Here is a 144,179-nt window from a genome sequence, read left to right on the forward strand (position 1 = left end):
TCTTCTGGTTGCTACCGATGTTGCTTCTTGATCGGTTAACAGGCAGTGCATGTTTCCCAAGGTAAGACCGGTTCTGTCAGCTGATGCTGCCCGCTGTGGAGAATGTGCATTGCTGCTTAAGGCAGCCAAGTGAAACAATTTGTGGATCATGCTTAATGAAGGAAAGCAAGCAGATATATTAAGAGACAAAGTTGAAATTTGAACTTGCACATGTTCCTCTGTCCCGTTTTCTTTTAGACTAAGACTATGGGTCAATATTAGCTTTGATAATCAAATATGGGTCTATGTGTACATACAACATATATATGAATATTCCATATACATATGTATGTTTCATGTATATTAACAATCTTTAATAAAGGAGGATATTTGCACTGTGTGTTATATTTGTGTTATAAGAAAACCATATTATTCAACCAACATTCAAATGGATGGGTAATAAATCAGTAAGCTGTGTGTTCAATGGGTTTGAAATATTATAACATCATACAAAATGTTAGTGCAACAAGCAGTGTGCAAGCATTTCTCAGTCTTGCCTCAGTGATAACACTGACATCTAAGTGATAAGGTCTTGAATTCAAATCTCATTGCAGAATCTGAGTACATAATGTCAGCAGGAAGTTTAATGCAACAACCAAGGTTTTTTTTAGTATTTCTGTAATGTGCTTAAGGAAATGCTGCAATGTAAATGGTTCTGTGTTTCAGATGAGTTATTATGTCAAAGTCCATTCTGCCCAGATCTCATGTCACTAATCAGCAAAAGAGTGGTTCCCCCAGTGCCTTGTCTTATATCTTCCTGCAATCTTCAGCCATCTTTCTTATTGTGTCTGGGAGCTTGCTGTGCTCAAATAGATTGCCATTGACAAATACAATTATTTATTTGTAAAGCACTTTTGGAAGTCGTGAAGTCAAGTGACATGCTTTGTAAGTATGAGTTTTGTCTAGTTTCTTTTCTGTGAATCTAAAATAATGCTGTTTGAAATTATCGTGCACTGAGTGTTCCTGAAGTAGCACATGGAAGGTATAACATGGAAGGTGGTAAATTGAAGGCAAATTGCTACCACATTTCACACGAGAACATGCGGTTTACCAGCAGATAGTCTTCAGAAAATATAGGAAACAAATAATGTGGCATTCATTATAAATTGATAATTATAAGAATGCAATCTCACTACCAGGATTTACCAAGTTTTCAGTACACAATATTAAACAGAGAAAAAATTTTTGTAATGAGTTTGGCACAAGCCAAATTAATAATGCCAGATGTAGGACTCCATTATTAGTGAATGAATAGAAAATAATTTATTGAACATAAATGTCAAAATTTACAGCACAGTAATGACAATAAAGCATGAACAAATAGGTGATTTTTGACAAAATGCAAATAGAAAGACATAATTGTGTATCTGATGGAGAGTTTATGACAAGATTATAGTACCTAAACACCGGACTATATATCAAGAGTTAGGTAACTGTATAAAGTGCCGAACACTTACCCATTTCAATAGCTTAACAACACTGAACAGAGTGTCCACATTTATAATTGCATTTCACAGTAGATAAGACATATGAAATAGGTATGGTGACAAAGCTAAGCTATAAATAAAGAGATGCAGCCAAATTTCTAGAACCATGCGCTAAGATGGCATTTATATCTCTACACAAAAAACTGTTTAACATTTTGAAGTCCGTACCATAAAATTTTTACTTCGTTACATTTCTTGCCCAAAAATATGAAAAAGAAAGAGACGAAAGATTCAACCAAATAATATCACACCAATTCAATACGCTGGATGCCACATCATTTCTTTAATTTCCCTTGTAGAAGAGGATCATTATTCTCCAGAACAAGCTATTACAACATGAAAGCATTATACAACAGTGGCAGCCTCACAATATCATCTGTATCTTAGTTGCGACATAAGACTCTACAGATTTTATACATAGAAAATTTGTATTACCACAGTGTGGAAATTTTAATCTTTGGTTTCATTCACAATAAACATTTGCTGTTTATTGGTACTGTGTTAGGTAAATAATAACAATACTAAAATACCCTTATATTCAAAAATCCACTGGACTCCTAGACAGTTACAACAGATATAAATAAAGTCCTATAACACCAAATAGGGCAGCGTGTAAATTTTATGAAACTTGTATGTCCTCAGATTAAACGCTATGTAGAGTTTGTGGAAATGGGCCAGTCCATTTACATTCATAGAAGTAGCAGGTAATAACATACTGAAGTGTAACAGTTGAAGAACAGACAGCATCATAGATAAATTTACATCTAAAGCTGTCACTATTGATTAAAGCTTCAGATTTCTGTAAAATGTTTCAAATGTTTAAATGCATGAATTTCTTAGTATATTTTGATTTGTAATTGGTTGACAATTGTGCATTACATATTCTGCTTTAAGTGGACAAACTCTAGAGTGTTCTACTCACAAATCATATTTTAGTTTCTTATAAATTTGACTGAGTGAATTCTAAATACAGGAACCTAGTTAGTGAAGATTTGGGGCAGCAGTAACAAACTTCACAATAAATAATTTTGAGATAATTATTTATGTTCAATTGTACTTAACATGTTTGTAATGATTAAACGTGTTATATTGGTATGTGCAATGTATTTTGCTGCTATTTATTATGAATGCCTTCGCATTCAGTTCAGATAATTGCAAAATTGTATAGTTTAACAGAAAGAATATAAATGGCATTGCAATTTTTGGCTTACTAAAAAATGGGATTTTCAATTAAGTTTCAAAGAGTGGATATTTTCAGGCACACACTAGCAGAGAAGGTTGCTGGAATGATATTGTATATTATTCAGTAACTAGGCCCCTATATTAAGGTTTTGCACTATTTGACAACATTGCACATCAGTACCTCAGGAATGGGTATAGTTAAATACCTGTTGGATATTGTCCAATCTATTTTCATTCTCTCCTTTTAAATTCTAAGAACACAGCTTCCATCATGACACTTCCAATTTTACTTCTTGACTTTATTCAATTTTATAGAGGGATCCAATGACAGTATATACGAGAAATCCTACTGCATGTAAAACATAAGCTTACTGATCTCACTGAAACAATATATTTATATATGATTACAGAAAAAAAACTGAATGTGAATTGCATTAGGACGGGCAACAAGGAATGTTCCAAAGTTATTTTATTTTAAATAAAATGCTTGCAAGTAATCATTTCCTTCTTAAGCAAATCATATTGTTATATTTTTGACTTAACTGTTAAATCACTAAAAGTAAGAATCTCTTCAGGGGAAAAGAGTTTAAAGAGTGTTGTAGTATCAATGCTTCCAGACCAAAATTGCTTGAACTGTGGTAATAACTAAACGTAGGGGTAAGACAAATGGTGACCCTCTCTCAACTGGACCTTGGCGATGTGAGGCCCTGAGACTTTTAATATCTGAGTCTCACCTGCTTGGTGCCAGTCAGCTGCCTATGGGGAATGGGTGGACCTTGGCGATGTGAGGCCCTGAGACTTTTAATATCTGAGTCTCACCTGCTTGGTGCCAGTCAGCTGCCTATGGGGAATGGGTGGAAGCAACTGCTGTTGGGAGCAGACATTTGACTGGCAGAGCCCAAAAGAACAAGAGTAGACAACAAGATAAATCTCAAGGAAAGAGGCTTCAGGAGCATCTGATGTGAGGGAATGGTGGTGTGAGGCTAATACTGTGAGGGTGGGAAAGAGGGTGGAAGGAAACAGAGCATGGGAGACTAAACATTCTACTTTTTTAGGTGTTTCTGGTATCAATTTACTTCCATCTATATTTACCATGAAGACTTTCCCATTCAGGCCACAGTTCAAATTGCAGCTGGAAGCTCATTAACATCAGCAGCTCCAGGTCTGCATATTTGAGCAAACTTGTTGCTTGGTCAGAAGATCAAGTTAAAATTGATGAGGGCTAGATTGCTAGAGGATTTTAGTGAGTTATATGTACAGTCCACCTTCAGATGGGTAGGAAATGTTAAAATTGTCTCTTATATTTCTGGATATCATAAGAATTCATTGCTATGGATGGAATGATCAAAAGGCTAACTTAAGTCAAAAATCAAGCTTTAATATGCAAATAATTTAGGCAAAATGAGAAAAGCAGTGAGGCAAAACACTCAGTTCAAGATACTGTGATAGCACTGTATCACTACTATTGGTGAAATCATCAAATTACGACTTAGTTTTATTCCACCACTGAACATTTAATTCACAGAGGATTATTTGTCATTTGACCATAAAGCGATTTGAAGTTTCACTCAATAAGAAAACCAGGTAGCAGGATTAAGTATTCAGATGCTTTATTGTCAACCAATACAAAGTCTTAAAGAGACTGCTTATGTGAGACAACTGGACTCTTACTCTCAGCCAGTCATAACCCTTAAAAACAATAATTTTAATCTGACCTGTGCATAGAAACAAGACTAGCGTTTATTGGTTTACTTAAAACAGGTTTAGAACTGTCAAGTTCAAAATGGTCATTCTGTCTAATATATCTACGAAGCTGGGCTATCACAATTTTGCACCTTGAATAATTTCCAAAATCAATGTCTATTCTAACTACAGGTCCTACGATCTCTGTCAATTGAAATGAGATTTGGTTTTTCAGTTTAGAATGTGCTGACCTGAACATTGTTAATCACTAATAATAATGAAAATGGTTGCTTAATGATGGATTATTTCATGTGGGACACAACTTGACATCAATATTTCTCCATGATCCCCCTGCTCCCACTACCAATGCAAAGCTATCTGAAACATTTGGAAATTAATTCCACTTTCCTGTAGTGACTGACATTTAATATCTAATGCAATACATTAGTGATCTGTAACCATTTTTTTATAACTGGAATGCAGAGAAAAGTTTTAGCTCCCAGTTGCTCAGACATTTCAAGTTACAAATATCACAATGGGTTCAGCTGTTTGTCTTTACATTCTCATAGATGTATACTAGACCACCATGTGGGAGTTTCATGTTACCAACACACAAGCACATGTTCGCTAAACCAGGATCTTTTCGAAATTACAATGCTGCATCTATGATACTCAAGACGAAATAACAATAGATAGGTGTATTGAATCCCTATACACATGAAGTTGTCTTAGGAGGCAGATAATTGTTTCACATTGTGTTATGGACATAACATTATAGATCTTGGGCATAGTTAATTCACTATCTTCACTATAGAGTAATCTGTTCATTAGCATGAGATTTTCATTTACCTTTATCCAACAATCATTCCACACACAATTTATTAACTAGAAGCAGAATTACTGAACTCAAATAAAAAAATTCAATACCAGAAGGCAAACTAATATACATAGATGCTACTAGCAGTGAGTTTTTCCAGTTGTTTTATGTATGGAGCTAGTGTGGAATTAGAACTTGAGACAGTCGCATTGACCAAACACTTGGATCAATGTGACTATTTTCCACTTACATTAATATGATCTGCGCAAACTCCAATTGACACTATCAAACTCCAGCTGGCTCATTTTAGTAAATAGGACAGGGAAATAAATAATATTCATTTCAACTAAGTGCCTCCCATTTCCAGTGTTTATCTTGCCATTGTTCCTATTCTTGATTGACGGTGGCACTTAATTTATTTCCTTTCATTTCTATTTCATAGAGGCAGTAAGCTTTAAAGAGTTTTAATACTTGAAACAAAATCAGAACACTTGAGTCTTAGGAAATATTGCAATTCCATTTTCCCTTTTCCTGTAGCTGTCTTAACCTGCTGAACAATGAAGACATTTGCTGAATATTACACTTTAGAAAGTCTGTCTCCTGGACATGATAACATAAAAAGATGTAAAATCTTTGTGTATTAGCTTGACAAAATCAGAATGCCAGCTCCAGTTATGAACTAAAATTGTGATTGTTTTTTAACATACAAGCTTGACATGGAGAAATTGGTAGTCTGAAAACACTTTTACAATGTCTATGTTGATTGTCTCTTTAGTAACACAAAAGACACTTGGTTCAATGTATATCTCCATGAGATAAAAAGCAACTACTTTGAAAAATTTGACTAAAAGGGATTTTTATTTAATGTTTTGTCTAGACTGTATTGTCAAGATCACTATTTGTTCAAGCTTTTTTTTCTTTTTTTTAAGTTTTAACACGGAATCATGGACATTTTTTTCTCACTTGCTATTCTCCTATCTGCACTATACAGCTGGCCCTGCGCAGTTATAAGAATAACCAGGTTTGGGTTATCTCTTTACATTTGACCATAGGCACAGCCAACACCACCTGCAGTTAATGCACAAACTCAGCACCTCAGCTTTTCAAATCAGGTCAGAGTGTCATCACAACACAATATATACAAAATTCTTCCACAATATGCAACAAATAACAGTTTCCATGCATAACTCCTATTCAAAATGAAATTTGGTATTAAAATCAATCATTTTCCAATACTAACCATACATTAGCTCTATAAAGAGTACATATTCATGCATAAATCATAATTTTAGTTTATCTGTTTTTTTTAGTTATAGCTGAACACATAACACTTATAAATACTGTATTAAGACATGACTCGGAAAGAAACACATCTGAACATAAAATTACCTCAAAGGACTGTAAAAGTATGAAAAGTGTAAACTCCGGGGTCCTTTATCAACCAGCATCAGCTTTCTAATTCATTGCCATAACATTCATATGTCTTCCATGAACGCATCAAAGTATACATGCCACCTTCTGCAAAATTATAATTTAACAGTATAAAGCTTCAAGTCACAATTTCCAAAACTAGCTAGTATTTATCACATAAACTATACATTAATAGTTGAGGTATTTCTGAGAAATTGTCATAAGCTTGCACGGTCTGTGTCACAGGCCCACCCGCAACAATGGGAACTTTGGTATATTCTTAAAACAGTTCGTTATTTGTAAAGCCAATCACATACTACCAGAATGTTAGTGCACACGTTCTGTGTCAGAGTTGAAATGAAGATGAGTGATAATGAGTTTGGGTTAATGAGAAAGTTCACCTTGCATGAATGGTCAATTCTTCCTTGAATCGTATGTTGACTAAAAATGATTGTACTTGCTTTTCAGTCTGTTTATTTATTTGAGGATTGTCATTGAACTATTAGCATTACAGTATAGAAAGTAATCTGTCATGTTATTAAATAAATATAAAATATAGATAGAACATTCAATAGAACATGAAGATTTTTCACAATGAGGAAACATTAATAACTCAGAATTGATTTAGGCCATGAGTGCATTATTAAGTCCGCCTTAGGTTAGGACACATTACAGGCTGAGACATTGTATGACGTAGTTATATTCAATGCAATATAATATGCTGGAGATTTCTTTCTACTTTTCCAGACTTTGATAGTTCAGATTATTTTGGACAGGGTGATTCTCTCTGCGGTTAGGATGGTGTATCCCTTTGCATTGAAGTGTTTGACAGGAATCTATAATGTGATGAGCAGCTCTTCAGCAATGGCTCATCAGAACATAATCCTTGCTGAGACTAAATTCATTTGTTTATTGTTTTATTTTCATACATGCAATATAGAAAGTATGTTTAGTCCCAAAATGACCTAGGCATTGTTATGGTTGGACAGAGTAAGATACAAAATATAGCTACATATCATTTGAATTTCACACATTGAAATATATAACCTAAGTAACAGCATTCAGTTTTGCAGGAATATACAGAAGAGAATAGCAACAAGGAATGGTTCAATGGGTAGAGAAAGATAGTGCTTTGTTCTCCAGTTTGTTTTCATCCAGGAGATAGATTCACTTTACTGACCTCCTCTACAAATGCCCAATGCTTATGGATTTCAGTGGGATTTCTCAGAAAAAAAGTATTTATGTAACTCTTAGCTTAATTTGAATTTTTGATTATTTACATAATTTACATGATCCTAATCCCTAAGAAATGTTTGGTTCCATATGCTCCCTTTTGCTTATAGACTCCATGAATCATAGTCACAATCAAGGATGTAAGATATACGGGGAGGGTATCTCTGTGTTTCCCAATTCTTTTAAGACCTAGGTATGTTCCTCTCTCTTTCTCCACATTCCAAATCCCAGAATTGCCCTTGATGTCATCTCCTATATATACAGGGTTAAGCTTCTGCTATGAATGTATAATTTAAAGCATAATGTTTAATAATGTAGATGAGTAAAATTCATAAATTAAATAAATACATAAATACACATATAAAACAAAACGTTCACACTTTGCCTTTTGCAATTATGCAAGAATCAATTACATTTTGAATAGATTGCCATTTAAGAATCTTCCCAGACTCAGAAGTTTCTGTTTTGTTTTTTATAAAAAGCAAAACATGTGCACTAATATCATCATCAGGGACTATAACTATTATTTAGGCAATCAATGCATTTGTCTGGGGCAGATTTTGGCAACATGACATCCCCGCCTGTTAGATTAAATTCAAGGGCACTTCTGCCCACTCTACTCAGTTGTCTCAGTAAGATTCGTTGTGCCCCGGTTACTCCACAACGTAGGTAGGATGGTGAAAGGCTGAGCAGAAAACTCTGCTTCTAAAACTGAGGTTTACACAAGTTTCAAAGCACAGAGGTCTACAAATAGTCATCGCTTTGGTTCAAGCAAGGCACTCGTCTTGTGGTCACTCTCTACTAGTAGTCTCCTGCATCACTTTAAAAGGTTTAAGGAATTTTGTTATCAGAATGTGTTTGCGATTTGGAGGACTGAGAGGTTGAGTGCGGGAGGAGTTACAAAACGCAGATCGTGCAAGGAAATCTTTGGTATCAGACGTGATTTTAAAATCACAATTGAAATTCAGTGAGGTAGCCTTTTTGGTTCTCACTATAAATGTCTCTACAAAGTTCACAACGGGAAGCCTTTTTGCTTCCCACTTAATACTACTAGATTTGGTTAAAGAATCAAGCTTTACCACATCACAACAAGACAGAAACAACATTAGAGGAGTTTTAGCGAAATACCGATCAGACATTCCATCTGTGCCTCTTCAATAGTACCTTAATATTCATTTTTAACAATGTACTATTCATCATAATGTTATTACTCTTACATACCAAAAGCTTGGTTATTTTTGGTTCTTTTCTTTTGTGAATCTGGTAAGTTGTTTTTTTTCTCAGTACACTAGTGTCTAATTTCGTCTTCATCAACAAGGTGCCTAACTCCCACAGCAAAGCGAATCAGTTCATTGAAAAAGAACCTTTATCATTAGATGGTACTCTACCCGCATTTTTTTTTTAAAAATTCAGTATCCAGTGATGTTATGCCTCATGAAGTAGCATGAGACATTTAAAAAAGATTTTGTTTTTCGTGGAAAATTCTCTGTTTTTGGTATTGTATATGGCACAAGTCATCTTGTAGGTATTGCAACAACAAGTCATGTCGTACCATCACATGTGATTATCATTAAGGCAGCTGTTGCTATTGGCACAAGTTTTCCTCTCTATCACTTCGTTTCTGCAACTAGCCATTGAGTGACAAATCATTTTCGATCTTTATCTTTTTTGGGGGGCGGGGTTGAGGGGGGAGGGGGAAGGGAGTTGGGAAAGAGTTGTTTTGGGATTCCAATCCTTGTTGGAAAAGTTTGTGTCTTTTATCTTCTTTGGTAACAGAGACATTTCGGAAATAAATTCCATCCAGACTTAAATATCAACAAACACTTTTTTTTAATATATTTAGTCTATGACTAGGTCATTTCCTCATACAGGCTATTCTACAATGACCTTTATAGTGCGAGAGTTTGTCATGAAAATTACCCGAATATGTACTTTTTATGTGCTTCCAGACCCGCATCAACAGCCAGCGACACAGTGCAACTTATCTCCCGACCAGCTCCTTTATAACCCTGCCGTGGAGCAAGGTGTACACGTGTCTCCGATTTGATTTTCTTTGGAATTTATTTATTTCTAAAAATCGTGTTTTTATTTGGTTTAAAGCCTTTTTTTTATGTTTTGGTTTTTGTCTTAATTCCAGAGTGTAGTAGCAGGCACGCTTGCTTGCCCACAATCCCCCTCTGTCACGCTTTGGTAAAAGTGCTTGCAGCTGACGCTGGTGGCCCAGTGGTGGTAGATGGCTCATCCACCCATCTGTCCATGCTTCGTCTGCGGGCGTTCATGAAGAAGTTGCTGACTGTGTTGAGCTCCAGCCCCAGCTGCTGCGAAATGGTGACCTGCATTTCTTTGGATGGCCGTTTGTTTTCCTTGAATATGGCAATCAGTGTGCGGCGCTGAAGATCAGTGAAGACAAGGCGCTGCTTTTTGGGAGTGGTGGCTCGGTCTCGGCTTTGTTCTTGCTCTTTACGCTTGCAAGCTAAAGGAGAGGAGAAAGAAAAAAAAAAGAGAAAAGCAAAAAGAAATTAAAATAAAGTAACGATAATATAGCCGTGTGTTGAGGCTATGGAAATTAGTCCTGTGGGATAGAGCAATTCCTTATTTAAAGCTGTGGCTCCCTTCCTGAAAATCATAGCTAGAAGTGCAACAGTTTTAAGTGAAGCATGGTCTCCATTCGTAATCAATGTTAAACCAAGACTTAGGCTCCCGTAGACCATTTTGTTTGCAAGGAGAAACAGTATGAGTTCAATACTTGTGCAGTATTATCTATTTCTAGTTGCAAAATAAAATTATCACTAAATACGGTAAAGGGAATAGGTCTGGGTGGGTGGCGGGTCAGTGTGGACTTGTTGGGCTGAAGGGCCTAATTCTACACTGTAAGTAATCTAATCTAATCTAAAGAAGGCTGCAGTTAGGTATTTCTAGATCCTTTTCAGCAGAAAATAAATTTAAAATCTCATTAAGCTGAAATGGTGTACTGCTTTCCTCAATACCTACATTAATAAAAAGAACCTTTAAAATAAATTAAAATATACAAGAAATAAAAATGTGATTATGATGTATTTTAAACCAACAAATTTAGAAATGTTATTGCACACTGCTGGAGTGGGTGTGACTTTAGGTTTCCTTGCTCAGAGGTTGGAACACTACCACTGTGCCACAAGAGTCCAGTTCTAAATATAATTGTGATAAATGTTAGAACTAAACTTCCTTGTTAAAGTTTTAATTGACCAGCCCCCATCTAGTGATAGAGGTTGGTCAGTGCAGGCAGAAGTATCTGTACCAACCAATTTTTGACACTAGGTGGAATCCAGAAATTCAGTGCAAGTTTAGAATGGCAGCCAGGACAGAAATGGACCCTTAGCACTTTAAAAGAAATGCCAGGGAATGGGGATGGGTTCTGGGTGGATTTGAAACGGAAGTGACGACAAGGTGGATACAGGAGGAAGGTTAGAAGGACTGAATGGAGGGTGGAAGCATGGAGAAATGGTCTTGAAAGCAGGCAGGCCTCAGAACAGGAAGTCCGGCAAACAATCTTAAACGCACAACATTAAATAAAAATATTGTCAGTATTATAGTAACAACGTGAAAACAAAACAATGTGAAATGAATCAAGTTTAAGCAGTGACTTAGTCCAACTGGAGCTGACTAATTGAGAGAATTTTCTACACAGCAAGATCACTTCTTACCAATTGTTATTAATGGAAAGCCCTTTGCAATAAAAACAAAGGTGAAAGTCCCGATTATTTATGTAACTGTGGATAGCAATCTGTGGTGACTACACACATGCAATTAAACACATTCATCCAGAAGTTACTTTCCAAAAGGCTGAGTTTCTACAAAAGTTATCTGAATAAAGCATCTCACTGTCTAAATATTTTTAAAGCAAAAATGTGTTTTATTTTCAAAAATACTTGATGTACACACATACTAAAGCAGTTCTGTATAGTTTTTAAATAAAAAAGAACAAACATTGGAATCTGATATTCCCTGCAGTTGCAAAATATCAAAGGCATTTCTTACTCATGCGGGACACTATTTACGTAAATTGGGCTAAAGAGAGGGTGTGATAACTGAGTGCACCCTCGTATGTTGGCAGAAATACTTTAGACAGTGGTCTTTCCCCACTGCACCTTGATGACAGCTGCCGCAAGTTTTCGTGTATCCCTCAACATTCGGTCAAGAACAACTCTTTGCAGTGTAAGATCAACAAGTTCCAGGCAAACCAAAGAGCGTCTTAATGGTCTTCCAGACACAGTTGATGTTTGTCTCAGAGTGCATCCCAGAGGACCGACTGTAGAACATGGACTCCTGGGTCATGGAGCTGCTCAGAATGAACCTCAACATAAGCCTCTCTGTCCAGATCTTCTTTGCACAGGCACATTCCAGAAGGAGATGTGTGACCGTCTCCCTCACTTCTCTGCCACCCACAACAACTTTGAGGGCAGCTTGTAGTGGTGGAGACAGTCCATTCAAATATATTGAGCTAAAAGAAGTTGCTTTGCATGCCTCCTAAAAAGGTTGAGGCTATCTAGTCTCACACTCCTTTAATAATGCACTTAGTTTTAACTGCTGCAAAAGAACCTCTCCAGCACTGAAAATGAACTTATGTAAGTGTGACATCTTAGTCCTTTGGATTTCAGTTGTTGAAGGTTTACAAAACGTTTTTTTCACTTTGCTTTCTTTTCTGTGTCTTGCTCTTTCTTCATTTTGCTTTGTGTATCTGATTTGATGTTGACTTCAATATTCCAACTTACACTTGCTGGTTCAGACTTTGAACTGCATTATAAGTATTCTTCAATTTTAATAGCTAAGAGGTTGATTCCCCTTTATACTGGTCCCCCAAAGAAGCTGCTGTGTATTTTGCATGTTTTGGCTGACAGGAACTTACCTTACAAAGGACCACAGAATTTCCATGGGCATGTGCAAATCTACCAAATATTGCACCATTGGTTCACTCAGCAATATCTGATGGATTACATTAAAGCAATATCTGATGAATTATATTAATGGATTGATAAGGGTTATGGTACAGGTTGGACAAACATATTTTTTTTTTAGACCATCACAATAGTTCCAGAGCTTGGATCACGATCAATTCCTCAACAATGTGTATCAAGTGTCATGAAGAAAAGCACTACGACATTATAGATCTTTGCAAAAGAAACTAAATTTGTCTCTAACCGGACACAAAGACATGCTGAGGTTCATAAGACTTGAGATATCAGGAACTTGCAAACAGAAATGAAGTGTGAAAATTCAACCTTTGCAGAAGATAACAGACAAGACGAAGAATGTCAAAGGAATTCATCACAATTGACTCATTGGGTTTGCTGAACATTTGAATATAACCACCATCTTGTACTTTGAATTCTATGTGAAAACGTGGCTAAGAACAGCCAAATGTACAGAACTCCAAGAAGGTCTGAAGAACAAAAGCCTTTGACTGAGAGAGGGCAAAGTGAAAGAGTACATGTTCTGTTGAAGGAAATTCAGATGATGTATAAGGGTCAAACCTAAGAACTAATGAAGAACAGGAACTGCTGCCTCCCAAAATTGTCTACCTACATCAGAAAAAAACAACTTCTCAACTGCAGGTGCCATTGCTGGATCTAACTTTGTGTTAATCCCTTCACACTATCAAGTCAGGTGGTGGTCCTGGCTTTCCACCATCTTGCTCATATTTGAACTGTTCATGGGGTTATGTTCTTAGTCATATATTGAATGACTGTGCAGTGAAACTAGCTGGAAGTTTTACTGTACATTGTGATTTGCATTTTGCCCAGCTGGAGAAAGTCTGTGTATAGGTGCTTACCTATGTATAAGAGAGTTGGAAATGCACCATGGGTGGCAACACAAAATCAGCTGTATAGCATTGTTCTTCAAGTATACAGAGTACCTGATATCAGAATTCCACTGCTATTGATGGATTTAAATGTCCATCTCTACAGACGACAAGGCCACCTTTTATGCACCATTATCTAAGATGAATTGCTAACCCTGGGACTCACATCCTTGATAATTATTTCATAATGTTTGTAGAGGAGGGAGGCAGCAATAACTTTCTCTTGCTCTTAAAAACAAACAATACTCAGTTTATAAAGTGTTCACGAAATCCATGTGAAACCTACACTCCGGGAGATGGATTTCTGTAAAGGATCTCATTCTGCCCAGCTTTGTTGGTGATAACTATTCTCAAGCTGTATACTTGTTTTTCTGTCAATAATTTTTAAAGTAACTTTATATGTGTAGACGTAAAAATATAACTGCAAACTAAAGCAAAATAAAGTCTAGAAGTGCAAAAAAACTGAGGAGAATTGGAAATTGAATAACAAATATGTTAAAACAACATGTAATTGATTTGTAGATATTACAGTATACATTACTTGTAAGTGTATCTGCAGCAATTTCAACTTTATTTTTGTCAAAGGACTAGGTTCCATGGAGAGATTGAGAAAAAGGACTGTTTCTTCAAACTGAATAGTACCCATTCTTAATTTGCACATCCAATACAGTCAATTAGACCAAAGTTACAAAGAATGGATTTGGACAAACACTTCATATAGTAATACATTTCTATTTTGTTAATAAATATTTACAATTAAAAATATCCAATTAATAAGTTATAAATCCTGCTGTCGCATACGGGTGCAGTCTGGGAATGCTTTAGTATTAGTAATTATATCTCCTGACGCTGTTTCACAATCTGACTTCATTAACAACCATGTTACCAGCAGAGAACCAGTAAATTTATATGTGAGAAAGCTGCAAGTAAAAGACCTCCTCAGACCACATCCATTTATAACAGCTCCAATTCTGCATCACCACAACTGTCTGGATTCCATTAGAATTTCAGTTTTGGTATTCATATTTTAAAGGTCATCAGAATAAAGATGTTAGTTAAAAGTGCACTAGAACTAATGTTAGCTGTAAGGGAAATGATGGGTGAGGAATAAGGAGATTAATAGCTCTCACACAATGTATTAAAATAAAGCTATGAACAAGGATAGCAAAGAGCGCAGATAAAAGATAAAGGATGGAATTTTGTGTGGGTACCAGGGAGCCTAGCATCTGTAATTAATTCCCATGGCACCCATGCCAACCTGATCACTAATAGAATAAAATTCCTAATTGGTGGAAGGAATCCTATTTCCTGGGACTCCTGGCTTCACCAGGGACATTTAGTCGCTGCACTTCCTACTGTGGGTTGGATATCTTCCCCCTCCCCACACTGAGAGAGTGTTGAACCAACGGCTAATAGCTTTGCAGTACTGGCACTGGTGGTGTTGCATTGAGTACTATAGAGAGGATTGAGAGATTGATCCTCCTAAATCAAGTAAATGAAGTGGTGTGGGGTTTTGAGGAACCCCTCATCCAACGAAGTGGCATCCCTTGATGAAGGGAGGAGGGAAGGTGGTGGAATGTCCAGTTAGCAGCATCCTCTAACCTTGTATCCACCAAAAGAGTCAGCAAATAGCAAATTTGCTTGACTGTGTAATTCAGAAATGACTGCATCAGCCACCTGATGTGTGTGTGTGTGTGTGTGAGTGTGTGTGGTGGGGGGGAGGGGGGCAAGATATCCCATCGGTACACTAGAAATGCTCTTTTGAGCAACCTTGAGCCACCCAAGTTGATAGGGTTGTTAAGAAGGTGTATGGTGTGTTGGCTTTCATTAGCAGGGGGTTTGAGTTTAAGTGCCCTGAGGTTAGGCTGCAGCTCTCCAGAGCCCTGGTTGACCGCAGATGGAATACTGTCTTTCAGTTCTGGTTGCCTCATTATAGGGTGGATGTGGAAGCTTTAGAGACAGTGCAGAGGAGATTTTTTAACCAGGATGCTGCCTGGACTGGAGGGCATGTCTTATGAAGAAAGGTTGAGGGAGTTAGGGCTTTTCTCGCTGGAGCAGAGGAGGGTGAGTGGCGATTTGATACAGGTGTACAAGATGTTGAGAGGCATAGATAGAGTGGATAGTCAGAGACTTTTTCCCAGAGTGAAAATGGCTATCACAAGAGGACATAATTTAAAGGTAATTGGAAGAAAGTTTAGGGGAAATGTTCTTTACACAGAGAGTGGTGGGTACGTGGAATGCACTGCCAGTGGTGGTAGTAGAGTCAGGTACATTAGGGACATTTAAGCAATTTTTGGATAGACACATGGATAATAGTACAATGAGGAGTATGCAGGCTAGTCTGATCTTAGAGTAGGATAAAAGACCGGCACAACATCGAGAGCTGAAGGGCCTGTACTTTGCTGTACTGTTCTATGTTCTATGTTTCCTCTTCCCTCCCTTGTAAATACTGGGCCATTCGTTGTTCAAATGATCTTCAGGACACAAACTAGGAACTGAGGTATACTTTATTCAAAAGATGAATTCAAATGAGTTCATGAACACAATTATCATAGAATTATAGAATATCACCTGACTGAAATTTTGGACAATTGATCTCAACTTCTGTATCACTACAACTGATTATGATATTCTCAGTTCGGTTAGAAGTTCCCAACATATCACAGTCATTAACACTGAGACACAACTAATTGTACTGAGACAATGTAACTGGAATTATGGTGAGTGATGCTGTTGTTTGACCATTGAACACAGTCAGATCAAATTCCTATTGTAGCAGAACTATTAGTGTCCTTTTATTAAGCAGACCAATATAGTTTGGCATGACAATGATTGCGTCATGGTAACCTCTAGCTGAGTTCCCTAAAATGTAGCTGGAGGCCTGTTTAATAACCACACTCATTAACAAGTCCATTATCATCTACAAACACTGCTTAGTACACATTGTGTTATGTATTGCCTGTCTCAAATTCTCTCCTGGACCGTACTCTTAAGACCATAAGAAATAGGAACAGGAATAGGCCACTCAGACTTCCAAGGTAAAAACAATGACTGCAGATGACTGATGAAGGGCTTTTGCCCGAAACGTCGATTTTGCTGAAGCTCCTCGGATGCTGCCTGAACTGCTGTGCTCTTCCAGCACCAATGATCCACTCAGACTTCCAAGCCTACTCTGCCTTTTAATAGGCTCATGGCTGATCTAAAACCCCTCACATACACATTCCTGCCCTTTTCCCATAACCTTTGTTCCCCTACTGATCAAGAATGTATCTATCTCAGCCTTAAATATACACAAGAACTTCCCCCACAGCTCTCTATGGCAAGGAATTCTAAAGGCTCACACCTTCTGAGAAGAAATTCCTTCTAATCTCAGATTTATACTGGTGCTTCTTAATTCTGTGATTATGACCTCTGGTCCAAGACTCTTTCATGAGGGAAAATATCATCTCAGTATTTATTGTGGCAAGGCCCTTAAGAATCCTATATGTTTCAATGAGATCACCTCTCATTTTTCTAAATTCCAATGAGTTCCAATCTGTTTAAACTTTGCTGATAGCACAATCCCTCCATACTCAGGTATCATCTCTGTGAACATTCTGTGAACTGCCTTCAATGAAATAAGCCTTTTTCTTAAATAAAGGAACCAAAACTACTCACAGTACACCAGCATCTTGTACAGTCATAGTAAGACGTCCCTCCTCTTATACTTCAATCACATGGATAATAGTACAATGAAGAGTATGCAGGCTAGTCTGATCTTAGAGTAGGATAAAAGACCGGCACAACATACTCTTATACTTGAAATAAGAGTCCACAGTGCATTAGCCTTCCTGACTGCCTGCTTCATCTGTGTGCTAGCTTCCTGCAGTTTTTCTCAATTTAAATAATACCGTTCTTTTATTCTCCCTTCAAAAGTGAACAGCTTTACATTTTTCTACATGATATACCAACATTTTGCCCAATAAATTAATTTATCAATGTCTCTTTGTAAACTATCTGTAACCCTCTTGCAACCTGCCTTTCCACCTGTTTTTGTGTCATCTGCAAATTTGGCTAAAGTCCATTGGCTTCCTTCCTCTAAGTTACTGATATATGTTATAAACAGTTGCAGATCCAGCACTGATTCCTGCAGAACCTCACCAGTCACAGGTCGCCAACCTGAAAATGAACCCCTTATCTCCACTCACTGTATCCTGACCATTAGCCAATTCTCTATTCACACCAATATACTATCTCCAATATTATGTGGTTTTATGATTTAATCTTTAATGTGGTACCTTGCTGAATAAATTCTGCAAGCCCAAGTGCTATTTGCTAGTTTCCCCTCTATCCAGTCTGGTTGAGACTTTCTCCAAAATTCTAATAAATTAGTCAGATGCAACTTCTCTTTCATGAAGCCATACTGACTCAGTTTGATTACATTATGGATTTTGAAAATGTTCTGCTATTATTTCCTGAATAATTAATTCCAATACTTTTCCAATAATAGATGTTGGGCTAATTAGCTTACAGTTATGCACTTTTTGCCTCCTGACATTTGTTGTCCCATTGGCAGTTTTCTAATCCTCTGGTACTGCTCCAGAATCTAAGAAATTTTGGAAAATTGCAATCAATGTACCGGCTGTGTCTGTAGCTGCTTCTTTTATATTGCTAGGATGCAAGTCATCCTAGGGACTTAGATGCCTTTAGCCCAATAGTTTGTCAAATTCTACTCCTTTAGTGATGGTGATAGTACTAAATTCCTTTCTCTGTGTTCTTTAGTATTAATAATATGTTTGAAGTATCTTCCACTGTAAAAACTGATACAAAATATCTGTTTAACTCCCCTGCCATTACTTTGTTCCCTAAAGCTGTTCATATTAATTTTCTAAGGGACCTATGGTTACTTTGAACTCCCTTATCCTTTTTCTCTATTTAAAGAAGCTCTTATTGTCAGGTTTTACATTCCTTGGTAGTTTGCCCTCATTTACTCTATTACCTTTTAATATTTCTCTATCTCTCTATTATCCTTTTAGTCCTCCATTGTTGGATTCTGATTTTATCCAAGAGTTTGGGGCTATCATTGAATATTCTCATATGCTTTCTGTTTCAACTTAATACTCTCCTTAACTTCCTTTGTCAGCCATGATTTGTTTATCTCTCTCTTAGATTCTTTCCTCCTTACGGGGATATATTTTTGTTACGAATCATTAATTACTTCCTTAAATGTTTGCCGCTACTTGCTTACTCTCATTCCTGCTAATCTATTCACCCAGTTCATTCTAGCTAACTCTATCATTGACATTCCCTTTAGTTTAATTAAGCACACTTAGTTCTGGTCCAAGTATCTCACACTCAAACTAAACCTTAAATTTTAATTGTTATGATCATTACTGCACAAGGGTTTTTTTTTTAACTCTGAGGTCATTTACTAGACCTGTCTCATTTCCCATTACCAGATCCAAAATAGCCTGCTCCTTGAGGTTTGAACAATGAGATCTTGCTCTCAGAAACCAATCCTTAATTCACTTTATGAATTTGTTGTCGTAGCTACCCATTCCAATTTGATTATTCCAATCAACATAAAGATGAAAATCACCCATAGTTATTGCTTATTTTTTTACATGCTGTTACTATTTATAGCCTTTTCTATGGTGTGGCTGCTATTTGGTATGTGTACACTTACTCCTACCAATGTTTTCTTTCCCTTGCTGTTTAGTACCTACGCACAAATGGACTCTACATCATCTGAACCTAGATTGTCACTCACAACTGTTCTCATTTCATCTTTTATTAACAGGGCTACTCCACCCCCTTTTCCATCCCTCTTCTCTTTGTGAAAAGTCTAATATCCCTGAATGTTACATTCCCAGTTTTGATCTCCTTATAACCATGTTTCCATAATTGCTATGAGATCATATTCATTTACCCCATTTTGCAACATTATTGCAAATGCTATGTTCATTAAGATACAATATTGTTTCCTTGGTGCAATTTGATATTCATATATTCTGACCCTTCCTTTTCCAGTAACAACTTTCTGGTAACAATCAACCCCATCACTAACCTGCAATCCTACCTTCTCCTTTACCTTTGATGTTTTTAACTCTCCTTGCGACTGATACCTCCCACCACTGTCCACTCTCCACTATTTAGTTTGAAGCTCTATCAAAGCCCTCGTTATATGATTCACTAGGACTCGGAGTCCAGAATGATTCAGGTGATACCTCTCCTGTCAGAACAGCTCCCTCCTTCCCCATTACTGGTGCCAATGTCTCATGGATTAAAACCCACTTCTCCTACATCATATATTTACCTCTTTAATCTTGTTGGCACCGCGCCCATTAACAGCCTTCTGAAATCTCGATCTTAGCCATACAGAACAATGTCTATTTCCCTGAATATGCTATCTCTGATTGCAACTGCATTTCTTTTTTCTCTCCTCTCTTGTGAGTTTGTTCATTCTTCCTACAGCCCCCTCTCTCATCAGCATAGGGATCAAGAATCTCAAACCTGTTAGACAAGCTCAAGGAATAAGACTCCTTCGGCACCACCTCCAAGGTTCCTCTACTCTTTATGTGTATGGTTCTAAGAAACTTGATGTTTTTGTTTATTTTTGACTGGCTCTGTTACCAGAGAATGACCTTTTCATAATTTACTACTTAGAGTAACAGCAAGTATGGTTTTTGGAAGTGCATAATGACTGATTTAAAATGGATCTGGGTTTGATATTTGAGTAATAAAAATTTTAAAAAGTAGCAATATTATCCAGTGCATCTTAAATGCTGCATTTATGAAACAAAATTGATTGTTTTTATAATCATTTAACAATAAATGCATTTCAATGTACATCAGCTCCTACAATACTGGTCAATGTTGTTCCAATTTCTTGCCTATCCTGTAGTTTTAAGTATGACTCTCCAACTCTTTATGTTTCTGTGTGAATAGACTCTACTGAAAAGTAATAATGTGAAACTCTGAAGAAGGCAGAGATAGCAAATACAAGTAATCTTAAATAAGAACAATTTAAAGTTCAAATCTGTCTTTTTTTACACATTAGGTCAGAAACTATTCATTTATTTATAACAAGAAAACACTAAGCCTGGCTTTTGAGAATATACTGAGCACTTTGCTGATAAAGCTGAACACAAATCTTCCCGGCTCACTCTAATTACTGCTCTGAGAAAAATCAATTTGAATGAGACAGAGAGCTATTTACCACGAGTGTCTAAGCTGTTCCCAGGCCATCTCATTCACAGCATGCATTACCCAGAGCAAATCAGTAACAGAATGTCCAGTACACTCAAAACATTCCATTTTCATCAGGGAAGTCAGATGTCCACGTTTATAAATAGCTAGAGATACAACTCAATTGAAAAGGTGTGCTATTAAATGAGAACTAAAGTGTAAATTTAAAATAAAATTCTTTTGATGCAGTGTTTCTCAGTAAGGTTCCCTTTTTTCTGATAATTATCTCATAGCTGTACGTCCCCACCCAACATCCATGGCCCTCATGTCAGGCCACCCCCCTACCCATTACCTCAGTCCCTTACATTCATCATTTCTATTCATCTGCTACCCACAGCAACAAACCTTACAGTGACAAAAGGATGTGTAAAAAAAGAACTTGGAAAATTCATTCATTAGTTTGTAGTCTTACAAAAACTCCTTTTCACTACAAGCCAATAATGTATCAAATATGCAGACACTTTAAAGTATTAATAGCAAACATTATAAGTACCTAAAGCCTAGTAACCTTGTGAAAGTAAACATTGTGCAATTGACAGTGGAAATTAGAGAGCCAGAGTTATCAATTGAACAGGGACATAGGAGTTTTACTACAGTAATGGAGATCTAAGCTTTCAGCCAAGCACTGCAAAAGGAGTTGTCAGACAGATTTTGATTGTGCTAGATTATGTAAATATACAGCTATTTTGCTTTAATGACAACCTTGCCTGTTAAGTAATGTTTGGTTTTATGTTGTTTTAGTTTATTACTGTTAAACTCTTCAAATAGGAAATCCTTCAGTTATTTCTGTTAGACATTTGGGACCTTCATAGGCTGAATCTAATGCTTTATTGACTAAATCTGAGTTACATGTAGTTTATCAAAGGGTGCGGCACCACGAGACATCACAGGTTCTCTCACCATATCTGCTACTATAGTGCTTATATGTAGCCAACTCTATTGCATCACCCACGCCTAATTTCCAACCTATCTTATCATGTGCATTGCCACAACAACATGCCATTCAGTGGATATCCGAGATTCTACCGATACCCCTTGCACACATGCCAGTTTTGAAAGCCCATTGTGAACCCAGGAAAGAACTGTCAGTCAGGAACTATTCTGAACATTTCATGACATTTGTCACAGACATGCCAGACAGTGGAAAATGGTACCCCATTTTGTGGGCAGGGTCCCGGGAGTCCTGCCACATGGCGTGGTGTACAGGCGAAGCATCCTCTTTCCTCAGGACCATCAGTAGAGGCCACAACACCAGACCATGCTAATCTAGTCTGGGTTAGAGCAATTTCAGCCATTTGGAGGAATGTCCACTCTGTACGAAGATGATAAATGTCCTTCTCTAGTTGCCAAGGTAAGGTTGATCATTTTCTCCCTGAAACCTCACACTCATCCTACCTTACCTTCAACAAAGGCTTACTCTCACTACACGTGCAACATCTTTGCCAAACACCCTCATCCACCCCAAATCCTGACACTGTATGCCCGCTGAACTGCCCACTCACTCGTTTAGGACACTTCCCACCTGGACAAAAAATAATAAGTGTTTCACCCACTTTCATTTCCTGAAATAACTGCCCCTTTCTTATTCTGCAAGGAAAGCAGCCCATAGGAGAGCAGCAAGTCAGGCCGGGTGATGAGCTACTCATCATTTTGCTCTTCCCCCCCCCTTACGAGGGAAGGATCATGACATTAACCACCTTGGGCTGGACTGGTCTCAGAGGCTGCCCTTGACTTGCTGTGCCTGCCTCTCTGACTGAACACTATCCCCCCTGACTGCACTGAGACCTGTTGGCACCAAGGAAAAGCTCATTGGTTAAAGACAAATCAAGATAGTGATAAGATAAGACTGCTCTCTCCGGCTGAGACGGCAAAGTGCAAAAAGGCAGCATGGGAAATGCAAGACATGGATGTATTGAACATCCAAGTGTGCTCAGACTGAGTGAGTGCTATCACAACAAGCAAAGTGCTCGGGGATGCACTCCAGTCCAGTCCATGAGCTGGCTGCATGTCCCTGAACACACACTTTCCTTGCTGCACAATTACAATGAGTGTTGCCAGTGCAGCTCATGACACAACATTGAAGTGTAGAAGCAAGCAGTAAGTGATGGGGATATGCCATGAGGATCCTTAGAGGCTAGCACATGCTAGATGTCAATGTCTTTGAACATTGGGTATGTATGGCCAGTGCCCATTAAATGTGTGTCCTAAGATGTTGTTCCCAGAGTGAGTTTGATCTACAAGGTCAAGAGTGTGGTGCTGGAAAAGCACAGTAGGTCAAACAGCATCCGAGGAGCAGGAAAATCAATATTTCAGGCAAAAGCTCTTCATCAGCAATGAGGCTGGGAGCCACAGGGGTGGAGATTATCTCTCCACCCCTGAGAGTCCCAGACTCATTCCTGATGCTTGAAATGTCGATTTTCTTGCTCCTCAGATGCTGCCTGACCCACTGTGCTTTTCCAGCACCACATTCTCGACTCTAATCTCCAGCATCTGCAGTCCGCACTTTCGCCTGCTTAATCTACAAGGTGCTCACTCTGGTTTCCTTGTCAAGTTTTCCTAATGTTGAGCTTGTTTGGCAAGTTTATTATGATGGGAAACTGAGAATTTATGAGGTGAGTTGTGGTGTTAACAAGTAGTTTAACAAGCAATAGTCCACTGGCACCACACCACTACCTAGCGAGAATCTTACCATACTGTTTTTGAAAAATGTAAAAGATGGAGCAATGTAATCTCAAGGTTAAGATGGGTCTCACTGCACACGTCACCCAATTGCACCACATCTTGCCATAGCCCACCTCACTTAGACCCCAATTAACTTCAGTGTCATCTGCTTTTAGAAGTTATCAGTCTCCATGGGGATTGTAACAACTATATTGAACATCTTTGTTCCGTTATTCAAACTTATGTACAATACAATTTTAATGTGATAATATAAAATGTTAATTCTGTCTTCTTTCCACAGATGCTGCCAGACCTGCTGAGTTTCTCCAGCGATTTCTATTTTTGTCTGTTTCGGACCTCCTGTTTCTGCAGCTCTTTGTTTGGTTCAGCTTCTTGCAATTTATAGGAAATGGGTTGGAGGTTGTGCCATGGGAGCAGAGTTTGTGGTGAGGACTGAGCACAATGTCTTCAGACTTATGAATATTTACTTAGAGAAAATTTCTGGTCATCCAGCACTGGATGTTGGACAAACAATCTGGCAATTTAGGGTTGAGTTTCATTGTTGAATCCAGTTATAAATCTATAAATGTTTGAGATCCTGTGCAACAGGATTTCTCAATGATGCAACTTCAAATCTCTGCGGTACTCCATAAAAGAAATTCCTATCTGTATGCACTCTACATATCCCAAGTCCATTTTCATTCCATTTGAATTTTAATTAGGGTTATTGACAATACTCTGTTGCTTTGCATTCCCTTTTTAGAGAGCCGTTATTGTCAGCTGGAAGGACCTGATGTCAGCCAGTTTAGAAAACGTCTATAACAAAATTGTAATTTCACTCATTGTCTGTTACACTTATACATTATACCATTGGCTGGATTTAATGTGGTATTGCTCAGCATGTTGTCATTGAGGGAGTGGTGGTGGGGAAGCATGTAAAATGAGTCGGGTGGCTAATGTATAATCTTCCCTCTACACTCACGCTCACCCACACAACGCTGGGTGGGTGGGTGCCAACTTGGCTGCTGGCCTGCCATGTAGAAATATGTAGTTACAGGTAAATTTAGAATGTCGACAAGTCTGTTGACCTGGAAAATGTGTTACCCGTGGGTAACTACGGCAGGCATGGATAGTGTGGCAGCTGTGGACAGCCAATTTTAAAGGCCCACATGTGTAAAGGTGGGATGGAAGGAGGGGAACATCATTTGGAGGCCTCAGCCTCCATGCAGAGGGGGCATCAATCTCCCTAATTCAGCACTGCTTGCCCTCCAGTGCCCAGACGCCCATCAGCTCTCCCCTCTCTCAGGATCTGTCCTTACCGTAAAACACCTTCACTGGGCAGCCATGCTCCCCTTTACACTTTTCTTCTTGGATGCACCTGCTACTCGCTCTGGTGCTGTTGGATGTAATGAAGCTGCCAGTCAATCAGATTGGTTGTGACTTCCTTCCAGATGAAGGGGCGAAAGTTTAATTATTAGCCAACTTAGATGACTCACTGTTTATTAGGGCTGTAGGATGGGTTTGCACAGAGTGAGTTGGCTTCGAGCTGTCTGTCTTCCATGGGGTGGGTGAATGATTTCCCTCAGCATTTCCCCCCCTCCCAAAAAATGCAACTTCATACATGAGATGGATGCAGAGCCAACATTTCTTTCAGAAGTAAAAGTCAGTCATTTAAAATGTGTTGCTAAAAATGACTTTATGAGAGGATGATTTCACTCTTGCTAAACAGATTGTATAATGTGTTGCTGATTCATACAGTATTTACATATTACTCTTTCAGTGTTGTTATTGTTAATTCATAATAGGATTCCCCAGCATTTTAGAATGAATTTACATTAAACATTTAACATCAGCGCATGACAGTTTGTGCTTTATGGTGATGCTAAACCTGCGTCAGATAAATCAGATTGAGAAGCTGAACTGATTCTGAAACAAAGTCACTGAAACTTCACACTTCATACTCCAGGGATTCCACCAATTCCTGCTTAGGTGATAGCAAACCCTAGAGAAAACTGTAAAATTTCAACAACACCCAATCACAAAGTAGTCCTGATTTCCATTAAAACACCGCTCTTTAAAAAAATGTTTACTGCAATTCTTTGGCGAGGAGATGACCAGCAGTCTGTTCAGTATACCTTTCGAAACAGCTTTCTTTACAATGATCCTGGAAATAATTGCCCCATGTCTCCTTTCCGAACGCATCTATCCCATATACTTGTAAAATAATATGTCATGATTTTCAGTTACACTATCCCAGTGGTAATATGTTTCAGAATTCTAAAACTAAAAAATATTTGACTGAATCTCCCATTTTATTTTAAGTTGTCCTTAAATATGCTATACCTAAGGAAATATCTTTCCTGGATCTACATTTTTGTTAACTTTTAAAATCTCAAAGACTTTTATCTAGCTAACAATATCTTCCTCCACTCCCAAATGTCCTCAAATAAGGAGTCAAGGGCCATGAGAGTTTAACATAACTCATGTGTTTATCAAAATCCTCTAATTATCCAGCATATATATGTACTTAACTCAAAATGTTGCTTGGTTTTTGTTTGCAATTCTATATTTATGTGGTATTTTGTGCAGAATAGGGAGGTGGGATGTAAGGAGAAAGTGGTTAACAAGAATATTTACTGCAGTCTTTGAGATCTCTGTAACTTGAGACATAGTCTGTGATAACTGGGTCCAATGCTCAAATCAGGAAGCACCTTAGTCAGGATAGCAGTGGAGTGAAGGAGTTCAGACGGTCGCCGATTTACCACGGTCCGATTTACAAACGCTTGTGCTTATGAATGAGATCCCATGCAGGAGTGTATTAATACTAATTTTAAAGATGCAATGTAACAGTTTCCTTGTACTTATGGAAGGCTGTTTTATAATGCTCCGTATTGTTTTCTGACTTTGAACGTACTCAAGAACCTAACACATTCGCAACCTGGGGACTGCCTGTATATGAACATCATTGATGGTTGAGAATGAGAAAAATAACTATTCCATACAAGGATCTAACATGTCAGGAAGCATTTTGTGAGCAAAGAGGATGAAGTGTGAATAATACAGCTTAGGACATATGGTTGCATTCAAAATACCTTTTTCAAAGGTGCCAAATAAACCCATGAAAAACATGTTTTTTACAATATATTTGCTGCCCTACTGCCAAAGTTAACCTTCCAAGATTTTCCATTGTAACATTATTTGGATGCTTTATTACACAAAGATGCAATTAGAATTCTTACCCAGCAATGCTCGTAAGACAATGAGACGTGCATTCACTTGGCACTTTGTCCCATTTCAAGATACCCAACCTGTTTGAGGAGCTGTGACAGAGTTATGGGGCAAATGCACCAACCTTTTGCATGCAGCAAATTTGCATTAATAGCAAATTACATTAAGGAGCAGTTATCTTTTTTTTAAAATGGTACATTGAAGGATGAATGCAGGCAAACATATAAAAGAAAGTTCACTGCTCCTTAAAAAGCACGTTAAGATCTTTCACTTTGATCTGAACTAACAGAAGCAGTATGCTCTTGGTGCTGAACTGAAATGTTTGTCTTCTTTAGCACTTCAATCCCTGCAACATGATTTCAACTGACAACCATTTGTCTCTGAGACAAATGACTCAAGTGCATAAATGTGTACACCAGAAATTAAGATGAGACTACCATGCATCTGTGTATAAGACTTCACTCTCCGGTATGTTGTCATCATTATATTAGTACATTCATTCAACAATGTTTCATTTTAGTGAAATGTTATGGATCTCCTGCAGCTCTGGAGTGATGTCAAGCCATTCAAGTATGGAGTCCAGATGATTATCCTAAACCATTCTATTTCCTTGTTTTAGTTCAGGATATGACCTCATGTCTTTTAAACGTTACCGTCTTTCCATCATTGGCAGTTATCTTTTATGACCATGTAATTACACCATGGGGTACAGACATTAAAATGCTCAACATATTTGTCTGAAGTTCCCCAGTAGTTATTTAACACAGGAGTTAGCCCAAGGGTTAAAGATTTATATGCAGGTATTCCAGGGTGTGATTTCAGGGCTTGTGGAATTATCTCTTTTTACTAGTTTACCATTCAGTTCTCTTTATTTTGCTTAAGAGCCATATTTCTATAGGAACGTAGGTAGGCACTAAACTCACTTAATATTTTCCTTGATTAGGAACTAAACTGATATCGAATTGCTGTAATTACAGCTCGATTCCAACACTCCTGTTACTGTGAAGTAGCTGCTACTTTGCAGTGACACAAAAGTGATAGTATAACTGTGCTTTGACTCTCAATTTGTTATCACATCCCTCAGTCATGGTGTCTTAACCCTGTTCACCTTTGACCAAACATCAAAAATAAGTCAAACAGACCATTGAGCTGCTTGTATAAAGAGCCAAAGCAGTTTATGGACTTCATAAATTTAAGCTGATTATTTTCATGTTCTCACAGGCTGATGTTTCCACTTGCACTCTCAAGAAATAAATGTACTTGTCAAGAGGCAAGAGTACTATGTACATGATACCACTCTTTAATAGAGCACTGTTGTTATTCTAAGAGAGGATTCGAAGCAGCCAGGATAGATGAGCTGCTGCTAACCACAGATCAATGTCATTCTTATTAACCTTAGTCTAGTAGCAGACTCAAGATATATTTACATTTGAAGCAGCTGAAACAACATGAAAAGATTCTTGATTCCATAAATTCCACGGCAACATAAAACTGACAACAAAATATAAATTGTTTCAGTGAGCCTTGATCAGAAATAAGTTGAAGGCAAAGTTTCCTAGATGGATTAACATGGTTTGTTGGTCTAATGAGTGTCCACGTAAATGTTGCATTTTTATGTTTGCATTATGAATTCATTACAAGTTTGAGCTTCAGCATGCAAAAAAGAATCAACAGAGCAGAAATTCTTTTTCAATATGCCATTGAATCCTATTAAATGCAGTCCATGAAGAAATATAGCCTGATCAGATTGATTTTACACAGTGAGGTTTTTGAAGTGGAACTTTGTTAGTTGGGAATCAAATTTGGAGGACAGATTCTCAATGCATCAACACTAGATCAATATCACAACTTACCCTTCCTGTGGGCGAGACATTGGAAGCTTTGCCTCACTCAATAATTGGTTTTATTTGTTTTAAAGGAGGGGAGTTTACAAAATCTATGTATCATTCCAAATAAATCTATATGGAAACAGCAGAAAACTACGAACAATAACACATGGCTCCTCAGGTTCGAAAAGGAGTAGCTATAGAAATGTTATATGTACTGGTTATGATTTTCCAAAAGTTTGTAGATTCTAGAATGGTCCCGGAGATTGAAAGGTTTTGAATATAACAGTGCTATTCGAGAATGGAGGGAATGTGAAAACAGAGAATGGTTCAGTGGTTAGCACAGGTGCCTTACAGCTCCAGGGACCTGGGTTTGATTCCAGACTTGGGGGATTGTGTGGAGTCTGCACATTCTTCCTGTGTCTGCATGGGTTTCCTCCCACAGTCCAAAGATGTGCCGGTTAGGTGGATTGGACATGCCACATTGCCCATTTAGGGGATGTGTAGGCTAGATAGATTAGCCCTGGGAAATGCAGGGTTACAGGAATGGGGTAGAGCACGGTTCTAGATGGGAGGCTCAGAGTGGACTCAATGAACCAAATCACCTGCTTCCACACTACTGGGATTCTATGATTCTACAGGTTAGTTTGCCTAATGCCTAACAGCAGTTGCCAGGAAAATGCTGGAACCTGTTATTAAGGATGTCTCAACAATACACTCAGGAATTCATAACCTGACTGGATAGAGTTGATATAGCTTAATGGAAGAGAAATCACATTTTGCAAATTTATTACTTTTGTTTAAGGAAGCAACTAATAGGATAGATACAGGGGAACTATTAGCTTTGGGATACTTGAATTTCCAAAGGTATCTGATAAAGGTGCCTAATAACAGGTCAATATACATGATAATGACTCAGAATGTTAAAGATAATATATTACCTTGGATGGAGATTTTCTGGACAGACATAACTGGACAATTTTCCATGTCTTCCTTAATTCATTCACTGTAATAGTGTTGAGCATAGCAATATGGTCCTCAAATCAGCTTATTATACCACAATATAAATTATTAAGCACCACTAATGTCACATTGATTACAGAGTTAGAATGCAGATTGAGACACTGTAATATAAGGACATACGTGAGGGGAGTAAATCTGAACTGAAGAAGAAATATATAGTGAATATCTGAGAATTAGTGCTGAACATTTTATTGCATCAACAATGCAGTAGTTCAGTTCGTATTCAGTCAGGGTGGGAATTAAACCCGCACTATTGTCATAACTTTGCAATGCAAATCAACTGTGTTGAATTCACCATGACGGTCCTGCATTCTCAAACTTGCCTCTCATTTGCGGCATGGTGACTTTCCCATTAAACTGACCACTCGTCATCTCGCTTTACTGAGAGAGCAGCCTAATGTTCTCTAGGACTATGATGACTGTCACATCAAATCCATATGCAACGTTTTCCTTCTGGATATGAAATATTAAATTTTATATATAAATCTGACCCACTACTTCAAATCAGTAGAAGAAGGGAGCATTATGTGAAAATATTGAAGGGTCAATTTCAAACAGATGTCTTTATTGTTTGCTTGGTGATCTTGGCAACCAAAAAGACAACAATCTTAAATTCATTTTAAATCCTATTAGATGCCATGATTAGATGAAGGAGTATGTAGCCATTTTTTCCTGGACAGATTAACTAAGAAGAGCTCAAATGCATTCTTCAGTTATATTTATCTTCTGATCTTCAGTAATTACAATGCAATTTGCAATTCTGTCTGTCGACAGTCTCCTGTTGTTGTTCCTCCCTTGTAATTGCATTATAAGGATGTGAACAACTTGTCAATTTGAGAGACTGCTAAGTTGTTAGTCTGCATATTGTTGTCCCCCTCTATCCATGGGCAAATTATAGTTTATTGAAACATCTTGTAAAGTGCACTCCTGCTGATTGTCTCACAATGTTGCAGTTTCTGATCTGTGAGCACGATACTGGGTCTTTTCTCCACAGAGTTCACAAATCAGTGAGGAAGAAGCAATGCTCAATATCCTCAATCAACTCTGAGATGGAACCAGAAACCAGGAGTTAAGCATATGAAATAAATTTCAGGGAAAGCAAAACTAACTGAATGTTGCTGCACATTTGGACATTATCAAAAAAGCTGGTCTGATTGGCCAATAGCTGCCAAGAAACAGGTATATAGTTCACTTAAATTAATGAATGCCCCAATTTCCCATTTAAACATGAATGTTGCATGGAATATGGGAGGAGATGACTTAAAAGAGCAAATTATCCGAAGGAGGTTGACTAGCTGTCATTTATGTGATTCAAGTGTGCTCAATATTTATAATTAGTATCTAGTTTCAACTTCACAACATTAAATGTGTCACTGGTGAACCATGCAGCAAAATGCCTTTCTTGTGAAACTCCCAGTGGAGTTGCACAACTCCTGGACAGTTGCATTGGACCACACACCTGCTCCTCCTCTGAAATAGCTGTACCTGTTCATGCTTAAATAATGGTGAGTGCTGTTAGCCTCATCATTATTTTGACCCAATGTTTGACAGCCTGCAGTCCACGAAAGCTTGAGATCACCAGACTGCCAATATTAACCTGCAGCCCACCAAGACATTTATTTCCACTTCAAGGAAATCACGGAGTGAGTGGATGAGATAGGTGTCACACTTCTGAAAATCTGACACAAAGCACGGGCATATCATGTTTAGAGCTTTTGTATTTAAAAAAAAAGGATTTGTGAATGAGTTTGTTCAAGACTTGTGCTTCAAAAGAAAGTTGAGTCACACTGATTTAAAAAAACTGCAGCTGGAGAGATTGAAGGTGTGGGTTAGACCTGGGACATGCAAGGTTATAGACTATTTCAAACCTACAGATGCAGATGAGATATCTCATTCTCGGTTCATCAAGCCTTTTCAGTTTATTATAACAGATAATATTTTCTTTAAACTCATACCCAAGAGGTGAAGAGTAGAAGTTGGTTTTATTGACATATCCAATCTTTTGGATGTAAAGATAAAGTCACCATAGTCTACTAGACCATAGGGCTGCTCTGTGATTAGAAAAATGGATAACTAAAAGTGGTTTAACCTGAGGGTCATTACACATTAGGAAAAGAGAGAGGTTGAGAAGGAGAATTCTTCATGGTAACCTCTCATGGTAGGGGAATTGAAACCATGCTGATAACATCAGTCTGCATCACAAACCAGCTAAGGTAACAACACCCCTCTTTTGTACCTGATTGCATATTCAGGTGACCAGAGAAAACAAATACACAGGACCAGAAGTAGGCCTTTTAGCCTATCAGGTCTCCCACATTGTTCAATGAGATCATGGCTGATTTGATAATCCTCAACTCTGCCTTTTCCACTTAATCATTGATTCCATTACTGATAAAAAATCTGTCTATCTGATATATTTCATGACACAGCCTCCACAGACCTCTGTGATTACGAATTCCACAGATTCACAATCCGTTGAAAGAAGAAATGTTTCCTCATGTGACTCTTAAATGTGCCACCCATTATTCTAAGATTATGCCCTTTTGACCAAAGGGAAACTCCGACGGCACATGGAGTCATATAGAACAGAAGAGGCCCTTTGGCCCATCCAGTCTGCGCTAACCTATCTACATTAGTCCCACTTTCCAGCACTTGGCCCATAACTTTGGATATTACTGACATTTCTGGTCCTCGTCCACATATTTTTTAAAGGTTGTGAGGTTTTCTGCCTCTATTGTCTTCCCAGGCAGTGCATTCCAGTTTCTCACCACCCTTTGGGTATAAAACCTTTCCTCAAATATCCTCTATACCTTCTGTGCTTTACTTTAAAATCATACATGGAAATGTGTTGCTGGAAAAGCGCAGCAGGTCAGGCAGCATCTAGGGAACAGGAGAATCGACGTTTCGGGCATTAGCCCTTCTTCAGGAATGAGGAAAGTTGGTCCAGCAGGCTAAGATAAAAGATAGGGAGGAGGGACTTGGGGGAGGGGCGTCGGAAATGTGATAGGTGGAAAGAGGTCAAGGTGAGGGTGATAGGTCAGACTGGGGTGGGGGCGGAGAGGTCGGGAAGAAGATTGCAGGTTAGGAAGGCGGTGCTGAATTTGATGGATTTGACTGAGACAGGCTGGGGGGAGGGGAAATGAGGAAACTGGTGAAATCCGAGTTCATCCCTTGTGGTTGGAGGGTTCCTAGCCGGAAGATGAGGCGTTCTTCCTCCAATCGTCGTTTCGCTATGGTCTGACGATGGAGGAGTCCAAAGACCTGCATATCCTTGGTGGAGTGGGAGGGGGAATTGAAATGTTGAGCTAATTCACCTGGACAGTCTCAGATTCCTCCCTCCCCTTCCTCGACCTTTCTATTTCTATCTCAGGCGACCGAATCAACACGGACATCTACTACAAACCAACCGACTCCCACAGCTACCTGGACTACACCTCCTCCCATCCTGCCCCCTGTAAAAACGCCATCCCATTCTCCCAATTCCTTCGACTCCGCCGCATCTGCTCCCAGGAGGACCAGTTCCAAAAACGCACATCCCAGATGGCCTCCTTCTTCAAGGACCGCAATTTCCCCCCCGACGTGGTCGACGATGCCCTCCACCGCATCTCTTCCACTTCCCGATCCTCCGCCCTTGAACCCCGCCCCTCCAACCGCCACCAGGACAGAACCCCACTGGTCCTCACCTACCACCCCACTAACCTCCATGTACAGCGCATCATCCGCCGCCATTTCCGCCACCTCCAAACGGACCCCACCACCAAGGATATATTTCCCTCCCCTCCCCTATCAGCATTCCGTAAAGACCACTCCCTCCGTGACTCCCTCGTCAGATCCACACCCCCCACCAACCCAACCTCCACTCCCGGCACCTTCCCCTGCAACCGCAGGAGGTGCAAGACTTGCGCCCACACCTCCCCCCTCACCTCACTCCAAGGCCCCAAAGGACACTTCCATATCCGCCACAGATTCACCTGTACCTCCACACATATTATCTATTGCAGCCTTTGCACCCGATGTGGCCTCCTCTATATTGGGGAGACAGGCCGCCTACTTGCGGAGCGTTTCAGAGAACACCTCTGGGACACCCGAACCAACCAACCCAACCACCCTGTAGCTCAACATTTCAATTCCCCCTCCCACTCCACCAAGGATATGCAGGTCTTTGGACTCCTCCATCGTCAGACCACAGCGAAACGATGATTGGAGGAAGAACGCCTCATCTTCCGGCTAGGAACCCTCCAACCACAAGGGATGAACTCGGATTTCACCAGTTTCCTCATTTCCCCTCCCCCCAGCCTGTCTCAGTCAAATCCATCAAATTCAGCACCGCCTTCCTAACCTGCAATCTTCTTCCCGACCTCTCCGCCCCCACCCCAGTCTGACCTATCACCCTCACCTTGACCTCTTTCCACCTATCACATTTCCGACGCCCCTCCCCCAAGTCCCTCCTCCCTATCTTTTATCTTAGCCTGCTGGACCAACTTTCCTCATTCCTGAAGAAGGGCTAATGCCCGAAACGTCGATTCTCCTGTTCCCTAGATGCTGCCTGACCTGCTGCGCTTTTCCAGCAACACATTTCCATCTCTGATCTCCAGCATCTGCAGACCTCACTTTCTCCTTTAAAATCATACAACCTCATTATTGATTCTTCAAGTAAGAGGAACAGCTGTTTCCTATCCATCCTCGACATGCCCCTCATAATCATATACACCTCAGTCAGGTGTGGACAACAATATGGAGAACTCCTAATGGCATAAAATTCATCGCCTAACCACCAGCAGTAAAACACCATTGATTAGTCCTTTAACTCATTGCTGATCCTGGCACCATACTGTGAGCAAATTGTCACATTTGTCTGAAAAACAATGGTGGTGGCATTGCAAAAGTATGATTTGTTTGCTTTAAAGCATTTGCCAATGCTCTGAAGATATGAAAAATGCAATAAAGGTACAAGTTTATTCTTACTCTTCAATTTACATGAATCTGATCAATTTTTTTTTAAATTCATGAGAAACCAGCATTACATCAGAAGTGGACTGCACTCTCATGTTGTTGCTGTGAGCCAGTAGCAAATGTAATATCATTATCCACCTTCAAACAATTTGTCAGATATTTGATGCATCTGTTGGTAACTATAGGGTTTTGTTTCCCTCGCACCTTATGCTAGACAGAAACTAGTTAGTTTATTAGAAACTACAGAATTGTGTCATGTGGCTGATGTTACGTAATACCATCTGAGTTACAGAAACCATCTCTTTATCTGTAGCCTACTCCATATTCAATCCAAGTAATTTCCCTAGCACGGTATAAATGATGGATGGCAGATCAATAGATCTGGTAGTAGGCTCTTACCATATTCTGACTTACGAGGCTGAGAGTGCATAATCCTAATGTTGTTGTCCATATTACCAAATTCAAGATCAGGCAGCACTAATGGTTAGTGTGCATGGACTCTAGAACAGCCTTCAGCGCAAAGAACTGATTCTGTAGTCACTTCCACTGATAACAGCATCAGGTAAATTTAGCAGCCCCACTGTTTAATATACTTCCAATAACAACTTTCAATGAGCATAAAAATATACATCATTTGTACAATGCACAAAGCAAATAATCTTCTCCATGCACTTCTAACTGTACATGAAGTGTGCTTATTTTTAAAATCTTTTTCTCTTTCTCTTACCACTGGGGTATGCTGACAGGAGATTCCAAATCATTATATCTGTGGCATATTTAAAAAATGAACATCAAAAATTGTTCTCCATATCATTTCGATCAAAATCACTGGATTATAGTTGAAGAAGCTGTCTCAACTTCTTTATAAAACGCTATGAATAATAGATGCCTTTAAGGCTACTATCAAGGTATTTTCTTTCGGAAAGTTGTCGAAATACTCACATTCTGAAGTCAATTAGTTACCAAAAGACAGATGTTCATCTCCTAATAGAGATGGGGATGGGGTCAAAAAAGATAAGAGAAGTAGGATTTTTTACTGCAAGTTTAACTTTGTAATGCCTTCTCTTTGTCACACTATTTTTGTGTGGCCTTTCCACGGGTCAGAAAGGCATTGAGTGTGAACCGTGCTCTCACCTATTCCAAGGTCAAGGTCTCCGCCGTGTGTAAAAATGGTAAATTTGGCTCTTCTCTCCCATGCTATTTTTTCCATATTTTAGAATTCCAAAAAAAAGGGTAGGTTTGACAGCTTGTAGCCAGTTGAGGAATCTGGAACATGCTTGCAGATAATTGTTAAATGTTTCCATATGTTTCAAAGTCACTATCAGATGTTGAATTGTAATGTAAATGTGTTTTAATGCACTGATTGATCACAGGACTCTGTCCCACAAAAAAATAGGTTGATTACCACATTGACTACCATTGTAGAAGAGCTGGCATTTAATTTAGTCCTTTACCCAATGGAGAATGACATAATGTATTCAAAACGATAGCAAATTGTACTGGGAAATTCATCTGTCATGTTTTTGGTTGAGATTTAAATGTCCACCAATCTTTATATGAAATAAATAGTCCTGCTGGTGAAGTTTAAAAATAAAAGCATCTTTCACACTTCAGTAATTGACAGACTGTCTGCTGTGCGATGCAAATGAACTATTTCTGCAAAATCATAGAATCCTTACAGTGTGAAAGCAGACCATTTGGCCCAATAAGTCCATACTGCCCCTCTGAAGAACATCCCACCATGACCCACTCCCCTACATTGTAACCCTGAATTTCCCAGGGCTAATCCACCTAGCCAGCACAACACTGGACTGTGGAAGGAAAGGAGCACCCAGACGAAACTCACACAGACAGGGGGAGAACATGCAAGCTCTACACAGACATCGCCTGTGAATCGAACCTGGGTCCCTGGTGCTGTGAGGCAGCAGCACTAATCACTGAACCACAGTGTCATCCCATGACATCTTTTATGAACCTTAGCATAAAAAGCCATTTGATGTTGTGGTTTTGTTCGCCGAGCTGGAAGTTTTTGTTGCAAACGTTTCGTCCCCTGGCTAGGCGACATCATCAGTGCTTGGGAGCCTCCTGCGAAGCGCTTCTTTGATGTTTCCTCCGGTGTTTATAGTGGTCAACCGGAAGCGGCAGGGACAGACCACTATAAAGACCGGAGGAAACATCAAAGAAGCGCTTCGCAGGAGGCTCCCAAGCACTGATGATGTTGCCTAGCCAGGGGACGAAACGTTTGCAACAAAAACTTCCAGCTCGGCGAACAGAACCACAACAATGAGCACCCGAGCTACAAATCTTCGCACAAACTTTGAGCCATTTGATGTTTTAGTTTCAGTGGACTGCATTGTTGATATTTCCCATTTTAGTACTGGGGGTTATTATGAATGCGTGGTTACACTTAAAAAGAACGAGAACACCTTATCTTAGTGGGGAAGATGTGTTCACATTTTGAATGAACGATTTCATTGACATGTGTATTTTACATTGAGAAAAGCAGGAAAATACAGTTAAAGGATTTTCTATTCTCGCCAAAATCCAGTGCCATTTTGAATGGTTTTAAGAATAAGAGAAAGAAGGATGTAGCTTAGTGAGAGTCCATTAGTCCTGAGCCAGCTCATCATCACTGATACCTTTGCCGCCATCCCTCCTCCATCACCTCACTGCTGTCTACACCGGACCAACCAAAGCTGAAGCCGCCATTCTTCAGGCACCATCTTTTGCTGCTGGGCCGATTCTTCTCACCTCGCTGCTACTTGCACCAGACCTACCAACGTCAGAGTCGTATTTCTTACTGATGGCACCACCTCATTAATGTCACTGTGATGCCCTTGTAGCACCACTTTTGCCACCACCAGTATTGGATCCAACCAATGACAAAGTCGCTGATTCTCAGGCAGCATCTTCCATCATTGGGCCGATCTCGCCAATGTTGCCTCTGCCAATATGGCAGCTGCCAATTCTGATGCCATTTCTTGTGTTTGCCTCGGAAAAGTGTGTAGGGGCCCACTCCAGTCCACACTGGGCTCCCTCGGCACCACCACTCGAGTCTGTGCTAGGGTCACTCCAGTCCACGTTGAGCTCCCTCAGCACCACCATTCGGGTCTGTGCTGGGCCCACTCCAGTCCACACTGGGCTCCCTTGGCACCGTCACTCAAGTTTGGCCCACCAAAACCTGTGCTGGAGTTCCTCACTGCCAACTATTGGTGTTTCAGCTATGATCAGTATGCAAACAACAGGGCAGCGTCATGTATGAACTGCACAAAGACAAATGACCTGCCAATGGTCCAAGCTTAGAACAAGAGGTAAGCAAAAAGAAAGAGGAAAAAAGAAAAGAAAGACATGGAAGGTAGAATGTAGGGAAATAGATGGTGACATCTTGAAAAATGTCCAGATTACAGAGGAGGAAGTGCTGGATGTCTTGAAATGCATAAAAGTGGATAAATCCCCAGGACTCGATCAGGTGTATCCAAGAACTCTGTGGGAAGTTGAGAAGTGATTGCTGGGCCTCTTGCAGAGATATTTGCATCATCGATAGTGTCAGGTGAGGTGCTGGAAGACTGGAGGTTGACTAACGTGGTGCCACTGTTTAAGAAGGGTGGTAAGAACAAGCCAGGGAACTATAGACCAGTGAGACTGACCACGGTGGTGGGCACATTGTTGGAGGGAATCCTGAGGGACAGGATGTACATGTATCTGGAAAAGCAAGGACTGATTAGGGATAGTCAACATGGCTTTGTGTGTGGGAAATCATGTCTCACAAACTTGACTGAGTTTTTTGAAGAAGTAACAAAGAGGATTGATGAGGGCAGAGCGGCAGATGTGATCTATATGGACTTCAGTAAAGCATTCAACAAGGCTCCCCATGGGAGACTGATTGGCAAGGTTAGATCTAATGGAATACAGGGAGAACTAGTGTGACCAGTCGAGTGCCACAAAGATTGGTGCTGGGTCCACTACTTTTCATTATTTATATAAATGATTTGGAAGTGAGTATAAGAGGTGTAGTTAGTAAGTTTGCTGATGACATCCAAATTGCAGATGTAGGAGACAGCGAAGAGGGCTACCTCAGATTACAATGGGTTCTTGATCAGATGGGCCAATGGGCTGAGATGTGGCAGATGGAGTTTAATTTAGATAACTGTGAGGTGCTACATTTTGGGAAAGCAAATCTTAGCAGGACTTATACACTTAATGGTAAGGTCCTAGGGAGTGTTGCTGAACAAAGAGTCCTTGGAGTACAGGTTGGATAGGATAGTGAAGAAGGCGTTTGGTATGCTATCCTTTATTGGTCAGAGTATTGAGTACAGGAGTTGGGAGGTCATGTTGCGGCTGTACAGGACATTGGTTAGGCCACTGTTGGAATATTTCATGCATTTCTGGTCTCCTTCCTATCGGAAAGATGTTGTGGAACTTGAAAGGGTTCAGAAAAGATTTACAAGGATGTTGCCAGGGTTGGAGGATTTGAGCTATAGGGAGAGGTTGAACAGGCTGGGGCTGTTTTCCCTGGAGCGTTGGAGGCTGAGGGGTGACCTTATAGAGGTTTATAAAATTATGAGGGGCATGGATAGGATAAATAGACAAAGCCTTTTACCTGGGATTGGGGAGTCCAGAACTAGAGGGCATAGGTTTAGGGTGAGAGGGGAAAGATATAAAAGAGACCTAAGGGACAACGTTTTCACGCAGAGGATGGTACGGGTATGGAATGATCTGCCAGATGAAGTGGTGGAGGCTGGTACAATTGCAACATTTAAGAGGCATCTGGATGGGTATATGAATAGGAAGTGTTTGGGGGGATATGGGCCAGGTGCCGGCAGGTGGGACTAGATTGGGTTGTGATATCTGGTCGGCATGGACGAGTTGGACCGAAGGGTCTGTTTCCATGCTGTACATCTCTATGACTCTATGAAAGCGTTTGGAGCAGATGAGCCTCGGCTCAGGGGCCCTACTCCACTGCCATTTTGATGACGATATCTATTAAATTATTAGAATTATTTTTAGATGTCTGATTCAAAGTCTCCTGATGGCTACCATAGTGGATATTGAGCAAGTGCTCTGCAGAATACAAAGAGGGCCTTGTGGATATAAGACGAATGAAGGGCATGCTGATATGAGGGACACAGAGGGATCATTGGGATCTGAGGGGACATGATGTTAGGAAGCCTAAGAATGATATTGGAGAGCTGGGCCTTAGAGAACTCAAACCTTGCATATTCACATCACCAGGAGACCACAATATGATGTGCTCAGTTTTTCAATTTGGTGTAACACAAAAATCCAGCTCTAACTGAAGTGGTCACGTTGCAGTTTGGCATCTGTTCTTCAATCTCCAATGCCTCAGCTTGGGAGGTGATGGTGAAGCAGGGGGAGAAGAAATGGAGAGGATAAAGCCATGACATCAAATTCAGAAATACCAAGCAGGAAATGCTTGTTTTTCCTTCTTTTAAGATTTGTCAAGTCTGCTCTGATAGTTGAATTATGAAATCAGATATATAATAAGCATGTGCTCAATGGCATAAAAATAGGTCACTGTAAATGTATGAATATTTCCTCAGCAAAGTAGAAGACATTAAATAGTTGTAGTCTTCCATCTTATCTTATCATTCTGAAACTGATGCCTTAAACAATAGATTTGTCTTCAGGCACTGACAATGTGCACACCTAAGCATTAAAGTCTGACAAATTCTCTACCATGCGACACATGAAAACAAATATGCCCTTATCTATTGACAACATACAAATACTTTGTAAGGTTTGGAAATCCATAATCACCAGGTCTGGGATTCCATTTGATTTGCCAAAGGATAACTGTTGTTATAATATTCAACCAGTGGACACAATTTTACACAACTGCTTTCTACAGAACCTCCTGTGACGTTCAGAAAGTTGAAACTTTCAACAACTCTGGATGTGAAGATTTATACTGTGCATTTTTAGTGTTATCAGCAGAGTTGCAAGCCCACTGTGAACAAGTTTCAAGAGTTCTAGGAACTGAAAGAAAATGACAGAACTGCTTCAGGTAAGATCAATTCTATTCAATGAATAGAGCGTTAAAGTGACTGCTTCAAACAATTACTTTGTTGCTTATTTTTTCCTGACATCTGGAGATGGAATATATAGTTGAGGAATAAAATCAAACCGCTGTGCTAAATGATACTTGTATATATAAAAAACTGTAGCTGAGATTAGAAAACACCACTAATACCTTTTGTGTGATATCTGAACACAAGCTAAGTGACTGCTACAATATTATGCGTCTGTAGCATCCATTGGTTTTCTTTTCATTGGTTAAAGTGTTTTGCATTTCCATTATTCTGGAATACCTATTTTCATTCAACATATCACCTACTAGCATGTCAAATGGAGATTGTATCCCATTCATGCACTTCATATTGTGGAAGACTGTAGGTGATAGTTCGTACTTGGCAATTAGAAGTACGCCTTTTTGCCCTTTGCCTTGTAAACACAATACTTAAATGGCCCTAGCTCTTTTATCATTAACACAACTATTAGCGTTTCTGCTATGGCCAGTATGTAAGCAACAGGACTGAGTCATGTATGAACTGCACAGTACCGTGGTAGTGACAAATGACCTGTCAATGGTTATCTGTTGTGTACTGTACAGGACTGTTGCCTATATATACATTATGCTGGATTTTATGCTAAATAAAAAGGCAATGGAGGATTACTTTGCTACTTTCTGTACATCTTGTTTCTTTTTCTCAATTTATTCAGATAATGCTTCAATTCCTTAATAAACAATATCTGAACAGGGTTATTTATTAACTGAGCTCTATTTTAAAAAATGATATTTTCAACCCTAATTTTTTAATTTCATCTGACAGAACTATAGATTTCAACATATAAAATATAATATTCTCGACCTCTTCAACATGTAGTGGTGTTTGCTATAATTAGAAAAATCAATATTAAAGACTATTTTTTGACAAAAAGTACTTGCACATCAGCATTTGAATAGACAGCCTTTGTACTCCTGTTAGCAGAGGCAAATGTTTTGCTTCCCACAGAGAAAAATGCTCCTCTGGGATACGTACAATGTCTTCTATGTTCCAGATTTCCTTGTACTTCAATGATCAGACCTGCCTGCTAGTAAATAATTCATATTTGCAACCGAAAGCATCTAATCTAATAACTACTCAGGAGGATTTTTTGCAATTAAGCAATACTCAGGAGGAAAGTGTTTGTTTTTCATTTCCCATAGTTATATAAGAAAAAGAGAATCGCTTACTCTTCCTCCTTTTATTAGATGTCTTACAGTGGTCTCTTAACATTGATAAAACAATGGACTGAAACTTTGAATTTGTCACAACTGCCTGTCTCTTTTTTCTGCTCACTTATATAGAATATAGAGTTGGGAAAAGAAAGTAAAATTTCTCTTTACACCTACCTACACCCACCCACACTCCTCCTCCCCACCAACCAAAAGAATATAATAGATTAGAGTAATTTTCTGTCTTTCAGGTTAACAACTGAACACACTTATTATAAAGTCAGAGAGTCATATGACATCCCAATATGACCTAGTCCCATTTGACAGCATTTGGCCCATATCCCTCTAAACCCTTCCTATTCAAATACCCAAATACATTCTTTTTAAATTTTGTATCAGCCTCCACCACTTCCTCTGACAGCTCATTCCATACATGCACCACTTGGTTGAAAAAGGCCTTCAGATGGATACAGCATACCCCTGCAGTGCGCTTTTTTGTTGGAGAGGTGGGGTGGTATATTAATGGTTGGGTGGCCAGCCGATCAATCCCTGAGCTCATCCACATAATTTATTTCTTCATTTTTTCTACTTTTCTAAGGTACTTTGTACCAAAAATGGTCCCATGTGTGGTGACATTGTACACTTTTCACTGTGCGTTGAGTACTTGAGTACACATGACAACGAAACCTAAATCTAAACCGAAAAATATCAAACTAACACAGAGGGAGATTAGGTGGGTACTGAAACTGGCCGCCCGCCCAGCCTATTTAAATAAGTAATGAATGCTCAATTGAGATTTTTAAAGGCTCCATTAACCCCAATACTAACCCACCCAGGCCAGAATGTGGACGCTGTGTGGGAGTGGGCAGCCCTTTTAATTTTAAAAGTTTTCAGAACTCTGGTTAGGAAGGGGGGCAGTCCCTCTGGTTGGCGCCCTATGCCCATTGGGAATACCCTCAAAAGGTCTGGTGCCCCTCCATTCCTGCCAGCCTACCTACACTTCCAAACATATCCACCCACATCTTCAGCCCCTCACCATAGAGTGGGTAATCTCTCCCTACCAAAACATACTTGGGTCTGTGTTTTCATCAGGCCTCTTTTGAGGGTCTGCTTTCTTCTGGGGTAGGGCATCACAGAGCGACATACATTCCCCACCTCTCCCTCTATGTCTTATCATGACCGGGTATATTAACTAACATTACATCATTCATATTGTGAGTATTCTACTAACAGTATGCAAGACCTCTCCAACTCAGGAGCCCCCTTGGTGTGTGACCTGTTGTTCTTATTTGCATATAATTTCAGTCCATCTACTGGTGGAGCAAACTGTAAGGGGGAGGACAGGTTGCAGACATTCAGCAGCAACTAATTTGACAACTTGGATGTGTGTCATGATATTCTGATGTGTATTGATTTTTCTGGTGCACTGTGGTGGTTTCAATAATTATACAAACGACAGCTTCAGTGGCAGACAGTGCATTCAGCTTTTATATGCTGAAGTACCACTTCTGAATTGTGAATTTTGTTTTCACATTGCTGTGGCGATTTCTATTTTCAAGAAAATGTGCTACCCTAATGTCTTTTGAATTATATGTGAATAACCGCAGAATAAGCATTCTATAATACGTTGCCATAAAGGACATCTCATAATCTCCATTTATACCTCAGTAGTTTATGGGTGCAAAATCACATTCTTCATGTAGGTGTCTGTTATTCTACAGTTAGGTGACGGGTTTGCTCCTTGGGCTAGATGACTGGTCTGTGGGTCAGAGCAGTATCAGCGGTGTGGATTCATTCCTGTTCCAGTTGAGGTACACTTGGGAGCTACCTTAAATAAAAGCAAAATACTGCGGATGCTGGACATTTGAAACAAACATAGACAATGCTGGAGAAACTCATCAGGTCTGGCAGCATCTGCAGACAGATGAGCTGAGTTAAAGTTTCGACTCTTCAGAACTGAGTTCAGAACTCAAAACATTAACTCTGTTTCTCTCTCTGCAGGTGCTGCCAGAGCTGTTGGGTTTCTCCAGCAGCACCTGTGTTTGTTTGGGAGCTGCCTCCTTAACCTGTCCCTGAGAGTGGAAGGTGTAGGGTGTTCACCTTTAAACAAAACAGTCAAGGAAACCAACTCTGGATGAAGCATCCAAGGATGTGCAGATCACTAGTGAAATGGAATGCACAGTCCAGGTGAATTAACATGGATGAGCAGGAATATAAAAGTTATTTTTTTATTAGCAACACAAAATGACACAATTACATTTATCTAAGTATAGTCTTTCCATTTTCTTTTGTCATTGAGCGGTAATTTAAACTTTGAGGGAGTTGGTGGCAGGTTCATCTTGACAGTGGAAAGGGCTTTACTATTAAATGTTAAGGATGAATCATGTGTTAATCATGCCATTGGAGAGAATGAGGGGAAAAAGACTATACGAACAAATTGGTCTTAGAAGTTTACACTTACTTATAGAATATATCAGACCTCAGCTTGAGTCCCATCTAGGTCCAGAAAAGACTGGAAGCAGACAGGAAAGCATGGTATAGTTTTGATAAGACTGATGAACAAATGTGTTAATCTAAAACAGATTATTGGAAATGACCATAAATGGTAAACATATAAATCAAAAAACCAAATGTATGGTATCCATTAATCATGCTTGCAGATAATGCATTAGTATCATTCCAAGATCGAAAAGGACCAACTTTGCAAAGTCTCACTATTGTAAATTGTCATAGACCCTATCAAGCTTTGCTTTAAAGAATATTTCAAAACTTGACTGGAATCCTATGGAATGTATTACAGAAACCTATAAGAATCCTTAGCACTATATAAGTTTGTTAGGTTGGGAAAAATACAAAAAAAATGAATAATTTCTCATCATTTCATTATAATCTCAGTCTGGTCTGGGCAACAATATAATTGACTGGACCGACAGGACTGGTTATTTAAGGGAACCAGACCAACGTGAACATCTGTCATACCTTTCATCTCTACCGTGGAGGATTTTAAATCCTGTCGGCCCACTCTTCCGGCTGGAGGATCAGCATACAGTGTGAGTAGTCGTATACAGGAGGAAGGATGAGAAGAGGGAAAAAAAATTAGTGACAGAAAAGTTTAGCTTGTACACAAAATAAAGGTTGTATTCGCACACAAAGAATACACTACAGGAAACGACCATTTAACCCTTTTACTTTCCTCAAGAATGCCAAACCATTCAATTTATATAATGAAAATGTTATCAGCAAACTGCTGATTAGCAGCATTTCAGATCATTTTGAATGTGATCTGTTAGTCACACTTCACTTAAATATAGCTGTCTTAATTGAAAGAGCAAGGAAGGGTCAAGTGCCATATTCTATCGGATACAATGTATTAATTTCAACAGAAGTTGTGCAGGAACATTCTAGCAAGTTTAATAGTTCAAATTCTTAACTAATCTTTTAAAATGCTTCCAAACTTAAGATAATTAAAGTTTATTTGAAATTAATGCTAGACTTTGGAAATGTAGCTTAAACTAAGTTTATATTTAAATCTAAATAACTAATATTGCTCATGCTTTCGATTTAAGAATCATTATATTTCTCTTATCTAGGGGATGAATTTCAACTCTTCTTACAATAGTTGGTAAATATTTGCTACCTTTGATGATTCATCTCATCTCTCTTTCCACTGGTAACCCCAACCCATTTACGCAACAAAGCCAAAGGAACCTCGATTTAAAGAAATGAAAAACAAATTTTCAATTAAGGATAGCTCAGATCAAAATCCTTTGGGATTAAAGGACTTCTACTATTCTGTTGGTTGCCAATGTGCAAGATGATATTGTGTATGTAGAGAAAGAAATCACAGTCTCATTTGATTTCAGATATTTAAAGATACAGTCCAACCTAAAACGATAGGTGAGCTGAAAGATCACATTGTTATGGACTGAACTTTGAAGAAAAATGTCTTTGGCTTGTACAGAAGTTGACAAGCAGTGTTTTCATTCTGGAAAGAACGCGTGTATTTGAAAATTCCCATTATGATTTGATCCTTTACTAAGGCAGGAAAAAGGGGAAATCTGAAGAATAAGAATACTATTCTTCATAGTCACTTAAGCACAAAACTTGGATCACACCTTGGAAATGGCAGTGAGGAATGTTGGTGAGGTGTGTTGGTGAAGGGTGCTGATGGTGGAAATCTAATGTCAGCATTTTGCGCAGTGTAACTCGAAAAAATCGATAACAGTTTAAATTTATAACATAGATGCACATAATGCAGAGAAAAAATGGTTGCACTTCATTAAGGAGAAAATATAATAGATAAAGGAATCTGCACAGGTGAGAAAACTATTCACTTGACGTGCTGACCTGGCTTGGTCCAATAATGTAATACTGTCATGCACTCTTCCTAACCTCTCTTATCTTATGAAGGAGGTGAGCAAAACATAAGAAAATACCCAAGGGATTGTTCCCCCAACCAAAGCAGTTCAGTAAAAATCTGCAGTGTTATTACAGGCACAAATAAATTACAATTTGTTTTCTATCAGATTGATACTACCTTGGCCCAAACAACATTCAAAAAGCAGTGCTGTACGTAGTATATCTATTCCTGCAGCCTTCAATCATATTCACAGTTAGGTATCTATCTAACTTCTTCCTAAATAAGTTAATCACATGGCATTTTATTCTTCTGGTGACAAAGTATTTTTTAAAATCTGCTGTTTTGTGGAAGGTTTTTACCATTCTATACATCTCAAAATTAGATAGAATCATGTTATTTAATGGTTACTTAACATATATCATTACATTTTTATTTCTACTACTTAACAAAATTAATTATTCTAAACTGATTGATCACTCAAAATTTTAATTCTCTAATTGAATTCATGCAAACCAATGAACTTGCAAGCACATTATTGTCTACATCTTCCAACATTTTAAATCGAAAATTAATATCCTCATTTCAACTCTAGCACATTAAGAACAAGTCCAATTTCATCAATCTATCCTTGTACTGAATTTGAGCACTAATATCATGCTTGATACATTTGTCACTTTCTTTAAGACATCAATATTGTTTGAAAGGTAAGTTGCTGTCCATAATTCATGACAACCAATTATTTGTCTTGCAGAAGTTTAATTGATAATAGAAAACAGTGTGATTTTTTTTTCATACTGCTGTTGAATATTACTATTCTTATCAAGATGTTTCATTATTACATTTTTTGAGGATTTGTATTTAACTGATTGTGAACAGTGGTTCATTTGGAAAAACAAATTGAAGAGCTGTCAAGATTGTTTTTAAAAGAGGTAACTAAAATGACATTGGGATATTTATTTTTAAGGACATGTCTTGCAAGACAAAAGGCTTAACTGATTGCTTGACCTTGCTTACTGGAAATCATTTGCCTGGTTTTATGAATGTGAACAGTAAGGTTTTGTTTCAACATTGTTTGGAGTTCAATTGAGGTACAGGCTACTGAGAGAGACAGAGAGAGACAGAACGAGAGAGATAGAAAGAGAGAGAGAGAGAGAGACAGAATGAGAGAGATAGAGAGACAGAGAGAGGGAGAGAGAGAGAGGGTAGAGAGTTCATCCTCTGCCTTTCTGAAAAAAATCTTTTGTAGGATCTAATATGATAACTAAAATACTGAATAAGTTATCCTCTTGAATTATTGATAATAGCTGCATGAATGAGGTATTCATTCAAAGGTTGCAGTGATACCTCTCTGTGTTTAGTTAACATTTTGATACTTGCAAGGATTCCGACTGAAACCCATCTTGAGCATTTCATAATCTTCTCATTTTCTCCTACAAGACTAGCAATTATTGGCCGAAGTGTTTTTTTTCTACAACTAATCTATGCTGAGAAAGTTCTTTGTTTTGTTTTCTTTTAAGCTGTTTGCAGGTGTTGGCTTATTTAGAAGTGTAGATATTTATAATTGTGAATTTCAAATTGGATGTTAATCAGCTTTACATCTTTGCCAAATAAGTCCTGTTTTTGCAATAATCAATGATTTTCTTGTTTACTTGTGAATTCTGGTGAGGGTGTTTTAAAACTAAGTCTAACATAGGGTCAGCATGCAATTGTCCATATTTGTAATTATGTAAAACTTTTACATTTATGTTGTGATGAGTGGAGTCATGGGACTCAAATTAGAAAGATACAGTGCATTCCTCTAATCCTGGTTGTAACACTACATTGACACCTCACTGACAAAATCCTTAGGGAATACATTATCTAAAACACTTGGTTATAGCATATCATCCACATCCTAAATAAGTTGCAGAACAGCATTTTGTAGGCAAATATGCTGAACAAAATAAATTGGATTGCGAAGAAGGCAGATTATGCCGTCAAGAGTAATTTTTCCAGCAAACTACCTTAGGGAAAAAGTAGATTTAAAGGTCAATGATTCACTTTTCAAAGTAAAGATGTATTAGTATTGGAAAAGCAATAGAATAAGGGGCAAGCCTTTAGGACTAAGATAAGGAGCACTTTCTTCACTCAAAGAGTAGAGTCTTTGAAATTCTCTACAAACTGGACACTCAAAATGCTCTCATGGAGTATGTTCAGGATAGAGGTTGATAGAGTTATAGATGCAAATGACATAATGGGATGTGGGGATAGCAAAGGAAGATGAAATTGAAGTAGCTGATCAATCATAATCTAGTTGAAAGGCAGAGCAGGCTTGAATGTACTCCTACTCCTACATTCCAATGCTGCATGGCTGGACAAATTACAGTGCACTGCTGTACTCCTGTCAACAAGCACACCTAAGATCAAATGTCAGACTGGAATGAAAAAAACCTTTCTCCCACAGGCTGTGTTGCATTCTCTAATGCTGAATTGGCTCAAGTGAGGAGTGGTATCCATGAAGATCATTGCTCCACTTGGACCTGGCAAAATGGTCAAACACTAAAGGAGAACTTTGGGAGAGGGAGGAAATTTCAGAGAGTGAAATTATGCTAATTAAACTCTAAAAACAAAATAAATACACATGAAATTTGTACTCTGTATCAAGTTAACAATAAAACCTATAAAGGAAGAAAATGTGATATTGTAATTGCCTAAATTTAATAAATAACTTTCTGTTTCCAGATTGTGATCTTTCAGTTCAGCTACAATTTTAAATTATATTTGTAGCTTTGATAAAATGTTTGCAATTTAGCACATTTCACTACAGTCAAAATAACCTGCATACAGGATGCCCTACTTAATAATGTAACAGTTAAATTTATGTCTCACATGAAAATGTACATTATAAATGTAGGTTAATGAATGTCGGGACATTTTCTATGATTGTATCTGTTAGCTGGGTGTGAGAAACTATTTTTGTACAAATTTTAGTAACCATTACAAGTAAATGTTGCAGTTTCACAGTGCAGCTCTTCCCATTGCAACATCTCAACTTAACAACTTATTGTCTATTAATAGTCAGGGTAGTCAGTTGAAATGTCACAGTTCGAAGAATAGATGAGGAAATCTTATTTTCTGAGTTTGGAATCAGATTTAGCTTTGGATCCAAGTTTTGAGACATTTCAAATTCAAAATATAACAGTGTGTTTCAGCAGAACTTCAAGTAATCATCGTGGGAGAAATAAATAACATGATGGACAGCTGTTCAAAGGTCATGTGGAATTGGTACACTGGATGGTGTAGTACCCTTAATTACACGGAGGAGAACTGTTCATCCATCCACCATCAATAAAACTGGGCTGGAGGGGCTAAAATTAGGCTGGATTGCCAATTGTCCACACATCACAATAGAGATAAATACACCTGATGGACAATTATGCTAAATAATAATAATACCAGGGAGACTGAAACTTTGGATGGTCAGCCATTAGCAATACCATCAGGAGACTACCACACTGTCAAACACACCATTTCAAAGCTCACAACCAAATTGGCATTACTGGCTAGATATCCATCCTCCACACTGACAAGGAGATGCATAGGATGGACAACCCATCCCAAACAGCAGCAGCATAGAACCTGATGTATCAAATGGAATGTAACACAAAACAAAAATTTGGGAAAGCTCAAATAGCTTAGCAGTTTCTTGACACCACTATAATGATTGGTGATCAGGTCAACTGGGAACAAAATACACGAGGATCATTTTGCACTTTGCACTTGAGATGTGGAGGTGGAGAATTTTCAGAAATAATCACAAAAACAAAACTGGAAAAAATAAAACAAATTTGGATAAGGTTTGTGCAGTATTCTGAAATAGTGACAAGATTCCCTTGTAAACTTATTTGCTTTTATTCGCTCCTAACAAACATACAATATTATGATTGCTGTGAATTCTGGAAGATAGAATAGTTTCTCAATGGCTCTTGTTACTAATAAAATAAAGTGGCTATTACCACAACAATAGCATAAAGGAATAGAACCGTGGGACCTGCTTTTATTTCATTGTTAACAGCAATTCGCCATAAATTTTCCAGGTGAATTTTTAAAATGGAGAGGATTGCTCTACAGTGTACACATCCTGCACATTCTGCACAAAACTGGTTTAACTGTAAATGGCTTAAACTGAGCCAAAATTTTACATATAATCTTAAATTGGATCCCATAATCTATTATAAACTCTTTGCCCACTTCGAAGATCTCTAAGGAGAAAATTTAATTGCCAATTTCCTTTAAGTGTACGAAATTTAAACCCTTGTGATTTCTAATAACATTATTTGAAACCTTCTTTTAAGGAGTTACTGAGCCCAAGTCAGTGAGGCAACTAAATTGAGCTTTACTGAAAAATACAAAATCTTCAACCTACTTGGATTAATAACTGTAGCCTGGAGTTTTCCATGGTTAGAGCAGCAGCTAAAATTGTCTTCTGAAAGCAATTGCTTAATAAAGCAGGACGACTGAACAAATGAAGCACTTCAATATAAGAAAATCCAGGTTTCCTGATCAATGTTGGACCACCTGCTGGAAGGTGCCTATGAGGCGAAAGGATCCAAAACTCACCAACTTCCTCATTCCCCATCCACACAGAAAAATTCTGTTGTTCAGCTTCTGTTGGCCAAGAACAACAGGAGCTGAACATCAGAAGAAAGGATGTCAAACCTTTTGAAATCCATTCAAATCAGTGATTTCACACAACCAATACCTGAATGAGATACAATAACTCTCCACGCTATTGATAACCAATTAATGTCAAAGTAATGGTGTGAAAATGGATTCTCTGCTATAATAAAAGCAGTCCCAGAAATATTTTGTTTCATTGTATATGGTAAGTGTGGCAAAAATTCTTAGACATTTATGAAAGCAATAAAGCTTGCATTTATACAGTGCCTTTCATGAACTCAAGATATCTCAAAGTGATCTCCAACCAATGAAATAATTTTTAAAATGTTACTGCTAAACTATAGGAGACATAGAATCCCCATAGTGTAGAAGTAGGCCATTCAGCCCACACTGAACCTCTGCAGAACATCCCAGTAACTCTTTATTTCCAATGGCTAATCCACCTGATCTGCTCTTCTGTGGACTGTGGGAGGAAACCAGAGCACCCAAAGGAAACCCAGGGAGAATGTGCACATTTGCACACTCCATACAGTCTCCTGAGGGTTGAATTGAACCCAGGTCCTTTTCTGCTGTGAGGCAGCCACTGTGTTGCCTTTTGATGGTCGACAGTTTACACAGAAACAGCAGTGTAGTAACAATTTAACGATGTTCATTGGGGAAGAAGTATTGGCCAATTCACTAAGAATTTGAAGGGCAAGAATTCACTCTTGCCCTTCAAAACAGTATCTGTGGTAAATATTACATCTACCTGAGGGGGCAGATAGGATTTAATCTCTAATCCACAAGTTGGATTTGTGATATAAAAAATACACTTCATCATATCGTCAGATGGAAGTACCCCTAGAGCTGCATGACCATGTCACTGTTGAGTGTGCTTGAAACCCATTTTGCATTCTTTTTCTATTGAAGAGCAGGATGTGCTTTAATTTTTGCTGAAGATTCACACAGATGACCTTCCATGGTAAATACTGACTCCTTGTGAAGAGGACAGCCTTGAAATCTTCCTGGAGCATGTCTGGAGTATTGAGAGTTGATATGGTCATCACATTTAAGGAAGGATATGTTCACCACAGGATAAGTGCAGTGTAGATTTACTTAAATGATACCAGGACTTGAAAGGATGCGGAGAGTGGGTTGTGTTCTCTGGAATTTAAATGCTTAATGGGTGATTTTATTGATGTTTTCAAGATATTTGTGGAAACAGGCTGAGTAACAAAGAGATCAACTATTGGTTGGGACTGTAATCAAAGCAGTTGGCCTTTCTTGAGTAAGCTTAGGATCACTTCTATATGCAAAGACTGGGGAATGTTAGCAACTCTCTTCTGCAAATGGCAATGGATGATAGGTCAATTGTTAAACTTAAAACTGAGATTGTTGATTTTTGTTAATCAAAGATATTAAGGGATATGAGACATGGAATCTCACTGAACAGAAGAACAGCGTCAAAAGGCTAACTGTGCAACTCCTATTCCTATATTCTTGAGCCCATGGGGGAAAGGAGGACTGGCGAACCCACAGCTTTATCCTATATCCATACTGATATTCTAATTCTAAATGTCATATTAAACTATTCACTGAACATTAATCACAAAGATTCATGTTGCTGCACTCACAGAGAGGGCTGAATTTCTCTACTTTACTGAGAAAAAAATCAGAGTGGGATTTTTTGCTACACTTTCTCATCCCACATATTCCATTTTCTTGCCTTGGAGGTCAGTTTCAAAGCAGGGCCTGATCTTACAGCCAAGTGGGAATTTCTGACTACAACAGAGAAAAATCAAACAGTTCTGATGCAATGTGATTTATGGTGCAGCAGCTGCAGAGGCAGAGGGGGCATTAAAAAGTGAACCTCAAAGAAGAATTTTGGATAAGGAATTACAATCCATGAGAAAAAGGTAACAGGAGCTTTCACTATTCAGTATTTGCTGTTGTATTCTGCCAAATTTCAAGTTCAACTAAGAAGCAAGAGCTCAATATCCTGTTAATGAAAAGTAGTGTACAAAGCATTTAGCTACTTTGTTTTCTCCACTTGTTTTAGAAGAATAGAGAACTACCAGAGCCAATATCTTCAAAGAAATCAGCCATTTTTGGCATTCTTGATTACGTTCCCAATCCTGCCAAGTAAAACAGAAAGACACATGTAGACAGATTGAGAATGCGGATTGTGATTTGTATCTGGTCACTCTGTGGAGATGGATTGCAGCTTGAGGTGGTTGTGTAGCAGCAGCACTTCTTTTTGCAAAGATCCTGAGGAGACTTAATCGGGTGGATATGGAAAAAAATTTTCTTCTTGTGGGACAGTTTAGAACCAAGGGCCATAGTTTATAAATAGGGGGTCACTCATTTAAAACAGAGATAATGAAACAATATTTCTCTCTGAGGTTTGTGAGGCTTCGGAATTCCGACCATCAAAAGGCAGATGCCACAAAATCTTTAAATACCTTTAAGGCAGAGGCAGATAGATTCTTGATTACCAAGAGGATTAAACATTATTAAAGATATACAGGAATGTAGAGTTGAGGATGAAATATGATCTGACGGAATGTCAAAGCGCCAGGTAGCCCAGTCCATATGTTTGTGTGTTGTATTAGTTCTTAATGCACAAGTTTATTGCTGAATGCTAGTCTAGTAAACAACTATAAAAAGATTTTTCAACCTTGGTTCTGCAACATTGAAAAGGCTTTTATGCTGGAAAGATCAAAACTTTACTGACAATTATTCATGATACCAGAGAGCAATGGTTGTTCTGTGAAGATGTCTTCCAAGTCAGAGATATCAGAGCAATTTCATTATGATTCCAATGGCATATTTGATAGATGTCTTGGTCGTGTCATGTGTCTCATTGTTCATTCTTCATTACATTATAATTGAAACAAGGATGGTAAAAACCATCATCATTGTAGGAATCGTTCATTTTTTTCAAATGAGCATTTCAAAAATGATATCTTAAAGCTAGTAATAAATGAGAGCTACAATGCAAGCGGCTTTTCATTTAGTATATTTCTACACTAGAAGTCACATACCAATGGAAATAGTGAGAACTAAATTCTTTCCTAGTCATAGAGTTATAGAGGTGTACAGCATGGACACAGACCCTTCGGTCCAACCTGTCTATGCCGACCAGATATCCCAACCCAATTTAGTCCCACCTGCCAGCACCTGTCCCATATCCCTCCAAAACCCTTCTTATTCATATACCCATCCAAATGCCTCTTAAATGTTGCAATTGTACCACCCTTTCGTCCTTGTAGAATGTGACATTTTGTACAGAGACCTGAACTGTAACAATTGGCAGAATCTTCCAAGGCACTGATTGATGTACATATTGGCAAGAAAGTTGGGAAAATTGTATGAGCTGGCCAACTTAGAGCTTCTCGATATTGAGAGCAATAAGTCATATTTTCTAACCAAGTGTCAAATGGCGAGTTGAGAGTCTCACCAATGAGCAGTGAGAAGCCAATTGCATGCTTTTACACCTCATTATTACTAATCTTGCCTTGTTTATATGCCATTTCCTATTCTGTCATCTGCTGAACAGAAACTAGAAGGTGACAATTCCAGCCATGAAAACCTGGCAAACATAATTTGCCACTTGCTCCTCTAGACCTCCATCTTAGACACTTGGTACAAATATCTCAGAGTACCCACTATGGGGAGCAAGCATGGACTCCTGTTATCTGTGACTTGGCATCCAACACATGCCAGCCTCAATGTATCATCATGGCACATCTCCTACTCCTTAATTTTGCATTTAAATGCTACACTTTAGAGTGTCCTGGTACCTGTCATTACATTACATTACAATATGGATTGGATCAGGATTTATCCCAGGGCTGCTTGCTTGCTCTGTTAGTGCTTACTTGCTTTGTGTCTGCTTAAATGTTCAGAATATCCCTGCCTTGTTTCGAATTTCTGTTCTTTGGCTCTTCAATTAGACATTTAAAGCTCACAGTATCCCTCTCCTGCCTTGCTGTTTCACCCAGACACAAAGCCAGGCAGCTTCATGGTTGTCAAAAGTGATCAGTCAAGGGGGTGGACATCTTGCTGGATGGCACTGTGCTATGTCAGTCTCACAGCTGCAACATGTTCCAATATTTTACATGACAAACGCACTGCATGTGCTTCAACCAAATGGCCATGTCTTAACTTCCAAGGGGAAGTCAAGGGGAAATGTCATCAGTCAGTGGGTCCCAGCACTGTTACTCAGCAGCATATTATTCAATTTCAGACCAAGGGTTTGGACACCATCAAATGGTCACTTGGTCTGGTCAGAGTCAGGGGTGCAAATCATGGACCATGGTACGCCTGTAGGTCCAGTGCAAGCAGACTAGGGATTTCTGCTAAGTCAGTGCAAATACTGGTTCCAAACAATCCTGACAGTGTCATTGGTCATTACTGATTGAAAATGGTCATCACTGTGAAGCAGTAGTAATCACAGTGACCTTAACAGTGGAACCTGCAGGCCACAAACAAAGATTGTGTAAAATCTCACAGGCTGCACAGGGGCATTGAACTGATTTACTCTGAAATGCAAGTATTCGCCAACATGGTCTTATATGAAATGTTGCCTTTCTTGGGTGATGTGTAGTTGGGAGAACAAGATCTCAGTAATCATATAGCACGATATTCTCCTGCAGTCTGTGTGACTGACTTGGGCTACCTTCATTGAAATCAGGTCCTATGTCAAGGTTTCATGTAGAGGCATTCCATGGATCTCCTGGCTGGTGTGTTCCATGTCCTACTGTTTACAGCAATATGTTAAACCGCTATTTGTACCTGATGTAAATGCTGACCGGATCTGTTCTGTTTCTTCTACTCTCACACAGGGTCAGTGGAAGGGTAACTGATGGATCCAGAGCCTATTGTCATAAATGCCAATTTTTCAAGGTGGGTGAAGGGCAGTTCTCTGCCCTCTGAGCATGTCCAGGGACACTGTCACAGAACTCATCCAGTTGCTGGAATGGGACCTGCAACCTGAAAGTGTCGGTGGCCATCTTACATCCTAGACTTGAAAATAGTGAGGACTGCAGATGCTGGAAGGTCAGAGGTGATAAAATGTGGTTCTGTAAAAAGCACAGCAGGTCAAGCAGCATCAGGGGAGCAGGAGAGTTGATGTTTCAGGACTGATGAACGTTCCTGCCCGAAACCTGCTGTGCTTTTTCCAGCACTACATTTCATCCTTTTTTCCTATCCCATCGGTCATCAATGTGACAGCTGTGCTAAACGTTTATGCATCTGGCTGCCACCAAGGATCCATTGGAGACCTCTGTGAGAACTCATAACACATGATCCACAAACGTATAAAAACTGTTACTGCTGCACATAATGCCAGATCACACCCACTCATCCAGTATCTCCGTGACAAGGTCACTGATGTAACTTGGGCAGTAGGCTTTACCCACATAGGCCTCCCCCAGGTGCAGGTGTGACAGACTCTGTACGCATACAGCATGGAGGGGGCCATATCATAATACAGCTAAAATCAACAATCGAAAAGATTCCATTCTAACAAGTACAAATCATCTGTGGTCATCAGTACCACACCTTAGAAGTTTGTACCAGGAACCTAGGGAGCTACCACAAGATCTGTGTCCTTGAGAACTCTCATGTTCATGGGCTGGATGCCTTACAAGGATAGTGACTGGGAGAAAAGGGCTGCCCTTCGACATTGTGACCAATGACTTTATTATGAAAACCTGTGACAGAGGTTGAACATAGATACAATGCAGCCCATTCTTTGACCAGGACCATAGTGAAGGAGAATACAGACATCCTGAAAATGAGTGCAACTGCAGAAAGGAAGGAGGGTATGTGATGGATGTTGAAGAGCTGGGTCAGTGGCAGCAGTTTTCTGAGGAGGAAGATGAAGATATTAAGCAGTCGGAACGTTACCTTGTACATGACGGAACATTGAAGCATCAACAAATTTGACTGGACTTCATTGACACCTGATTTCAATCGATGTGAGCTGGATGCAGAGATCACTCATTGATTGTAAATTTGTTGGTGTTCAAAAGGCAAGTAGACCCTGTTTGTTCCCAGAAATAAATGCAATTTCTGTGTGTTTGTTTATTTTTCATTTTGGCTCTTGCTATTAGAAGTGAATATTGTGAATCATTTGAAGGATTTCATGTCACGATCATTTCCCACATTAAAAAATGAGATAATTTTAGGCTGTACTGGACATTATGGAAAGGGTAACAGTACCTCTGACAGTGTTCTCAGATAAGATGAGGCTACGGATGGATAGGCTGTGTGGTTTGACTTTTAAACAGCAATAGATGTGAGAATGTGCACCTGCCTACAGAGAATGAGGGAATACAATAAGTAGCAGTAAGGTACATTGGTAATGAGGTGAGCTTGCAAAGATAATGTGGTAAAACTCTTTATGTTTCAGGAGAGAAGACCGTGATGAATCTCACCAAAATTTGACTCTTAGCTGGTTTCAATCAATGAAGCTTGGATGAGAAAGCTTTGAATAGTGTTCTCGGGTTGTTGCAGTTAATTACTAGTGAAATTAACCAACTGTTCATATTGTTGAGCTTGTATCTATGATATCCTCCAAAACAATTCAAGTTTTTTCAGGCAGATGTTTTTAGGCATGTTCCAACCTGGAGCACAACAGAATATCCGAGCAGATCTTTTATGGTTAATTGTCTCAGGGCAAATGACACAATAATACAAGCAATACGAGGACACCTTCAAAAGAATCTCCCAAACTTGTTGGGCAACACTGCTGCTGCCTGGCCTGTGGTGACAAATATTGAAGTTTGGTCCAACACAGCTCCAGGCACATCTACAATGTGTTCAGCAAAAGCCAGAGGTGGGGCAGTTGTAGAAAATCCCCCAAAATCAATAACAACATCAACATGAAGTGCCAGTTCTGTGGATGTCTCTGCTGATCTCACTTTCATCTCTTCAGACATGAGAAGATCCGTAGAAGACAAGTAATTCATCTGCTGCTAGTACATACTTAAATAACCAGAAGTATACTACTATCATCTCCGTGATGCATCTAAGAAGGATGAATTAGCTAACACCACATACAGCATCAATAGTTGACAGAAATGAACTGGATCCATACAAATTGAGTGGCATATTTTTGTTAGTCCTCCCCTATGCTGTAAATATATTAGATTTTTCGAGATGCATGTGTTATTAACTGACATCATAAGTGACTTTTTCTTGCTTTTGTTAATAAATGCAGTGATTGTGGAACTCTGAATTCAGTTTCCTTCTTGGAAGTAAACTATTGGCTTCAGATGAGGTAAACAGCAGCTCTGGTTAGCAGTCAGCAGCCTTTGCAGCAACATTTAGGACGTGCAAGTGAATTGCAAAAGCACTGGAATAAGGTGCTCCTTCCACTGAAGAACAGTGTCAGAAATACAAAGATTAATTAACCTAACACACCTTCACTGTTGTACTCCACACAGTACCCACTTACCCTGAACAGCAAATGATTTGCAATGAGGAAAATATGCAATGCAAGTTACTCCCTACATTATTGCCCAGTAATTATTGAGTGGCATAGACATTAGGGTTAATGGTGAAACTTACTTCTAAGTAATTGTATTCATGCCCTCATATTGTTAGGCTCAGTAACTCCTTTGTAATTACAGTATAGAATATTGGAAAAATTGACCACTAGCAGCACTTTGTTCATGCTTTAATACTATTTAACAAGACAATTTCTACACTCTTTGTACTCCAGATAAGTGTATAATTTGTTTCTGAAAAAAATCAGCAATACATGTAAGAGGAGTGTGCTGGACATTATTTTTAATGTTTATAGATATATAATATATATGGACGAGCATTTCTATAGTGTCAGTTGCTAATTAAGGATTTTGTTTTACACAATGTCTGGGAAATTCAGACTCATCAGTACCTGAGGATGTGCTTTACAACACCAGTGGCAACTCCTGAAGACTTCTTTGCATTGCGAGACCGTGTAGACACTGTATAGGGAGGACAAATTTCAGGTGACTGAAGAAATATAGGTGGAGCCAAAGTAAATGCCCTAACAGTTGATTATTGCTGCCCCATTGTATTTTATAACACTGCGGGTAAATGTATTTCCAAATAAATTAAACAAAAATATATTACTCAAGCACTGTTGAAATAGAAATCATGCATTTACTGTGATTTGCAACACACCAAAAATTGTTTTGGTAGAAGCTGATGCCAAGAATTATAGTGAACCAATGACTATGAACGGGTGAAAAATCTGTTGTTGGGGCACTGATGGTTAAAAAAATACACATTTGGTTACACTTACTATTTCTTTCAGGGTTTGTTGTAGATTCCTTCTTGATAAAAAAAAGTTGATACATATTTACCAGTGGGACAACTCCGATTCAGTAAAGTGAAGGCTTTAAATGCTTATGTCAAACCAACAACTCACTTTGCTTTCAGTTTTCACGACTTTACTTTATACCCGACCAAAGTCTAACTCAAGTCAATTGAAAGAAGCAGTCTGGTTTGTCAATTTACATGAGGTCAACAATGAATGGCATGTTGAAAGCAAAAACGTTCTGTGTTCTGTAGCAGATTTATTCAATCGCTGGCAAATATTTTTGTTGCCAGTTACTGTTTCACGTCCATCAGTCTCTAATTCTTAATGCTGCCCACACCCAGTTTATTTTTACCCTAAATCAGGAAAATTTGAATGATTCTAAAGTTAGATTTAAGATTTTTATTTACTTGGTAGCAGTTTCCTACCAGAGGATGGCGACATTGCCGTTTGTAAATTGCTTTTCAATGATGGTGCAGTATTCCATGAGGGCATTTTTCCTGCACAGAAGAGATTATTCACACCACCATTTGCAGTCACCACTCTGCTGACTAAAGTAAGCAAAACTGTGGATAGAGGGCAATGACTAATGATAAAAATACACATTTCTGGCCAATGAATGTTATCTAGGAGCAACCATCAAGTTTCACACTCAATTTTCTTCATCATCCCTTTGCACTAACAAATCTCAAACATCTTTAAATTCTTCATCAACAACACTTCAGTCACCTGTACTCTCTTTTACTCTGTAACCATGCCTTTCCTTCTTGTAAGGCACTTTGGAATGTTTTGCCCCTTATAAAAATCATTATAGCATTTGAGTGTGTTGATAACTGCTGTTTTTCCAAAAGGAAATGGAAAATCTTTAAAGAAACACTGCTTCCACTAAAAACTAATAGACCAGCTTATTTTTGCTGTTGGTTAAGGGCAGGCATAATACTAGTTTAAAAATCAATACATGCAAGAAGTGTACTATTGACCTCAATGCCAATGCAGTAAAATGATGATAGCACACTTCATTTGCAATTTCTCTAGAATTAGCAAACATAAAAAAAACCTTTCCCTCATGTCTTACTTGCTGCTTTGAAGACTAGCATAAAAAGTATTAAATGGTTTTATGTCAAGACAGCACACTGTAAAGTACGAATATGACTGTTATTAGCAAACAAACTGCTAAATAATAATTTTGTGTTCATAATTTCCATTTTACATGAACCACAAGTACTGAGGATTCCAGAATTTCAACAATGTTAATTTAAGTTCTGACTGGGAAAGTTCAAAGATGATTTCAGTGGTGTTGGTTCTGTTCTTTTTATCAGGCTCTCTAAATTACAAATAATTGGTTAAAATACGTAATCACCTTTTTGCTAAAGTAGATTTCTTCAACGTAAAGTTCTGCAATGAGAACTTTCTCAGGGACATTAACTTGAAACATCATAAATGCAGGAATGTTGAACTTTGAAATGTGTAGTTACTGACTGCATTTTCATTCAGAGCGGCAAACATGTTAGCAGCTAATTGAGCCAAATGTGACTCAACGGTCATCTTAATGCTTTGCATTTCAAATGAGCTGCTTAATATGGTATAAATATCAATGGTTGTCAAGCTCAAAGTGAGGAAACCTTAAGAGGGGACACAAGATGGGGAGCATTGGGGTTGAGGCAGGGTAACTGGAGTGGTCAAAGAAGCACATTTGCAACCAAGTCCTGCACATGCTGACAACTTCAATAATAGTGAAATACACCCAGGTATCTAGTGGGAAAGGCACCATTAGATTTCAACCTAGAAAGCTAGCAAACATTGATGAACAGCTTTTAAATTACACAGAACTGATATTGGCTTAAACTGGCAATTCAAGAACAGCTCTGACACATACAATAATTACAGATAAATCATTCTGAAAGAAGAGATCTTCGCAATAAAACCCAGATGTTTGCTTTTTGGAAAGACAATTATATGAAATAATGCTAAAAATGAATATAAATCAATGCAATGTAAATATTCAAACACATCAGACTCTTAATTAAAAGATAGATACTGAAAGTACCTCCCTTCTTCCATGAACTAACGTGCAAGTGAATAGCACTTATTGTTAATACCAAATTTCCTTTTGGCTAGATTTTCTAACACACTATCCAAATACATTGACTACAGAAATCAAATTTCTTGTCTTTAGCATTAAGGATTATAATTATTATTTTAACACTTGCAAGGAATTCTATATTCTTGGAAGTTCTGAATCAATTGCCACGAGAGAATGGTCAGTGATGTCTCCCGTACCATTCTGGAAACCTTGCACCCACAATGAATGTTTGAATATCTCAGGTAAAATAATTAATAATCAGCTGTTAGATCTCAAAGAATTTAACTGCATTGGTGGAATTGTGCATTCATTACAAAATGTGCATGCAGCATCATGGCCTGTGAGATTTCAGGATGGAACGAACTCTCTAGGATCATTATCATCCAAAATCTGCACTTTAATACAGATTGAAAAAAATAGGCAATAATGCTTCCAAAGAAATATGCAAGTAAGGCTAGGTACACAAATTCATTCAATTATTTCCTTTGTGATTGCAATTTCATTGACTAAATAAAGGCAAAAGTATTACTTCCTGGTAATTATAAATAGAATAATTAGATATTCTGTTTAATTAGACAAACAGCCACAATCATCTCGAGTCTAAACATGATTTACAAACAGCAAGCAGTCTTTCCTTGAAGTTAGTGACCTTCCAGTCAAAATACAACAATTGCATAGACAAGTGGTCTCACCTGAGAACCACTATAACATATTAACACACTATTTTATAGCATAAGTTTGGTTATAAATGATATTTATTCTCTTACATAAGAAAGATAACAAAATATGGATTAATGCAAGCATCAAGGAAAAGTCCAAGGTCATCAAATGTGCTGTGCATTTCTCGAGAGTGTGCTTTTACATTTGTACATTTCCTGATGTGTTCATGCAGGGAGCAGTTAGCACAGTTGGCTAGAGTGATTCAAGACACACAACAGTGAGGGTTCAATTTCCCCTTCCAACTGAGGTAGACTTGAAACCAGCCTTTGCACTCTTCCCCTGAGAGTGGAAGCAAGAAAAGAGCTCAGGATGAAGAACCAACGGGCAATAAGCCAAGGGCCTGCCTTCAGGCAGAGCACGTAAAATAAAGATGTTCATTTTACTTTAAGCACATTACAGTTTAGTATTAATAGATTATTAATCATAAAAAGGAACATGCAAAATTAAATTTTATTTTTCAATCAAGCAACCCAACCACTGTTTACCAAGAGATTCACTCAGCAATTTCACCTTCACTGCTACAGTTTATGAAGTAAATCTGCTTCTGTGTTCACAGAAATTGTAGGCATTAATCCAAATTAAGCTTTTATTCCTTTCTTCTATAAGTTCTGAATGGAAAATGGGAAAATACTTATGTTTTTCTGATCTGCAGATCAAACCATATTGGCAACACAGAGATTCAGAAAATGTACCACTTTTTAATAATAAGTGCTAGTTAAGGATTGTTGTTCAATAATTATAAAAATCACCATAACGTATCCTCATTAAAGCATTTTTTGATATACTCCAGACCCTAATTCTTTTAAAAATGCATTACCGATAACTCACTTAGTTTTCAAGTAATCTTGCAAAATAATTTCTCAACGATAGTGGGTCATGTGAATTCCATAAAGAGGCTAAATGTAGAGGTTGCTGCCATCTGCTTCTCATCTTTCAGTTCCATTTAATTGGAGTAGTAGAAAATACCAACAAAAATTGGAAGAATGACCAAAATTTGTTTCAATGTAACTCAGGGGCAGTACTGATACGATTTATAAAAATACTTCTGATTAAGAAGGTTTGGAAACTTGTCTAGGGAATACGGTAGTAAAATTACAGTACCTTCAATAAATATAGGATATAGCATATCGTATATAAATTGATCCACCACTCAGGGCTTACCAGGTTGCAACTGATTTGTTGTCATGTTCCATTCATATCTAGTCAATTCTCTATCTCTCAGACATCCTGAGGATAAAGTATTAAAGCAATCCAAATTACAAAAGTTCTACCTGACCACTACAACTGAGCCATCACATGATTTACGCATTGCTCATTGTACAACTGCTCATTCTTCACACATTCCCAATCCAGTCGTCACTCTCCACCACTCCTCCCCTTCCACATTCACTCACTCTCCACAAATTTGGTGATCCACCCACCCTCTCATTCAGTCCTACTCATGCCCCTTTACACACCTTCCACCCATTCCTAAACCACTCTTTACCCATCTCTACCCTAGTTCCACCAATTCCAACCATGAGTGTCTTCCAATCCCCTGAAATTGAAGGACATGATCTAATTGGACTTTTAACGACAAAACAAAGCTTTCATGTCAAAATGCTTGAAATTCACTACTTAATGTTCTGATGTCTTGCAAGAATTTCACTTTGTCCATTTCCAATGGCGCTATATGCATGTTACGCCAACACTGACTTCCAGTGTTGTGCGATTGACCCACCCAAGGATCAGTTCCACATATATTGGTATCCTTGTCATACGTTGACCAAAGTTCAGACTGTTTATTCCTGGGTGTAAGCAATGGGTTTAATTTTACAGGGGAGGAACATCAGAACAGGAGCAGGCCATTCAGCCCATTAAATTTTCCTCACCATTTAACATTGGCATGACTGAAGCAAACACTTTAAAGTCTTTTACTCATCCTATCCCCATAGCCCTGTATGCCACAGGCAATCAGAAATCAATCAATTTCTACCTCAATCCTACTCAAAGATTGAGCCTTCCACAACTCTCTTTGGTAGAGAATTCCAAAGCTTCATAACTCTATGAGTTAAATTGTTTCTCCTCATCTTGGGCTTAAGTGGCATCTGTCATATTTTTAAACTGTGCCCCTTGGTCTTACACACCTCGACAAGGGGCAATATCTTACCTGCATCTACCCTATCTATCCCTATAAATATGAGATTGCCTCTCATTCTTTGACACTCTGGAGTATACAGGCCCAATTTGTCCAATCTGGCTTCATAGGACAATCCCACCATCCCAGGAACAAGTGTAGTAAACCGCCATTGCTCTCCCTGCATGCTAATATCTTTCTTGAGATAAGGAGACCAAAACTGCGCACAGTCCTCTCGGTGTGGTCTAACTAACGTCTTATACACTTGAAAATAGATTTCACTACTCTCATCAAATTCTCTTGCATTAAAGGCTAAGATTCCATTCGCCTTCCTCATAGCTTGCTGCACCTGCTTGTTATCCTTCAGCGACGTATCAACAAGGGCATCCATGTTCTTTTGTATATCTGCATTTTCCAACCTCTTACCACTTAAGAAATACTCTGCCATCTGTTTCATCTAGATAACCACATTTTTCCACATTAAGTTCCATCTACTATATTCTTGCCCATTCACCAAGCCTGTGTGAGACCTGCTGAAGCCACTTTACAATTTCCTCATAACATACATTCCTAACTAGTGTTATATCATCCACAAATATTACATTTTATATCTACTGGGAAGAGCTGGATCCCAAATATTAAACCTCGCGATGCCCCACTAGTCACGAGACAGGCAATGTGAGAAAGACCCATTTATTCCTATTCTCTGTTTTCTATCTGTTCGTCAATCTTTAAGTCATTCCAGTACATTGCCTCCAATGCCATGTGCTTTAATTTCTATAACCAGCCTCCTATGGGAGACTTTATTAAACGCCTTCTGGAAATCTAGGTATGCTACTGTCATTGGCTCTCCTTTATCAGTTTTGTTAGTAACATCTTCAAAAGCCTCCAATAAATTGCATAGTGGCTCAGTGGTTAGCACTGCTGCCTTGCAGCTCTAGGGTCCTGGGTTTGATTCCCGCCTCAGGTGACTGTGTGGTGTTTGCACATCCTCACTGTGTCTATGTGGGTTTCATAGAGTCATAGAGATGTACAGAATGGAAACAGACCCTTCGGTCCAACCTGTCCATGCTGGCCAGATATCCCAACACAATCTAGTCCCACCTGCCAGCATCCGGCCCATATCCCTCCAAGCCCTTTCTATTCATATACTCATCCAAATGCCTCTTAAATGTTGCAATTGTACCAGCCTCCACCACTTCCTCTGGGAGCACATTCCATACATGCACCACCCTCTGTGTGAAAAAGCTGGCCCTTAGGTCTCTTTTATATCTTTCCCCTCTCACCCTAAACCTATGCCCTCTAATTCTGGACTCCCCCACCCCAGGGAAAAGATTTTGCCTATTTGTCTTATCCATGCCCCTCATAATTTTGTAAACCTCTATAAGGTCACCCCTCAGCCTCCGACGCTCCAGGGAAAACAGCCCCAGCCTGTTCAGCCTCTCCCTATAGCTCAAATCCTCCAACCCTGGCAACATCCTTGTAAATCTTTTCTGAACCCTTTCAAGTTTCACAACATCTTTCCGAGAGGAAGGAGACCAGAATTGCACGCAATATTCCAACAGTGGCCTAACCAATGTCCTGTACAGCCGCAACATGACCTCCCAACTACTGTACTCAATACTTTGACCAATAAAGGAAAGCATACCAAACGCCTTCTTCACTATCCTATCTATCTGTGACTCCACTTTCAAGGAGGTATGAACCTGCACTCCAAGGTCTCTTTGTTCAGCAACACTCCCTAGGACCTTACAATTAAGTGTATAAGTCCTGCTAAGATTTGCTTTCCCAAAAAGCAGCACCTCGCATTTATCTGAATTAAACTCCATCTTCCACTTCTCAGCCCATTGGCCCATCTGGTCCAGATCCTGTTGTAATCTAAGGTAACCCTCTTCGCTGTCCACTACACCTCCAATTTTGGTGTCATCTGCAATCTTACTAACTATACCTCTTATGCTCACATCCAAATCATTTATGTAAATGACAAAAAGTAGAGGGCGCAGCACCGATCCTTGTGGCACTTCACTGGTCACAAGCCTCCAGTCTGAAAAACAACCCTCCACCACCACTCTCTATCTTCTACCTTTGAGTCAGTTCTGTATCCAAATGGCTAGTTCTCCCTGTATTCCATGAAATCTAATCTTGCTAATCAGTCTCCCATGGGGAACCTTGTCGAACACCTTACTGAAGTCCATATAGATCACATCTACTGCTCTGCCCTCATCAATCCTCTTTGTTACTTCTTCAAAAAACTCAATCAAGTTTGTGAGACATGATTTCCCACACACAAAGCCATGTTGACTATCCCTAATCAGTCCTTGCCTTTCCAAATACATGTACATCCTGTCCCTCAGGATTCTCTCCAACAACTTGCCCACCACCGAGGTGAGGCTCAGGTGAATTGGTTATGCCACTTTGTCCATAGTATTAGGTGCATTTGTCAGAGGGAAATGGTTCAGGGTGGGCTAATCTTTGGAGAATCGGTGTGGACTTGTTGAGCCAAATGGCCTGTTTTCACACTGTAGGGAATCTAATTTAAAGTTCATCAAATAGTATTTCCCATTTGCAATTCCATATTGACTATATCCAATCAGATCATTATCAACCAGGTGTCTATTTATCCAATACTTTAGAATGGTTTCTAGCATTTTCTCTACTACTGATGTAAAGCTAATAGTTTATAGTTTCCTTATAGCTCTTATAGAATCAAAGAGTTATAGAGATGTACAGCATGGAAACAGATGCTTTGGCCTAACCTGTCCACACTGACCAGATATCCCAACACAATCTAGTCCCACCTGCGAGCACCCGGCCCATAACCCTCCAAAGCCTTCCTATTCATACACCTATCCAAATGCCTTTTTAATGTTGCAATTGTACCAGCCTCCACCACTTCCTCCGGCAGCTCATTCCATACACGTACCACCCTCTATGTGAAAAAGTTGCCCCTTAGATCTCTTTTATATCTTTCCCCTCTCACCCTAAACTTATGCCCTCTAGTTCTGGACTCCCCCACCCCAGGGAAAAGACTTTGTCTATTTATCCTATCCATGCCCCTCATAATTTTGTAAATCTCTGTAAACCTCTTCTGAAATAATGGGTTGATATGTGCTATGTTCCAATCCACAGGAATCACTACAGAGTCTTCAGAATATTTGAAGATAATCACCAATGCCGAGAAGACCATCTCGGTAGTCACTTCCTTCACTGTCCTGTGGTGAAGATCATCAGGTCATGGCAATTTATCAACTTTCAAACTTGTATATTCCTAGTGAAAAATGATATAAAGTGATCATTCCCTGTTCTCCAATTGTAAAGTTGCATGACTCAGCTTTATTAGACCCACATTTGTTTTGGCCAAAATTACCTATTTATGTACGTATGGAAGCTTTTACAGTCTGTTTTCATGTTCCTTTTTTGCTTGGAATCGTAGAGTCCTACAGCACGGAGACAGACCATTCAGCCAAAACTGGTCCAAGCAGACCAAACCCCATTTCCCCGCACTTGGCCCATATCTTTCTGAACCTTTCCTATCCGTGTATTTGTTCAAATGCTTTTTAAATGTTGTTAATGTACCTGCCTCAACCCCCGTCCACTGGCAGGTCACTCCATGGTTATGGCTTGCCTGCATTCATATTTTGTTCTCTGCTTCCTTACCGGTTTCTTGGACCTCCTTTGTTGTATTCTATAAATCTGCTAATCCTCAGAATTACTGCCATTTCTTGCAACTTTATAGATCTTTTCCTTTAACCTTGGGCAAAGCTGAACATTTTTGTTCATACAGGATCATTAGAACATCCTTTGTTTTGCTCCCTCCCACTCTGTTTGCAAACTAAATGACATTAAGGAAAAGACTTTCCCGTAGTGACTGGCAGTTCTCATAGTTCAAACTCTAGACCATTGTGACCAGGTCCAAGTACCAAGGAAGGTGGTGTGTTACATATACACCGGTGACAGTTTCTGTCCTCCCATGACCTGAGAGCATGCCCAGGGGTGTAAGGTGCATAAAATCCAGCCCCATGCATGTTGATAAATTCTTTGATTAAAGTGGGAATCACATCTGGATCCCCAGTCCTGTCCACACCCAATGTCCACACATTCAAACTTAACAGCAGTCACTGCATAGTGTTCAGACAGGAAGCTTTCATTGTTTTTACCTTCCTAACCCGCAGCAGCAGTCAGCAATCTTAGCAATCATAGTATAAAATCAACTGGAGAGCTTGTGGAGTGTCTACCATCTACATGCATTAAGTGTTCACTTAATCCACTAGAACATTAAAAGAGCATTTATAAAATAATAAGAGCATTGATCAATGGGTGGGGCGATTGAAGTTGAGGTATAAGACCAACCAGGATTTTACTGAATGATGGAGTAGTCTCCAGTGGCTGAATGGCCTACTCTTACCTCTATTTCTTATGTTTTTATGATCTCTCCCATTATGTTACTAAACCAGTTTATTGTTACATCTCCCTAATATCCACAGTATTAATCTTGACAGGGCCCTTTGTTTTGTGGCTTTTTGTGAATTTTTATTTCTTCCTCATAGTGGAAAATCAGCATGGATTTAAGACTTGATTTATAAGACTTGTAAGAATATAAAAATTCATTGGACTGTCTGGCTTTTAACTTTTCCCAATTTGAACTGGAAAGCAGTTGTTATGGAATTGCATCACTAGGGGCTCTGGTGCCACAGGAGTAGTGCCTCTGTCTTCGGACCAGAAGGTCCTGGTTCAAGTCCACCTGCCGTGGTGGTGTCAGATTGGTTGATCAAGGTCTTAGAACTTCTACCTTTGGGAAGATTCTGAAACAACTCATAACCAGTCCAGCAGGACTTTCTGCTGATCCCTTGCCTGAAAGTAGAAGGCAGCACTTAATTGAATTCCTGTGCTGGCTAAACTCAACTCACCTGTCTTCAATTGTCCAGATTAGAGATCTCAAAACAGTGTTGAATGTTATAGACTATGTTGCCAACTTTCACAAGTGAAACAAGTTTTATGAGTTTATTCTGATGTTCGGAAGATGAGAACTGAATATGTAAAATGGTTGTATTAAGCATTGCTGTTTAATCAGAATGGCCAGTGCTCCAGTGACTAAATTTTGCAGCCTGTTCTTAATTTTTTAAAAAGTACATTAAATAGTTCAGTTGATTTGTATCTTTTGACAAAACATTCTCTGAGTTCTCCTTATTGACTCATCAGTGTCAATTTATTTGTATTTTCATCAGGCATCATGTAGCTTTTGTAGGCAGTTTATAAATCTACAGTGACCAAGTCAATGAGTATTAATGAAAGTACTTAAAGAGGTAAAGATAGTGATAATGTAAAGAAGACTTCAGCTCATGTTATACTTCGTTGTAGTTCCTCCCATTCAAATTGGTCCTTTCATCCAAATGGTTCCACTTATATTTTTAATCAACCTGTTCAGACAGATTCAAACAAACCTCTAGAGTACCTTGATCTTGAACCCAGTTCTTCTGGCTTTGAAGTACCACTATGCCACAAGTACCCTCAGCTCAGCTTATATCCTTGCCTCAAAATATCTGTTGATATCATCAGGCAGTACAAGATCAGCTATTAAATTAACTGCTAATTCAGCCTTTTCTTTACTTTGTCAATTTGCTTTTCTTTCGTATGTTTGGTAATTTGTCTTTATAAGTTGTCTTCTTTTAATGATGGCTGTAGCTTGGATTCTGGTTGGGTACTACTTTGTTTAAACTGCCTGGCTGAATTTTCTATTCTTTTGGTAGAAGCACTTGGAGTGCTGCTTTCTCAGGTGTCGGAGGTAATGTCTACATTCTCAAAATATTTAAGGTAACTCTAGTGAGGAGTTAAAAACGCATCCAAGAGATGTAAGGAAGATCGGAGGGCTTTTATAATCCAGGTTTGGTGCCGCAGTGAAGTCAAAAGGTGTGGAAGTCGAAAAGCTGGAAACACACAGCACGTCAGGCAGCATCCAAGGAACAGGGGAGTCGACATTTTGGGAATAAGCCCAAACCATTGACTCTCCTGCTCCTCGGATGCCGCCTGACTTGCTGTGCTTTTCCAGCACCACACTTCTCGACTCTGACTCTCCAGCATTTGCAGTCCTCACTTTCTCCTAGGCGCAGTGAAGTGTCCATCTATGTTCAAAGTGGTGTAAGATTTCTGTTTCCAGAAATCACTTCAGGTGGAATTGTGACACTGTGACGTGGAAAATCCTTTACACTAACACATCAAATGTGTTTCAAGCACTCCTTGTAACTTGTTATGGACCAGACTCCCTGAATGAATTTTAAGAAGATGCCCTGGACCTTAACTTGCTTTGATTTTAAAGGTAGATGTGACGTACCATATTCCAGATGCAAAGTGACTGGTCAAATTACTCAAAATTAAGCAAAACACAATTTATTTAAACACTATAGTTAAAATATAAACAAAAGAAAGAGGAATTTAGAATAGCTAAACTATTGGGAAACTTAACCGAATAATAGATATGATACCTCTTAACAGTTAACTGTCCCAGTATAGTAACATCCCATAAACACACCTCTTGGCATAAAGGCAACTTTAGACACAGATTCTCACATGCAGTTCTCTAATCCAGGAGGGAAAGAACATCAAAAGAAAATTCAGAGAAAGTAGCAACTAGGAAACATTCACTGAAGTTTCCAACTCTTTCAAGACCCCCAACAGCTTCTGATAAACACTAAAGTTAAAAACTAAAAAAAACTAGAAAGCCTGGTTTGGGAGAGCTAGCCACCCCCAGGCTGCTTCCATTGTTCCAACTTTAAATAAAAGCCAAAGGCCTCACAAATTGTTTCCTTTCTTAGTCACCGCTCTGCATCTCTCTCCTACAAACTCTACGATCTTTACGCAAAGAGTTGTGAGTGCATGGAGTGCATTGCCAGCAGTGGTGGTGGAAGCAGAGTCATAAGGGACACTTAAGCGACTACTGGACATGCACATAGACAGCAATGAATTGGGGGGAGAGTAGGTTATCTTATTCTATTTTAGATTAGGATTAATCGTCGGCACAACATCATGGGCAGAAGGGCCTGTACTGTGCTGTATGTTCTATGTTCTAAACTCTTTTAAAGTAAACAGGACAAAATAATCTCTTAAAGTGACAGCATCATTACAAACTGCTTGAAGAGTCACTTCAATGTAGGCAAAAAGAGAAATTGTGATTTTATGTTTTTATTTCTAATGGCCACATGAAAGAGGAATGGTGTTTACTGTTAATGTGGTAAACATGTACCTAGCAAAGGAACTAATCAAAGCCGACGTATCTTCATTCGCAGTTCTCTGTGGAGTATAAATACATATTAACTTTTCTCTTCCACAAGTAGCTCACTTAAGTGGAATTAGGTTCTTGTACATGGGCCCTAAAACTTCCCCAAGTAATATTCACCATTCTTAATCAGAAGCAGAGCACGCATACATACTCAATTGACATAACATTTGCAGGATGAGCACTTACAACTCATGTCTGATGTTATTTGATTTGAATTTCATGTTGTCATGCAAGGAAACAGTTCTAAACACCATCTTACACAACTCTACAATGCTTTGCACAAAATGAAATACTCTTAGGTGCAGTTACCTCTGTAATTTAGGAAATAATAGCTAATTTGCAAACAATAAACTCTCACAAACACAATGCGTTAATGGCCAGTTTTAGTGGTGTTGCTTGAGTGATAAATATTGACTAGGACACTCGAGATAAATTCTCTTCTTTTCCTGAAATAGTGCCATTGGAAATCTCACAGTCAGTGAGAGAATAGACAGGTCATCAATACGTCATGAGAAAGAGAGCACCACCAATAGTATAGCACTCCCTCAGTGTTGCACAGGAGCATTAGGCCTGATTTTTGTGCCAAAGTTTGAAGAGAGATCTGAACTCACAACCTTCCAATTCCAAGGTGACAGGGAAACAACTAAACCACAGCTGAAAAAGAAGTTAAAGAGTTAAATAAAAAAAAACTGTGGATGTTGAAAATCAGAAACTAAAACAGAAATTGCTGGAAAAAACACATCAGGCTTGGCAGCTTCTGCACAGAGAAAGCAGAATTAACGTTTTGGGTACAGTGACACTTTTCAGAACTCCATCTTCTGATAAAGAGCGAAATCTTCATCTGCAAATTGGGTGCACGGAGGCAGGGGAATTCCCATCTCCACAAACTTGACTTTTAAAAGCGTCTGTCCGAACTTTAGATTTCTGTTCCATTGTAGCCATGTTCCCTGGGAATAGGGGATTTTCTTGAAGCAGACTGGAATGTGCGATATCCAGAGGCGGGATGGGTGTAAGGCCTAAAGGTAGTATTTCTGATTTCTGAGCTGATCCACTATGATGGAGAACCTAAAAAAGAAATTGCTGAGGAAATTCTGAGGAAGAGTCACTCGGCCTGAACTGTTAACTCTGAATTCTGCCCACAAATGCTGCCAGACCCGCAGAGCGTTGGCAGCATTTTTTATTTTTGCTTCTGATTTACAGCATCCTCAGTTCTTTCATATTTTATGATGGAGAGCCGCCCCTCCATGGTCAAACTCCAGACCCAGGAATTTAATTCAGGGATCTCAATAGATACTTTTGGGACCCAGAATAAATTTCATTGTAAGGAGAAGAAAGAAAAGGGAAGTAAAATGACCTAGAAAGGATTAAGAATTGATGGAGAAAATGCTAGAGAAAAAAAATCAGTTGGGGCACCAATGTGTTGCCACATGTAGAACAAACTGCCTGAAGCTACAAATGTTTGTTTATTTTCCTTCCCTGATTTTTTTTTAAATACTCCCTTGTCTTGGTTTTATATATTCTTTCAAAATGTTGTTTTGTGTCCTCTTGGTATAGTGAATCTCTATCACTTTTTTGAAAACCTCCTCACTTGTTCTGTTTCATTTATGCTTAATAAATTAATCACTTCACTGTGCTTTTACTGCTGTGTTTGCCTCTATGCTTCCCAATCTCACAGTGGTGCAGACACCAACATGAGAAAGGCACAGCTTAATGCTCTGGTGTGATGTAAGGACAAGATTGACGTGATAGTTTGTCATAGAGCAGCCGAGAAGCTGTGAGAGGAGAAAGAAAACGTAGGAATGAAAACAGAGAAGGGCTGCAAATTGGAAACAAAATAGTGTAACAACTTGGTCTTCTAACTGGATTCAATTAACAATTAATCACAAAAAAGTATTAAAATGATGAAGTAGCAATTTATTTCATTTAATGTGGCTGATGAGTGATAAAATAGAAAATAATGGCTTCCTGGGAAAGATTACAAGGAATAATCTAATCTTAAGGTTCCGATTATATCATATAATGTCAGATTGAATCAAAGGAAAGTCTACCTAAAGTATTTTCTGTTCTTTGCAATCAAACAATTTCTACATGATGTTTACATAAAAAGGCCAATTTTTCTGAAGTTTCAAAATTTTACAATAGAGCATCTCCCTGGTTAGGTGAGTACAGTGGTGGAGGACATATTGAAAGGAAGAACTGAGAGCTGAATGAGTCCGTTGTGGCAGTAACAAGCCCTCTGACCTTCTCTGCCTTGTGAAGGAAAGGTGTGGGTAGATAGGCTTTCCAGTGTTCATCTACCCGACCTTTGTACGTCATGGGACCCAACCTCGAGTTGACCATGCCTCTTAGCCATGTAGGGCCATTCCCATGGTTTCAGCAACAAACTATGTCCCCTAAAGTAAACTGTCCCTCATGATTCGAGGAGTCTTGTGTCCGGCATTGGTGTTCCTAATGCCATTTCACCCTCCGCCCAAGGTCCAGAGAGATCAGATCAGACTCTGGTACAGAGTCTTTTCCCCACTAACAACTCTGCTGGAGCTATCCCTGTAGTTGCATGAGGGATGGTCAGATAATCAAACAGGAACTGGGACAGTTCTGTATCTAGAGAAGCCATAGGCTGTTTCTTTAAGCCTGCCTTCAAAGTTTGGACTGTTGTTTCTGATAGACTAGTGGATTATGGATGGTACGGAGCTGTTCTTATAAAACGAATACCAGTCGACTTTAGGAAATACTCAAATTCCCTGCTGGTTCCATTGTCTGTGACCAACACTTCTGGGAGTCCGTGTATTATGAAAGATGTTTGCAGCTTTTCTATCATTATTCCCATGTTTGACGAATGAACTCTATGTATGTCCAGCCACCTTGAGTGGGCTTCTACAATAGAGTCATAGAGTCATAGAGATGTACAGCATGCACAAGAACGTTGATCCCATGAAAGGGCCTGCATAATTGGCATGTAACTGAGTTCAGGGTTTACCTGAGCATTCCCACAAATAAGGGGAAACTTCTTGCGATAATGCTTGTCCTTGTTGGGATTCTAGCCACTGCCCCACCAGGGGTTTGTGATTTGTTACTACTACAAATCTATATCTGTAAAAGTTATTGGTAGAATTTTCTCATACCAAAACTGACTGCCAAGCCTTCCTTCTCGATCTGGGCATATTTGTGTTCTGTATCAAGCAAAGTATTGAGCATTCCTCTCCATTGGGTCATCTATGAACCCTTATACTGTACGGGGAGGCATTGCACATTGGCACCAGATTTTGCTTGGATTTGGCTATGAGACCATTAGCAAGTTGACCCTTTTTCAATAGCAGACATAAGGGTGCCAGCATGGAGGCGAGGTTCTATATGAACTTTCTGTAATAATTCACTTATTCAGGGAAGACCTAAGCTGGGGCACCTTTATTCACCATTACTTTATCTTCCGATGGGTATAACCTGGTCTTTTTTACTCTGTGGCCCAAATTGGTGTCTTGGGATGGCTGGAACAGACATTTTTCCCTTATAAGGCATACACCCACCTTGGAGAAACATCTAAGGACTTTACCCAAGTTCTGCGATTGCTTTTTATTGGTTTTCCCTCTTATTAGCTTGTCATCCAAATAAATGGTGACCTGGGATAGACCTTATAAATTGTTCCACATCATCCTCTGGAAAATGGCACAGGCTGATGATACCCTAAATGCCAGTCTTATATATGACATAAATTCTTGCGGGTATTAATTGTAGCATAGATCTGGGAATCCCCATCTAACCACAGTTGTAGGTATGCATGGCTCATGTCCAGCCTCCTGAAGGATAGCATCTCTGGCCCCCACCCCCAGCCAGCTTTCCGTATAAGTCCTCTATGATTGTGTATTTATCCAGCTGCAACTGTTTGTTTAAATCCCCACAAAGGTGAACCGACCTGTCAGGCTTCACAATTGGTATGACCAGTGCCACCCATTCCACAAACTAGTCTGGTTTGATGTTTCCTTCAATTTCCAGCCTTCAGATTTCTGCCTCTACTTTTACACAGATGGCAAATGACACTGGGAGGGCCTTGCACAATCATGGAATTGCTTCTTAGTCAACTTGCAAGGTGGACTTGATTCCTTTGGTAGTGCCGAGACCTTCCTGAAAAACTCCTGGGTATTTATTTCGGACTTCACTCAGGCAATAATTTTCTAATCGAAAAATGTTGAGCCAATCAAAGAGAATTTTTCTCAACCAATTTCACCCTATCAATCTTGGGCCTGAACCTTTTACTATAATCAGTGGTAACTGAACCAGGTGTTTCTCATACAAGTCTGGAACCGAAGTTATACCCTTAATCTGTAAAGGTTCCCTGGTAGTCTAGTCAAGGTTTTATGTAAATTTAAAGTCTGGAGTCCAGAGAGAATTTTGTTAAAGGCTGGTTCTGCAGGCATTGATTCATCTGCACTTGTATCAACCTCTATTAGAACTGGATGACCATTTAACCAGATGTTTATTTTGATTGGTTCTGCTTTGAATGTTGCAATTTAATGGTTCTAACCCAGATGTAGGTGAGCTTTCCAGGGTGTGCACTCTCCTGGATACCGACCCATGAGCTCTCTTGCTCAGTTTATGTCTAGTGACTCTTTTGTTTCTCGAGTCTGCATACCGGCAGCCCAGATTCTGAAGAAAATATTAACCACTTAGCAGAAGCTTGGCTTCGTTTTGGGGTTTTGCTGTGGGCTGACCTAGAGTCCCCCTGTTCAGCATGTGACCTGAGTGAGGCTGTGCAATTGCCTTCACTCAAGTGGTGTCCTCCAGTTGGCCTGGCAAGGGTGTCCACTTCCATCAGAATACCCTACAACTCATATGGTCCACTTGCTGCATTTTTCCAAGGACAGAGCAAATTGTACTGTCCATTTGAAGTCCATTTGGGCTTCAACTAGAAGGCACTTCTGCATGGTTGAACCATTAATCCCACAGACTAAATGGTCTCTCAGCATCTCATTAAGAGTTAAACCAATGTCACATGCCTCTGCCAGTTATCTTAACGACATGCTTTCCCCTGGTTCTCAAACTGCCAAGTAAAACTCGATAACATCTGAGAATTTGCGGAGGCTTGGGGTTGTAGTATTCCTTAACCAAATCTGTCAACTGTTGAAAGGTTTAGGTAGCTGATGCCTCAGAAAACATTCTAATAACCACAAGCTGTCAGGAGAATTGCTCATTGCTTGCTATCTGCCTCAATGTCATTTGCCTGGAACAAATAACACATTCTGGGCCCAGAGTTTGATGGCAAAATCGAATGAGTCAAGCTTCCCAAATAACAGCATGATGCTAGAAATGCCCACACCAACTTAAAAATGGCCATTGCTCGACAATTTCTTCAGGAGCACATTTTTTTCCCTTGTCGCCACTCAAATAACTCCATAGAGGCAGGTATGCCATTACCAAGTCACCCTTTATTTTCACATGCATAGAACATAGCACTGAAAACAAAAAAAACTCCTGGAGATTGCAACAACTGAGGCAGCATCCATGGAGAGAAAGCAAATTGACACTTCATCAGACCTGGAGTGAAGTGTGGAGGAGATAGCATTTATGCAATACTTGGGAGGGATGGTGGTGGGCGAGGTTGGAGTGTTGATGGAGAAAGGCTGTACTTGACATTGGTCTGGCTTCCTCAGAGCCAGCTGTCAGAGTGAACAGAACCTCTGACACTCCTGTTATATCTCTCAGCCTGGACTCCCTGATTGAACCAGATTAACAGCCCCAATCAGAGAACTCATATTTAATGAGGTCAATCTAGCTGACTTCATTACAATCATGACATGATACTTTGCTCTTGCTACCTACAAGAGCCAGGCTAAAAAAGCTGCATTATTGGAACACTCATTCATGAAAACATTTTTAAATGATCATGAATTATTATCATACACCTTCTGTTTTTACTATATTGGTTGTTCAGTCTTTTGTATAATAATCTTAGGTAGTACACAAAATAATCAGTTCTGGAGTTTTTGACTATTCTATAATAAAATAAAAACTCAATTTAAGTCTTTTAAGGGGTAATTATATAGCTGCTTGAAAAAGTGGAGCAGTATGACTTTGGGAAGAAAACAAGAGAGTGATTTATGTGGAATCAAACACCAGCAGAGACTTGAACGGCTACATAATTAATTTTTGTGTTATACATTGTATGGCCAACATTTTTGCATCCCTTTCCCCAGGCACAGCAACTTTTAATTGACTGTACTTACCAAAATACAAGAGTGTTAGTATTTCCTATAATGACCGAGCCAGTCCCAGATCCACCTCCTAGACAGGTATTGCACTATAAGGCAAGGGAGGCATTTTGCTCTCGACATGAAGATACATTTCTGGTGGTCTCCATCAAGATTTCTATCCATGGCTGTCTAGCAACAAGAAGTCTCAAGCTCCAAGGACTTTATCCTAGAGAACTTGATGGCCTTTGGTATGACATTAATAACTCTTCAGTACTTAGTAAAAAAAAGAATAGAAATGGAGTAAAATTATCATTGTAATTATCTGTTACTGTTTAGTGGAAAAATTATGAAAAAACAGCCTCTGCTGAAAAATGCTTGCTACAACTATTGGAAGAAAATCTGATAATACTTCAGGATAATACCTTCATTGTTGCATAAAGAAGTTCGTTCCTCAGATGAATAACTAAAATCGCAACTTAAGCTCCACCCATCGGATATAAAAACGGAGGAGTGCTAAAAAGTGTGACCTACAACCTTTCCATGTGTAATGAGAGATGCAGAGAACTGATTGTTCTTAATATTAACAGCACGTAGCTAAAGTAGTAATGTGTACTTAATCGGACTGAACTTGATGTCTCCCAATAGACAATTATGTACCTTAGATGTGAAGTAACTAGCTACTAAGTAACATGTAATAAACCTTTATTGTTTAACTAAGTCAGAGTCTTTTTTCTGCCTAAGATTGCATATGGGTATCCTTTCCCATCTGGTACAGTACCTTGGTTAATGCAACAAGCTGGTATTATGGTGTCAATACTGTCACTTCTGAAGATATGCCAGATGGCTCTGACAGAAGCTAACATTTGCAGAACACCAGTAGTGCTGGTAAACAATATTGCAATATTTATTCAGGTTGGAAGTTAATGAAAAATCCAGATAAATGAGGTAGGTGTTATTAGCCATAACTGACGGTGTTGTCCACATGCCCGCATTTTGTCTGCTTATAGTAGATGACAATTGTCATGCAAATGCCTCTGATCTCAGGAAAGCCTCCAGAGAAAGATGTCTTTGGTTGTATCATTGCGTCATGCCAATACCTTGTTTAATTAAGTCGGAGCCTTTCCTCTGCCTAAGATAGCATATGGGCATCCTTTCCCATCTGGTAACAGTAGCTTGACTAATGATAGCAAGCGGTATAATAGCTATTATGTAATGTATGCATTCAGAAAGCTATAGTGCCAGTTAATCTCACTGGCACACTTATTTTACATTGTTATTGTTATGGACCAGATCAGACCCCCTAAAGTATTTTAACAAGGTAGCCTAGACCCTAACCTTCTCTTATTTTAAAGGCAAATATAAAGGGTCTGTTCCTGTTGCAATCCAACTGGTCAAATTACTTGATGCTAATCAAAACACAATTTTCTTAAACACTTAGTTAAAATGCAAGCAAAGAAAGAAGAATTTAGAATAATTTAACTTTATTGTAAAACTTAACAGAATTATGGAAACAATACCCTTTATTAATTAACTGTTCTAATATAGTAACATCCCATAAACATACCCTTTGGCAAAAAAGAAAAAAATCAAACATGGATTCTCACAAGCAGTTCTCCAATCCAGGAGGAAAAAGCACCAAGGGAAAATTCAGAGAGACTAGCAGCCAAGAGACGTTCACTGAAGTTTCTATCTCTTTTGAGACCCCAAGTATTTTACCATAGAGAGGAAGTTGGTTGCTGGGAAGCATTATCAGACATCTAGAGACAGTCAACCATGGCTCTTTTGATTACCCATTTGCCTCTGAGTCAGGAGGTAGTAGGTTCAAGTTCTACTGCACAATGTGAGTATAAGAAAATCTAGGCTGCCCACTGAGTGCAGAATTGAGAGAGGGCTACTCAGGAGGAGATGCCAAAGTTTGGATCCAGCATTAAATTAATCTCTCCCTGCATTATGAGCAGAATGCAAAAGATCCCATTATTTTGAAGGAAAACAAGAGAGGTATCGCTGGCATCCCAGCCAATATTTATTCCTCAATCAACATCACTGAACCAGGTTGTCTGGTTATGTTGCTATTGCTGTTTATGGGAACTTTCTATGTGCAAGATAGCTATCACATCTCTCACTTCAAAAAAAGTACTTATCCAAAGCAAAATACATTGGAGGCTGGAAATCTGATCTCAAAATATACTTTATTGGTTGTAAACTAATTTACTTTATTAGTTATGAAGGATGCTAGATAAAAACAAGGCTTTCTCTTTGTTTCATTTTTTCACATAAACCACTGTGGCATGTGCAGCTACACTGAGAGGTCCCTTTCCTTTCATCTTGATTTGCCATGTCTTAATTCCCAGGTTCTTTAGCCTTGATTGGTGGACATGCCTTTTACTTTAGTATTCGTGGAAAGTCAGAAAGAGAAACAGCAGACCACAATAGATTGTCCTCTTAGGATCACAGAGTCCCTGCAATGTGGAAGCTGGCCATTCAGCCCATCAAAGTCACAACGACCCTCTGAAGAGCATCCCTTCCTGACCCACCCCATCCCTGTAATCTCTGTTTACCAAGACTGATCCGCCTAACTTGCAGATCCCTGAACACTGTGGGTAAATTTGCATGGCCTATCCACCTAAGCTGTCGATCTTTGGACTGTGAGAGGAAGTCCACGCAAACACAGGGACAATGTGTAATTCTGGGTCCCTGGCACTACGAGGCAGCAGTGTTAACCACTGAGTTACCATGCCACCAATGATCTAGAATGAAAAGACAAGGACCTATATGTCATTATAATCTGGTGTGCTGCTTTTCCTTCTAATCTGTCTTATCTTCACATCCTTTTGTAATTAAAAAAATACTTAATTGCTTATAATGGTTTGAATGATACTCACCTGGGTACTCAGATTGCAAAATGATGATATTCAACCTACTAAGAACAATGCCATTTTAATCTGCAACTGAATAAGCTGAGTGCTGGTAGAGGCACCTAACCAGGTCTTTGTTGCACTGTGAATCTATGCAGTCCATTACGATCGATGGAATGTTTTAAAATCGCATGGCAACCAAATTAGTCGTTTGAGAATTTTGCACTGTAAGTCATGCCCTTCTCCACACACATAAACCCACAGGGAGTTTGAGAAAAAAAAATGAACAGCAGAAATTTAAACTGTATCTCCTTTTAGTTATATTGATTGACTGGCAAACTATCATGTGATTGGAGATCACATATCAATCAATACTGTCCACTGTCTTGCATATAAACAAGAAGCAGAATCACAAACCCTTCTAGGTCTTATTGATCCGCACAATGGAAAAAATTCAGCTTATTATAAGTCATCAAACTATGCCACTTGGTGATTAACAATCATCGCATAGTACCCATTTTAAAGATCTTTGCCTTTTAAAGGGTTGCCAATGAATATGTTAGTACAGCTGTGAGATACCAAACAAACCACCATTTCATTATTGTCCATCAGTTACAGAAATACCAGGTGGCCAATAAAAATGTGTCTTAAAAAGCATTCTTGATCCCACTGGGTAGGGTCAGGGAATCAGCAATTCCAGCAACAACTTACAGTATCTCAGTCCGTTACCAAAAGCAACAATAATGTTTAAGATGGTGCCATTATGGCAGTGCACCATGTCTTTCCAATGCTTTCTTTTTCAGTTTTCTCCTTTAAGTTCCTCTCTATTGAAGCTACTGACATTGGGCTCAAAGCAGTTTACTACCTTATTCAAGTGGTCATTTTTCATCTGTCAGCCTGTTGCAAATTATTTATCCAAAGATGTCAACAGAACCATGTTTATTCTCTCTGACACATTTTCCACTAGGAAACGCATGATGATCATTAGTAGCAGAAAAAAAACAAATGATTTGTCCCTTTCTGGTCCAAGAGGTAAATTAGTAGTTCTATCACACCACTTGGACCATCCTAAAAAGAATGGCCAAATATGACATCAGACTTGGTCATTGAGATTTTCCAATTTCACAATTTGTGTCCTGTGCTTTGATATCAGGAAAAGTGTTTATGGCATCAAATAGTCCCAAGGCCCTTTAAAGACATGGCTTTAGCATGGAGAAAAAAAATGATAACCCATGGCAGAAGTGATTTTCAGAAGACCTCTGAAAGTGGGGAGAGATGTGACAAAACGGAAAACTTCCACAAAATGATGTTGAATTGGAGGCCTTGGTTCAGACAGAGAAGGGAATGTATAGAAGAGTCAAAAAAGTTGAGAATGTATTGAGACGCAGGGTTGAAGGAATTTTCAGAGCCAGACTGACACAAGGCTATGTGAGGAAATCCTAGACAAGGATGAGATCAAAATTAACTCAATATACACCTCTAGAACAGAAGAGTAAATGGGGAACCGACTAGAGTGTTTTGATTAGTTTGAGAAGGTGTATCATGAAAGGTGGCTTCTACTGGCTGCTGAATTGTAACAAGGACCAAAGATTTACCAACTATCACTTGAAGAATGAAAGGAAAGTTAGGAGGAATTATTACATGTCCTGTGATGTAACACAAATTGAATTAGCTATTATGGGCAAGGTTAAATTCCTTTTGCTGTTCATCTTCTGTAACTTAACAGGAAGATCTATTTTCTAGGGTTATCAGCATAAGAAATCAACACAATTCAAACATGTACTCCAGTATGGTAACATTAGACCTCCATTTTGATGCACTGGGACCTGATTTGGTGTGAAAATTCCTCCAAATCTGCTGATGTATTTTCTTTAAATCAATAAAGTAGGTACTTAAATGTTACCAGTTCTGATGATTATCAGATGTATTATAATTAATGAATGGAAAATTATATAATGTAACATTATTTGCAAGCCAAACAGAAGCAAATGGGGCTCTTGGCAGCAGTCAGGCCTCTCATGTATTTAGGAAAATGCTTGTGCAATGAACTTATTTACAAAAGCTTTCTGTGTCTGCATTTATGTATTAGTGATTGATTTTGCAGAAACTGACTAGGCCATATTTACTGCTTTTTTGACAAAAACATTAATTTAATTGGCATAGTAATGTATTGCTTATTCACCAAGGCAACTGCCATTCAGCCAATTGTTTTTAAATTAATTAGTGAGAATTGCTACCAATAAACTGATAACTCAATATTTACTGTCTAATTCTGTATGGGCCTGGCACAGTAAATACTCTCTTAGTGCAAGTGTTACTGCTTTGAACCCATTTTATTCTCATTAACCATTTGAAAGCACCATTCATATTGCTAAACAATGGCAGACCTCTTTGTCTGCATGAATCTACTCTGCTTTAAACCATGTTAATATGACGTTTTTAAGCAACATTCTTACTATATACTATATTCACATTTCAATATATGATAAAGTAGCATTTATCAATCAACACATCCTGTTAACCCACAACACATGTTTTCAGTTATTTTTAAGGAATTGAGTATTATTAGGTGTTTGAGGTGATTCAGTCATCACAAAGCTATGTTATCTTGCTGTATTCTTAAACCTTGAGATGTTATATTAGAAGTTGGCAATTCACCAATTTCTACGACTCATTGGAACTGAATAAATGATGGGAGTGAGTTTACTGAATGTCAAGACCATAAACTTTACCAACTGAACACAAATTGTCAGGTCCTCCAAGACACACACAAATAATGCATATCATACTTTAGCATATCTATAAAATGTTAAATTAAAAAACTACTTTGATGAAGAACCGACCATTATTTGTACTTTATAAATATATCAAATTTATCAAAGAAATGCTTTGCTTCCACTGTACCCTTCCCAAAGGGATCAGTGAACAAACATTGGAGGATGTGCAAAGGCCAATTTGATCACTGTAGCATGATTCATTGTGACAGCAAGAACATGCTAATAGTTATAGAATTGAGATAAGTTGGTTTGTACTAAGCAACCTGAACTCCGTACTCCTATTTGCACAGTAGCTTACTATTCTCATTATACTTCTCTATAATTATTAGTTTTCTATACAGTGGCACTTTTCAATGATAATAACCACACACATTAGGTGCGAATCACCAACTTACATGTATCCAACTTTGTGAGTTTATTTTATCAGGAACAGTTGGCTGTGATTCAATGGAACAGCCTGGTAGAGGTTTGGTGTGTAGACCCACTCCACTGCATTTTATTCCTTTTTGCAGTAAGTAAGAAGCAAATGAAGTTGGACAACCCGCATTTTAAAATGCTTTCAGATCTCACTCAATATAAATCTCACTCAATAGGTATGAATCTCAATCGGTATAAATCTCACTCAATAGGTACAAATGTATGCCTCAGTAGGTATAACTCCCATTCAATAGGTATAAATCTCACTCAATAGGTATACATTTAAACCTCAATAGGTATAAATCTCACTCAATAGGTATAAAAGTCACTCAATAGGTATAAATCTCATTCAATAGGCATAAATCACTCAATAGACAAAAAATTTAACTCAAAAGGCATAAATCTCACTCAATAGGTATAAATCTATAAATGTCATCTTGTTGCATTTTCTACATTTTTTATTATTCAAGGTTCTTCCATGAGACAAGATTGATCTTGTGGGATAAAGATTAGATCGTAACAGAATTATATTTGTAGCTCTAGACATCTTCATATATAATAGTTCTTTCACCCAGGCATTAGAATTTTTGTCATTTTTAAAGTAATGAATGCCTAGGCCTTGGCAAGGCAATGCCACCCATTTCTGCATTTCCATATCCCTCCAATTATTATAGTTGATACTTATATCTTCTGACATTTCCTCTTGGCTTTCCATTATCTGATTATCCGGAGCTCCCACCAGCAGTCCATTTATATGGAGTTTCCAGATTTCCTGCATATTTTTCAACCGACTCAATTTGATCAGTCTTCCGTTTATAACAAGACTAATGACTGAATGAATACTTCTCCATTTTCTCAAGTATCAGAAGTATCTACTTTCTAATTTCAATGCTTTTATAAGTGACATGGCCAGAATTTTCATCTTCTGCACATTCTTGCTACAGCTTTAGCAAGCAAGGGCCTCAGCACACCTTTGAATTTGAATCAAGGTCATTTATTAATCTTAAACAGGTTCCTGAGGGCGGCTTGCCTCAATAAAAGTAGGTTTAAATTGCTCTGGCTGGTAGTAGGCAGGTAAGTGCAATATCACTGAGTTTGAGCAGTCTTATTCTAGGTTTTAGTAAGTATGTAATAAAGTACAAACTGTCCTCAATTCAACATTATTGGGCCATTACACACAGCGATGACACAGAATGGGACTTAAGTGAAGAATTTCACACCAGTACAATAAGAGATTGCTGAGCTTGAGACAAGTTATTGGGACCCAGAGCCGGAAGCTTTGCTATGTGTATGCCTGAACTAAACCTGACCAAAAGAACTTGATGTTGACATTGGGTAGCTGGAATGGGAAGAATTACAATATCCATCAATGACATTCTTCACTTTGATGAACACAAATGAAATCAAGGAAAAAAAACAAGTAAGCTAAATTTAAATGACAAAAATGTACATGCTTTAAACTGAAATGGTATATTAAAAGTAGCACATCTCTGAGGCTTTAGATAGACTGAACAATTTTTAATATTGTAAAAACTTTTTTGAAAGTGTTGATGGTTATTAGTATTGCCACATCTTCAATGTTGTTCCTTGGCTCCCGTCCACTGTTTTACAAGGTCAATCTATATATATGGTTACAACTAAATTTAACTATAGCCATATTAGTTTAATGAGGTCTGGCTATTATAGTCTGATTTTGGCTGGTTTAAGTAGTGGTGTAGTGGCAGGGAGTGAAAGCAAAGTCGCCTGTAACACTGCATTAGAGATAAGAAAGAAAGGTTCACATAAAAATGTTAATCTTGTCAATAGCTATAGCTTTCCCTTGAAGGGAATCATTCCAGGTGTATTGTTAAACTATAGCAAAAAGGACCAGGAGTAGGCCATCCAGCCCTTTGAGCCTGCTCTGCCATTCACTGGAATTGTAGCTGATCCGACATTCCTCAAGTCCACTTTTCTGCTCCTTCCCCTTAATCCTTAATTTTTCCTACTGATTAAGAATCTATCTATCTCAGCCTTAACTAAATACAAGGACTCTGCCCCACAGCTCTCTGTGGTAAGGTGTTCCAAAGACTCACAACCCTCTGAGAGAAGGAATTCTTCCTCATTTCATTCTTAAATTGGCACCCCTTTACTCTGAGACTATGCCCTTTGGTCCTAGACTCACACATGACAGGAAGCATCCTCTCAGCACTTACCCTGTCAAGCCCCTTCAGAATCTTATATGTTGTTAAAACAAACGCCAGCTTTTATCACACTTTTATTAGCAGGCATCTGTGTTTTTCCTATGCACTGCTGGCATTCTTTCACATAGATCTTAAATCAAGAAACACAAATAAATTGAGCCTTTCCTATGAAGAATAGATAAAAAACCTGTTAGGAATAACCATTAGCTTGAGCTGGAGAATCCTAACCTAAAATGTATCAATCATAAAATTCCCTCTAAGTAGTTGAAAGAACTGAATATATAACTTTCTCCATAATTAAAAACCCACTGATAAAATTCTGTGAAGGTGGTGACTTAAACTTGTTTGCTTTTACGGTAGCGATTTAAAAGAGGATTATTGCTTTTCAAATTTCAGCATCTGATTTTAATAACTGGGACCTCATCCAATATTTTTATAAATGAGGAACACTAGCTTAAAATGGCCACAGTAATTGATGTTGTCGAGGAAAATACTAGATATGGGCTACAAAACTAGATGAGATTGAGGTGCTCAAGGAGGAGGTGTTAGCAATTCTGGAAAGTGTGAAAATAGATAAGTCCCCTGGGCCGAATGGGATTTATCCTAGGATTCTCTGGGAAGCCAGGGAGGAGATTGCAGAGCCTTTGGCTTTGATCTTTATGTCATCATTGTCTACAGGAATGGTGCCATAAGACTGGAGGATAGCAAATGTTGTCGCCTTGTTCAAGGAGAGTAAAGACAATCTTGGTAATTATAGACCAGTGAGTGTTACTTTGTTATGGGTAAAGTGTTGGAAAAGGTTATAAAAAATAGGATTTATAATCATCTTGATGGGAATAAGTTGATTAGGGGTAGTCAACGCAGTTTTGAGAAAGGTAGGTCGTACCTCACAAACCTTATTGAGTTCTTTGAGAAGCTGACCAAACAGGTGGGTGAGGGTAAAGCGGTTGATGTGGTGTGCATAGATTTCAGTAAGATGTTTGATAAGGTTCCCCACAGTAAGCTATTGCTCACGGAGGCATTGGATTGGGGGTGATTTAGCAGTTTGGATCAGAAATTGGCAAGCTGAAAGAAGACAGAGGGTTGATAGGAAATGTTCATCCTGGAGTTCAGTTACCAGTGGAGTATCGCAAGGATCTGTTTTGGGGCCACTGCTGTTTGTCATTTTTATAAATGACCTGGATGATGGCGTGGTGTCATCTGCAAATTTACTAACCCAGTAAATTTGCAGATGACACTAAGGTCAATAGAGTTGTGGATAGTGCCAAAGGATGTTGCGGGTTATAGAGGGACATAGATAAACTGCAGAGTTGGGCTGAGCAAAAGGACGTTATTGCGGAAAAGTGTGAGGTGATTCACTTTGGAAGGTGCAATAGGAATAAAGAATACTGGACTAATGGTAACTTTCTTGGTAGTGCAGATGAACAGAGATCTCGGTGTCCATGTACATAGATCCCTGCAAGTTGCCACCCAGGTCGATAGGGTTGTTAAGAAGGCATACAGTGTGTTAGCTTTTATTAGTAGAGGCATTGAGTTTTGGAACCATGAAGTCATGCTGCAGTTGTACAAACCTCTGGTGCAGCTGCACTTGGAGTATTGCATATAGCTCTGGTCACCGCATTAGAGGAAGGATATGGAAGCTTTGGAAAAGGTGCAGAGGAGATTTACTAGGATGTTGCCTGGTATAAAGGGAAGGTCTTATGAGGAAAGGCTGAGGGACTTGAGGCTGTTTTCATTAGAAAAAGGTTGAGAGGATATATAAGATAATCAGAGTTAGATAGTGATGGCTAACATGAGGGGACATAGCTTTAAATCGAGGGGTGATAGATATAGAACAAATGTCGAAGGTAGTTTCTTTACTCAGAGAGTAGTAGTGGTGTGAAACGGCTTGCCTGCAACAGTAGTAGACTTGCTGACTTTAAGGGCATAGACGTATGGATGAAAATGCAATAGTGTAGGTTAGATGGGCTTCAGATTGGTTTCACAGATGTTCTATGTTCTATCACATAAATTAGCTCAGCTTTGTGAAACCAACATGAAATTTTAAAAAATCATCTGAAATGAAATGAACATTACATCAAGAGATACTGAAACTAGTCTACCCAGTTGTGAGTGAACGAAGTTTCATTTCCTATTTTAATTTACACCAGTATAATAGGTTTCATATACTGGAGATGAAAGACATTGCCTGTAGTTATCAAGCTTGGGACAAGGAACATATTAATTCAAAAACATAAGCCAACAGTATTTCAGGGAGATGCTTTTGGCAGAAATTGTTTTTTGGGAAATAGATCTGTGACTGGAATTGGCAAAAGGAAATGCACTCTTGCAGCCTCTCAGGAAAAAAAAAGTGCCTGGTGTCAGACCTGATTGAAGAGAAACACCAGAATGCCAAGAACTCAAAGTGATAACTGAAATATTCATTACTGCTGAGGATAAATAATGGTGGTCTCAAACTAATATTTTTAATGTTGTGCTAGGATGTATGCTTGACATTACATCTTTATTATTTTTATTGAGATTGGCAAATAATAATTTTTTCTTTCATATCAGAAAACCTTCTAATTGGTTCCTTATCAATACCAAGATAATGGATAACTATTTTTATTAGAGAAAGACATAACCTCATGCTACAGAAAAACATAAATATTTCTTGTGGACAATGCAGGAGGTTAAAAAATGGATAGCAGAACAGAGTCCTACTCTTGTGGAACTTACTGATGGGCTGGAAGTCATCAGGGATCCAGAAAAGGCTAAACTGAACTACCTGACATCAAGAGGCTAGCACTATAGTTAAAGGACAGGCAGCCCTGCATTACAGTTGGAACTGATCTCATAGTTCTTTTTAGGAGAATTTTATCATTTAAATCTCGAGCATTTGAATTTCTGTTGCTCTAGCACAAAAAAAATCCCACAGTCCAGGGAGAGAATTCTTCCACTATCACACAGGATCTTTCAATATGTCATCAGTTGAGTTTAACTGAGGCCTGAGATGTCACAATCCAGTGCTTAAGGAGGAAGAAGGTCAGGGAAGGTGATTCCTGGGTTGCCACTATTACCTCTCCCTTTCTTTGCAAGTAGTCTGAACTTAGGGATTCACATATGAACAAGTTTCCTCTGTACCTCAGTTATTTAATGTTAAGACTCAGTACTTCTGGAATCTGCATTTCCACCTGAGGATCCAGCCCTCAGTGTATCAGCTCAGCTTTATACACATAAGATGTCTCCAAGAGCTATCCCGTGCCCTGATTCAGTTTCCTGGAAGTCTCCAGGGACTCTCATGCAAACTGATAAGGTAAGCACTGCAAACGTTACAAACTTTCAATATGTGTTTTATTGATAGCACAAGTGACTCATGAGAGTTGCACTAAATCAGAGAAACAGGGTGAAATCACATCAAATTGCATTTAAATTTCATATAAGTGGGCAATTAAGCATATCCAATAAACTTTCCACTGCTAACAAGTGAGTTTTCTAATTTGTTACCTTCCTACAGTTGACTTAATTGTTTACTGCACCTGGAGCCAGACATATAGTCTCCACACAAACTTCTACACCCATCCATCACCTTGGCCATTTCAGAAGGCTCCATGACATCTTCAATTTTAATTTGTTAGCACATTTCAATATCTACCTGAACAAAGCTTAACACTATCAGAAGTTGTAGAAGCCACTCTGGGGCATAAGAATAAATGTTGATTTGCATTTTGTTGAAGCTACATTTCCTCCATTCCTTCCTTCTTTCTTGCTCTACGTTTAGAATAACAGATTAAAAGATATACTAATATCGATAAGATTATTAATTTCAGTCGATTGTTTCAGCATATGGAAACAATGATATAATGTTATATCATATGATAATGTTGACATGCTTCTTCTATAATCATGAACACATTTTTAACTACATAATTCAAATAATAGGATATAATAACAGTCACTAGATAATTAGATTATCAATTCGCCTTGAGTCACCAGAATCATCTATTTCAAAGAAGGATTCTTCCTCATTAGCTTCCATTTTATGGTCTTTCTTCAACCCAAGACTACCTTTATACAATCTACAGAAACAATCCGTTGTTTATCTCCATTAATTACAAAGATATTGATCAAGCATTTGGAATACTGTGTACTGTTCTGGTCACCACATTACCAAAAGGGTGTGGTTGCTTTCGAGAGGGTGCAGAGAAGGTTTTCCAGGATGCTGTCTGGTATGGAGGGGGCTAGGTATGAGGAAAGGTTGAGTAGATTAGGATTATTTTAATTAGAAAGAAGGAAATTGAGGGGGGGAGGGGGGAGGGGGAACCTGATTGAGGCCTACAAAGTCATGAGAGGTGAAGACAGGGTGGATAGCAAGAAACTTTTTCCCAGAGTGGAGGACTCGATTACTAGGGGTCACGAGTTCAAAGGGAGAGGGGAAAAGTTTAGGGGTGATATACATGGAAAGTTCTTCACGCAGAAGGTGGTGGGTGCTTGGAATGCCAGTGGAGGTGGTAGGGGCAGGAACAATAGCGCCATTTAAGATTTATCTAGACAGATACATGAATGGGCAGGGAGCAAAGGGATATAAGTCCTTAGAAAATAGGCGATGGAAATGTGTTGCTGGAAAAGCGCAGCAGGTCAGGCAGCATCTAGGGAACAGGAGAATCGACGTTTCGGGCATTAGCCCTTCTTCAGGAATCGGGCTAATGCCCGAAACGTCGATTCTCCTGTTCCCTAGATGCTGCCTGACCTGCTGCGCTTTTCCAGCAACACATTTCCATCTCTGATCTCCAGCATCTGCAGACCTCACTTTCTCCTTAGAAAATAGGCGACAGGTTTAGATAAAGGGTATGGATCAGCACAGGCTTGGAGGTCCAAAGGATCTGTTACTGTGGTATAATGTTCTTTGTTCCAACAGCCACCACCCTGATAAATGAAATGAGATTGGATAATGCCATTCTGTAAACAAATACATCATTATATCTTCTGGGATATAATATTTCTCAGATGAGACAATGTGGCAGATCATGGTGACCATCAGTACTGTTTCATATTGATGTGAAGCAGCATCATATGCAGTGAAACATCAATGCTAGCAATACAACTTGAGATTGCTGTTGGTGAACTGACTCTAGACTGTACAGAAGCAGTACATGTGAAACCATCATTAGTAGGTCAGATACCCCTTGGAGTATGCTTGGCCTTCTTATAATTGCATATTAAATGCACTATGAGTGGCTTGTGATCTTGGGGTAATATGTCTGAAGAATATCTTTTTGTTATTAGCAGTGCTTAAAAGTGTCTGCAAATTGTAGGAAGAAAGATTAGATTTGAAGAAAGACTAAGTGTGGAATAATGCCTTTTTAAAGTTGAAAATGACGATTCTGGTAACTTTAGGCGTACTGATAATCTAGTTGATCTGCTGAATATATACAAACTTATATATTGTCTATTATTACATGCCATTTTATTTGAAAAGCATATCATTTATTGTTTAAAAAATGATTCATGATTAGGCACGAAGAAAAATATTAAAGAAAAAATCGAAACTTTCTGGTAAGCATACTAAGGTTCCTTCTTGTTTCTTGTGACAATGAATTTTCAGTCATGAACGGTCTTTCATTATCAAATTCATCTTAGCAATGCAAATCAGTGGGGATACGGAAACAATTTGAATGACTGGCTTATCATTCTGCACTAGGTATTATTAACAGTGATGGCTTATACAGTATTTCCATAAAATATTTTTCATTTCACAGTTACATTCTCCCTTTCTTTTGTTACTCTTCTCTCCTCTTTCTGCACTGTCATTGCCCACATTGACAACATAATCAACCATTAGGACATGGACAAGAACAACCCAAGAGTGTTGAGTCTTTTCTCTTTCTCTCTATTCCTTTGGGGAAGCCCTAGACTTCTGTTTGGTGGTTCCGCATGCCAATAAAGCTGAGATTAGGAGCTCAGCATCTGAAGATTCATTTGCCAAACCTATATCAGCTTTTCTACAACAATGTGCAATGAAGACCCAATACAAATCACAACATGCTCCCTAAGAACTTCATTTTCAATACATTTTTTATTTACAATTCATCAATATTTAAAGAAAGAATTTCCAAGCTATACTGCACTGCATTATCTCACTTTTACTTGTCAGCATTTAGATGGGTCTATACAATTTGAAAGGATAATACTTCCAGGCACCTTGAGGCAAAATAAGTTTATTAGTTGATAATTCTTTGAATTTCACTGTTTGGTGTCCCATGATGGAAAGGCTTTTTGACAAATAGACAAAACAAAAACTATTTGTTTCTATTCTCCAAATTTATGTGCCAATTTGATTCCTTTGCAGCTTTCCAAACACATCCATATTGATATTGTTTAAAAACAAAACCATTCTCACAACTCACCTAATGGCTCATCCAATCTATCCAGAGGCTAGATGGTAATGTCAGATTTGATTGTCACTTTATGCTGGTTTTGTTGATCTATTGGTGGTATTATACTTAGTCTTGATACGCCTGTTAAGGGTGTGTTGAGATTCCTACTTTCTATCCAGCAACCCATCTTGGAAGTATACATAAGTGAATTTTAGTTGAGCACAGGATTGAACCACAGAAATGATGATACTCCAGGGTTGAATAACCCACTGAGGAAAGTACACAAGCCAATGTTTATTATCGAGGTAAGCTACTGTAGGCAACAGCTGCATTTCTGACCTTGATGCAACAAATGTCTTCAGGAAGAATGGGTAGAAAATGTATCGTATGGAAAATAATGGAGCAAAAATAATTGATTAAAGCTCATGGGGGGGTATTCGATGAATTTGACAATGAAAAATGGTTTGATTGTGTAATATCATTTCACAAGAAACAAAAAGCAATCTTGAGTGAGGTCTCTTTTTTTAGTTTACTTCACAAAACTGTTCCAAGCTCCTCCTACCTCAGTCAGAAGTGTTAACCCACAGTTGAGATTTCATATTATTAAATACATAGCTTTTGTGATTGTGAGCTGGCTTCATAATCTGTCTGCACATGGTGACTTTCCACCTTTGACCATATCACTATCCTGACTGGAGCACTGATACCAGGGAAGAAAAATTTGGGAATATATTCTGACACTACATTGACGTGTTCTATCAGTCACACAGTTATCTCATCGGAAGATTGAAGGAGATGCTGTGGACTACATTAGTCTAAAGGAGGACAAGGGAAACGTAAATATAATTTATTTTATTATAAATGCATATTCAAGAAAATCATCTTTGGTATCACAATGCTACTGATGTCCCATATTTAATGCCACCTGCCTACCTGGCTCTATCTATTGATGCATGTTTGGCCAGCTTGTCTCATTCTTAATTGTTAGGTCCATGTTAAGGAAGGGTTTGGAGGGATATGGGCTGGGTGCTGGCAGGTGGGACTAGGTTGTGTTGGGATATCTGGTCAACATGGACGGGTTGGACCGAAGGGTCTGTTTCCATGCTGTACATTTCGATGTCTATGACTCTATGACTACGACCCCTATTTTCAGAAACTAAAGCAGACTACACAAATTTGCTTTTATACAACAGCAGTATTGCAACGGTTTCTGAGAGAGTTAACTAGATTTTAATGCAATACTTATACAGCTCCATGCACATTTATGTACTGTGACCACGTTATAACATTTTTTTTATATCAAACACAAGACACATAGAAAGAATGGCATTTTGCAGTTTGTCAGAAGATAACATGGATGAAGGTAGTTTGATTTTCTTCTGTCTCATTGATCCTATTTAATAAATTTAGAACAAAAGGCAATGAATACTGAACTCATTTACCATAATGTTTCTTCCCTGGTTCAGAAGCAGAAAAACAGACAATAAAATTTCAAAGGATTAATAATTGATGCAATTATGTAACATCTCCCAAAAGCAGCCCCTTTTAGGTAGCTATGCATAAGCCAGTGATGTGTTTTCTTTCTGATAATTTTCTTTGTTGTATTCTAAGACATCAGTGTCAGTTTGGTTTAGTGCTAAGTATTTGTGTCACCTAATTAGAAAACCATGAATCTATGACCCAGTGCTAGAACTGAATAAACCATTTAGGTTGTCACATTCCCGCTACCTTGTAGTCTGAGATATTGAAACAAAGGCTCCATTTGCTCATTCTGGTCAATATGACAAAATTTTCAAGGCAATATTTGAAGAAGAAAAATGGATTCTGGGGTTTTAGCTGGCATCCCTATCTCCACCAAGTCTACAAATGCATAATTTTATCTGTCATTTACCAGACTTTCCAAAGTGCAATTGGCTGTTGTATTTGTCTACAAAACAGATTTAGTTGTGCAGAGTTCAGTACTATTGATTCTTTTTATGGCAATTTTGTTTCTTTCTTGTAAAACATTGGCTGTGAGAATTCCTTTCACTGTACACTCCTACTATTACTAATATCTTATTGCAGTTTTACTCAAAAATATGTGATGTGTTAAAACCTGAATATGGTTCTTCCAAAACTCATCTTACTTTGATCAAAGAAATTCAGTTGAGCTTCACTGGCTATGTTGATCTTGGACTTGAGTGAATGTACTAGATCTAAACTATGAATAGATACATTATCTAACATAATTTTGCACAAAGTGCAAAATCCACCCGTCTACCTGAACTGTCTTTGTTACCAGTGTGAGCTAGATCTTTCATTTAGTGTGAAAAAAGACCATAATGTCTCATTTTCATTTTTCCATCAGAGACCTATTTGTTGAAACAAAGTAATGTAATTATATTTTTGGTCCATTTTTTCAGAAGTTCACTGTTTTTAGAATTTGGACTTTGGAACAAAACCAAATTTTAAAAAATCAAACCAGGAAGTACATTTTTAAATATTCTTGTGCAAGTGGAGAATTAATTAGAACTGCTTCCATCAGCAAAATAACAACAAAAACTCCCTCTTCATGTAAAAGAAGCTCTCAGTTTACATTACAAATAAGAATTGGAAAGGTCGAATTTTGTGAGCAAGATTGAAGGAACAGTTCAAAGGATTAATTTCTCAGAGACTTTTGAGAAGAAGGAGGATGGAACAAGTTGAAATAGTTTTCAAAGTGATTCGTTGAGCCAGAGATTTAGTTACTGAAAATGGCTCTCTACTGGTGAAGCTGAAACAGTATAGAACAAGGGGGAACTCAGTCAGAGATGCTGAGGGTGATCAAGAGTTATTTGGTAAGAAATTTGTATTCAGATAAGATGAAAGATGATCAAAAATTAAGCATGAGAAAACACGAATGATTTTAGGGATGTATAATTGGCTATTAGTCTGTAGACATATGGAGCAGTGGAATTGCTTGCAAATAATGGAATTGTCTGTAAATTATGGATTCAATAGGATGAAGAATGAAAATATTGATGTTCTGAATATTATCCATATCTCAATGTGTACAGAACAAAACTGTGCACCTGTTACACCAAAGCACACTGGAACTTCACTGTTAGTCAGATCCACCTTTAACAAGGTGCATTATTGGTATTCTCACAGTCTTTGAAAATGATCCTTTACTTAATTAATAGAAAACACTAAACGAGCCATATTTTATAAATTTTACTGAATCTATATCAATGACCCTTGAAGAGTAGAGGATTGAGCAATGAACCCCAAATTTAATGTGGAACCTGCATGATAGGTGAGAGTTATGAAGCTTTGACTCCATAGAGGGGACTGTCAGTTTTCAGTGTTTATATATATACAGGGTACTTGAAAAATATTTATCAAATTTTTACTAAACCTGTTCCAAATTAAAATCCATTTTGAGGAAAGGTACTGTCTTTGGATAACCTGAGGTGACCTGATAATAGAACCATTGCAGGTGGAAATAACCATGGAGATAGCATGCTGCATTAGGTCACAGTTAATTCTGATTGCTGTTACTCTCCTTATGAATACAGTCAACAAGTTCTGTCCGGTAACTCAGAAACCCGCCGATTTCTCAAACTTTTGACAATGTCACTGGTGTGTGGTTTTCTCAGAAGCTGTAATGTCCTCTCTTCCATTATATGATTGCTTGCTTTTCCAATTCCTATAAAGTTTTGCATCTCCCCACCCCACCAACACACACAAAGAGATTAACTCCTCACTTCAGTACTATTACATGCGTTCAGGTATTCCCTGACCGCAAGTCAAAGTGACATCTTTATTTGTTCTCAAGAACACAGTAACACTGATATGGCCACATTTGGTTCCTAATTAACTTTGTGTTTTGTCTTCTTCCTTAACCCCAGCAGTGCCAATCGATTTGAGAACCCAGATATGGAAAGGTTACTTGACTGCAGGGATGGCACACCCAGGCTTGATTCTATGTTGATTTGACAGCTATACATGTACATTTCAGGAAGAGGAACTGAACTTATGAGCTCTGGGTAATGTTTCCCTGGCTCACTAAGGGGTAATGAGACAATTGCAAAGTGTGCATTGCTCCCTTCTAGCGAACTAAAAATCGAGAACAGATTCTGCTTTATAATTATAGATCATTATTAGCCTGGATTGTTTAATTATATAAACTGTATTGGGATCCTGAGATTATTGCATTATCCTTGGTCCAAAGTAATCTCTTTCATCTAAAATATGATCAATAGGATCAATGTGAGCTCTTCTCTATAATTCAGAAGGGATAAACCATTCAGCCCTCTTCTAAAAGAAGCAAGTCTCTATCATCATTACGTTCCTCAAAAGGGAAAGCTTCCACTCTGCTGCAACAAACCTAACCTGAAATAGTCTCCATCAACCTTTTACATTCTTATAAAGTAGCATATGAAAGGCATAGGCAAGGGTGTGCCACATTCCTGATTTCCAGCAGAGAAAGACATTTCCCAACCTACACCTGGCTGAAGATATTAATGACTTGTTCCTTCGTGTGATGAGGCTTCAGTTTGAGAGATCTTAGATGGGAAACCTAATCTTCCAGGTTCAACAAGCGAGTTGTCCACGGTTTTCGGGCTAACAGCTAACGATGAAAATCTTGATAACTTCAAGTGAGAAACAATATCCAGACTGGAGGCTTAGAGAGATCTCGGGGTTAGAACTAGCCAATGCTTCAACGGGAGAAGGATCAAACTGAGACCTACTTTCATCCTGCTTAAGCCAAACTATATCTGAAAGACTATGCAAAGATACAGACGTAGGTGAAGAAATTCAGCGGCAAGTAATAACGAGCAAAAGCAGAGTTAAAGTTCAATGCAAAATTTTTCAAAAGGCACAATTGACAAACAGCGCATTCTCAAGTGCACTTGCTATTTTCTAATGCAGTTGATATTTTGCATTTGATAATATTTTGTACCAGTTACTATACAGTTTGTCACCAAATAGGGAGTTCACCTACATTCATTCACGCGTACGAGAACAGCCGCTGGAAAAGCATTGAGTCCAGTATGTTGGTGGTTCGCAAGAAGGTGGTTAAGTAGCGTATATTGGTAAACAGTTACTTGACAATTTGTGTTCTTATTTACAGTGAAATAAAATGGATGGCGAGATTTGTTAGAATGTTGCTTAACGTTGGCCTGGGTTAAAGCCAGCCAACTGAAAGCCATTTTAAAACATCTTTCTGGTCCTCTGTAATGAATGCTGAAGGCCTAAGTGAAATGAGTCTGTATACATTCTGTGTAGCTTGCAGTGGAGAGCATCAGGCCGCCTTGGAATGTATCCCGAATTGCGCTAATTTGATAGTCCTGCCAAGTTGGAACGCAAAGAGGGGACGCGGAGTGTCAGTGCGGTGCAGCAGGGGGAGCTGTTGTGACACAGAGACAGCAATACCTAACGGGACCAGGGAGAGGGATACTGACTGAGCAATGAATCTGAAAATGCCTGGTATCCACTTCAAGGGACAAACATGCCATTCCCGGCCCTGTCATTTACAATTCGTCTTAAAAAAAAATGTTTCTTCAAGAATGAATAATTAATTGATCAACATTACTCACTTTTCACTATCGAATCCTCTTTAAATATGTAACATCTGTGACTTTCTGATTGTTTTAAAACGACCGAGACGTCTAACTTTTACAATTTGTTTACCAATTTGAGTAGCAATTGCTGTGGAATATGTAAAGGTGTGTTACGTTAAACATACGGGAAATTGATTTTGAATTCACGCCGTATTCCCATAACAATGTCATTGGGAATGAAACGGAACAGCAGCAGTGTAAAACCCTTACACGAATAATGCCATTTCGTGCTGATAACATTAAAATCACTAAAACAGATTCAGTCGAAACCAAAAACCCAATGGCTATAATAAATATCGAAATTATTTCGGAGTTTCTTCAGTAATTCAAGTCATACGTGGCCCTAAGAAAATAGTGTTTTTATTTGATATGTTAAAGATTAATTCAACTTCTTTCTGGACGAAGGGTTGAAATCGAATCTTGGCGAATTATTGCTGTTCCTGAGCAAGGATTTCACAAAACACAAGACTAATGAAAGCTCAAACATTTTCGCTGCGATTTCCCTTTTTATTTGGTTGAAACGTCCAAAGAAAGGATCGAACAAGATTAACCTTCTAAAACCAAACGCGTAGTTTTGGGACATCGGTGAATTTTAGCGAGAAGCGACGACTGAAATTATAGAGTGAGATATTTGTTAGGGGCGCCTGTTGCAGTTTTAAAATGTGACCGAGATTTTACTGTGAATCAGTTCGATCTGAACAGTCTGTACATGTCAATTCACTGAATGCAGAAATAGAAATACATAACATACCTCAAAATATTACGGGCAACAGCGAAAGATTCGCCCAGAATTGTGTTTGATATTTAGTCAATTATAGTTTTGAGGTAAATTTTGTACAGATTTCCTGAAGAGAGATGACGCCCCATCTCTAAACAAATTGGGGTCAAATCGGTTTGCCCACTAACCCCAAACCCGCCCCCCCCCCCCCCTTCCCCACCCGTCACTTGTCCCTCTCACCATCTGGAAATATACTAACACGTTATTGTTTTTTTTTAAACATAAAATTCGAACGCCAAATTCAACTCAACACTACGTTGCAATTCTTAAAATCATATACGTCCCTCTAAAAAAGCTACCCAATAAATCAATTTTCACAGAACAACGAGTCCAAAGGAGGAGATGAAGGTTTCTCTCTGTCGTTCACGTCAAAAAAAAGGTGGAACCTTTTTTCCTGAAGTCTGTCTGACTTTGAAAACAATGTCAGTTCTCTGCATCCAATCGCCCATTTGTCCAGCTTCGAGACAAGGAAACTGATTGAAGTAAAACTGAACACTAACATGCAACTCTGATATCTGCACAATGGGGGTATTTTTCGAATGTTTAACCACAGACAGGGTCCACAAGCCAAAACACGCGGAAGTGGCTTCAAGCCTTGGGTTGGGGTTGGGGGGGTGGTGGGGGTGTTAATTACAAATCGATTGCCAGTGTAGTGTTCCCCTTTCTAACTACAGTAATTGGTCACTGCTTTCTGGAATTTCAGGTTGTGTCTCCCAGCTGATGAACACAGTCTGTTGGAATATTAAGTATCTCATCTGAAGGCGCAGCAGGAGAACCAACCAACCAACCATTTCGATGAAACCTGCAAGATCGTTTCGTTGCTGCTCAGATGCCGGTTGTATTCTATTCTGGCGAACTTTACATATGTAATCATTACCGTCCTACTGCCCTTGTGTGAACGGCGCATGTGAACTGAGTGCAGTCCAGAGATTTGGAGATCGAGGCATAGCTATGCTTTCCCTCGCAGCAATCTGGGTTTTGGAAAATTAAAAAATGAAAAGATAGTCAAGGCACGCACAGTCCGGGCCGCTTAATGGAGACAATTCCTTTACACGAGACATTTGGTCAGGCTCTAATTGATTGCCAGTGGATTTCAATGAAGTGTTTCCTAACATAGACAAGATGATAAATGGTGTCCCAGTTAACCGGTTTAACTCTTGCCTTTGGAAGGGGGCGTTTGAGAAGTCTAACGTGCATAAAAGCGTCGAGACTGCTATGAAATTCCCCGTGTAAACAGGAACAATTCAGATGTCTTGTTTCTTTAACAAAATGTTAATTTTTGGCATGTTGTTGTGAACAATAGTAGGGATTGCTGAAAACCACGCTCGGAGTATACTCTCCAGAATCAGAAGCTACTCATTCAGCGGAACACCATTTTGTTGCAGGTGCCATTTTTCAAACAATCGCCTTATTTTGATGTGTAGGAATGGAAGGATTCTGCTGTGATTTGAATGGATTAGGTAATCCTTGCTGCTACAGCAACAAGACATTCATTAATGATGCTTAACCTGAACATCTCTGAATAATGTCAGAAAATGTAATATCAATACGTTGTGGGCTGTTTGGGGTGCATTCTGTGGGATTGCGGGGGTCACAATATTCTTTCGGGAAATTCGAAATCTAGCCGTGAGTGTCGTTCCATAAAATTGTTCATTTTTTAAAAAAAAAGGAAATCTCGTCTCATTGTCTCTACGTGCTCGACCACAAAGCTTCATATGTGAAAGCCTGACGCTGTATTTCGGACGGTTGGACAGGTGCACTGAGCAGAAAGCAGCCTCTACCTCGGGCAGGTTGAAGGGATGTGAGCTTTGCAGGAGCAGCGGGGACAATAACTTATCTACATACACTTTCTGATTAATGTTGTTGGTATTTTCAAAGCGGATCGAAGCCGTGGTGTGCTGGTTACAATTGTGATCTTGAAAAATGCTGTCCTCAGTGTTTCAACTCAGACATGGGCAAAAGTTATGATCATGGTTCATGGTTTTGCGTTTAAATTTCCTTTACCTTTGTACAGGCACTCGGGGGTGGGGTGCTGCAAAAGCACAGCAGGTCAGGCAGCATCCGAGGAACAGGAGACTCGACGGTTCAGGCATATGCCCATTAATCAGGAATTCCTGCTCCTCGGATACTGCTTTACCTGCTGTGCTTTCCCAGCACCACACTCTTGGACTCTGATCGCCAGCATCTGCAGTCCTCACTTCCTTCTACAGGGGCCAGAAGGGTATTGTACATCAAATAAAAAGGCGGGATTCTCACTCAAGTGGCCGATTAACGCCGTTAAAACCGAATGGAGCTGTCTAATGCTGATATGACGGAGTCTGAAATCCAAACAGCAATGCGGTTAAGATGCATTTTAACGGCGGAAATCGCCCCCCACTCACTTACATCAGGGTTTGCCAGTGGACAGGGATGATTGGCCCATTCAGAGCGCTGTGATGATTTATTTTTGCCACAGTCCTTTCCTTATAAATGTGACCCACCGGTCTCTCACATCGCCCCACTTCTGATATATCTGAGATTTTCACTTTACCTTAACTGCTACAACAAAGGAGCCCCTCCCGGGCAATGCGAATGATGTGATCGGATTTGAACACCTTCACACAGCTTTCTCCGTTCTGCTTTAACAAAACCGGGCTCGGTGCCTATTGCGGGTCCATGTAAAACACCCGCTTTCCGAGCTGTTGGAATTTGCTGGAAACACATTTGTTTTTAATAACAAAGCCAGTTAAATCTTGTTTCTTTCGCGTCCCTATTCATAATGCCGGTTATGAATAACGTTGCGATCTTTTGACAATATTCCATTGTTATTGTTGGAATGACAACATAAAACCTTCAGGTCATACATAAATGGATTTGTTGCCATAAAATCTCCTGACTGTTATCAGCGTTCCAGTTCAACCTTGTGTTACCCCGATACTATTATGTTTTAAACTATGGTTTAAATGCAACACCCGATTTTCCACGCCAAATTTATTTCTATTTTTGAAAACCGTGTTCAATACCAACTCCATATTTTGAACTGTGCTCGAACGGTGCGCGTTAAAGTCACAGTTAAATGATCTAACATGGTAACGAGCCTAGTTAAGTTGTAAAATTGTCAAATCATACGGTTGCTCTGTAAATGATTAATTATTTGAGTGTTATTTGCAACAGTATTCTAATCTAGCCACCTCCCCAATAACCTAATCGCGGACTAATGTCCCCAGCCTCCCTGCTGCTACAAATAAAGAACAATCTTCATTAAAGTAACCTCTCGCAGTAAAATGGTTTCGCTTCTGTCTTTCATTTCTCCAGTTTTTTTGCAAAAATAAACAACGAATTGCTGTTTGTTCAAGAAAGATCAGAACTGGTGGCCACCATATTCAACAGAGTCTGGGTGGAAAACAGCAAGAGGCAGACTGTGTGTGTGGATGTGTGTGTGTACACGCCTGTCTCGCTTTCTTTCTTTCTCTCACCCCCTGTAGTGCACAGAACCCCTTCTGAAATGGTCATTTTTATCTTTCCTTTTGCTGTTACTCTTTAACTTTCGTTCGGGACCAGCCCGATTTCCACCAGACTCCCTCCGAATTCAACAACGAAATAAAAGCGAGATAACAAGAATTGGAAGCAGCGACCTTTGTAACAAATTCCAAGGCTCCCTCAGCAGCCGCCTGATAAGAGGCGAGCGAACCTCACATTCATTCATTTAAAATTTCAATCCGGTTCCCTTCAACCGAGCAACATCCAGAAACCCTCGCACCCAGGGCCTGGTTAGAATTCGCTCTGTTTTTGTTTGGTTTTACCAGAAGCAGCTCAATGTAATTGTATCATTGCAATTCTGAACGGTATCTAGCGGAAGAAACCCGAATAATTGACAAGGCAGCCCGCGAAACATTAAGCAGCGCCTAAAATGTAAAAGAATATCATTTCAGCTAACTCAAAGTTAGAAAGTGATTCACAATGTGTGGCAGATCAAATGCAAAATAGGTGTTACTTAGAGACATGCAAATTCCTTTATGTATATAGTTTAAGAAGTCAGGCCTGCCGCTTTATGGTTTTTATGCTTTCCGAAAGAAATCCCCGGATTTTGGATATGTTTTAGCTCATACCGGATTTTGGATGTGTTTTAGTCCACTCTATCACCCTATCCTTTTACAGCTAAGTTGCCCAAAACACATTGATTTTCCTCGTTTTAAACACTGCTGAAACTTAATCAATTGTAAGAGAGGAATCAAACAAAAATCTTCATTTTTTTTTGCTGATCTTTTCTTACTCGAAGCTTTGCTGAGACAACCGAAACTCAGTTGGGACGCCTTGGCCCTTTGGCGGAACTATCCATCTGGCAGCTTCTGTGAAAAGGCTTCACGACCCGTTTTCTCAAGGTGTAGTGTGGCCTATTCTCAGTTTAACTAAGGATGTGATTTCCGGCATCACTTCAGCGGGCCGTCTTATTCCGGCATTCCCTGTACCACGCACACACAAAGACTAAAACACACACACAGAAAAACACAAACTAACACACACAGACTAACACACAGACACACAGTCTAACACACACCACACAATCAAACACACATATAGACTAATCCACACAGGCGATCAGAGACTCAGAGTAACACACACACAATAACTCACACAGGCTAACACAGACTAACCCACACAGGCTAACACAGACTAACACACACAATAACTCACACAGACTAACCCACACAGGCTAACCAACAGGCTAACACAGACTAACACACACGAAGACTAACACAGAGAGAAAAACACAAACTAACACACACAGATGAATATAGAGACACACAAGCTAACATACACACCACACAGACTAACACACATATAGTCTAATCCACACAGGTGATAAGAGACTCAGAGTAACACACACACAATAACTCACACAGACTAACCCACACAGGCTAACACAGACTAACACACACAATAACTCACACAGACTAACCCACACAGGCTAACACAGATTAACACACACAATAACTCACACAGACTAACCCACACAGACTAACACAGACTAACACACACAATAACTCACACAGACTAACCTACACAGGCTAACACAGATTAACACACACAATAACTCACACAGACAAACACACACAGGCTAACACAGACTAACTCACACAGACTAACCCACACAGACGAACACAAACGCATACACACACACACACTAACACAGACACAGGCTAATACACACAGAATCTCCGAAGACCGCGCGGGGAGCATGTGTCGATCTGGCTATAAAAGTTAAGGAGCTGCAGCTAAGAGCAGGTTTGATTCCGTTAATTGGAACAATAGGGATGTGTGGGAGAGCAGACTTCACTGCACTGGTTACCGATCGCTCTCAGGGAAAGGCTCAGTCGCGAAGATTGCAAAGCACAGGCTTTTGATCACATTCGCGAATAGAATGTGTCTCCCAGTAGCATTGGCAGGTCTGCTGTGTGATCAATATTGACTGGGTTCGAATTGCACACAACCAGCTCTCTTTGCTCTCTCACTCTCTCCCACCCCCGCCTCCCCTTCCTCTTTCTATCACTGCCGCAATCCTGTCATAAAACACATGGCGTTCCCCACGTTCCCCTAAAGAAACACTTTATTCTTAACACCCAAATCGTCCTAAACTATGCAATGTTAATCGATAATTTCAAATTAAAAAGATAGCTCATTATTTCGGTGTGGTACGCGATGAGGCAGTATGGGCTGAGTGCATGTGTATCTGATTTATTTAGTATGTACCTATCTGATAAATAATAGATGCATCTTTTTATGAAAGATTTACAGACGTGCACATTTGTCAAGTGTGCATTTCATTTAAGACAAATTATCTGGGAGAGATTGGGCAAGAGCAAATGTAAGAATTATGATCTGCAATATGTATTCCCGCACACACAGGACTGAACATGGTGTAACCTTTGTATAGGATGCCACGTCTGGATCGAGTCGATCGGGACGTGACTTTTTTTGTAGGCATTCCGTGAGTCCAACAACACCAAACATGACGAGAGAAAATAAATCTTTAAACAACCCTTAAAGGAAGGCTCCAAACGACACACATACTGCCAAAAACAAAACCCTCAGAGATCTTGCTGAGCTTGTTTTTAAATAATCTGCTCGCCAGTCATGCAGGCAAGATAGTTCCAGGCGCAGATATGGCGTTAGAATCACTTTCAACAATTGATCCTTAATCCACAATCCACAGACACAGGAGAAGAAAGTGGAATGAAAAGGGTTAGATCCGAATGCAAATGCCAGTTCAACGGCCAGCAGTTATGTTTATTGATCGTACATTTGCCAGTACAATTCACATCAGCTTCATTCAAACAGCAGCATCAGTTGCTTTGTGATATACCCTGCCAGTGAGACCTGTACAGCCTGTAGGGATGGGAGGGTCAGTAATCGGGCAGGTGAAAATGTGGCCCATCACCTAACATCTCATACAAGACGTAAAAAAAACTGAAGCTTTTCTGAATGCATCTTTAATACCATTAGAGCTGTCTCCCCACACTATATTAGAACGCCATTTGGAGGGTTACCCCTCTCTACAACCCACTATTTTAAATCTCTGCATTGTGTTATCCATCAGATTTGATGTCTGGCTATATGGTTGTTAAGGAAGATAACATATTTCAATGGTGCAATCTGAGCCAACTGTGTAGCAAATGATTATGCTGCTAGTCCATCACTGTGAACTGATCTACACTCGCTGCAATGGGTAGGTTTTATGTTCTCTGGGTATGTAACATTGCATTCATGTTACCTCAAATACTAGAAATCTGAACTATGGGAGAAATACTAAAGTACTGAACAATGATGGCAATTACAATCTTTCTAATACAAGTGGACCGTTAAAGACACTTGTATTATTATTGAACAGACCAGATTCAAGTTCACGTGAGGAGAACATGTCGGTCATTTCAAACCACTTTCTGACATTACTGGAATTGAACCAGCGACGGTTTCTCACGTAACATCTTCTTTTCCTTTACAACCCGAATGAAATCGCGGTGTTAAACGCATCGATCCCACTGCTAAGGTGTCCCAATCGTTGCTGTCAAACATGCAAATCGCGGTGATATCTGTAACATCTGAAAACACTCCAGTACGTTCACTTGTGATTTTTCTTTTCTGCAACCTCACCCTATACAGCATTATCTGGCAGTGTACTGCCGTTTCAAAATATTTGAACAACCCTAAAAATCGATTTCTTTGACTGTGATGAATTCCGAATTGTAATTCGAAGCTATTGATTTTGTGGTTTCAAATGCGAACAATTCTGTCTCCCTTACTCCTAATAAAGAATCCTGGCTGTTTCGCCTTTTCATATTTATATCTCAATCGCACTAATGCGACATTGCGCCGGCATTTCCAAACCTCCCTTGTCATCAGAAATTATTCTATGACAAGGAATAAGTTCAACAAAATCCTTCAAAATTTGTAAATTTCAAAGACCTTGCACTTGTCTAGATCCTTGCGCTGACATTGTGATAACAAAGAAACTTGAAGCTAAAATGTCCAGAAAGAAAAATGTTACATTACAACACCGTCCAGAATTGAAGATACACTGCACCACAAATGTGAGTGTCGTGGTCAGGCAGGATTATGATGCTGGGGATTTATTGCCATTTAATGGGAGGTCTCAAAATGTTGTATTGGACCTGCCAAGTTCCCCCAGTGCTGCACTAGCCAATAATCACCATCTTTAATGTTATATTATTTTTGATAAAATATAACATTAAACATTTAACCGAGATAGATTATACGTTGCCAAAAACTTCATTTAAAATGTTTCCATCTCATTCCTCTCCGTGTTACTAAATCTAAGAGCACTTGTCTCTATTGCGCTAATTTGTCCCAACTCTCCCATACTACATTTTGGAACAGAAATAAAACACAAACGCTCGATTGAGTTTAACAACAGAGACACTTAAAAAGCCAATTCAGGATAGTTTAAATCTTTATTTATCAGACTCTTGTAAAACCAATGCAATCTGCATTACATTAACTGCTTTTCAATAGCGCATTGACTGTAACTAAAAGATGCCCCGATTCGCACCTAATTAAAGGGCAGGTAAATTGTGGGACACGTGGCATCGCGTGGATGGTACACCTGAGGACGGTTACGTCCTGAAGATGCTCTGTGCCTCTCCGTTACAAGAAGAAGCGTCGGCGAGGGTCCCAGAGATGGTGGGTGCACCAGCACATTATCAAACCATCACGCTAGGTGGCCCACAACTCATTTTAAAAACCCATTAAAACATGCACGCCAGACAGTTACAGAAATGAATAGTGCACGGTACAAATACTATCGAACGGAATTGAGATTTTGCGTATAAATGTACAGAGTTGCTCCCCATCAATGAGATGTACCTCAGTTCAATTCACATCTGTAGTGCTATTCAGCCAGCAAAATATAATGCCACCACTATTTTCAAAAGGAAACGACGCGTGGAATAATGGACATAATCCCTTCTCTTCCATATGAATAATCTAGTTCGCTGGAAAGAAATTTGCTGTTTGCTCATCAATACAAATTATCTAACCAACAGAACAACCTAACGCCCCCCTCCCCTCCCCTCCCCAGTGAATGGAAGAGAATAGGAGATTGACGATAGATTATTTTGTGTGTGCCTGTGCGGCAGCAGTTATGTTTTTGACCAGGTAGCGGGGCATTCACCTACATTAGGTGAATCCGTTTCTGTCCCAGAATTACTAATGCCGTATTTACATAAAATAAACCTGGGGAAGTGAAAAGGACATTAATGGGAAAACCCTAGGGATCCTGTCAGAAAACAAGGAGTGTGAGCGGAATAGAGAACACTGTGAAATCTCCGTGTGCGTGAATGTCATGCACACACACACACACAATGTCAAACACCGAGACAAAGAAATACAAAGCGATAAATAAAAGCATGGGAAATATTACTGTCAAAGATGGTGAAGCATCCTTTGAGTAATTGTTTTCGGTTTAAATGAAGGGAAATGATTCAGCAACCCGCCCGAAGTTTTCAGAATCTGTTGTGGTTAAGTTTGCATTGTGGATAGATTTGCACATTATATATAAATAAGATAAAGCGTCGAGTTAAAAGCCAAACGCACGGAATCTCTGTGCATTCTCCGTCCTACCTGCAAGCCTTAGGGCTGACATTCTTTGGAATTCCGGCTCCTGAAGCCACTTCCACATCCTCCTGAAGGTCTCGCGGCCGGATTTGAGCTTACTCCAGGGTTTGGGGTTCCTCAGCAGGTCTGAGAGAGTCCCCTGTGACCTGCACAGGATGCGCTGGGCGAAGATGGCCTGCGGAATGCTGTAGCGTTTCAGCTCGGCGGTGATCCTCTGGGCCACCTCCTTGGTGTTGATCTCCTCGACCTGGTTGGAGCCGCCGCTTTGCGAGGCGGACACCGACGCCTGGCGGTCTCGCTCGGAGGAGAGCAGGGAGCCGTTGGCCTGGCCGTGATGGTGCCCGTGATGGTGTATGCCGTTGAGGTGGGCCATCATGCCGGCTCCGGGAGCCGCCAGTCCCCGGGCGAGGTGCTCTTCTCCCCGGGAGAGCATGGCAGCGTGCGACTCGAAGCCGCTGGGCGACAGGATCTTCTCGTTAGCCATGTGCCCGCCGTAAGGGGTGAGGGGTTGCTGAGAGTTGTGCAAAGTGCCCAGTCCGTTGGAGAGAGGGGACAGCGGCTGCCCCATGCTAGCCATGTCCTTGTGGTAAGGGCTGTAGAGATTGCCCATGGAAGGTAAGCCCCTCTCGTCCCTCATGAGGGTGAAGCTGCCGCTGACGTTGCCGGGCAGTCTTTGGTGCGGGGGGTGGTGGTGGTGATGGTGGTGGTGGTGGTGAGGGTGAGGGTGGTGGAATTTCTCCGACACGGTGGAGATGGGCGGCAGGTGCTGCAGCGGGGTCAGCGTGGTGTAGGTGCTGCTCAGGCTCATCCCGGGCGGACTCTCACACGACATGCTCATCGCCGGGTGCAGGGGTCCTGCCAGGCTCGGATCCGGCCGGTACTCTCCGCCTTCCAGGATCGAAGCCATGCTGGAGACCATGGCGGGCCGGCCGTGAGGCGCCAGGCTCCGGTGAGACGCCTGGCGATTGTGGGAACTGTTCATCAGGTCGCTGGCTTGGCTGACACCGTGGATATTCCCGAGGTTTTCCATTGTAAGCTCCATTGCGCTGGGTTGGGGGAGAGAGAGAGGTGAGGAAGAAAAGGAGGCATCAATGCCTAGCCATCCGCTCGGTCGAGCTCTGCCTCTGTGTGTGTGTGTGGGGGGGTGGATGTGTGTGTGTGTGTGTGTGGGTGGATGTGTGTGTGTGTGGGTGGGTGTGTGGGTGTGTGTGGGAGGGGATGGGGGGGATGGGGCTATCAGTGCTGCTGCTGCTGCTGTCTCTCGGATCGTTTGTGTGTGTGTGTGTGTGTCTGTGTGTGTCTGTCTGTCTCTCTCTCCCTGACTGATGCACTGCTCCCTGGGCTGCAGGTTTAACCGCTTTTGCAGACTGGGGCAGAGACAGAGGGAGCCAGAGTCTCAATGCGCACTCTCACATCCGTCTTTGACGTCAGCACTCCCACATCTCATTACTGAATTTCCGGAGGGGTGGCGGGGGTCTGTTTCTTTCCACCCTCCCTTCCCCTTTCCCCCTGTCGCTTCTGCCTTCCCCTTTTCCAAAAGCCGGAAAGTTTCAGATCAAACAGTGCGTGAGTGCAATTAGCCACTGAATCAGCCAAGATACAATTGCAACCTCTGACTTCAGCGCTGTCGGTTCAGCTTCTCATCCAAACCCCAGCCCAGGCAGCTCGCTCCGGGCAGCTCTCTCACTGACAGGGCTCTCGTTCACTGCAGATAAGGAAAGTGTCACCTACAACAACCACAGCTCGAAACCTCTGGGTCAGACACGGCCCCAGAGGCCCATCTCAAAACCAGGAGGATCATTTTGTTCACTGAATCATTTGCTTCAATGTTTTAGGCAGTACACGCGTATTGGTCACGCTCAATAGTCGTTGACTGGGCAATTATATCCCGTATTTTATAATGGGTAGACCTCTCGGGATCCAGCATCACTGGATCGCAGAGTCATAGAATGTTTATAAAGGGGTAGAAGGAGGCCATTCAGCCCATCAGATCTGCGACAGCCACTTCCCCATTTTCCAGGGTCAAGCCTTTGAAGATTGTGTCAGTTGACTTTTTTTTTGATATGGAACAAGTTTGACACTTGCATTAATATTTCCGTTCATTACATACACTACAGTATTTTGAAGTGTTCCGCCAGTGTAAACTTCAGAGCGACACTTTTTGATTTGCGGGAGACACACCGGTAGGCCTGACTGTCTCACTTGAACGAGGTAACACGTTTTACAATAAAACAACTGTGGATGCTGTAAATCTGAAACAATAAAAAAACAAAACCCAGAAAATTGCTGGAGAAACAACTTGGGCTTTGCAGGTCCGGCAGCATTTGTGGAGAGAAATCAGGGTTAACGTTTGGAGTCCATTGACATTTCTTCAGAACACAGTTTACAAACTGCCCTATGTTGGGGTTAGTTGACCATCACTTCAGCGTTTGCACTTCTCTGAAATCTTCAGCTGAGAGATAACCAGTGCGGTGACTAAGTGTACACAGGTCACTATCTGAAGACGCCTCGATTGTTTGCAAAGTTCGGGACTTATTGTCTGAAACCCTGCCGCTGTCCTGAACAATAGGTCCAATATGGAGCATGGACAGCTGCCACAGAAATGCACACACCATACACACACTCGAAATTGTCATCGAATTCGATATGCCCTAACAGCGCTGGGAAACACTTCCAAAGCCCAAGTTGTCAGCTGCACTGGAGCAGTTCTGTTGAGAAGAGGTTGCGCCATTTCCACTCGCCGGGTCTTCAATTTCACCCGAGGACGCATGTGACAGAAGTCACACGGATACAAACGCGGTGATAAATTCACTTCTGTCTGAACTCGGGAGGAAGTCAACATGGCGCTGAATTTGGAGCCGGGTTTGAAGGGGTAAGGGGCAGCATTTATGTGTGTGCCTGCACACTCCCTTTATTGTCAATTCAACCGGAAATGTCGCTTTCTCCATGAGAACCTGATCACTTTGACCGAATGATGTCGTCTAGCTTAAAGTGGCATTCGTAAACGCCGATTGATGAAACTCTCCGGGCTGACGTGAGAAAGACAGATTCTGACCTGTGGTTGGGGTGGTGGGGGCGGAGGGGGTGGTGAAAGCCTTTGGGGACTCAAAGCAGTAACCAGTGGTAACAACATGAAAGTGTTGCATTAAGGGACTTGCAGAGGATTTGCACCATAAAGATATACAAAGACCCAGCTGAGAGCGCTTTGATCTGGAATATACTGAGGTCGAAGATTTTGAAAAAAAAACCCTTCACAAATCGAGCTGTGATATACTAAAAATCACTGCCAGTAAATTCGGAGGCCGCACATTTTCATAGCAACAATGTTCCCCTGGACCACACTTCACAACATACAGCAGGTTAAAATAACCGAGACTAATCCCGCCTGCACTCGGGGCTCGAATATTCTGAATGGCCTGTCGGCAGTTCCCACAATTCACCAGTTTCTCTTCGGAGCCCCATGTCACAGTCACCCACAATCCCCATAACATCAAAAACAAAGTTTGCAGAAAGTTTGATGCTTCTGGGGTTTGTGCTTGAAAGATGAGGGTTTAATGGTTACAGACTGCAGTGTCAACGCTTTGTTTTCCTGATTTAAAGGACTGAGAACTTGACAACTGAGAGAGATGTGGCGGATCAGGCTGCAGCTCTTGCCCACCTGTACCTTTACCTTTCCTACTAACCTGGCTCGCTTCAGCTTTCCGGATGTGCTGACTCTAAAATACATGAGCTCAATTGCAACTTTTCACTTCTCTTAAACTAACAACATAGTACGATTATTACCAGGGTCATATGACGGTTTATTTCACAAAATCCTTGATCATTTCCAACACTACTGACTGCTACGTCGTCACAATAAGTGTTCGATTAAGTACAAATTCAGGATAATGCTGATTATCTGGGAAGAGTATTATTGTGGTTGTTTACTTGTGATGACAGGTAAAGCGGATAGTCCCTTTCTGCCACAAGATTCAGTGAAGAGCCAGTTTATTTCCTCGACTCTCCTTTTGTAATTAACAAAAAATAATTTAGCAAGTCGAATGTTCGCGTCATTCTAACAGGGATCTGCAACACCTCATTGCTTCGTCCAAATCGATAAACTATCATTAACCAAAGCGCAGCCAAATGTGCTGAAAATCTGAAAGGGAAAGGATTTTTGTTTTTATTTTTTAAATGGTCATTTTCCAATATTGCAGCAAGTTGGGAAAACTGAATTTGAAATGATGGTGTAACTTTTTAACATTTACTTCATATTACGTGTCTCTGATTCACATGGTGGGTTGCATTAATATGATTAGGCTAGTGAAAGACGCGAGTTAGGCTCCTTTCAAAGGATTGGATATCTAGGCCGGCCTTCAGTTCAACAACACTCGCCATCACTTAATTAATTCAGCTGGAATCATTAATGACGCCAACACTTCCCTCCTATCTGCCGAACAACTGGAATATTTCAAAGTAAAGCTAGCATTTAAAAAAAAATTCTTCCTGATAAACTCTATAGTGGATTTATTTAGGACATTAAATCCACACGTCAATTGTAAATATGATTTCTGGAAACGCCAATGGATCTTAACCTGTCCTGAAAAGTGTAAATAGTTGCAGTTGTTGCTTCAAAACTACATGTAACGACTACTCTTTATTTCTCCCTGTTGAAGTGACCAGGGCCCTGAGAGAAACAGTTTGGGGCGTGCAATTTTTTTTCTATCTACTAACCATCTGGCAGCTGCTCTGGCCCGGCCAAGTATTGATCCGTTTCTTTCTGCCTGTTCGCCCTGACTCGGGTTAATTCTTATCCACTTCTTTCCCAGCAAATTCACCTCGGAATTATCTGTGGGGGAAGAAAATAAAAGCTGTTTCATTATTCCTCACCAAAATAATGCACAAGAACTTGCCTCCCCCCCCCCCCCCCCACCCCCTTCCTCCTCCCTTCCACTCACCCCGCCGGTAAGTAAACAGGTATTTCCACCGGCTGTCGGTACAGTCAGTAGAAGCTCCATTTGTTGGCTTGCCCGCTGTGCTGTGTCTAATGCAGGGAGATTCAGGACAATTCCGCACCCAAAAAGCGTTCCATCTTCGGCTCAGAGATCCTTTCACTACATAATCAGTCAGAACAAGTGGAGAGCTATTCTTGCCGTTTTAACGAGGAACTGCGAATGTGATTATATCGCTCACTGTACACAAGAGCACTGAAAGAACAGATACTGCCGGAATTGAAAACAGCATAATATAAACCGTAACAAGAAACAGAACTTAAACGCTATTTCGGATGGAAATACTATGTATCCATTGCTACTTTGTTCTCTAGTATTATCATCACATATACCAACTGCTATCATCTTACGCAACATTGTGATTACAGAGATTAATTAGTTGCCATTAAATTCTCTTTGGCTTTTGTGTTATTCCCCTGAAGGCTAGAGAGAGAGAGTAAAGTTTTGTTGCATATTATTGTGTTTGTAAGTGGATTTCCATGAAACCGTTTGTCAATTGTATACTGCTCACAAGTTCCAGCCGTGTTGCTGGCTTTATATAAATAGCTGGAAAAATAAGTGTGGTTTGCGTACAATAACCTGGTGTAAAACACCCCCACACATAGAGTGACATTTTAACCCGGCGGATTGTTTAGGTACTCTTAACACTAAGTATTAACAAAAACAACGAGTCAAAAACAGATATTTGCAAGTTAGAATCATCGTACAGAGCTCTTTAAAAATGCAATTTACACTTGATATGTCATAAGAACATGAATAGGGTTTAATTAATTTATACGGCCTGGTGTTATAACAATTTTAAGCTTGTGAATTGTAAACGCAGCTAAGAAGTAGCGAAAGTACCTTATGTCGTCTCTAAATGTCGAAAGTAGTGAAGATACACCGCCCCTCACTACTCCCACCCTGCCTGGCAGCGTTAAGTATGGGAAGAGTTTTGACAGGAAAGAAAATGATATACCGTTTGTGTGTGTTTGCTTGGCAGACGAAATGGGCCAGAGGTGTGGCATTGTTTCTCTGCATATAGCAAACAATTTAAATAATTTATAATATACATTTAAATTAAATGTATAATAAGTTATGATAGATTGCATTTCTGGATACAGGTGCGATTTAGTTTTTCAATCAGCTCCTTCACTCTCTGTTAGCTTGCGTTTTGGCCGACATGGCATGAACATCCCAGTTTTCAACAATATCTCACTTCATTTGAAACGTTTTGGGCCACTTTAAAGTCACTCTGTTCAAGGAAATCCAGGGATTGATCAGGGCTCATCTTCATTTAAAGAGCGGTTCCAATTACATCACAGCACTTCAGGCCAGGAAACCGTGTTGAGTTCGTTCCTTTTACTAAATCACACCCCAGAACATCCTATTTGTTGAGAGCACAGATTTCAATTTTGCATTTTAAAGATGGAGTATCTTAACAGTGGGTGATTTAAGTAACGAATGTCCCTTCCAGTATCGATCTTCTCGCGTTTAAATGGTTCTTCCAGAAGACAAGAGGCAACAGTAGTCAGGAAATGCGTGTGACTAATAACATCAGATAAGTGTCAGTTTGTTCCATGCGGTAGGCTAGAACAAGCCAGGCGAGTAAAAATAAAATCATGACAGAGCGTATGTGCTAGATCACATGATAATATGATCAATTGTATACTGCTCACAAGTATACAATTGTTTTATTTGAAAAAAAAACACAAATAAAAGTTCACCGATAATTAAGTATGTTTTTTTGCTGCAGTAATAGTTAAAAAGATTATTTTAACGCCGAAGGGAAAATGTTCTGTTTCAATGTTGAATGAAAAGCCTTAACAAATAACATTGGAAACTAACGCTGAACGGAGAGCACGGGGCATCTTGGGATCATGAGTCTGTAGTAATATTAACATTCCATGTTTTGACTAAAGTGTAAAGACCATATCAAGAGCTGAGAAATTCTATATTTGCCTGGCTAGCAAACTCAGTCCTTTTTGAACAGTTATTGCACTGCAACAAAGAACTTCATGAAGATACAGTACTTCTTGAGTACACCTGCCAATGCCGTGTTGTTAAAAAAAAATCTACACCATGTCGAAAGTGCGTTGCGACTTGATGAAGTAGCCATTTCTGCTCGCAACTGTGCCGCGTGGTTTAATATCGACAGCTCGCCTATTGACTGTGCAGTGGACTGCCTTGCCAACTGTTCTCCCTCTACTCTGACTCCATGAATGTTGCAAGGAATAGTCCTCAGGTGGACTAATATTTAGTCAAATTTGCAGCTGCAGAATTTCTGGGAAATATTGAGCTGATGTGCCCTAAGGTGGGTGCCTCTCGGATGTTGAGGTTTGGTAAGGAAGATAAAATTGAGTTGCTGGTTTCAAATCAGGCCGTCCAAGGGGAGGGTTGGTTGCTGTGGTATTTACAAACAAGGTGCGAACAAGCCCCACTTATTTATATACAGGACCTTTCAGTATTAATTAGGAGTTTAGCAAACATTGTAATAAAGTTGATACATATTTGAATACTAATTAAGCCATTCAGCGTTACTGGGAATATCCTTACGAATAGATTCTCCAATGTGTTAACATATTCAATACACAAATCACAAACTCAATTTCCTTGACGAACGAGCGACAAATTGTTAAAGTAAACTCTTAAAATCAGCGTGGATATTTTTCCAGGTGAGTATTGTCTTGTCTTAGATGCCTTATGCAGTAGCAGCTTTCAGTTTATCTCCATGCATTAGCCATTAAGAAGAAAACAAATAAAGTAGTAACTACAAAAGGGGTTTATTTCACAAATTGCACTACGATTGTGTCGTAGGGCGTGTTGTTCTATTCGACTGAATTTAAATAGAAAGGCAGAATCGCGCAGTTGTATTTTACAAATCAATTCCAATTATGTTAGTCCCCTTAAAGATTTAACAGCGAGTGAAATGTTCTCAAAACTTAGCGGGTAGCACTGGAAACTGTTATACCAGCAACTCCGAAGCACGAGTTTAGTTAATAGGTACACACATTGTAGCGCCGGGTTCAATTCCAAACTTATCATTCCTAGAAATTAAGCACTTTTAAAGTAAACAAGAATGTGAATAATAAAGAATAGATTCTGTATCCCTGGTTTAATTTGAAAATTAACATTTAAACAGTAGTCTGGAATATTGCCAATTGTTACATTGCAAAGAGCAGCCTGTACGCCTTTTTCAATGTATTTAACGACTTTGCATTTGACTAAAATAGGATTTATTGATTTTACATACAAAGCTTTAGGCTGCATTTTTTCATGCTGTTCCTTTTTGTTGAAGAAAATCAGGGTTTATTGGTTATTCCTTAGAACGCTCTGGCCATCAGAGCCGCGAGAAGAAATCTGTTCATACATTAATCCGGTTTCAGACAGGTTGTCACGAAAATCCTGTAAGGATATTAAAAAAATACATGGATGGAAAACTCAGTACCCTAACTTTCACACCAATAGCGGAACACTCTTTTCAAATTATTTAAATAGAAATACTCAATACATTGACTTGAAGTCCCTGCAACAACAAATAGCTGGCTAAATGTCTAATTGATTTGAATCCAGCAATGCGAATAAATCTCTAAAAACAACAGAACTGGTTTACAATGAAGTCAATTTGTATTCCAGACCAATACATTGAGAATTATTAAATATTAGCTTATTAAACTTCTCAATTCATCCAAAAACACTCTGAAAACTATTCCATTCAGGGTTTTATCACTTCAGTGCTCGACGCCCTCATTGACAAAATACATTTGACTCTTATGACTCTCCGAGTAATAGTCTTTATACACAACCTGTTTTTTTTAAAAAAGAATGTGGTGTTTAATACAACAGTGAATTGTACAAACTCCACGTCCACTGGGAGATTTTCAAACGGAACTTCATATGGGACATTTCTCGGACTTGCAAAATCCTAATGGTTAGATAAAATGTAATGAGGACTGTAAGATTTGGTTGATTAAATTATAAAGGGATAGAGACAATGGATCCTAACTATAAATCAGGACAGGATTGTTACTATGTTGCTTGGAAGCCATCAAAGTCCGTCCTTCTCAAACCATTTATTTGTAACATTCGGCCTTACTTGTATGTTTACAGAAGACCCGTGGGGTGACTACAATAGATCATTCGTTTCAGTTTGGGCAATGAATATTTGAATACAAGGAGGACATTAGAATAGTGCTGTGGATCTGGCCTCCACAATTCTGCTCTGCAGTTACTGGCGGTGCTGAAAGGTTTCCTTTACCTCTCTGTGTCAAGCGAGTAGTTTTGGTTTGGACACAACATAATTTCTGCTCTTCAACTAAAATGAAAACAACAGATTAAATGCAACTCGAGAGGTTTACTGCTTCCATTACTGAGTTCAGCTTCTTTTTTTTTTAAAAAAAAAGCTGCAAGCCAAATATGCAGCGAGTTTACTTATTCATTTTACATTTGGAGACTTGTTACAGCAACATATGCGAAAATTTTGAAGGACGCAGAGAAACTCCTGCCTCGGGAATTGTAAAATTTATATAAAAATACATAATAACTGGAGGGAATGATTCACCGATCAAGCAAATCCAGGCCACTTTTTATATACATGAGGACACTTCATTACTGCTGTCAACGATCTCCCCTCCTCCTCAAATAACAGTATCAACACTGCCTGCAGCCTTGAATTTCACTGGCTTTGAATGAGTAACATAAAGTTGGTCAAATAATATAGATCTCTATCGGATTATAGTTCTGTTCATGCAGTGTCTGTGCAAACATGGGTTCAAAAATTCAGCATTATTATTATTACATTTTCTATCCAAACTAAGGAGATTTTAACGGAGAACGATACAGTCCCACAAGAATACTGCACCCTTCACAACATAACTTCAAAGGTGTACTAAACTAATGAGAGATAAATTTTATCTGAACTCGTCTAGTTAGCCATTCTTTTAATAAATTATTAATAAAATAAACCCACGGGGTGTGTTTAACTGATACTCTAACATCAAATTGTTGTAATATTCTGCAAATGGCGTTGCATATGTATCCTTAACGAATGTCAATACTTCTAATACCGCGATAGGGAAAGGACATAGACGAAACAGGATATTCGTTGCAATAAAAAAGTAGAATTACAGGCAGAAATTAAATTAAAAATTATAATTAAAAAGAAAGTCGATTTAATACAAAAATACAGTTATTGTTTAGCTTCTATAATGCAATCAGCAAGTCCTCTGAAAGGCTAATGGAGCTATTAACTTTTACAAAAAAAATCTATTTCTCTTCAATTTTAACTTTTTGTGAAAATTAGCTTTCTTTTTGTAGGATTCTCACATTCAGAGAAGTTATTGGACTTCTTACATAACTGTGAAAACGCGTTGTTCTACTCTTTCATTTAAAAGTATTTAATCCCGCTTCAGTAGATGTTTAAAGGGATAATGTGTTGTATTAGTTAATAAAGAAAGTAAAAACAGTCCCCAATTTTAATGGGCTGGCCCTAGCCCCTCTACTTCCTTACGTAAACATGAAGCTTCTTGACACACATGAAGAACCTTCAGGGGGAGAAAAGGCTAATCTTTTGATTTGAACTCATTTTGAATTATCGATATTTGGAACAAAATTTCATGTCAATATATTTCAATGACTCTCTGACGATTAATCAACTTTCAACGGCCACATTTCAAGATAACTCAAGATCCCAAGATATTCTCAAGACAACCCCGGCTGCTTTCTTTTATATTAACAACAATTTAAAATATTAGTTAACGTATACAATAGTGAATTGTCTATGCCTTCGTAAAACATTGAATCTATTGTATTCATACCAATGCAGTAACATGTAACGCTTCTTATTGGCAAATAATTGGTAAAGTGTAAAATATTTAGTTAATTTTGCAGTCATTGTCTCACATATATCCCGTCCATAAACTACGCCTACAATATCCACCTGTTACAGTCAGTAGTTCAGGTTTCATCGTCAATTGAGAATACGCTGAAGTAGGAATTCTGTTCTTGAAGGTTAATGCTGTGCCTCAAACGTTCTAAGATGAAAACGGCTTCAATTGAACACCGTGCCGGCGGTTCACGACAATCAACTGGGACCTTGCAAACATTCAGAGACCATTCACAGTTCCGGTAGTAACCAGGACAATTGGAACCGCAGATTACCATCCTCCCTAACATCTTCAGTAACCGCGTCAAATATAACGGAATTCGAGGTCATGTTTCAATTATACATTTAACAGTTGTAGCTATTTTTGCTCCAAACCGTTAAGTAAATGCACACATGAACTGATTTGCAAACTATGGTCAAAATATGGAATAATGAGAAAATAGGGAGAGAGAGATGGATCAAACTGCCACTTAGAAATAAAGTGTTTGGAGATATGTGAGGAGTCACGACAAATTTACCTGATGAAAAGCAAATGAAACACGTCCTAAAGTTCAAGTACCCTACTGTTGGCAATACCTGTGCTGGTAAACAGCGCAAAGCTGAGAACAATGAGCATTTACATCCTAATTAAGCAGACAAATGTGAACCTGTACTTTGCGTTGTGTGAATTTCATCTGTGCAAAACTGCGCCCATTAGAATGAATGATTTCCTGCACTGTTTGGGAATCCTGTCTGAATCTGTTTGCGATTTGGGCAACGCGGAAACTAGAAATCTGTGACTGGTCTCTTTCATTAGACCCATCCCATCTCGACATTGTCCAGGTGCAACAGGCTGGTTGAAAACTTATTGAAATTTAAAAACAAGAGGCCGAGGAAACCGTTTGAAGATTTTGTTTTGGAATGGTGCAGATGATGATGATTCCTCTCGAGTCTAATGTTCATATCAAGGGCATTGTTGTATTTAATAGGTCGGCGGGGAAGAGGGGGAAACCAGCTGAGTTGCTCTTGCCTAGGGACCGCACCATCACGGTGGGCCGAATAGCTTCCTTTCGGGCTGTAACCGCTCAATGAACCCAAGGGCTTATGTCTGAGATGACCGTGGTGCACGAATGTGTGACTCAATTCTCCCCATGAAGCTCTCTCGGTGCAAGTGGTTAACTTCACAAATCGAGTATTTCACAGCAAGGCAATTAACATCTTCAGGCCAACATTGACCAGTCGGTGTATATTTCCACACTGGGTATATTTCCAGAACGTGCAGCCGCAGGCTATCGACATGCAAAGCGTCTCACCATGCAGCAATGCCACACGCTCATTTACTCCACCCCCCCACCCCCCCCCAAAAACAGCCCACAAAGAAGTGCGGGTGCTAGAAATCAGAAACAAAACCAGAAATTGTTGGAAAAACGACTCAGCAGTTCTGGAGAGAAAGCAGAGCTATCATTTCGAGTCCAGTGACCCTTCTTCAGAACTGAATAGATGCTGCTAGACTTTGCTGAGTTTCTCCCTCCGCAACCCCCCTCCCCTCCAGCAATTTCTGCTTTTGTCACTCATTTCCCAACACTAGACAGCGAATTCCTGCAACGTGGAAGCAGGTGATTCGGCCCATTGAGTCCACACTGAGCCTCTGAAGAGCATCCCATCCAGATCCCCCCCCCACCCCCCCCCCCCACCTAAACCTTGCATTTTCCACAGCTAACCCACCTAGCCTGCACTTCCCTGGACACTGTGGGGGAGTTTAAACATGGTCAATCCACGTTTGGACTGTGGGAGGAAATCCACGCAGAGACGGGGAGAATGTGCAAACTTCAGGAACTCCGGGGCTGGTCCTGAACCTTGAAGCCCTAGTATTACCAGGCAGTACTGCTTACCAGGGAGCCCCCGTGCCGCTCTCACTGGGAACCACTGAATTGGGTCAATCCCGCCAAATGGATTGGCGCTCCAATGTGATTCAGGTAAGTTAGAATTCTTTCCACCAGATGAGAGTAACTGTCTTTCTCCGCATGATTCCATTGGTTTGCAAGAGGAACAGGGGTCCAAGGGAATTGGATTAAGACGGGAGTGCTGATGGCACGACAGATTATCGACAGGTGGTGTGGCCAGGATTTCTCCCAGTTTCAGGACAGTTGCAAAATTAGTAATCTGATTTTTCAAAGTGATCAAGCGGTACACACCAAACTCAAACTCCATGCTAGAACTGGAGTTCTGATCTTACTGACCTGCACCATTCACTCTCCACCGACGCTGCTTGACCTATTGAGCATGTGTTTAGCAGTTTTTGTCTTTATTTCAAATTTCCATATTCGCATTTCTTTTTCTTCTTGTAAAACTAGACAGTTATTAAATTGTTCACCTCAGTCAGATTTATCGCGCTTGTTAGGGAGAAAAGATTTTTTTCATGATGAAATGAGAAGATTCATGCACACTATTACACAAGCAATAATTGGAGTTATTAAGACCGGATTCATGCAGTCTAACTATAGATTTTGGATCAGAGAAGGCCAATTGCAGCAGATGGAAGATTTTTGTCTTGGCTGTGTGCATAGCTGCAGAATTTCAGGCTGGTGTAACATTGATAACGAACACTGTCAATCACTGAGTCTGGGCTTCTCCGAGGGGGACAGACGTGAGTCTCGGTAACTTTTCGATTCACACGACAGTGAAAGCAAATCCAGCCCGCTGTCGGACCAAGTTTACAAAAAGGGCTGGTTGTCACTGCCAGGCACGTTTTCCATCAGATCTTAATGTAATAGTTTCGCGAATAGGTTGTCTTTCTTCTCTGATCTGGATAGCTAATTATGCAGTGACAACCTGAGCATGCCTGTGGCCAGATTTATACAGTGAGCTCTGTCCGGACCTGCAGTATGAACCTGCTTCCCACTGACTGGATAGCCCAGGTGCATTTTTGCTGTGCTCGCTGGCACGGTCCGCATGATCTGATATATACAAGCAAATTAAAGAAAGAAGTTGCATTTATATAGCTCCGTTTAGAACGACAGGATCAATGAAGTTTGCAATGCCAGGCATGTCTGTTCTCTCAGGTGGATGTCCACGATCCCCGACTCTAATTCAAAGAGAAGGGCAATTATCTCCAATGTCCTAACCAATATTCACCGCTCAAAGAACAAAATTAAAACAAAGTTTCTGGTCATCCTTTCCTCGCTGAATCTGGGAGCTTGCTGCATGCAAATGGGCGTCAGAGCTTCCTATTCTTTACAACAACTCGAAAATAATCTATTGAATGAAAAACAGTTTTGAGACATCCTGGAGTCCTGTAAGCTGCTATAGAAATGCAAGTTTTCCTTTTACTGCCAATTCGAAGTGTGGCCATTGTTGTGGTGCAGTATTAACATCAAGACTGACACAAACAAGATGAATAACCAAATTTATCTGTTGTTTTAATGGTGTTGTTTGAGGGATAAATCTTTGTTGAATTCACTGTTCATCTTTGAAATAGTGACAGACAGTCTTAGTTCTACCTGAGAATGCTGTTTCATTTTAAGATCTCATTTGAAAGATGGCAACTCCTTGAGGATTATTTGCTTCTATCACTGGGGTGGTCTTGAACTAACAGCCTTCTCCTCAGGGCTGAGCCTTGTACTATCAAAATATTGCTAACGGTTATGCAGGATGACCATGACTATTCCCCTACAAATGTATGGCATTGTATATGTTACGACAATACAGTTTTTATATTGTCATGGTTTTGTAACCTCTAAAATTAACTATGAAAATTGAAATATTAAGTCTTACAAAACTCCAAACTTAACTTGCATGAGAATCTTCAGTGAGCAGCTCAACCTGACAGATCAGAACCATTCTAGACATAATTCTTTATCTGTGTGGAAACAGTCGATCTCAGCTGACATATTTGCTTGTGGCAAAATAATAGATTTTAGCATCTCTGAGCTTGGGTGGAGAAACTGGCTGAATGTTGAACTCTAGCTGTTACCCACAGCCTCTGCTGGAAAAGCACTTCAGGATGGCAGGTAAGAAGAGGGTTTGTGAAATACTTCTGCATTATTGATCATTCTGGGCTTCACAGACAAAAAATTGTTGACTGATTTTTAAAATGTGTTCATGGACTATGGGCATTGCAGGCATTTATTGCCCATCTCTAATTGAGGGGTTGTGGTGAGCCACGTTCTTGAACAACTGGAGTTCCGGATTTTGCTTCTGCAGCAGTTTAGGAACTGTGATATATTTTCACATCAGGGTTTGTAAGGTTTGTAGGGGAGCAGGGTATTTCCAGGCCTCTGCTGCCCTTGTCCATCTAGAAGCATAGAAACATAGAAATTAGGAAAAGGAGTGGTCCATTCAGCCCTTCGAGCTTGCTTTGCGATTCAGTACAATCACAGCTGATTATTCAACTCAGTACCTGAGGATCATATGGGCAAGGAGAAAGTGAGGACTGCAGATTCTGGAGATCAGAGCTTAAAAATATGTTGCTGGAAAAGCGCATCAGGTCAGGCAGCATCAAAGGAGCAGGAGAATCCACGCTTTGGCCATAAGCCCTTCTTCAGGAAGAAGGGCTCCTGCCCGAAACGTCGATTCTCCTGCTCCTTTGATGCTGCCTGACCTGCTGCGCTTTTCCAGCAACATATTTTTAACATCATATGGGCAAGGCTGGTGAGTGGGATTAATTCAGACTGCAGGAACATAAAGCAATTCCTCATTTGACACAAGGCAATGCTATTGTAATATGACAGATTCATTTTCATAGCACCAACTGTCGACTGAAAATCTTCATTGGTGAGTGACAGTTAATTTGGTTGTTAATGGTGAGTCTGTGTGGGAAGCTGTGAGAAACATTGATTCTCAGCTTCTCAGGGTTAATTTAACAGAGAAAAAGGGAGATCCAATTGAAGAGAGCAAAGCTTTGAATCAAAAGGCTGTATCTAGAATGCAGCTGGATGGTGCAAGCATCCAAATAGAAGATCAAGGTTTGCAATTCATAGAATCCCTACAGTGGAAACAGGCCATTCAGCCTATCAGGTCCACATTGATCCTCCAAAGAGCATCTCACCCGAACCCACCCTCCTACTTTATCCCTGTAAGTCTGCATTTTACACGGTTAATCCACATAGCCTGCACACTATGGGCAATTCAGCATGGCCAATCCACCTAACCTGCTCATCTTTGGACTGTGGGAGGAAACCAGAGCACCCAAACCCAACCCAAGCAAACACGGGGAGAATGTGAAAACTTCACACAAACAGTCACAGAGGCTAGAAATGAACCTGGCTCCCTGGTGCTGTGAGGCAGCACTGCTAACCATGAGCCGCCATGCCCCCCTGAAATTGACTTTCAAAGAAATGAAAGCCAACATTAAGTCTAGAGACAAAAAGAGACAAGACATTGAGTTTGCTCTCCTTGAAAAATAATGCAAAATAGCAATGAGTTTGAGATAAGTAAGGATTTGTTTTAACTTTTACTCTAAACATTCACTGGCTGTCATGGATAAGAAGCTTATTGGTACAGAATTCTCTTCATTTAACCAAATGTTTCTCAAGTCACCTGCTTGGATTAGAGAAGTGCAAAAAGATGCAGTATCAAATTTAGATCGTAAGGCATTCCTTTTGTTAATTCCCCATATTATGCCATTCTATAGTGTGCTGAACATTACAGGTACATTATCACAATTGGAAAATCAACCCATTTGTGAGAGTGGTGATTACTGCTACATCCCAAGGAAAATCTGGGGTGGATCTCACCAAAGTGTTAGGAGGGCTTGGCTGTGATGCTGTCTGTGATTCATTTCCTTGTAACACTGATTGTTTAGCCTTGTAAGTGATCTTGGTAAGTGAAGTGTGCTGGATGCTTAAGGACCAACAAAGTTACAACATGAATAGGGAAGGCAGAAAGTTGACGAAAATAAATAGTTCATAACAGTAAATTTTAAAAATTCTACCAGTAGGTCAGTACTCGTTATCACTTCAGTTCTTCAGCCTGCAGTACTTTCACGTCAAATTCTGTGTCCACAGTTGTGGAATCTCTGATATTGTTAAGCATGGGTGAAATTGTCATTAAAAAAATTGACAGAATGAGAAGGCTTTAGTCACCCTATATTTCGATAGTTGCCTTCATCCTCCTGTTGGTATAATATAATTCAAAGTAGTTTTAACAAGAGATGGTGAGTACCGAGAGGAGGGATGAAGTAATAAGTAAAAGTCAACTCACTCCGGTGATTTGTACTCATGCCTTCAGATTTGATTAATTAGAAATCGAAAATATAAATGGTTTATAAGATCTTCTGATTAGAAACTTATTGAAAATAGTAGAATGAAAATGATTCAGAGGAAAAAATCTTTCTTAACCGTAATCAGAATTATTCAGATTGATACTGCATTGACTAGTCTCCTTCACATATGGTAACAAAACAGTGATTATGTTATAATTAATTATGGGTTTTGATTCTGTAAAATTTGATGGAACTTTCTTTGTAATACACTGCAAAATTTATATATGTATATATATATATATATATGTGTGCAATAGGGGAAAAATACTTGCATTTATGTAGTGCCGAAGATGCAGGAAACACAGCAACCAATCAGCACATAGCAAACTCCCACAAGCTATAACATGATGATGACTAGATAATTGACTTTTGTGATGTTGATTAAGAGATAAATATTGATCAATGCACCAGAAATAACTCTTCTACTCTTATTTGAAATCATACAATTAGATCTTACATGTCCATTTGAGAGAGCAGACAGGACCTCATCTTAACATCTGATTTGTAAGAGGGGGAATTTCAGGGAATTTGTTTTGCACAGTGAGTTATTTTGATCTGAAAAGCTTTGCCTTACAGATTTGCAGATACAAATTCATGATAACTTTCAACAGAGCACTCAAAAAGATAAACAATGCAATGCTATGGGCAAAGAGCAGGAGAGTAGGTGTCATTAGTTAGTAGTTCTGAAGAGTTAGTATAGGCACAAATGAGTCATATGGCTTATTTCCTTTCTGTATGATTCTTTGATAAACTGATTGCCATATGATCATTTTTGCCCAGAACTCTTAAAATTAGCTGTACATTTATCAAACTAAAGTGGATAGTGCAACAATTATCTTGAACAAAAAATATCTTTGGCATTCTGCACAAGCTCATTGCATGTACACATAATGCAGTCATTCATTTCCAATGCTGTCAAAAAATATTTTCTGCACAGCTATTACATCCTTTGAGAAGTGTGACTGTAAATGTCTGTCTTTTCTGATACATATTGGTTTTGTGTTGTTTCATAATGCACCAGGTTAGGGATACATATTTAATGTGGAAATTGTATATTAAAAATATCTGAAAGACAGGTGGTGTAGTCATAATGACTTCCCTTTTCAAACTTCTGAAACTTTAACTTATCTTTTACCTTCTTGGATAGTGATGGATGTGCTGTGTACACATAAAATTAGAACAGAGACATTTTCAGGAATAAAGCCAAGTAGAAGTTTTTCAGAAAGATAGTGGAATTCAGGAACCTTCTGTCCAATAAGTTGTGGAAGCTAAGTCAATTTAAATTTTCAAGACTGAGGTCAACAGGTAACAGTGTGAAAGGTTATGGATGAAAGGTGAATAAACGGAGTTGGAATGTATATCTTCCATGATCTCATTGAAATCATGGAACAGATTTGAGGGGTTCAATGGCCTACTCCTGTTGCTATGTTCTCTTCCTATTTTAGTTACGTAACGTTTACATCACTATACATGTGGTCAATTTTCTAGATTGGGCAAATATTCTGGGAAAATAATTTGCATACAGTAATTTGTATAATTTGCTAAATACAGAAGAAAATATTTTCCTTTCCTGGAAAGGAACAAGAATAATGTGAGTTTTATAAAAAATGTAGCAAGGATGAACTATATAAGTTCTGTATTTGTTGAACCAGTGACACTCAGTTAATGTGGAATTTCATTAAAGGATATATAAACATTGAACTTCTCCATCTTGGAATTAGAATCACGAGTCTCTGAAAATTCCTGTAGCCGCTGTTTCGAATAAGGACTCCTAGCACTCTTTTTAAAAATGAATAATAAACTGCAGTTAATGTAATATTTTGATAGGTGTTGTCTTGTGTTTAATAAACCAGCATAAAATGTACTTAACTACATTAAGTTCAGACAGAATATTGTCCGAACAAATTCAAAAAATGATGTATCAGCTGTTTTTCCTTTAGTTTGTAATTTTAATACAGCATTTGCATTTCTTAAATATTACTGGAAAGAAAGTTAAACGAGGCACACAGTCATTAGGAGGTGAACAGTATTTAACACATTTGTGATGTGCTTTGTCAACTTTTGAAGTTGAGTAAGGTTAAACTCCTGGCTTCCATGACCTCACTTTATTGCTGTTTAATTATGACCAAGGTATTGAATAACTGAATGTATCTAAAATCCTGTTGAACATTTCTGTATGTATCTTTTCTATTGAGACTAATTAAACTGCTGTAGAACTTTGAAAGCTAAACTAGTTAAATTGAAGTACACAGTTGAGAAATGTAGAAAGGCAGTGTAACATCTTTTTACGCTGACCCAAGTGCACATCAATATTTTAACTATCCATATAGAATCATACAGAAGTCACTCACCTATATAACACACATACTTGCCATCAGGTTGTAGAATGTGAGGGCTGCAGATGCTGGAGATCAGAGTTGAGAGTGTCGTGCTGGAAAAGCACAACAGGTCAGGCAGCATCCGAGGAGCAGGAGAATCAATGTTTCAGGCATAAGATCTTCATCAGGAATTCTTGCCATCAGAACTTGCCATCAGTTCAAACCAGAGTATTTTCTTAATTGCATGAGACATAATTATGAGCTTTTAGATTCTGCTGACTTCATATTCCTAACTCAATATTTTACAATAAACATAACTACTACCTTGGATGTTAAGGTCATGACAATTTTTGATAACATTGATTAATGAAGTTCATTTAAATCATATTCTGGTAAACCATTCAGTAACTTTTTTTTATATTCCATATTGTAAAATGCAACTTGACATAATCATACAAAGCCAAACAGAATTAAAATACCTTGTTTTCTTATAAAACAGAAATAATGTAAATAATTTCTGGAGTGTAACTCAGAAGCATAAGTATCTTGAGCTCTTATCCCCCAAATCTGTTTTATCATATGTAACTGATTTGCTGTATTGAAAATAGGCAGAATCCAGGAGCTGAAGTAGTTATTGACCTTTTATCTTACCCACAATTCTAATTAGAGTTCTGTCCTTTAAGCACTTATCTTTATTACCAGGTCGACTCAAATGATTATTGCTGAATTATGTGCCACAAAAGCTAAGCTGTGAAATATCACAGGGCTTTCTTCTTTACTCAGCTTTCTCTTTTGATTTCATTTTATCTAGAGTAGCAGTGAAATAGATCCGTCAGAGCAACAAACTTTGAAATATCAGAAAGTGGCAGATAAATTATATTCTTTTGCCAAAAGATATTTCCAAATTAATGTTTATGGGAACAAACAGCTGTACAACGGATTAATAGAATGTCAGTTCACCTTGTAAATCAACTTATACTAACTTTCCGATCTTGATTGAGAACTGTGGGGAAGGTGATTCATTCAGAATTCCCCTAATTACAGCATACATTAGTCAGAAGCCTGAAGCAGGTTACCTCCTTCACTTGGCTGGCAAATAGGGTAAGGCATGTGGGTGGAAAGATCTCAAGAGACTGCAGTAAAACAAGCCAAAGATCAAACATGGTAAAAGCAAAACAATTAGACATATTTCCCAGGGCGATGTTGGTGGGAAAGGGAAATAGAAATTAAATCATTATCACATTAAAAAAAAGAAAAGATTATTTAGTTGAAATGAGAACCAACTTTGCCAAGGTTGGTCTCCACATGTCAGAGGAGGCGCTATGAGTGCCTAAAGCCAAAGGCTTCTTTCAATTTCCATTTGATTTGTTGGAATTTTACTATGGATATTTTATACCACATTTAGCCTCATACAAATACAGATTGATATCTATGTTGTATTTAAGGTCCAATTTCCTCAGTGTTAAAATAACATAGTATTTCTCTGTTTTTTAAAAAATGTAATTCTAAATTGGAAAAAGTATACATATATGTTCCTACCTTGTAGCAGTGATTATATTTTGATGGTAATTAAATAGTTGTAAAGCACTTTGCAAGGTCTCAAGGTCATAAATGATGCTACATAAATGTTATTTCTTTGTCTCTCTTTTATCTTTCACTTGCATTTTTTTTCAAAGTATCTGTCAAAACTTACTTCAAAAGTATTATGAGAATTGAAGGTCTTTAAGGATCTCCAGGAATATTTCATATCAGTTGCATGTCTCATTTTGATTTTCCTTTTTACATTTATTGGTGCTGTTATTTATTGTTCACAAAGGGGATCTGGTTATGTGGAGTATTCCAGCCCAAGGGCAAAGAAAATCTATTGTCACTTATTAAAACAAATCTTTGTTATTTCTGAACATGTTCTACTAATTCCTGTGTAGACCAATAATACTGTGTAAAGGCTTCCTTGGCTCCTAATCCAAGCATTGTGTGTGAAAACATGTGCTTGAAATGTATATATAGGACATGGTTTGAATTCACCAATTATTTTATGATGAAAAATATACTGAAACATAAGATGTTTGATATGCTAATGTTGCAATACATTTTTTGCATTCACTAGCTTTTCAAATAAATGATATCTGATAAAAGATTTCAAACACAGTCCATCATCTCTGGCACTGCTGAATTTTCTTAATTGTTTTTTAAACCACATCCAGTTTGTATGGATTGAATCCTGTCCTTTACAGCTGAAACTGCAGTTTAGTTTAAGAAAAAAATCTTGTAATCTTACAATATCCTCCAGAAAAATACTTCCACCATTTTACAAAGCTATACAAAGAGCCATGGAAGCGTCTTGATGATGTTTTAGGATTTGATAAAGACAAAGTCTCAATGAAGTGGTATCTAGCTTCTCGTGCGAACCAAGAAATAAGGGCCGCAAGACGTTAGCCAAAGGCTGCATTGCTGACCTTTATGGAATCTTTTTGTATGGAATGTTTTCTTAACTTTTCTCCAGTGAGGCGTTGGTGTCAAGCAGATGAGTTAATCAATATCATCAAAGAAGCAAAAGTTCATATCCTGATGTTGTGAACAGCTCAGCTCTTCAGTGCTGAGTGTGTAAGTAAAGGATGAAACTAAGGCAGGCTCCTCCTTGAGAACCAAACTCAAAATCAACTCACCAACTGAATATAGCTGTGTTGTGCGGTACTACATTGGATATGAAAACAATGAGAAATATTTAAAATCTGAATTTTCTTTGAAATCATTTCTTGCTTATATCTGCTTGCACAATGCATGTAAAATCAAGGAGCTAAATTTACAAAATATTTGCAAATAATATTGTATATGCACAAGGAAGACATTACTGAGCAAATTAAATTTTATGTACGAACGGTTAAACCTCAACTGTTCCCTCCTGGTTATTTTATCTTCCTCTGCTTCTGTTACTGTTCATTGATGCCATTGACAATTTCAGCATTACTATGGAGTTCAGCATGGCCCTGCTGTTATTGATCGTTGCCATGGAAATTGTGACCAGCCAATTGGAAAATGTACTAACGCATATACTTAATGAATCTGCAGGATCATTGTTTGTGATGAAAAAGAGATACTGTGAAAAGCTCAATTTCAGCATCACACTGCAACTAATGTATATCTTATAAAGGGAAGCTTTGTACTGTTTTCTTTTTAAACATAATCAATTTTCGCACTTCAGATCTACAATGCACCAAGAAAAAGAAACCCTCTTCACAAAGGTCTGTAATGCAAAAACATGTTTGTCCCTCTATCTACAATAACAATGTAACAAGGATTTAAAAACAAAATCATAAGTTGCTATCATTGAGGTGATTGACATGAAGATCTCAAAACTGAACATTTTCCTATTTTGTGCAGCCTTTATTTGCTGACACCTTCGCATCATATTGATGCAAACCAGACAGGGAAGCAGCAAATACCAGGGACCCAGAATCACACTCACTTTGAGATCAGAGCATTTTCTGATAGGATTTTGGTCACCCAGGTGAAGCACCTGACTGTTTTTGAGTAATTTTCTGGAAGTGAAATAGTAATGATATGTTATATTTCATTTTCTTCCATTTCCAATTCACTTACATTAGTCAGATCTCCCTCTCTCTCTCTGGTAATTGTTGGTACGAGAATGCTGCTGGTAAATGGCAAGAACCTGCAGCTAGAGTTTTTTAATATGGGGAGACTACCATGTGGTTCTGGCTATCCAGGAAACTGCCCTGCTCTTATTGCCTTCATAGAGTTCACAGGTTGACAATCAACCTAATTGGCCATGTTATTACACACCTCTCTAGTCATATTCTCATCCACATAAAATAGACAATTGGGATGAATAGGCAATGTTGACAAAAAGCAGAACAGAAATTGAAAATATTCACTGATACAGTTTAACGTTTTATAAAACCTTTAATTCTTCATTAATTTTGGTGATTCCATCTTCTGTTATTATCATCCACCACCTAACTGTTCCAATGCCATTTGAGTTGGATTTCTCATAGGGATTGTTTTGCCTTTGCTTTTCAGGGAAGATACTAAACACAGGGTCGTAAGGATGGTTATACAGCAGGGCAAGAGTGCTTCACCTACCTAATGATTCCCTAAACACAATTTATACAGACAGACACACTTCAGCTTTTTTGAGGAACAGAAAGAGATTCTGCTTTATAATCAAAACAACTATTCGGTTCTACCACTTATTCTTAATCCAATCTACATCCCACGTCCATCACAGATACCACAATGTCAGTCATTGTAGAGGTTCCTACTGCCCTGAAATTCTATGCCATGAGGTAATTCCAAGCAGTCACTGGGGACATCACTCACATCAGCCCATCAGTTGTAGACAGATCTATTAAGCAAGTCACCGATGAATTGTTTGCTTAAGTAATGTAATTACCTCTCAATGGACAACTGGCAGCAACATAACATGGCATTCCAATGGCAGGATTCCCTAAGGTATAAGAAGTTGCACTTATAAAATAGTACAGGCTTCCTGGAAAATCCCAACACCTGCATCAACAGAAAAAGACTACAACAGGTGGCTCTTTTATGATTGACAATCTGAAAACATGCAAATTAATGATTGCTTCCTTTGGAGTTTTCATGTTGTTGTCATCTAAAAGCAATCAACTATTAATATGTAACTAGTGGAATGGCTTAAGGATTACCCCTAGGGCCTCAATTATTTACCATCTATATTAATGACTTATTGGATGAGGCCAAGTGTCATGTATCCAAATTTGCCAATGATACAAATTAGCTTGGAGAGTCTCTTATGAGCAGAACATAAGAAATCTGCAAGGAGATATGGAAGGGTTGAGTAAGTGGGCAAGATTGTGGGAGCTGGGTTTTAATATATGCAATTATGCGGTCAAGCACTTTGACAGGAAGAATCAAAAGACTATTTAAATGGAGAGAAACAATAAAAAAGTGCAACACAGAGGGATCTGGGTGTTCTTGTCCATTAAACATAAAAGGTTAACAAGCAGCTGCAGCAAGTAGAAGACCAAGACCAAGATGTCACCAGAGCATGGCAGCTTTTTATGAACTGTCTAAGCAGATATTATTCTTACATAGCTTAAAATCATTCTGCTCATCTAAACCTCAATTTCAAGACTATCAGAATTACTACCAATGTTTGCTTAAATTGACTTTCAGGTTTGAAGGTTCTCTGACCGATGAGGCCTGATTACCGATTCTGGAACGATGCTGGAGGCAAACCCAGAGGGGTCAGGGGCCTACTGGTTTCTTGCAAGCCTGACATTCCCGTGGAAACCCAGAACCGAGGCCCGACCAGCGTGGGAACAAGAACTGACCCCACAGTGACCTGTCATTGAGGAGGCCCGATCAGACCGATGCAAGATTAATTTTAAAATAGTCGAAAAGGATAGGTCTTGTATAAAAATTAAAATTCTTAATTGGACAAAGGCAAATTTTGATAGTATGAGACAGGAACTTTCAAAAGTTGATTGGAGTAGACTGTTTGCAGGTAAAGAGATGACTGGCAAGGAGACGTCCAATAGTGAGACAATGAGCGTTCTGAGGCATTATGTTCCTGTTAGAGTGAAGGGTAAGGATGGTAAGATTAGAAAACAAAGTTGAATAAAGATTTTGAGGCTTTTCTCAAGAATAAGAAGGAGTCACATACTCAGTGTAGACAAGTGGGATCAAGTGAATCCCTTGAAGAGTATGAGAAGTGTAGGGGTATTCTTAAGGGGGAAATCAGGGGGGCAAAAAGTAGATATGAAATAGCCTTGGCAGATAAAGTTAAGGGTAATCCAAAGAGATTCTACATCTACGTTAAGAGCAAAAGAGCAACTGGGGAGAGAATAGGGGCCCACAAAGATCAATGAGATCATCTTTGTGTGGAACCACAGGAGATGAGAGAGATACTAAATTAATATTTCACATCAGTTTTTACTGTGGAGAAAGAAACGGAGGCTAGAGAACTTGGGGAAATAAATATTGGTGTCTTGAAAATAGTCCACGTTGCAGAAGAGGAAGTACTGGAGGACGTAAAAAATATAAACGTGGATAAATCTCTAGGACCTGATCAAACATATCCAAGGACGTTTTGGGGAGTTAGGAAAGATTCTATGGGGCCCCTAGCAGAGATATTTGAATGACCTACAGCCATGGGTAAGGTGCTGGAGTACTGGAGGGCAGCTAATATTGTGCCTTTATTTAAGAAATGCTGTAAGGAGAAGCCTGGGAACTATAGGCCTGTAAGTTTGACATCAGTAGTAGGTATGTTGTTGGAAGGGATTCTGAGCGGTAGGATTTACATGCGTTTGGAGACACAAGGACTAATTACAAATAATCAGCATTGCATTGTGCTTGGGAAATCGTGTCTCACAAGCTTAATTGATTTTTTTGAGGAAGTAAGCCAAAAAGCTTGATAACGGCAAAACAATAGATGCCATCTACATGGACTTTCATAAAGCCTTTGACAAGGTTCCACATGGTAGATTAATTCATAAGGTTTAACGAAATGGGATTCAGAGACACTTGGCCAATTGCATGCAAAATTGGCTTGACGCAAGGAGACAGAGTGCTGGTGGTGGAGGGTTGCTTTTCAGTCTGGCAGCCTGTGACCAGTGGTATTCTGCAGGGATCAATGCTGGGTCCACTTTTGATTGCCATTTTTATAAACAATTTTGATGAGAATTTAGGAGGTATGATTAGTAAGTTCGCGGATGATGCCAAAATTGATGGTATAGTCAATAATGAAGAAGGGATCTCGATCAATTGGGCCAATGGATTGAGGAGAGGCATATGGAGTTTAATTTTTATAAATGCGAGGTATTGCATTTTGATTAAACAAACAAGGTCAGGACTTCTACAGTTATTGGTAGGGCCCTGAGTAGTGTTGTTCAGGTACATTGTTCTTTGAAAATTGCATCACAGGTGTGCAGGATGGTTCAGAAGACATTTAGCATGCTTACTTTCATTGCTCAGACCATTAAATAAAGGAGTTACGATGTCATGTTGAGGTTACGCAGAATGTTGATAAGGCCACTTTTATATTACTGTGTGCAGCTCTGGTCATTGTTCTATAGGAAGAATGTTATTAAATTGGAGAGAGTTCAGAAAATGTTTACCAGGATGTTGCCGGGACTAGAAAGTTTGATAGGTTGGATAAGCTGGGACTTTTTTCACTTGAGTGTAGGAGGTTGAGGGTGACCTTATTGCAGTTTATAAAATCATGAGGGGCATAGATAAGGTGAATACCAATATTGTTTTCCCTAGGATGGGGAAGTTCTAAACTAGGAGACATATTTTTAAGGTGAGTGAAGAAAGATTTAAAAGGGACCCAAGGGGCTATCTTTTTACACAGGGTATGGTTTGAATGTAGAATGAACTTCCAAAGGAAGTTGTAGATGCCGGTACAGTTACAACATTTAAAATGCATTTGGACAGGTACATGAACAGGAAAGGTTTGGAGGGATGTGGGCCAAATGCAGGCAAGTGGGGATAGCTTAATTTGGAAAACTTGGTCAGCATTGGCGAGTTGAACAGAAAAATCAGATACTGTGCTTACGACTCTCTCTCCTTCCAAAGGGAATTGAGATAGCGCAGTGATCTCTGCTTTACAGAGACATGGCTCACTACTACTACAACTGACTGTGCCTTACAAGCTGAGCATTTCTCAGTTATCTGAATAGACCACACAGCGTCCTCAGACAAAGTAAGGGGCAGTGGGGTCTGCTTCCTCCTGGTGCCTCTGGCAAGTTATTGCTCACTGGACCTAGAATATCTTACAGTGAAATGCTGTCCCTACTACCTGTCATGTGTGTTCACCACCTGTATCTTGACAGTGGCCTACATCCCACCCCAAGTGGAAGTGAAGAGTGCACTTGACGAAGCATATAGCGCTACAAACAGTCTTAAAACAGAACACACTCAGGTCTTGTTTATCATAGCTGGTGACTTCAACCAGGCCAACTTCAAGAATGTGCTGCTAAAGTACCATTGACATGCCTCCATCCCACCAGAACTTCCTTGACTATTGCTACACAACCATCAAAAATGCCTCCCACTCCATCCTTATCCACATTTTCGAAAATAAGATTACAACGTTGTGCCCCTCCTCCTGACTTACAAGCAGAAATTGAAGTGTGAGAACCCAGGACAGTGAATAGAGTAGTGTTGGTCTGAAGCAAGAGAAAGTCTTCTCCGTGCCTGCTTAGAGTCAGTGGACTGGTCAGTATTAGCAGCTAACCCAAACGAGTATGCCACTTCCATTACATACGTCATCAGTAAGTGTACAGAAAACTGCATGCCAAAGAAGTTAATCTGAATGATCGCCAACTGGAAACCATGGATGAACCGAGAGATCCACACTCTCTTCAAGTCCAGGTCTGAGGCGTTCAAGTCGGGTGACCCTGACCTATACAGGAAATCCAAGTACGACTTTCACAAGGCCATCAGAGATGCTAAAAGGCACTTCCAAACCAAGCTGGAGACCCAGACTAACCACGTGGACACCTGACATTTGTGGCAAGCCTTACACTACATAACGGGCTACTAAGTGAAGTTGAACATAATCGTGGGCAACAATACATTCCTACCTGATGAGCTCAATGCACTCAATAAGTCAGTGAAGCGATGTCAGTCTCAGATGCACCTGTACCCACAGTCCCCACTGCAGATGTCAGATCAGCCTTCTTGAGATTGAACTCACAGAAAGCGACTGGCCTGCAGGGAGTCACCCAGATCCTGCGGAGACCAGCTGGTGGTAATATTTGCAGACATCTTTAACCTCTCCTTACTATGATCTGAAGTCCCCATCTGCTTCAAGAAGACCACCATCATCCCGGTGCCAAAGAAAAATTGTTCAGCGTGCCTCAATGACTACCACCCAGTGGCTCTGACCTCCATAATTATGAAGCTCTTAGTCATGACTCACATCAACTCCAGCTTATCAGATTGCCTTGATCCTTTGTAATTTGCCTACCAGTGCAAAAGGTCCACAGCAGACACCATCTTCCTGGCCCTAGACTCACCCATGGAATATCTGGCTAACAAGGATACCCACGGCAAGCTCCTATGTATTGACTACAGTTCCACCTTCAACATAATAACAAGCTCATCTCCAAACTCCGAAACCTAGGTCTCGGCTCCCCCCTCCGTAACTGGATCCTTGACTTCTGGACTCACAGACTGCAATCAGTAAGAATAAGCAACAACACCTTCTCCACACCAGTACCCCGCACACTCAGTCCCTACTGTACTCCTTATACAGTCATGACTGTGTGGCCACATTCTGCTCCAATTCCATTTACAAATTGTGCTGATGACACAACCCTTGGAGGTCAGATCTTGGACAACAATGAGACAGAGTACAGGAAAGTAATTGAGTGATTAGCAGCGTGGTGTAAAGACAACAATCCTTCCATCAACGTAAGCAAAATAAAGGATCTGGTCATTGACTTCAGGAAGTAGAGTGGATGGCATGCCCTTGTCTTTATCAATGGTACTGAGGTGGAGATGGTCAAGAGCGTCAAGTTCCTGGGAGTGATGATCACCAGCAATCTGTCCTGGTCTACCCACACCAACGCAATGATCGAGTAAGCACAACAATGCATTTACTTCCTTCGGAGGCTGAGGAAATTCAGCATGTCCATAAAGACTCTTACCAATTTTAATAGTTGCATTATAGAAAGCATCCTATCTGGATGGATCACATTGTGGTGTGGCAAATGCTGTCCTCAAGACTTCAAGAAACTACAGAGAGTTGTGAATACAACCCAGTCCATCATGCAAACCAGCCTTCCATCCATTGACTCCATCTATACTTCTCACTGTCTTGGGAAAGCAACCAACTCAATCAAAGACCCCTCCCACCCAAGTTATACTCTGTTCCACCCTCTTCCAGCAGGCAGAAGATATAAAAGTTTGTTTACACATATGATTAGATTCAAGAACAGCTTCTTTTCTGTTGTTAACAGACTTTTGAATAGACCTGCATGATTTGCTTCCTGCAGGCACAGACGAACCACAAATGGAGTGAATAGAATAATTTTCAGTTGAAAAATGTGGCTTGTTACTCACATGCAGTCTTGACAGAAACATTTGTGTATTCCATTACCCCTGAATATGCTGCAAAGCCAATTTGCCCTTTCAGTCTACATGTCTTCTTCCATCCTGAATGTTATGCACTCTCTACCTCTCTTGTACATTCATGAACTCCTTAATGTAACAGTGAGAGGCTGGTGGCAGATATCACAAATGTCACTGAACCCCTAGGAAGAACCAGATGCTGAGAAATTCAGAGCTGATTGGATGACCACCATACTCCCATGGACACAAGGTTGTGATTGTCTCCCTTGAGAGATACGGTCTCTTCAGGCACTGCCTCACTCATATTTGCATGGGGTCATCTTGGTCCTACAGACTAAATTGGAACCTGAATCTGCCTCTCCTTTGCTGCCTGGCCTCCTCTCTTTGTGCAGTTTCATGTTGCTGGTCTGAGGCAGTGTCCATTGCTTGATGTGTTGGTGTTCATTACCATCACACATCCCCTCCAGTTCTCGAAGATGAAGAATGAGAGTGCTACTACCTGTGCCTTTGCAGCAAGCCTGGAAGTATCGTCCCATTAAGTACGCAGATGTGATGCCACTTTAAGAGATAGTCCTTCTGTACCTCTGGTGTGTGCTATCCCTTTAAAACTTTGGACTCAGTATCTCTGGGTTCAGAACTTCCTGCTTGCAGCTCTGTCCCCAGAGTATTGGCTCAGTTTTTACAGAGAGAAATTATGTTCAATCCAGTGTCTGTGACTTTCCTGAAAATCAAAGGAATTCTCACACTGTGTTAGAGAATAAAGGAACATTGGATTTAGGAACAGGACTATGTCATTTGACATATTGAGCTTGCTCCCCAGTTCTACCTGATCGGGGTTGATCTGGTTGTGGTCTCAAGTCACTTTCCTGTCTTCCGCCACTAGCCCTTCATTATCCATCCAAAATAACTTGCCTTAAGTAAATTCAATGGTGCAGCCTTCACTATTTTCTGAGGGAGAGAATTCCATAGAATAACAGCCATTGAAGAGAGAAAACGTTCGCCTCATCTTTGTCTTAAAAGAGAGGCACCTTATTCTTAAACTGTGTTCCCTCTTCAAGAAAAGAAATATACTCCCAGTATCTATCCTATCAAGTCCACTCAGGACCCCACAGACTTCAATAATACCACCTCTCATTGTTCTAATTACAGCCAGTCTGTTCAACGTATCCTCATAGGATAAGCCCCCATTATCTCACGAATGCATCTCCTCTGAACAGCTTCTAATGCAATTCTATCCTTTTCAAATAAGGTTACTAAAACTGTATATGGTACACCAGGTGTGGTATTGCTAAATTCTATCTTCCTGGTAATAAACACCAATATTCCATTTGCTTTTTTTGAATGTCAAATTATGATAATAGATGATCATATCTTGGATTTCCTACAGCATAGAAAGAGACCATTCAGCCAGTTGAGTCCATATCAACCCTCCAAAGAGTATCCCACCCAGCCCCAACCCAATATCCTATCCCCATAGCCCCACATATTACCATGGTTAATCCAACCCCTGGACGATTTAGCATGTTCAATTAACTTGCATACTGGCGGACTGTGGAAATGAAACCAGTGGCACCCAGAGGAAACCCAACAGACAGTTGCCCAAGGCTAGAATTCAACTTGTGTCTCTGGTGCTGTGTTGAGGCAGCAGTGCTAACCACTCAGCCACCATGCCACCCAGTTTGATTCCAAGTTTCCAAGCCAAGAGAAACAAGAATCAATAGCAGGAGAGGAATGAAAGGAAAACAAAAGTCAAAACAAAAATTTCCTTTGAATGGTTTGACTTACAAGGCTATGTGAGAATGGCAGTTAAGAGTGAACGACATTGCTGTGTATATTGAGTCAAATGTCGGCCAGACCAACTAAGAATGATCAATTAGGCTATTTCCATTCAAATATTGCAACACAAGAGTGATGAAGTATGATATACTGTTTTGGACGCAGAACTCGTCTGGTTCTTGGATTCTCAATCCTGTTTCAAAATTCAACTCATGGAGTCACAATGGCACAGAAGGAACCACGTCCCAACAGACACATGAGGAACCAGTGCAAAACTGTGGTCAATTGAGACAATTACCTTTAGTATAGTGTTGGAAGTTTTTATCTACCCAGTGTGAAGACCTTCAGGAGTGATTGGATGCAGATAATGATTTGATTTCATTTGTCACGTGTACTGAAGTACAGTGAAAAGCTTTGTTTATGACCAGTACAGGCAGATCATAGTAAGCAAGGTTAGAGGTTGTAAAAATACTTAGACAGAGGCATACAGGTTACATTGCACAGGGCATGTGCTAGGTGAGATAGCGTTAGCAAGATCAGCATTATTTGACGCTAGAGAGTCCATCTGTCAGTCCAATAACAGCCCAGGACGAAGCTATCCTGAACCTGCTGATATGTGTGTTCAGGCTTCTGTATCTTCTGCCTGCCGGAAGAGGTTGTAGGAAATCATGACTGGGGTACGATGGGTCTTTGGTGATATTGGCAACCTTTCCAAAGCAGCAAGCTGTGTAAATGGAGTCCATGGATGGCTGCCGTGGTGGTCTCTGGGCTGTGCACCCCACCTTGTATAGTTTCTAATGGTCCTGGGCAAAGCAGTTGCCATACCAAGCCATTGTGCACCTGGACAGTATGCTTTCAATTGTGCATCTGTCGAAGTTGATGAGCGTCCTTATGGGCATGCCAAATTTCCTGAGCTGCCTGAGGAAAGAGAGGTTTTGTTCTGCCTTCTTGACCAATGGAAAGATACATCGTTCACAGTGCCATGCATTTCTTTCAAAATTCCTTCTTCAGAGTTAGAGATGAAAATATCATTATAAAGGTCTGAATGGTGACTTTGCAGCATATTACAGAGACGATGATGGAGGGGCAGCTATGGCAATGGTTTTTTTCTCATTTTGCAGATGACTCTACATTGCATTTTGGATTTGCACACTTAGTTAAAACCATAATCATAGGAATCTTTAATATGTTCAAACTTTGGCATACCTATTCTTTGATCTAACATCACCTTGGGATGAAAAAATTAAATAAAATTGAGTTATAATGGTTACCGTTTAATACCCATTGCTACAAACAAACTGATCAGGATTTTGTTTTGAAAAGCTGCTAGTTCCCTTCAGTGCCTGTCATGAGAGCATTACACCATATTTAAAGTGAGTCCTATGGGCATGGTTAACCCTGTTTCAGTTTCCATGACTCTTGCCTCATATCTGGCCAAATGTTCTAACTTCAATGCCGAAGAAGCAATATTCTCGAGGTGGATGCTATATTCAGGAAGCAATTTTATTTGCTACAGCTGAAGGTTCATTTTACTTAACTTACATATTGATTTTTACTGTTTGTGGAAAGTTTATCTGGATATTTATTGCTCTGTTCTGTCAGTTCCACAGAAAGTGCAGTTTTACACTGATGGCATGGACCATATTTTCACAGAGTTGGGAAGACTGCATGCATCTTTAGAAATTAGCAGGTAGAACTTGGATGCAGAAGTCTCGTCCCCATTGCCAACAGATCCAACTTTTTCCAGCCAAGCGAAGGGGGCAGGGCATGAATTACAGGAGCGAAACCCGATTGCAATTAGAACATTGTGCTGAGTCTGAATAGAATCCATTTTGCATGGTTCAAAGGTCTAAACCAGCAGTGTAGGAGTCAAGAATGGATGAAGTAGACAGAGATGCTCTTGAAATATAAAGTCTCTTTAGGTGTCATGATCTGAAGTTTTCCTAAATTTCCTACTCTTTAAGAGTTTAAAAAAAAAGAGGCTGAAGCTATCAATGAGAATTTAAAAATAAGCCCTTTCCTGGATTAGGTTGATTGACAAGCCACCTGACCTAGGTTAGAAAAAAAAATGACCATTCAGTTGTGTAATTCAATGAAGATCATCTCCTCAAGAGGATTGTTGGGGGGAGTACAAGAGCTTGTAAGGGCTAACAGCATTGAAACTGACTGTGAGGAAGTCCCAGAGAACCACGGTGAATATGCTAACCAGCCCATCTTAGCATTCACCTACCCCAGTGACCACCGACAATTTACTTCTGGGGGTGGTTGACCCTAGATATCATTGAAGAGGTGTATCAACTGCTGCATATAAACCAGACCCTACTTCCAAAAGAACAGCACTGTCTGTATCAGACAGAGTGATCTCTGTCTTGAAGCTTTTGCCATTTAGGTCTTTCAGGAAGCAAGTAAGTGACCTTTGCCACATTGGTCAAGTAGTATGTTCCCTATAGCATCAATAAAATGATTGATGCTCCTAATTGCTTGTTGAAAGGGCTCAACTAACTGTACTGTTCAAGGGCACTTCAGGATGGGAAATAAATGCTGGCCTTGCTAGTGATGCCCAAATCCATGAAAAAAAATAAAGAAAATATTCAGTAAGGCTGCACAATGCATTTACTTTGTAATGGAATCAGAGAAACAGTTATGAAAAAGGAAGAGGTATGGACTGGCACTGTTCCCACAGGTGCAAGAAATAATTGATAGCATGTGTATTGAACACAGCTTCGTATGACAACCTGTTCAATTTAATGAATAGAAAGGACTTCTATTTCTTTAATATGCAGCTAGTTAGACATGCCAATTATCCTATCCTGCATATGTACTCAGGAAATTCAGGATGCTATCATGAAGCTTTCAGCGTGCAATAATCCATCATATCACCACTTATGACTTGGAACCATGTATCAGGATGCTTGATTGGTGATCAGAATTGCCCCTTGCAGTCATGGTGTATGACACTAGCAAGGTTTGTGCAGGTAGAGGGGACAACAGATGTAATGAGACTTGCAGTAATATAAGAAGTATTATAGAGAAGACATTCAGGCATTCAGAAGTTTCATTTTTAGTGCTTGGATAAATTTGGTGGAGCAGCTGCATGACACTGTCAAAAGTCATTATAGCTTGCTGCATGCCATGTAAAATTGCTATGATGGAAGGTTTGTTGCTTCTAGAAGCAGAAGGTGAGGTTAATGAAGATAGAGCAGGCAGTACTGAGAAGCACCTCCATCACAACAACCCAGAGAGGCTACACAGGAAGGGAAGGATGTGAAAGAGTCGGCTCCAGCAAAGACAGCACAACTGTGCCTTAGTGTTTTCAATACATCAAAGTTAACACTGCAAACAAAGTTACTGCCTCTGCCTACTATTGAAACATATATAATCCACAGAATATATAATACTTTCAAACCCTATCCCTGCATTGATGCAATAAATCCTTCACGTCAAAGATTTCTGTCGACTTCCAAGTACACAACCTCACATTCCCTCTGCTAGCATCCCTGCTAAACGTTGCTAGTATAAACTGATGACTGAATGAGATCAAGCAAATTTGCAGAACAATAATCACCCAGAAGAACTTATGCTTGAAATGTTGACTCTCCTGCTCCTCAGATGCTGCCTGACTTTTCCAGCACCATACTTCTTGACTCTGATCTCCAGCTCTGCAGTCCGCACTTTCTCCTTCTTTAACTCTGCCAATGAAGCTGCATTTGGCAAAAACTTGCCCTTTCAGAAATTTGGCAATGCAATATTTTGAAAACTCACAAAACATGTCAGGATCTGATTTGAAAACTTTCTGTTGCCATGCTAGCAATCCCTCACTGTATCCTCATCTTATCTGTGGATGCTTTGCAGAGTAGCCCCTCTTATGTGTACCGACTGCCTGCAAAGTTCAGCTCTGCAGCACTGACAGCTTTGCTGCTGTTTGTATCCATGCCATTTCTGCCCACTTCCAGCACAGGCAACTCTGAGCACAAAGTTGGTGAGGGTATTATTGTGGGTGTTATGGAATGGGTAGATTGGGATGCCATTCAGTATCTACTGCTGATTTGACACAAGCTGAACTATTTTCCACCTCGCTGCTCTAATGAACACCTTCTCTTCAGCACATGCAGCTGAACATCTGCTCAGCTTCAAATCTATTTAGAGGATTGTCATCAACTTGAAGCTCACCTGCCCATTACTTTCTACTGGTTCTGTGTGGAGCAGCTGCTTGTAGATGGCAAATACTGGAGGCAGCACATTGGTTGCTACTGGAAGGCCTCTGGGCACATCAATTGCCCCCAGTCTTGGACAGCAGCCTGAGAAGGAGATGGCACAAAGACAGCAAAGAAGAGAAACTGCATTCAGAGGGAGGAAGAGGTAAAAGGCTCTCAGTCAGAGGCCTTGTCCACCCAGGGCTTTTGTGGGAGGGCTTTTATTACTTCCTTTTAAACCAGGAATAGTGTATTTGGATTTGAATTGGTTTATTATTGTCACATGTACCTAAGTACAGTGAAAAACTGTGTTTCGCATGCAGCACAAGCAGATCAGACCATACAAAGATTATAGGGTAATTGAACAGAGCGAGAAATATAAAGTTATGTCTGAAAAGAAGGTCCACAGCCATCTGATGAAGGAGCAGTGCTCTGAAAGCTAGTGCTTCTAATTAAACCTGTTGCACTATAATCTGGTGTTGTGTGATTTTTAACTTTGTACTCAAAAAGCAAGACCGACACACTGTCTTAGTGGTTAGCACTGTTGTCTCAAATGCTAGGGACCTGGGCTCAATTCCAGCCTTGAACAACTGTCCGTGGAGTTTACACATTCTCCCCGTATCTGTGTGAGTTTCTTCCAGGTGCTTCGATTTCCTCCCACAATCCAAAGATGTGCAGGTCAGGTGAATTGGCCATGCTAAATTGCCCATAGTGTTCAGGGATGTGTAGGTTAGGCACATTAGTCAGGGACAAATGTAGAGAAATGGGTTTGGGTGGGATACTCTTCGGAGAGTCGGTGTGGACTTGTTGGGCTGAAGGGCCTGTTTCCACACTGTAGGGATTCTGTGATCTATGACATTAGATTTGAAAGTTGAGAGGTCCATTCAGAAGTCTAATAACAAAGGAGAAGAAGCTTTTCTTGAATCCGTTGGTACGTGTGTTTAAGCTTTTGTATTGTCTGCCTGATGGGAGAGGTTGAAAGAGACTATTACCAAGGTGGGAGAGTTCTTTGATGCTGGCTGTCTTCCTGAGGCATCGAGAAGCACAGATGGAGTAAATGGATGGAAGGTTGGCTTGCATTATGGTTCACTATGATGGTGCTCATGGAACTTTGGCAATTTGAACCT

At 39.5% G+C, this 144,179-nt stretch overlaps 1 protein-coding gene across 2 annotated transcripts; it reads right to left on the minus strand.

Annotated features, from left to right (window-relative positions):
- Positions 1–1,285: 1,285 nt before the first annotated feature.
- On the minus strand, positions 1,286–108,743 carry onecut3b (one cut homeobox 3b). 2 transcript variants are annotated; one of them, XR_015751834.1, is made up of 3 exons: positions 107,600–108,743; positions 3,484–10,324; positions 1,286–3,398 (listed from the first exon to the last, which is right to left on the minus strand). XR_015751834.1 is itself a non-coding variant. In XM_043721159.2 (2 exons), the coding sequence occupies exons 1-2, from the start codon at positions 108,633–108,635 to the stop codon at positions 10,032–10,034; spliced, it is 1,329 nt and encodes a 442-aa protein (XP_043577094.1). In that variant the 5' UTR covers positions 108,636–108,743; the 3' UTR covers positions 1,286–10,031. The 2 variants fall into 2 exon arrangements, 1 of the variants encoding a protein (XP_043577094.1); XM_043721159.2 differs by having other exon boundaries at positions 1,286–10,324.
- Between the last annotated feature and the right edge of the window lie 35,436 nt (positions 108,744–144,179).

Source organism: Chiloscyllium plagiosum, unplaced genomic scaffold, assembly GCF_037043375.1.
Source record: "Chiloscyllium plagiosum isolate Xiang-an unplaced genomic scaffold, Cpla_swu_hap1 HiC_scaffold_28, whole genome shotgun sequence".
NCBI lineage: Eukaryota > Metazoa > Chordata > Chondrichthyes > Orectolobiformes > Hemiscylliidae > Chiloscyllium > Chiloscyllium plagiosum.

Excerpts from the sequence above, each read along its gene's own strand:
- onecut3b (XM_043721159.2), bottom strand. The coding sequence starts at position 108,635 with ATGGAGCTTACAATGGAAAACCTCGGGAATATCCACGGTGTCAGCCAA. Across the intron at positions 10,325-107,599 it reads GTCAGCCCTAAGGCTTGCAG|CTTGCAAGCGTAAAGAGCAA; the intron begins GTAGGACGGAGA and ends CCTCTCCTTTAG.